This window comes from Camelus dromedarius, chromosome 16 (genome assembly GCF_036321535.1).
Source record: "Camelus dromedarius isolate mCamDro1 chromosome 16, mCamDro1.pat, whole genome shotgun sequence".
Lineage (NCBI taxonomy): Eukaryota > Metazoa > Chordata > Mammalia > Artiodactyla > Camelidae > Camelus > Camelus dromedarius.
The window spans coordinates 44,877,791-45,021,969 of record NC_087451.1 but is presented as its reverse complement, the minus strand read 5'-3'; the positions used below and the strand labels follow the sequence as shown (position 1 = coordinate 45,021,969).

Sequence of the window (144,179 nt, the reverse complement as noted above, 5' to 3'; positions counted from 1 at the left end):
GTTTAAAGATGGAAAAACTAAGGTGAGAGTGGAGAGGAGATGTGGATGGGCTAGAACCCAGGTCTCCTGTCTCTCCATCACCTTGCTTCTCTGATGCTGAGGCATAGAGGTGTGGCAGGAGGAACCTAGAGCCACTCAGTTAGCCTTGCCCCAGCTCCACTCAAGGCCCAGGCATTCAAGTTGCTTTCCAAACTGCTGACACTATCTGGGGGCGGGAAGAGCCTGCCTCACCTGTCATCTGATCCATTGCACAATTTAGCAAGCTGAGGCCTGAGATTCTTCCCACACCAGGCTCGGCTGTAGGAGGGAAAGGTCAAGAGGTAGAGAATAACGAAAAAGTCAGACACTCCCCCTACCTTTCCCTTGGACCCTCCTCCCCCTCCCTGCAGGGGATGGGGTGCATTGAAGGTAAGAGAGGCCTGAGGAGAGGGAACAGGAGTGGGAAAGCAAGCTTTCTGCAAAGGCGGAAGGGGACAGTGCCAGTCCCCACTCCTCTTTCCTAGGGGTCTTCTATTTTGCAGAGGGAATTTAGGGCCAAGGTAGAAAGGAAGAGGAAGAAGCTTCTAGTCTGGTCTTGCTTTCAGCAAGAATTTCTCTTTGAAACAGAGAAATGGGAGGAGGAGAGACAGAGAGCTGAGGTGGTTCCTGAGGCTGCCAGTGGAGACTAATGGAAGCCATGGAGACTGGACTTGGTACAAAGATGTTTGAGGCCCTGGTTTTGTCCCCTGACCTGTGAGGCAGCAAATAGAGAGGCCAGGCCTCTCCCAGCTCTGGCACTCATGCAGGTGGCCAATCTACAGCCCCACCTGAAACATAGCCACTATTTAGGAATTCCATCAAAGGCTTCTGAGCCATCCAATTAGAGGTTGGTTTTTCTTTTTCTTTTTAAAAATTATTTTAACTGTCATATAGGAGACCACATGACTATAAAACAAAGGGGAGCTCTTTTTTCATTTAACATTACAATATGCACAGCAAGTCCAGGCTAGATCTTACCATCTGAACACAGGTATTTAACCTTTTCAATGCTGTTTATGTTTACAATGCACAGAAATCCTGTGATTGAAGCCATGCCTTTCCATCACTAGAGAAGCCTTTGTAGCTGCCACAAACTTCAGCTCCCAAACTCAGTTATATAAGAAATAGAGTTTGAGTTTTTTTGGGGAGTCTCCCATTCCCATAGGTTATGTCCAGTTTGGGGTGGGCTTTGTTGGGGAGGGCATCAGGCCCTTGGGCATCGTTCCCCGCAGGTCACAGTGGCTCTGTTAGTTGATTGTTTCCATTCCAACCTGGTGACATGGGACTCTGTCCCTGGATGGAGTGAACAGCCGCGCCCTCCCTGAGGACCCAGTGCTCCTGCTTTCAGTCTCACAGCCCTTTCCGCTCTTTCCTTCTTTCCTTCCCCCAGCCTGGGGGGAAATACTGATGTACAATTTTTAAATATTTTAAACAGACTTAGAGTAATATATGGTTTTTTTTTTCCAAAAAAAGCACATTAAATATCAAGATCTAGTAATGGATCTAATAACTTCATACTTTTGAGGTAGCAATATATGTAAACAATACTTCAACATACTGCAACAATTATAATAGGATACGGAAATAACTGATTTCCACGCTAAAAAAGGCACAGGTACTGTTAATACTACAGCAACAGGCGTACACTCATAATTTCACAGCTTAGTGAAAAGAAAGATGAGATTTTTTTCCCCCATCCAAGTTCAAGAGCCCCAGGTCGTAAGAAACCCATCAGAAGAGATTCATCTCTTCTCAATCCCTATTTCTTCAGTAGAGGCCACAAGCCCTCCCTGAGACTAGCAGCACAAGATCTCTTTTCTGCTTGAATGAAGGGGGAGGGAGTACATACATAGGTTAATATCTCAGCAGAAATCTTCCATGTTACTTTCATCAGGGTGTATTTACTCCTAGCTTACACACAATCCTAACATGCCTGGTAGTCTCTTTCCTTAACTCACAGAAAAATAAGCACATTTGAAAAAGGGAAATGCAGCTGCTAAGATAACACATTTATAATGCACCAGATGACTGCTAACAGCCTGAAATGTAGGAAGTTTTTTGGTTTTGTTTTTTCGAATAAAGGAAGTTTTTTGTTTTTTGTTTTGTTTTTTTTAAAGGCAGGCAAGAATTCAAGAATCACAGATGACTGGAAAGATTTAGTTGGTGTAGGAGCAAATAATGATATGTATTTAGTTGGTGTAGGAGCAAATAATGATATGTATTTCCATTTCCCTGATTGCTTCTCTGAATTACAGTATCTAATATTCATCACTAAGACCCTGTAGTCTGAAAGAAAAGCTAAAGAATGTATACTTGTTCACCTATGCTTAGGAAAGAAGGGATGGATAAAATATATTTAGCATAATTTCCAAGCAAGATGGTTAAAATAAAGTTTTGATGCTTAAAGTGATTAATCTGCAGATTCTAGATAGTTGAGATTTTGAAATTAATATTGTATTCATGACCCTCTGCCTCCTTCATTCTGTGATTCTTCTTATAGGACACTTTTCAGCTTCCTACACTTCCCTGGAAGTAAGGAATGGTGGTAGGGATTACAGGACCACTGGACGGGAACCCAGCTTTGATATGTCACATTTATGTTATCATTTAATTACAAATATTTTCTCAATTTCCACTGGAAATTCTTGTTTGACCTATAGATTTTACAGAAATTTATCAAAAGTTTTCCAAGTATACAGAGATTTTCTAGTTAACCTCTCTGTTGTTCAGAGTATAATTCCACCTTGGTCAGTGAAAATATTCTATGATTTAAATGCTTCAAAATTCATTAAGACTCACAAATGTTGTCATTATACTCAATTTTGGTAAATGTTTCACCTGCCTAATATATGCTAATTTGTATTCTGCAATTGTTGAGTGCTCCATGTATGTTAAATAATCAAGTTTCTTAGTTGATTGTTGAAATCTTTTACACCTTTACTAATTTTTTTGTTTCTTGTTCTTTAGTTACTCAGAGAGGGGTATCAAGACCTATTATGAGTGTAGATTTGGCTATTTTCACTTTTAGTAGCATTAATTTTTGCCTATTCAATTTTGAGACTGTTATTAAGAGGACAGAAATTTAGAACTGTTACATTGTCCAGATAGTTGAATATTTTATTATTATGGAATGTCCTTATTTATTTCTAGTGAGGCGTTTTGCTTTAAAGTCTACTTTGTATGATGTTAAGATAGCTACACCAGGTTTTCTGTTGTTATTGTTAGCATTTGCATGGTATAGCCCTCTTCCTTTTTATTGAGAAATCAGTGCACCCTCACCAACACTTACTTTCTGTTGTTTTGAGAACTGATGCCTACCCCTATGACTAATCCAAAGCGAGCTCTTCAGTGATTATTCATTAGAAAAGTGGTTCTCCAAATGTATTGAATTAATGTAAGGTGTTAATAATAGAGGAAAGTAGGTGAGAGAGTGGTGGTATACGGAATTCTCTGTATCTTTGCCATTTTTCTGTAAATCTAAAACTATTCAAAGTTTTAAAAAAAAGTATTTTAAGGAACCTAATCTTTAAAAATAAATTGAAATTAAACTTATATGAAGAAAATGGTTCTCAAACTTTAGCAGGCATCAGAAGCCCCCAGAGGGCTTGTTTGAATATACCTGACTGGGCCCCACTCCTAGAATTATGATTCAGGAGGTCTGGGGTGGGGCCAGTGAACTTGCATTTCTAATCATCAGTGCTGAGACTGCTGATCTGAGGATCACACTTTGAGAACCACTGACATAAAGTTTAAACTATATGAGTTTTCCTGTTTTTCTCATAAACACAGACTCCCATTCAGCATGGCCCATCATTTCTTGGCTCATTCTGGCCATGACATCACCCAACATTACTTTCCAGGCAAGAAGAAGGAGATAACTCATGACCAACCCAGTCACTTAGCAGAACAATTAAACAGGGCCTGGAGAATCCTTTTTTATCTTTCTCCCCTTTTCTCAAACCTCTTTAAAGCTTTAGGCCATGGATCAAGTCACACTTATAATAATACACACACACACACAGTATGTATTTAAATGTATAAATTTCATTATAAAGAAAAAGGTGCTGATGGAGGAGAATTAGCAAAAGAAGAAAGAAGAAAATAAAATTACCCACAACATTCCCATCCAAAGACAACCCTTAATATTTTATTTTTGTACATTTACTCCTCGAATTTGATTTCAACTATATGTTTTGAGGTATTTCTCTTAAACATTATTGTAATCAAAAAGGACACTTATACCCTGCTTTTTCACTTAATGTTATATCATAAGCATTTTTATATTACTGTACAGTATTTGTGAACATTAAATGATTGCATAACACTGCAACTGTTCCCCCTTTATTGGATGCTCCAGGTTTTGCAACTTTTCACTATTATAAAAGGAGGCTCAAATTTCACAGTTGCATCTCCTCCAGTACAGAAAGATAGAACTTCCTTTATTTTCCTATAGTGAACTAAAATTTCTTTCTGAAGTCCCAGGTCTCAAAAACCATAATCAATAATCATCATCACTTCTAGGTAAATGGTCATAATCAGAATCTTTCTGCTCTTTCCAGCTCTTCACCTCTCTGTTGCTGAGGGAGTTACACAAATGTCACCAAGGAGTAAATGGAGAGGGGACAACCTCTTCTTGATCTTTATCTGCTTGGTCCCATGGTGGCCTCCTATTCTAGTACAACAGGTGCGCCATCCCTGTCTGGCTCATAGAGATGGGGCAGTTGTGGTGGTGCGTCCGTGGGAGTTGGGAAGGGTCCCCCCCTCTATGCTGACAATCTGCTGATGTGTAGCAACATCCTCATCTTTCCTTGTGGTCCCTCCTAACCAAGCCACGAGTCCCCCCACCACCTGCCCCACCAGGAATAAGTTGTAGAAGCTAAGAGAATCTGTTTCTGGTCTCAAGCCTAGACATGCAAAGCTGTCACTTCTACTCCATAGTGTCTGCACCATAATGGTGGGAGGTTTGCCTAGGGCTTGTCTGTCGCCAGCCTAGGCCTTGCCAGGGAATTAATAAAGGGGATTTATTGAACATCAGGTGGGGCTAGGGGCACAGTTCCTGCTGTTTTGTTACCTCTTCAAACTCTCCACCTGTCTTCCCTAATAAGGTCTTATTTTCTCTGGTGTGGAGGTGGGGACGGTTGTTTTTGGCTATAGTTTTGACACGTTTTGACATGTTTCTTCCTACGTCTTTCGGTCTTAACACTTGAATGTAAAAGCCAACATCTGTGTACTCTCTCTCTCTCGGTGACCTCAAGTCTCACAACCCAGAAGGTGGGCTGGTGGTCTTGGACTAAAAGGGATTTTGAGAAAGGGAAAGAACACACCAGGTATTATCTCAAATTATGAGCCTGCCTCATAAACAATGCTGCAAAAATACTTGGGCACATGTCAATGGTGACCTTTGACAGACAGGGTGGGTGGGGCAGACAACTGTGTAGGAGCCAAGGACTGACATCATGAAGGAAGGTGAGGGGAGGTTCTGGAGGCTGAGGGTAGAGAAAGTGGTATAAGTAGGTGGTCTACCCTTGGAACAGTAGTGGCACCATCCAAGGAACTGGGGAGTAATTGCCTGCCCCACCTCCCTCAGTGAGCAAAGATGGGGAGAAGGCCTTGACACACTGAAGGGTACTCTTTCCAATCCACAGGGACATTGATGATTGCTCAAAGCAACTGGCTTACTCAGACAGCCCCTGCTTCCCCTATCTGTTATTCATCTATCTATCCATCTATCTGTCTACATAAACCTTTTATGTGTATGTGATTTAGATATTTTCTTTAAACATTTCCCCAGAAGTGGAATTACTGGGTCAAAGGATAAAACTCACATAATTATAATGTTAAGAAATGTTCAGGGGAGAGGGTATAGCTCAATGGTAGAGCACATGCTTGGCATGTACAAGGTCCTAGGTTTAACCCCCAGTACCTCCATTATAAATAAATAAACAAATAAAAACTTAATTACCCCCCAACATTTTTTTGAACTTAATTAAAAAAGAATAAAAATGAGATGATACAGGAAAAAAAAAAAAGAAAAAAAAATGTTCAGAGATGGCTTCAGTACAAAAAGTGCCAAAGATGTTAACTAAAGGGTGCTCAAGCATCAGACACTGGTGGTAGGGAATGAAATGGTACAATCTCTCTGCAGGGAAATTTGTCAACATGTCAATATGTACAACACTTTGACCTAGCACCTCCACTTTCGGGAGTTTATCTGAAGGAAATAATTGGACAGATAGGCAAGGATGTATGTGCCAGGAGGTTCAAAGAAGCATGTGTATAGTTAAAAATAGACATGATTTAAATATCTAATGATAGAAGATGGTTAAATAAAAAATATTACATCTGTATGATCAAACATCGTGCAGTCATTAAAAATGATGACAGGAATCAGGACTGACTGAGAAGAGAAAATATTCATGATCTAGGGCTCAGGGTAAAAAGAAGATTAGAAAAAAAGCATATATAGTATTATTCCTTTTAAAAATTAGTGGGGAGGATATGTGGTAGAGCTCATGCTTAGGATGTACAAGGTCCTGGGTTCAATCCCTAGTACCTCCACTAAAAAAAAAAAAAAAGATAAAATAAAAATTATATTGTGTACATATGCATAAAATAAAAGACCAGAAGGAAACACACCAACATATAAATAGTGGTTATACTAGGCAGTGAGATTATGACTGCTTTCTCTTTTCTTAGTTATTCTTTTTCATATTTTTTACCTTAAATTACATTAGTTTTAAAATCAGAGGAAACAAGCACTGAAAGGTAGCATCTGTAATTAGGCTACTTGGAATGTTTTTTTAATACATGTTAATCTGTTATTCACATAAAGATCTACTTGCACTGGAAAAGACTTCTTGGACTTCATACTGCTTTTCACTTCCCTCAGCTCAAGCCCTTTTCTTCCTCTGAGGGTGACTCCAGAATTCCCCACCCTTGGTCCCCCTCCCTCATTGCCTCTGCCTCCTCCCACAAGCGCCTGTTCTATTCCCGCCAGGCTTCCTTACTCCACGTTCTTTGTGGAGTGGTCCTCGCCGCTGTGATACCTCACTGAAGTGGCTTAGCCTGGAAAATCTCCAACCAAGGACGGGTGCCCTTTACTGACCTTCACGGCAGCCAGACTTGGAGGTTACAAGTCCCCTGTAGTGTGGGGCCTCGCATGGACAAGGGTGCCAGCCAAAGTGGAACTTCTGGGGCACTTAATAGATGAACCAAAGTTCACTGCCAAGTAGGCACCAGGGCTGAGCCGTTAACGGGCCCTGATAAGCTCCTGGGAAAGTCTGGTCTTCAACCCTTGGACTCTAGCCGTGGGAGGACTCAGCAGAACCCGAGGCCCTGCTCACTTAGCTGGCTGCAGGCCTCAAATGTGCCAGCTCTGCCCTTAAGCCTGGGCATTGGTAGTGAGGCAGGGACAAATGGCAGGGAAGACTCCTGTGAATGCAGGAAACCATCAAAGCTCTCTCTCGGTGCAGCCCCTCCCCCCACCGAGGGCATTCACAGTCCCTTCTGACTTACTTCCCAGGGAGACATTAGGGCTGACACCTTCTTGGTGACTTTGAATGGTAGGCTTGTATAGGACCTCAGAGCTGGAAAAGCCTTTGGGCATCATCTGCTCCTAGTCTCTCCCTTTACTGCACAGAGAAGCCCAGAGACTCCCCCAATGATAGGCATTTTAAGATGCAGCAAGTAGCAAAGCCTGGGCGTCCTGACTCCTAACTTAGAGCTCTTGTTTCACATCATACTGTTTGTGTTCCTCATTAATGCGGTGTTTCTAAAGCGTACGGTCTTGTGCCTTGTGTCATTTTACCCTCAGTCAACACTGACTCAATATGTGACTGTAAACCATCAAAACTAGAAAATAAATGAATCCAACCAGTTCATTTTATAAATGAGAAACAGCAGCCCAGAGAGATTACCCAGGGCTCCTTGACTGAGCAGGTTTGGAGCCAGACCTCTGGTGTCATTCACAGCTATTTCCATATCGGACTGCCCAGGCTCTCAGCCAAGTAGGACTGGACAGCGTGGAAAGCAGGTTTGCGTCTCCAGGTACACACAGTCACCAGGGACTTCTTAAACAGATAACTCCTCTGCCTCTCTTTCCTCCTCATTTTAGTTTCCTGTCCTTGGGTTTAATTCCTGGAAGGATGAGTGACGCAGCTTCTATGGATGTTGGTCCTGAGGAATTCAGATCCCTACCTAGGAAGAAAGAAGTAAGAGAAAGTGAGAGGTAGAGCTAAAATAAGTGTGTGTGTGTGTGTGTGTGTGTGTGTGAGAGAGAGAGAGAGAGAGAGAGAGAGAGAGAGAGAGAGAGAGAGAGAGTGTATGTATGTGTTAGGGGCAGAGATTAAGCTGAGTCTGAAGGTGTTATAGGGACAACATTTTCCAAATATTATTGAGATTGTGATCTAATGCTTCATTTAATTAAAGGGCTGAATATTTGAAATCAGACTTGCCTTCTTCATACAGTTTGAAATTCTGAAAGATATCTGTGAATGATTTGCTCATCTTTATCACCCAGGCCAGACAATCGCCAAATTGTAGAGCAGAAAGTGACAATGAATCAGTATTCTGCCCCTAGCCTCTAGGCTGGTAAATGTCTCAACAGTCCAAGATAAATGGCTGTCCCTTCTCTTTCTGATATCTCTAGGGATATGATATCACCTCCCTCTACTTGTTCTCTGAGGAATTAAATGTGGAGCAAGAGCAGGAGATGGAGTATACTAGTTGCCCAGGGCTAGTACATGTACCTCCCTGGGACTGGGGTCTGCGGCCAGCCTCACCTAGCAACATGGATTGAAAGTGGGAGAGGTGGTTCTCTAAAGGAAAATCAGGGGACTATTATTGGAAGAGGACATGGACAGCAGGGAGGGCAAAAATGGCTCTGCCCATAACAGAGACAACAATGATTTCCTGCAGGTGACACACTAGAATCTGCTGGATATCACTGATGGACCCTCAGCATTTATGCCAGTGGTCCCTCCTGTGCTACAGAGGCTGGAAAGATAGAGCTACATTTCCCAGATGCCATGCAGCCTGGATTCTGGGTACACATAAGGTCTTGCCACTTAGATACATTTCTGTGAGATTTGAAAAGGGGAAGTGAGGTGGAGATCATGCCATATTCTTGTTGCTTTGGGCTGTTTGCTTCTGGCAAGCAAAGCCATGAAATGCCAATGTCCAGTCTTCAGGTTCAAGGCTGTTGAGAGGAAATCATGGAGGCAGCAATGGCAGGATTCCACATTCCAGTGTCCAGGTTAGAGTGGCAGCAGCAGCCTCATCGTCCCAGCTTACAGGGATCTGGACTGTAGATAGAGAAGTATGCTCTAGAACTCAATCTTCTTGAGGGTGACAGAGGGAATGGCTCCCCTTAAGCCTCCTCCTTCCACCCTTACAGGGATTTGGTTATCACTAATTTTTGTACTGAATCCATTCTGATTTTAAACACTGGAAGTGATTGTGCTGCCTCACACAATTCCTGACTGATACACCTGTGGCTTGAAGAAGCATCTGTATGGTTCGATTCTCATATGACCTCTCCCTTCCTTGAGAATCGCTGATGTAAAAGAATAATGAAATGGTTCATGATACACTGAGAAAGCAAGGGAAATGACAAAGTTGCCAACACTGTAGTCTGACTCTCTGCTCTTTCTCCTCAACGTGCTTGAGTCCATAGACTCAGATGTCTGCCTCAAGCACTGCCACTATTTCCAGCCTTTAAGAGTCATGCTTTCCTGATTATTCAAATAGAATAGCCTCTAGTCCACATCCTCTGGCTGCCCACCCTCAAAAAGTCTCCTAAGATTTTTCAAGGAGCTCATCATTCTCCTGCACACTTGCAAAATTCTCTGTCTTTTCTCTGTTTTTACTGCCATTTTGCTTCCTTGCTGGACCACCTCATCCCTTCATTTCACCAAAAATACTGCACCACTAACCTCAAACTCTGTGCAGCAGATTTTTGCTGAAGAAATGAGGCTCAGAATCACCACATTCTACAGTCTGGGCTACAGCTCCCAGTTGAATATTACAGATCAATGTCCCAAATAACCACTTGCATTCTCCCTCCTGAAGACATTTCTTGATGGCCATGTGTTGACCGCCTCGCCTGGGGCTGCCCACTAGCCTACACTGTGCCTTTGTGCGAGTTAAAGGAAGATGCCTGCTCTGAGTGGGGCTGATGCAAAACATACCCAGAAAGAACACATGGGCAACTGAAGATTTATGCTCCATCTTAACTGGGCAGCTGCTACTCCATTCTAGTTAATCGAAGCATTGCAAGAATTCAAGCCAGGGTTGCCAGGCCTTTAAACTTACTATATGTCAGGTACTTTCCTAAGCACTTTATAGGTATTAATTATTTGGTCTTTAAAACAACCTATTAGGTAGTTACTATCATTATCTCCACTTTACAGATGAGGAAACTGAGGCATAGAGATTAAGTTGTCCAAAGTCACATGGATGACAGGTGGCAGAGCAGGATCTGAACTCAGGCATGTGGCTCTAGAGAGTACCCTCTTAATCATCGGATTTTACTGCTATGAAATAAATTTAGCCCATGCATTGCAAATTTTTCTTAAAAATTTTTTGTAGCCATTTTATGGGACCTAATTAAACTTACAAGCTTCTGCACAGCAAAAGAAACCATTAGTAAAACAAAACGACAACCTACAGAAAGGGAGAAAATCTTTGCAAATGAAATTGACAAAGGCTTGATCTCCAGAATATATAAGCAGCTCATACGACTTAATAAGAAAAAAATAAACAACCCAATCTAAAAATGGGCAAAAGACCTAAACAAGCAATTCTCTGAGGAAGAAATACAAATGATCAATAGGCACATGAAAAAATGCTCAGTATCACTAATTATCAGAGAAATGCAAATCAAAACTACAATGAGGTATCACCTCACACCAGTCAGAATGGCCATCATTCAAAAGTCCACAAATGACAAATGCTGGAGTGGCTGCGGAGAAAAGGGAACCCTCCTACACTGCTGGTGGGAATGCAGTTTGGTGCAGCCACTGTGGAAAACAGTATGGAGATTCCTCAAAAGACTAGGAGTAGACTTACCATATGACCCAGGAATCCCACTCCTGGGCATATATCCAGAAGGAACTCTACTTCAAAATGATACTTGTACCCCAATGTTCATAGCAGCACTATTTACAATAGCCAAGACATGGAGACAGCCTAAATGTCCATCGACAGATGACTGGATAAAGAAGGTGTGGTATATTTATACAATGGAATACTACTCAGCCATAAAAACTGACAACATAATGCCATTTGCAGCAACATGGATGCTCCTGGAGAATGTCATTCTAAGGAAAGTAAGCCAGAAAGAGAAAGAAAAATACCATATGAGATCGCTCATATGCAGAATCCAAAAAAAAAAAAAAAAAAAAAGCAAACCAAAACCAAAACAAACAAAAAAACCCATAAATACAAAACAGAAATAGACTCATAGACATAGGATACATACTTGTGGTTGCCAGAGGGACGGAGGGTGGGAAGGGACTGGGATTTCAAAATGTAGAATAGATAAACAAGATTGTATTGTGTAGCACAGGAAAATATATACAGGATCTTGTGGTGACTCACAGTGAAAGAATGTGACAATGAATGTATGTATGATCATGTATAACTGAAAAATTGTGCTCTACACTGGAATCTGACACAACATTGTAAAATGACTATAACTCAATAAAAAAAGTTAAAAAAATTTTGTGGCCATTTTATTTATTTATATTTATATATATGTACTGTTCATTGTTTTTAAGAACAGTTTAGTGCTTTAGGTTTTTAAATTTACACAGTTATCAAAGGAATAAAGCCAACCACAAAATACAAATCAACAGAATGCAGTGATCCAATCATAAAGGACAGTCACGTTTACTTATACATAGTCAAGAAATCAATCATTTAAGCTATAAGTAATAAGTAGTTCATTTGTGTCCTTTCTTTTTAGATTCCACATATAAGTGATATTATGTGGCACTTTTCTTTCTTTTTCTGGCTTACTTCACTTAGAATGATGACATCCAGGTCCATCCATGTTGCTACAAATGGCATTATTTTCTTATTTTTTATGGCTGAGTAGTATTCCATTGTACATACATACCACATCTTTATCCAGTCATCTGTCGATGGCCACTTAGGTTGTTTCCATGTCTTGCCCATTGTAAATAGTGCTGCTATGAACATTGGGATGCATGTGTCTTTTTGAATTATATTTTTCTCCAGATATATGCCGAGGATTGGGATTACTGGATCAAATGGTATATCAATTTTTAGTTTTTTAAGGAACCTCCATACTGTCCTCCATAGTGGCTGCACCAATTTACATTTCCATCATTGCAAGTTTTGTATATTTGTTAGAGACCAGTGTAATCCAACAGAGTTTTCTGTGATGATGGAATATTCTATTCTGCACTGTCCAATATGGTAGCCACTAGCCACATGTGTCTGTTGAGTACTTGAAATGTGGTCGGTACAGCTGAGGAACTGAATTTCTAATTTTATTAAATTTAAATAGCCTCATGTGACAAGTGCTACTGTACTGGACAATATGGCTCTGAACCCTTTTTCTCTTTCAAGCTGTCAAAGTTTTTTCAATGCCTTTTTTTTTTAAATTTAATTTTTCAATGTCTTAATTGCTGCCACTTCCTCCTGGCAGAACACTTTATTGTTCTTTTGAAAAAAAAAAAAACCATGCTCTGTTGACACAGGGGACAGTGGCATTTTTGATATTCATAGATTTATGGGGTCTCACAAGGCATTTTCCTCTATGGAAAGATTGTCACTCCTGTAGGAACCATGCTACTCTCCCAGGGGTAGAAATGCAACAGTCGTGGGTTTTGTTTTCTATATAACATTTCCCCCTCTTTGATGTATATTGATAAATATAAAAAAGATTGGAAAGATATACACCAAAATGTTACTGGTTAATTTAGGTAGAAGAAGAATATTTTAACTTTGTTTTCCTTCTTGTGCCTTTCAAATTTTTCTACAATGAACAAGTAGGTCTTTTGAAGGCATTTAAAAATAGTTATAAAATAATTCTCTTTAGAATTCCCAGGAGGACAACAAAGGAATTCCCAGGAGGACAACAAAGGAAAGCCCCAGGAAGGGATTCTCGCAGAGGCCAGTCCAGGTGGGGGGAGGGGCTGCACGGGCTTGGGGGCGGAGAGGCACGGGGATTGGAATTTATAGTCATAATAATCAAGGCGAGAGGCATGGCTTTAACCAAAATTGGGTTAAAAGTCATTGAGAAGGGGGGTGGGTATAGCTCAGTGGTAGAGCAAATGCTTAGCATGCATGAGGTTGTGGGTTCTATCCCCAGTACCTCCATTAAAATAAACAACAACAAATAAATAAATAAATAAGTAAACCTAATTCCCCTGCCTCCAAAAGAAAAAAAATGGACATTGAGAAGGGTAAGGAAGAGGTAAAGTAAGTGTTAAATCCTCCAAGTCCACAATAGGAAGCCCAAGGGTAGTATCTACAAATGAAATTTCAAGAAACACCAATATAAGCTTGTTATTAGATATATAGGGTAGGAGGGGGAAAGAAACCACTAAAAATGAGTTAAAAGTGGTTGGCTCTAAGGAGCTAGACTTGGGGTGGGAGTGCAGGAGCAGAGACCTATGTTTTTCCTTGAGGCCTTTTTCTTCTATTTGACTTGTTTGCTCTGTCCTCATCTTATTTTATTGAAGATTTTAAAAAAGTAATGGAATTTTAAAACATTCCCTTCAATGATCAGAAAACAGGTGTGGCACTCCCTGGGCTTTCCCTCCTCCTGAGGATGTCAGCTGGATCCCTGCTTCCAGCTCTTATCCTGGCTGGACCACATTTTTCTTGGGCGTGGTGACCAGGATGGGATACCTCGCCCACATAAGCTAAATGACTAAGAGGGCGGGAAAGGACAGCCCCACACATCCCTGTGGCTCTGACAGCCTCATCTTCCTCGGGTAACCACATTGCAAAGGACTTTTCCACAAAAAATTGAATGGCTCATATAAAATAGGTAAACAACAAGTTTATACTGTATAGAACAGGGAACTATATTCAATATCTTGTAGTGACTTATAGTGAAAAATATGAAAATGAATATATGTATGTTCATGTATGACTGAAGCATTATGCTGTACGCCAAAAATTGACACAACATTGTTAACTGACTATACTTCAATAAATATATATACAAAAAATAAATAAATACAGAGATAAATGAGAAATTTAAAAAAAATTGAATGGCTGAGGCTGATGCAGAAGCAGAACAGTAAGGCCAGAGGATGGGAGAGCAGAGGAGGGAAAGAGCCCAGGGTGTGGTTCTGTTAATTGATTACTTTGACCTTGCACATCCCATGGGGACCCAGTGTTGTGGCAGCTGCTGCTGGAAATGTGAGAGCTTCAGGGACGGGAACAGTGTTTTCTCCGACTTTCTACTAAAGAACCAGGGACCAGGACAAATTCACAGCATCCACCCAGGCCCTTCTCCCCACCCAATCCCACTGGAGGCAGACAGGACCAAGTGCCTGGGCAAATCTCCTCTTCTTGCTTCTCCACTTTTTTGCATCTAGAAGCCCCAGCCCTGGAGTCCTAGTGGGAAACACTGGTGTGTGTGTGTGTGTGTGTGCGCATGCGTGCGTGTACGTGTGTTAAAATATAACATAAAGTTTACCATTTTAAGTGTGCAATTCAATGGGATTAAGTACATTCAGAGTGTTGTGCAACTCTCACCACCATCTATCTCCAGAACTACTTCATCCTCCCCAGTTAAAACTCTGCGCCCATTAAACACTAACTCCCATTCTCCCCTCACCCCCAGCCCCTGGTAACCACCATTCTACCTTCTGTCTCTGTGAATTTGACTACTCTAGGAATCTCGTGTATGTGGAATCAAATATTTATCTTTTTGTGACCTGCTTTTTTCACTTAGTGTGATGTCCTCAGTGTTAATCCATGTTATAGCCTATGTTAGAATTTCCTTTCTTTTAAGGCTGAATAATATTGTATTGAACATATATATCGAATTTAGTTTATCCATTCATCTGTCAACAGACCCTTGGATTGCTTCTACCTTTTTGGCCATTGTGAATAGTGCTGTTATGAACATGGGTGTACAAATATCTGTTTTAGTTCCACTTTTACTTCTTTTGAGTATATACCCAGAAGTGGAATTGCTGGGTCATATGATAATTATATGTTTAATTTTTTGAGTAATTGCCATATCACTTTCCATAGCAGGTTATCATTTTATGTTCTTACTAGCAATAACACAAGGGTCCTAATTTCTCCACACCCATCTAATGTGTTATTTCTGATTTTTTCTTTCCTTTCTCCCTTCCTTCCTTCCTTCCTTCTCCCTTCCTTCCTTCCTTTCTCTCTCTCCCTTCCTTCCTTCCTTTCTCTCTCTCCCTTTCTTTCTTTCTTTCTTTCTTTCTTTCTTTCTTTCTTTCTTTCTTTCTTTCTTTCTTTCTTTCTTTCTTTCTTTCTTTCCTTCTTTCCTTCTTTCCCTCTTTCTTTCCATCCTTCCTTCCTTCCTTCCCTCCTTCTTTCCTTTTTTTTTTTTTTTAACAAATAGCCATCCTAATGGGTGTGAACATTGATTTTCACCCCCTCTCCTCTCCTAGCCTTTCTCCACAAGGCAGTGGTTCAGTTATAGTGGAAGACTATGGATAGAATTAGGCTGAGCTAACTGGAGATGCCAAGGCTGCATTGGAGGATGCTGAGTTAGCCTGTGATTGGTGGGCAGGACTAGGGGAGATGGGATTTACCACCTTGCAGCCTAGTCCTGAAACAGACTTGAGGGATGGTTAATGGCACTGGAATCAGAGCCAGAGCCTGGTTCAAGGCCTAGCTCTGCTTCTTCCCAGCCATGTGACCTTGAGCAAAAATTAGCCTCTCTAAACCATAGCTTCCTTCTCTAAACAAATGGAATGACAGTGAAACCTCCCTTCTAGGGCATTTCTGAGGATTAGGTGACAATGGTCAGAACAGAATGGGTACTCAGTAAATGTTACCTATTTTTATTAACTCTTGCCAGGAAGTGTGACATGTAGCTTTGAGGCCCACCCAAATGTCAAGGCCCACCCAAAGGCCCTTGCTATGGTCTGCAGGCTTGGGTCCTCCTCAGATTCATTTGTTGAATCCTAACCTCCAGTGTGATGGTATTAGGAGGTGGAGCCTTTGGAAGGTGATTGAGTCATGTGGGTGGAGCCCTCATGAATAAGACTAGTGCCTTGATAAGAATAGACTCCAGACAGATACCTCACCCCTTCCACTGTGCGAGGTTAAAGTAAGAAGATGGCCATCTATGAACCAGGAAGCATGTTCTCACCAGACACTGGATCTGCTGTCGCCTTGAGCTTGGAGTTCCCAGCCTCCAGAACTCTGAGAAATAAAGTTCAGTTGTCTACAATACCAGTCGATGGTATTTTGTTTTAGCAGCCCAAGCTAAGACAGCCTTCTTTCCACATTTGGCCTACAAATATTTATGGAATGCCTACTGTGCACCAAGCACCATGCTAGGCACAGAGAGTACAGTGATAAACAAGAGCAGTCAAGGCCCAGCTGTCATGGAGTTTATAATCTAGTGAAAGAAAACAGCTTTAGTTAAATAATCACCTTATTTATACATAAATTTATTATAAATAAATAAGTGAATATATGGTTACAAAATAACATAAGTGCTATTGTGGCAGATTCTAGTGGTTCCTAAATGCTCATTCTCTCCTTCATCATTAGAAATATTCGTCCTCTATTTCCAAGTGGATATATAGTTACCTAGAATAAAGATTACATTTACCATTTTTGAAACTAGAGTTGGTCATGTGGCTAAATTCTGGCCAATAGGATGTAAGCATAAGTGGGATGTACAACTTCCAGGAAATGTCTTTAAAGGGAGAATTCTTGCCCTTTTCCTCTCATTCCTCTTTCCAGTTGAGGGAATGTGGACAAAATGGCTGGAGCTCCAGCTGCTAATTTGGACCATGAGGTAACCTCAGGAATGAAACCACATGTAGTGAAACAATAAGAAAGAAGAAGCCTGAGTCCCAGGCACCATGCAGCCCAGGACTTCTGTACACAAAAGCAAAATGAGCTTTGATTTTGTTTAAGCCACTGTTATGTGGAATTTTTCTGTGATTTGCAATTATAGCAGGAAGATATGTAGTTCTATAAGCATACAGAACATGGAATCAGACCCATACTGGGGGCCTTCTCTAAAGAAGAGATGCTTGGATTAAGTTAGCCAAGAATAGAATGGGATAGGAAAGGTGTTCAAGCAAAGGGAAAATCCTATGCAACAATCCTAAAGTGGAAAGGAATTTGGATGTTGAAAGTAAGAGAAGGAAGGTCAGGGTGGCTGGGACAGAAAAAGCAAGGAGGAAAGTGGCATAAGATGAGGTCAGAAAGATGATCACATGGAGCCTCATAAGCCTGTTAAGGCTTTTGGTCTTTATTCCAAGAGTAATAGGGAGCCATTGAAGGTGTTTCAGTGAGGAGTTACAGGATTAAATTTGCTCTCCCCATGGCTGGTAGTTCCATCCACCTGGAACAAATGTGCCATCCCCCAACCCCAGGATATCCTTGAAGCTGGGACCAAATATTGTTTACTTGTAGATAAGCTTAGTTTGTTTGTTTGTTTCACTATTTTATTGTTGTGGTAAAATACGTAATGTAAAATTTGCCATTTTAACCCTTTTGAAGTGTGCAATTCAGCAGCTTTAATTATATTCACAATGTTGTGCAACCCTTATCATTATATAATTCCAATTATTTGGGTGGATGAACTTTTGCGCTTACTAATCACTTAACAACTGTGTGTTGACTGAACTGCGTCACTGTGTGTAATTCCTAGAAAGTGGGCTGTAGGCTGTGAGGAGGAGTTGACCAAGCCTGAGACAGCTGCGGCCAGCCGGAGGAATGTCACACCCAGGCCAGCAGGTCCACCAATCTGTCGGCTGTCACCAGATAGGTCATCTGGTGTGTGCTTTGCTTAAGAGGAAAAATTTATCCCCTGAACTGGAACCAGGGTAGAGACCAGAGTTCATTAATGTTTGGTCTCTCCCAGGATCTTAGGAAAATATTCCGCCTTCGTTGACCTACCAGAGAATGCCAGAGATGCAGAGAACTAATTTTGTATGTGTTTATCAACCTAGGGCAACCAGTTCCCTCGATTTACACAGTCATGTGTCCAGGACATGGGAAGCCCCAGGATAGACAAGGGGCATCTGCCTGGAGAATTTTTTGACTTGATGGGAAATAATTTGCGTGCTTTTAAACAAATGCTCATGTATTAAGATAAAGTTTAAAGGTAAAACAGGAAGCTTTGAAGAAAAAGCAGGTAACGTCTCCCAGAAGAAGATGGGCAGTTCTCTTCCCAGAGAGACTGACCAGGCTCTGCACTAGGGACTCCAGGCATAGCTGAGAGCAGGGCTGGAGTGCTTTACTGAAAAGAGGAAGATAGAGTCGGGATCTGCATGCGCAACACTCAGCCTCTTTCCTTACTACTTCCCATCAACCCCCACTCTGGAAGCGGAAAGTTTCTCTCTTGAGAAATTGGCTACATGAAAGAAAAGTTCTACAGATACTGATATGTGTGGGTCATTCAACCAAATGGCTGGGTGCGTCACCCACCACAGTGAGGCTACCATGTGACAAGCCTTATGCTTACAGAGTTTCTGATGACCTTTTCTCTGCCTCACTCTTAGAAATAAATGGATAGATAAGGATCAGACATTTGATGGAGCTCAGGTGAAACAGAGACAACGCAGAGAAGATACTAAGAAAAAAAAAAAACCCCAAAACCCAACTCTGATTAATATTCCCAGAGTACTTGGAGAGGCATCACATTTATGAAATAAGAACAGGATGATTTTTTAAAAGAACATTTAGCAAATAAGAAGTATCCCTTTGAAATTAAAAATATGTAAACAAAAAGCAATGGAAGGTAAGGTTAAAGAAATCTCCTAAAATGGAAGGAAGGGGGAGGAGAGAGAGAAAAGATTGCTTATTTAGAGGGTCTAACAACTAAATAATAGGAGTTTCAGGAAATAAGAGAACAGAGGAAGATAATTGGGAGGAAAGCATTAAAGCACAAGATAATTTCCCAGAATTAAGGGATGAGTTTTCAAAGAGAAAGGACCCACCAGTTGCCCAGCGTGGTTATTAAGGAAAGACTTGCACCCAAGCCAATCTTTGTGACATTTCAGAACACTGGAGACAATGGAAATCTGAAGAGAAATAAAGCAGGTCACGCATAAAGAGCCAGGAATCAGAATAATGCTGGATTTATCACCATAAATATTGACAATTAGAAGGCAATGGAGAAGTGCCTTCAAAATTCTGAGGAAAAATTAATTTCCAACCTAAAAGTCTAGTCAAACCATAATTCAAATGTGAAGTGATAATAAATACATATTTTAACATGCGTAGTCTCCAAAAATGTTATGTCCCATGCATAGTAAATTTCCCCATAAGCTCCAGAAGGATGATCTCCACCACAATGAGGGTAACGCAGGTCCACGTAACAAGGAGCTCCAACATAAAGTAGGGATCAAGGATGGACATGCAAGGAAGTCTAGTTTTTCAGTGGAGCTTAGGAGTGACTAATCTATTTTGGAGCAGGAGGATGGAAAGCTTCCGAGGCAACATCCCCAAGGCAGCTGGGTCTGACTATGCTGAGAGCAGTTTTGGAAGTGATGCTGCAGACTTTGAGCATGTGATAGGTACAAAGAAAACCAACCAATGAACAAAAGCAAGGTCATTCTCAATGTCAGAGAAAACAGTTGTTGTTAAAGAAAGGACATATAAACGTGGCATACGACCACATGACTCAGCTGTGAACGATATTACAGGGTTAGAACAAGTTAAGCACTGAGTATCAATTTTTAAAAATTGTAATGAAACTATATTGGGAGGATGAGAAAGAATGTGTCTGTAGGTCTACATCTGCTGTAAAATAGAGCAAAATCCTCTTTCTATAGTGAGAAGTCAATGGATAATATCTAAAATAGGAACATTTAAAAATGATAGAGTAAGTGTCTTGTTTAGAGATGTGGGGAGAAATACCTGAAAGAAGAGCTAAGAGGTGGCTTCTGGGGAGTGGGGCTTGGGATCAGAGGATGGAGCAAGGGATTGCTGAACTTTATTATAAGACTTATAGTTCTATTTTATTTTTAAATTTATGCACGTATATTACTTTAAAAAGTCAATTCTCCCCAACATCTATCTATAAATTGAATGCAATTCCAGCCAAAATGTCATCAGGATTTTTTGAGAAATTGGACAAATTTATTCTTTTTAGAATAACTAAATTTATTTTGGAAACAGAGGAATAAGAGGGGATTAGCTACATCAGATTTTATACTAGAATTTAAAGCCATAGTCATAAAACCGGAATGGTGTTGCTGCAGGAATAGATACATAAACCAGAGGAACAGAACAGAGCTCAGAAATAGACCCATACATCTACGGGAACTTGATACAAGATGAAGATGACACCACAAGTCAATATGGAAAGGACAAATTATTCAATAGATGATGTCAGGGAACTTGTCTCACTATTTACAGAAAAAGTATGATCCTTATCACCTCCTATACACTAATCTGCACTCCAGGGGAATCAAATACTTCTATGTGAAAGATTAAAAGACTGCAGGAAAAAAGACAAGAAACGAACTAGAAAAATGGGCAAAGGCTGTCAATAGGTAATTCCCAGAACGGGAAATGCAAATGACTCACAAGGGGAAAAAAAGAGATGTTCAAGCTCACTGGTAATCAATGAAATACAAATTAAGGCAATGAGATACCATTTTATACCTATCAGAGGACAAAAATGAGAGTTAGAAAATAGCAAGTGATTATGAGAATCAGAGAAATGAAAATCCTTTGGTCGTTATGGGGGTGCAAACTGGTACAGATGTTCTAGAAAGAAATCTGGCATAAGTGGGGACATCGAGTATGCAAAGACTAAACAACTAGCAATCCTAACCTAGGGTAGGTACTCTAGAGAGTTTTCAGGTCCATAAGGAACCAGGTACAAGGATGTTCACTGCAGCTCTGTTGTGAAAATGTGGAGTTGGGAACATTCGTGGTATCCATCACTAGTGGAATATTTAGGAGCATCCTGTTTAATGCTCCTCAGCAGGTGGACCTCTGAGCTAGATGTACATGCAGCAGCATGTGTTGAGTACAGAAACAAAAGAAGCAGAAAAGGATCCTTAGACCAATACAATTATGTAAATTTAAGACACACGAACAGAGCACCATTTTTTACAAGCATATGTTACAAGAATACATACATATCCAAGGGCACATTTCAAACAGATAACAGTGGGTGTTTCTGCGGGAGGGGAAGGAGAATGTTTACCAAGGATAAGGGAGGAGTTAAAAATAAGCAAAGGTCCTTACACAGAAGTTCACACATGTTCACTCTGAACTGAGGAATCTAAGGAACTCAATAACTCATTAGACTGTTGCAAGGCATCCTCAGCCCCCAACGTTTCAGCAAAAATCTCAGTGGAAAGTCTTGGGGACTTTGCTACATAATTCTAAGTTTTTCTGGAGGAATAAATAATGAAGGACAGATAAGAAAACTTTGAAAACGAAGAGCATCTAGAGATGACTTGACCTACCAGATAACAGAATGTATAAATAATGCAGCAGTCACAAGAACAGTATGTTACTGGCAGAGGAATAGACAGAAGAATCAATAGAACAGAAAAGGAAGGGCAGAAATAGACTCAAAACAGCAAAAACTACTAGATGGTAAGAATAGTATTTCAGTCAGTGAGGGAAGTGCTCGACTTTATAATAAATGCTATTCAAAAATTGACTAATGATTTTTGGAGGAAGTGAGAAATACACACAGCAATAATTAAGACCTCTAAAAGTAAATAGACAGGGCTTGAATGCCAGTTTTGCCACAGATTACCTGTGTAATTGCAGGTAAGATACTTAACCTCCCTAAGCCTCATTTCTCCCATATTTAAAAATGAAGTAATAAAAGCAATTACTTCATATGATTATGAGGATTAAAAGGGATAATAGGTGTTAAAAAATAAAAACATGTGCCTATCACACAACACGTGGCTCATAAATGTTAGCTATTATTATTTCTACCCTACACCACATGCAAAGTAATGTACAAAATGAAACCATAAACATTCCATGAAGAAAACAAATGAATATTATTAAAATCTTGGGGAGCAGAAGGACTTTCTAAATATGACCCTAAGGGTGGAAAACATAAGGGAAAAGGTAACAGTTGTGACTACAAAAAGAAAGAAGCAACAAAAATTTCTTTATGCCAAATTCCCTCACAAAGTTAAAATACGACTGGGGCAAACTGGGGGAAATAGTTGCAATATATGTAATTAGACAAATGGTTAATAGTCTTACTAATCAACAAGGGAAGGATGGGAACAGCAATTTAAAAATACACTAAGAACATTAAAAATCAACAAGCAAAAAGAGATTGCAAATGCATAAATAGAAGGGAAAATGTTCAATCATCCTAATAAAAATGCAAATGAAAATGGAATCTGATTTTTCATATATCAAATTAACATGATAGATTTTCATGATAATACTCATTTTGACCAACCAGGAAATGTGAGGGACTGAGATTGGTCAAGGGATAGACACCTTATCTGAAAGGAGCCAATCCACCAATACGTCAGCTATTTGTGATTTACGTAGCTAAGATGGAAAAGATGAGCTTGACCTAACATAGTCCTCTCTCAGGAATTAACACAGAGGGAAGTTGTTCATCCAAGGTAGCCAATTGAATGGAAACGCCATGTAGAATCAAAGATGGAGCAGCATGTTTGCGGGCACGTGTGAGCCAGAGTCGGGAAGAAACAAGACCCAGAGGAAGACGGTTCCCAGGGAGCTATAAGAAGCCTGAGCGTATGCACCCATGGCAGCAGATAAACCATCACAGGGGGGTTGAGAGGGTCACTGGTCTCCAAATGACTGCCTCCTCCCCTTCCTGAGGCTCCTGGCTCATTTTTGCTTTTCTCCGATTTATTTTTACGTGAAACCTTCATTTACCTTGAGCTATTTCTTTTTCTTACCACCAAAAGAGCTCTGACTGGAACCCAGCACCGGCGAGACAGAGGAAAACAGTTGCTTTCATACACACAGAAGTCAATATCAGACGTCTTGAAAAGCAGATCCAGTAATTCCACATCTTGTTCTTGATCCTCAGGATAAAATTAGGGAACTGGATGGACCATAACACTTTCTTAAAAAATTAAGATATAATTGACATATAACACTGTGTAAGTTTAAGGTGTACGGCATATTGATTTCATGTTTATATTGCAATTCGATTGCCATTGTTAGCTAACACCTCTTTTGCATCACATAATTGTCATTTCTTCTAGTGGCGGGAACAATTAAGTTCTAGTCTCTTAGCAAGTTTAATGTTTATAGTACAGCTTTGTTGTCTATAATTCTCATATTGTGTATTAGATCACTAGGACTTATGTATCTACCTGATGTAAGTATGTACCTTTAAACAACATCTTTCCCGTTTCCCTACCTCCCAGCCTTTGGTAACTATCATTTCACTGTCTGTTTTTTCCAGTTTGTTGGAGTTTTTGTGTGTGTGTGTTTTTTAAGATTCCACATACAAGGGATATCATACAGTATTTGTCTTTCACTGTCTGATTTATCTCATTTAGCATAATGTCCTCAAGGTCCATCCATGTTTTGCAAATAGCAAGACTTCCTTTTTTCTCCTGGCTGCATATTATTTTGCTGTGTGTGTGCACCACATCTTCTTCATCCATTCATCTGCTGATGGACACCTAGTTTGTTTCCTTATCTTGGTTATTGTGAATAATGCTGCAGTAAACATGGGAGTGCAGATATCTCTTCAATAACTTCTTTTCATTTCCTTTGGATACATACCCAGAAATGGGACTGCTGGATCATATGGTAGTACTATTTTTAATTTTTTAAAACATCACACTTCATCAAGTGTTCACTATGTGTCCTAAATGCTTTGCTTATATCATTTTATCCTTGTAACAACCAGAGATTTAAAAATTCCTATGCTTATTTTTAAAAATTTATTCTTTTTTTGTTTCTGTTTTTGAGGGGGGTAGGTAATTAGGTTTGTTTGCTTGTTTGTTTGTTTAAATTGAAGTACTGAGGATTGAACCCAGGACCTCGTACATGTTAAGCACGCACTCTACCATTGAGCTACACCCTCCCCCACCTCATGCTTATTTTATAGATGAAGACATTGAGTCATTGAGAAGTATGGCAGAGTGCGTGTTGCTCCAACATCCCACTTGCAGTTGGGTGGGGCCAGATGTGCTGGCAGAATAAAGCCTATGCATAATTCTCCAGCTCTTCTCTTTCCCAGCATGGTGCCCAGAAGAGCAATGTCCAGATGGGGTGGTGGACAGGGTGGTGGAGCCAGCATCAGTCTTGTACTTTGAGTGTCTTTTGGAGCAGAGCCCCCCACTTCTTTCACCAACCCATACTGCATGTCAGATATTCACTGTAAATAAGCCATAAATCTTTGTTTGCTGTGCCACCAGGATTTCAGTGTTTGTTTTGTTGTTTGGTTTTAACTGCAGCACAACTTGGCCACTCTAACATATCCAAGAGGATCTGGGTAACTTAGCCAAGGGCACACAGCTAGTAAACAGCAGAGCCAGGATGCAAACCCAAGTCCGCTTGTGTTATTTTTTAAAACTCGTGGTAAAATACACATAACATAAAATTTACCATTTAAAGCATTTTGGGGGAGAAGTAATTATGTTCATTTGTTTATTATTGTTACTACTATTTTTTTCTTTATTTTATTTTACTTTGTAGCTTTATTTTTTAACACTTTTTATTGATTTATAATCATTTTACAATGTTGTGTCAAATTCCAGTGTAGAGCACAATTTTTCAGTTATACATGAACATATATATATATTCATTGTCACATTTTTTTCTGTGTGAGCTAACATAAGATCTTACGTATATTTCCCTGTGCTATACAGTATAATCTTGTTTATCTATTCTACAATTTTGAAATCCCGTCTATCCCTTCCCACCCTCTGCCCCCTTGGCAACCACAAGTTTGTATTCTATGTCTATGAGTCTGTTTTCGTTTTGTATTTATGCTTTGTTTGTTTTTTGGGGTTTTTTTGTTTTTTTTTTTAGATTCCACATATGAGCGATCTCATATGGTATTTTTCTTTCTCCTTCTGGCTTACTTCCCTTAGAATGACATTCTCCAGGAGCATCCATGTTGCTGCAAATGGCGTTATGTTGTTGGTTTTTATGGCTGAGTAGTATTCCATTGTATAAATATACCACACCTTCTTTATCTAGTCATCTGTCGATGGACATTTAGGCTGTCTCCATGTCTTGGCTATTGTAAATAGTGCTGCTATGAACATTGGGGTGCAGGTGTCTTCCTGAAGTACAGTTCCTTCTGGATATATGCCCAGGAGTGGGATTCCTGGGTCATATGGTAAGTCTACTCCTAGTCTTTTGAGGAATCTCCATACTGTTTTCCACAGTGGCTGCACCAAACTGCATTCCCACCAGCAGTGTAGGAGGGTACCCCTTTCTCCACAGCCTCTCCAGCGTTTGTCATTTGTGGACTTTTGAATGATGGCCATTCTGACTGGTGTGAGGTGATACCTCATTGTAGTTTTGATTTGCATTTCTCTGATAATTAGTGATATTGAGCATTTTTTCATGTGCCTATTGATCATTTGTATTTCTTCCTCAGAGAATTGCTTGTTTAGGTCTTTTGCCCATTTTTGGATTGGGTTGTTTATTTTTTTCTTATTAAGTCGTATGAGCTGCTTATATATTCTGGAGATCAAGCCTTTGTCAGTTTCATTTGCAAAGATTTTCTCCCATTCCATAGGTTGTCTTTTTGTTTTACTTATGGTTTCCTTTGCTGTGCAGAAGCTTGTAAGTTTCATTAGGTCCCATTTGTAATTATGGTCATTTATTTATTATTGCTATTATTATTTTTTAATGGAAGTACCAGGAATTAAACCTAGGACCTTGTGCATGCTAAGCACTGCACTCTACCACTGAGCTATACCGTCTCCCCTAAACCATTTTTAAGTACAATTTTAAGTGGCATTAAGTACATTCAGAGTATTGTGCAATCAACACGACTTTCCATATCCAGAACTTTTTCATTGCTCCAAGCAGAAATTCTGTACCCAGTAAATAATACCTCCTCATTCTTTTCTCCCTCATCTCCTAGAGATGACTCTTCTACTTCCTGTCTCTGTGTATTTGCCTGTATTATGTACTTCATGTAAGTGGAATTATACAACATTTGTTCTTGCATGTGTGGCTTACTTCACTTAGCATAATGTTTTCAAGGTTCATTCATGGTTGGAACATGGATCAGAATCTCATTCCTTTTTATGGTGAAATCAGATTCCATTGTTAGTATATACCACGTTTTGTTTATTTGTTCATCTCTTGATGAACATTTGGGTTGTTTCCACTTTTTGGCTATTGTGAATAATGCTGCTATGTCCATTTTAGTCCCTGTTTTCATTTCTTTTGGGTATATACTTAGGGGTGGAATTGCTGGCTCAAATACTAATTCTATGTTTAGCTTTTTGAGGCGCTGACAAACTTTTTTTTTTCTTAAGTCAGGTTTATTAAGGAATAATTTACATAACTCACTTTTTAGGTGTATAGTTCTATGAGATTTGTCCAACACATGCAGTCATGTAACTATCACCACAATCAAGATATAGAGTAGTTCCATCACCCCAAAAAGTCCCCTTGTGCTCCTTTGCAGTCCATCAAAACCCTTACCCCAGCCCCTGGCAACTGATGATCTGATTTCTGTCCCTATAGTTTTGACTTTTCCAGAACATCATACAAATGGAATCACTGGAGTCTGGCTTCTTTCTGTCAGCACAATTTATTCAGAATTCATCCATGTCAGCATGTCGGTAATTTGCTCCTTTTTATTGCTGAATAGTATACCATTGATTGGCTGTATCACATGTATTTATCCATCAGGCTGTACCACATGTATTTATCCAGCACCAGTTGATGGACATTTGGTTTGTTTTCAGTTTGGGCCCATTATGAATAATACTGCTATAGGCATTTGCATACAGGTCATTATGCAGACCTGTGCTTTTATTTCTCCGGGTAGATACCTAAGAGTGGGCTTTCTGAGTCATATGGTAACTGTATGTCTAACTACTTTAAATTGCTTATCTGTTTTCCAAAGAAGCTATACCATTTTTGCATTTCCACCAGCATGCAAGAGAGCTCAGGCTGTTCTGTATTCTCTATAACACGTGGTATTGTCAATTTGTTTATTTTTATTTTAGCTAGTTTAGTAAGTATGTGGTGTGGTATCTCATTATAGTTTTAATTTTCATATCTCTAATGGTTAATAACGTTGAACTTTTTTCCATATGCTACTTACCATCTTTTTCTTCTACCTGGTAAAGTGTTCAAATCTTTTGACCATTTTAAAATTGGGTTGAGGGGGAGGATACAGCTTAGGGGTAGAGTGCATGCCTGGCATGCATGAGGTCCTGGGTTCAATTCCCAGTAATTCCATTAAATAAATAAATAAATAAATAAATAAATAAATAAATAAATAAATAAATAAATAAATAAATAAATAAACCTGATTACCTACCCCCCTCCAAAAAAATAAATGAGTTGTTTTCATGTTACTGAGTGTGAGAGTTCTTTATATATCTTGGACACAATTTTTTTTGTTGTTGTGAAAATCTTTATTGTTTCCATTTGTTTCAAGGCTTGGGAGAGGGCTGTAGGGTGGTTAAAAAGCTGCCCAGCAGCTGCAGAGAGCGGTTTCAGGCAGAAGCCCTGACACTAGAGGGGCGCCTCAAAAGCTGCTAGGTTCCAGAGGCTCCTACTCTTGCTTCGGGTGAGCCTTTTGAAGAGATACTGGCCTGGCCCAGCCCATCCTGGGGACCAGCCAGCCTACAAAGGTTAGTCAGGTGGTTGCCCATCTTCTTGATGAGTTACATCTCCTTATCCAGGAAGTGGCTTTTCAGGAAGTCATAGAGGTAGGGGGGTCTATGAGGGTAGAGGCCAGGGCACACAGCTCCAAAGGGTCCTGGTTCAGGTTCTTCTCCAGGAGCGTAGTGGCTTCCGCAGCATCCTGGGTTTCAACCCACCTATCTGGAGACAGCTTATGCATGACCTGGAAGAGCGTAGCCACCACACTGGTTTGCATATTCAAATTTGCTCTGCACCCTGTGCTTCTCCTTGGCCAATTTATGAGGAAAGTCGCCCATGCCCTCCAGAGCCACACTGTCCCACAATGGACACAGAAGCCCAGAGAGAGATAGGTGTAGGAGACCCGCAGATGCATGGTGACCAGGTGGATGATGGAAGCCTCTACCTAGGTGGAATAATTCTGACTCAGAGCTCATGGTTGATTGGTAATAAAGGAGAAAAATGATGTTGACTGGTTCTGGAGGCCGAGGGTAGCAGAGTGGCTGGCTGCAACTGGAAAATAGGTTAAAGGGTGGTTAGAAGCTGGAGCAAGGGATGTCCCTGGGTCTGTTACTTCCAAACATTATTGAAGTAAGAGACATTTGTGGGACCACCTAGTGCACTGGCTGGGTACAAATCTTCTATCAGATGTTTTGCAAATATTTTCTTCCAGTCTGTCTTATCTTTTCATTTTCTTAATAGGGTCTTTTTAAAAGCAGAAGCTTTCATTTTAATGTCTTAATTTATCAATTTTTTTCTTTCATAGTTTATGCTTTTTGGGTTTTATCTATGAAATTTTTACCTAACTTTAACTCACAAATATTTTCTCTATTTTATTCAAGAAGTTTTATAGTTTTAGGTTTACATTTGGTTCTCTGGTACATTTCAAGTTCATTTTTGCACATGGTTCAAGGTTCTTTTTCTTTGCATATCGATATCCAATTTTTCCAGCACCATTTGTTGAAACCACCCTGTTCTCAACTTAACTTCTGTATTATATTGTATATAACAGCTATTGTCTCATTTACACCAATGTCTCATGAGGCTTGGGGTTATATGTGACACCATGGTACTGTTTTTTTTTATAGTTTACAAAGTGCTTTTGATTGCATAATCTCATTTGACCCACAATCAACCCTGTGATGTAGGAATAAAAATATTATTACTCCTGTTTTACTGATGAAGAGACCCAGAGAAGCTAAGCATTTGGCAAAGATGACAAAGCTTTCAGTGCTATTTTCAATACATTATTGACCTTCAGTAAACACTGAGCTGCCTTTTCCAAGATCCAAGTTATTCCCATAAATCTGCCCAGTACTCTCAGGAGCACTGCAAGCAAAAGTGAATATGCACTACTTAATTTTGAGCTTACTGGTCCTTGAAAACTGGAAAGACTAAGAGATTTGGTACAACTAGGACCCAAGAGGAGAGTCATTTGGATTACCCATGAGAAGTGGTCAGATGTCTCAACCCTAATGTGTGAGCTGGCCTTGGTCTTGCAAACTTCATTCTATAAAAACGTAATTAGCAATCTATTCTTTAGATTATTCCTGTTTCTATAAGGAAAAATAAATCTATTACCCAATAATCCTATATCAATACAATAAACTGAGTTGGTTTATATTTTTGTTCATTTCTTCAGCCTTCTGGCCACCTACCCTCTTTTCCCTAGGAAGCATATCCATATACCACATCATTGGAGTGGGCCCTTAGGAACCATTTTGCTATTACCTGACTCTATCTCCCTGGCCATGGCTGTTTGTACCAGAGGAGGACAAGCAACCCTTGTTGATGATTAGATTGTTTCTTTGGGGAATTTATGATTGGACTGGAGCAGATCATCAGTCTGCTGTTGGCTGGAATTTCAACATGTAAACTGGGAGCAACACAGCAGCCATATTCTGCATGTCAAGTGGATCAGAGGAGAAAGAAAAGGAGATATGCAGAGAGAAAAGGAATGAAGCAGGGAGGGAGAGATAGGGACTCAAGATTGCTTTACTGTTCTTGGTTTCACAGCCTTTCAGTGGCCTCACTGCCTATCTGTCCTTTGGTGCTGTGAAAGCACCTCTCTATCCCTTAAAAATTGCCCTTTTCCCCTTAAACTAGCTCATATGGGCTTCTGTGACTCACAACCAAGGAGTCCTAAAATGAATACAATAAAGGTAAACTGAGTTATCACAAGGTATAAAGACATGCCTTGAACTGTTTTATGGGAATTTTAAAAGAGAGCTGACTTTTGAGGCAATGGGTGCTAGAACCTGTAGACAAAAATTTTTCTCCTTTTATTCTTTATAAAATAAATCGCATGAAAAGGTTTGGCTGACTGAGTGAACATCAGCTTATACAATGGGAACAAGGAAGAGTATTACCCAGCTTAAACCATTGTTTGTTTCCAACTAGGAAGGAGCAGGGAGGAGGAGGGAGGAAAGAAACTGGGTAGAAAGGAAACCAATGGAGGAAGGAATGAAAAATCTGACACAGCATGATGCCCAGAAAATTTTTATACATTCACGTTTGGAAACACCTTCCCCTTTGGATGAAAAAAATACCGATGAACTGCCAAGTATTATTTCATAAATTACATATCCTCTGTGAAATTAGCCTTTTGACACATCTCCAGCCATTTCTCTGAAGCATCCCCTGTGAAATCCTGACATGCTTTACAAGCAGAATTCAATACTGAGGCTTCGTGTTCTCTTTGCCCAGAGTCTCATTTTCTTTGCCATGTTCCTGCTTTTACCATGAGCTGTGATGAACAGAATGAGTGATGCACAGAGAGGGGGTGGGACAATGGGGCTGATTCATGGTTTGGGAAAACAGGGAATCGTCACAGAGCAAACACTGGCCCTCCTTTTTGCTGGGGACATTGCAGTGTTTAGCTGAAAGCATCTTGTTTGGATTCTTCCAACCAGTGGATAAGCTTCTAAATGACAGGCGCAATGTGGGGTCCCCAGGGTCCCCAGGGGTGCTTTAAACAATCCCGAGATATGCTGGCAGAGCTTGTGCTCTTTGTAAACAAACAGAGAGAGGTTATTCAAACAGCTGTTAATTTCATTAAGAAGCCTCATTTTAAGGTCCCAGAACAGGCATTTCTTTTCATGTCAGGATTATCTGTGAGTTTTATATTTGCATCCACTCCTGGTAGCTTAGCTGGAATGTCAGGTGCTAAGCTTTCATTTGGATTGGTGTTTCGGCTTGGGCTTCAAAGGAATTTACCTTTAGAGCAGAGTAAATGTGAGCAAAATTAATTTGGTAGGTAATACAGAACTATATATATACACACATGTTTATTGGTATAATACTGTACATTTTGTTTTGTGATCTTTTTCATTAAGCACTAGGTATGAAGTACTTTCCTTCACAAATATCTGGCTCTCTAGTCTAAATTCTATTTAGTTAATTTTCTTGGTTTTTCCAGGTAAAGGTTCATCTAATCTGTAAATAATAACTTTGAGGGGTTTCTTTTACCAGATGGGCAAAGGGACAAGAATTATAATATATTATAATATTTCATTGTTGATGAGAATGTGGATAAATGGTTGTTTTCAAACCCTATGAGTGTAAGTTGATAAATATTCTGAAGGATAATTTGAGAATATCTGTGAAAGTTTTTAAATTGCATATCCTTCGACTTAGCAATTTCAATTCTGAAAGACTATCCTTCACAAATGAACAAAGACATATGCATAAAGGTATTCACTGAAGCATTTTTTAATAGCAAAAAATTTCACATCTTAAAATTCATCAGTAGGGTATGGTTAAGTAAATTGTACATTTATACTATGAAATACTGTGAAGCTGTCTCTCCAATAAGTGTGATGGGAAAATTAGAAAGCTACCTGTAAGAGAATGAAATTAGAACATTCTCTAACACCATATACAAAAATAAACTCAAAATGGATTAAAAACCTAAATGTAAGACCAGATACTCTCAAACTCCTAGAGAAAAACATAGGCAGACACCCTTTGACATAAATCACAGCAATATTTTTTTGGATCCATCTCCTACAATAATGGAAATAAAAGCAAAAATAAACAAATGGGACCTAATTAAACTTAAAAGCTTTCACACAGCAAAGGAAACCATAAACAAAATGAAAAGACAATCTACAGAAGGGGAGAAAATATTTGCAAACAATGAGACCGATGAGGGGTTAACTTCTCAAATATGGGGGGAAGGGTATAGCTCAGTGGTAAGCACATACCTATCATGCATGATGTCCTGGGTTCAATCCCCAGTACCTCCATCAAAGATAAATGAAAACCTAACTACTTCCCCACCAAAATTAAAAAAATATATATACAAACAGCTTATACAGCTTAATAACAACAACAACAAAAACCAGACAAACCAATCCAAAAATGGGCAAAGAACCTAAATAGACATTTCTCCAAAAAAGACATACAAGTGGCCAACAGGCCCATGAAAAGATGCTCAATATCACTACGGATTAGAGAAATGCAAATGAAAACTACAATGAGTTATCACCTCACACCAGTCAGAATGACCATCGTCAAAAATTCTACAAATAATAAATGCTGGGGAGGGTGTGGAAAAAAAGGAACCTTCCTACACTGTTGGTGGGGATGTAAATTGGTGCAGCCACTGTGGAAAACAGTATGAAGGTTCCCTAAAAAACTAACAATAGACTTACCATATGATCCAGCAACCCTACTCCTGGGCATGTATCCAAAGAAAATTCTATTTTGAAAAGATACATGCACCCAATGCTCATAGCAGCACTATTTACAACAGCCAAGACATGGAAGCAACCTAAATGTCCATTGACAGATGACTGGATAAAGAAGCTGTGATATGTATGAATAAACAATGGAATATTACTCAGCCATAAAAAAGAATGAAATAATATCATTTGCAGAAACAAGGATGGACCTAGAGATTATCATTCTAAGTGAAGTAAGTCAGAAAGAGAAAGACAAACACTATATGATAGCATTTATATGTGAAATCTAAAATATGACACAAGTGAATTTATTTACAAACCAGAAATAGATTCATAGACTTAGAAAACAAATTTATGGTTACCAAAGGGGGAAGTGGGGGGGGGAGATAAATAGGAGTTTGGGATTAACATATACACACTACTATATATAAAATAAATAAACAACAAGGACATACTGTATAGCACAGGGAACTATACTCAATATCTTGTAGTAACCTATGATGGAAAAGAATCTGAAAAAGAAGACATATATAGATATATAATATATAAAACAAAAAAAAAAGATTCTACTAAAAAAAAGTCACTTTACTATACACTTGAAATTAATACAACATTGCAAATAATTATACTTCAAAAAAAAAAAAATACTGTGAAGCCATTAAAGAGAAAAGGTAAATCTCTAGTACCAACCTGGAAATCAGTCCATGCTATTTTGTTAAGTTTAGAAACTATGTTGCAGTATAACACATTATGATCCCAATTTTATTTTTCAAAATCTGTGTGCCTCAGAAATATTCATATTTGGGGAAGGGTATAGCTCAAGTGGTAGAGTGCATGCTTAGCATACACAAGGTCCTGGGTTCAATCCCCAGTACCTCTTCTAAAATAAAAAAAAAAAACCTAATTACCTACCCCCACCAAAGATCAATCAATCAATTAAAATTTTTAAAAAAGAAATATTCATATTAAAGAGTCTGTTGAAGGTAATCACCTCTGAGTAATGGAATTGATAGAATAATGAGAAATGTTTACTTTTTATATTATGTGCTGTTTTAATATTTTAATGAATATTTCTTCTTCTAAAAAAGGGGAAAATTAATTTGTCTTCCTTTCCTAATTTTTATACATTGATTTTCTTATTGCATTAGCTTATAATTTTAAGAACAAGTGTAACTAAGAGTAGCAACAGATGACATCTTTGTCTCGTTCCTAAAATAATAATAATGTCTTTAATATTTTGCAATTAATATTGGCTGTTGGTTTCTGACATTCTTCATGATGGTAAGAAAGTACCCTGCTATTCTTCAGCTGGAGATTTTTATCAGGTAAGTTTTTTGAATTTTATTAAAGGCTGTTTTGTCATCCATTAGGACGATTATGTAGTTTTTCTCCTTAGTTTAATTAGTGTGATGAATTATATTAATACATTTTCAAATGTGGATTAATCCTAACATCCCTAGAATAAATTATTCTTGGTCAAAGTGTTACTTTTTTTAACGTACTTGCTAGATTCTATATGTTAATATCTTTTATTATGCTAAGAAACACATAACAAAATTTCCATCTTAATGGTTTTTAAGTACGTATTCAGAAGTGTTAAGTATATTCACATTGTTGTGAAACAGAACTCCAGAACTTTTCCATCTTGCAAAATTGAAACTCAGTATACTCTTTAAAGAACTATTCTCCTTCTCTCCTTCCCTCTAGTGCCTGGTAACCACCATGCTATTTGCTGTTTTTATGAATTTGACTACTTTGGATAGCTCGTATAAATGGAATCACACAGTATTTGTGTTCTTGTGGTTGGCTTATTTCACTTAGCACAATGTCCTCAAGGTTCATCCATGTTGTAGCATGTGACAGGATTTCTTTCCTTGTTTAAGCTTGAATAAATATACCATTGTATGTGTCTATCACTTTTCTTTAACTTTTTTTTTTTTTTTGCAGGGGGTAGGTAATTAGGTTTATTTATTTATTTATTTGGTTTTTCAATGAAAGTACTGGGGATTAAACCCAAGACCTCGTGCATGCTAAGCAGGTACTCTACCGCTTGAGCTATACCCTCCCCTCTAAATTAAAAAAAAAAAAATTCTTTTTTGCAGGGGGGACACATTTTCCTTTATTCATTCATTTGTCCATGGACATTTGGGTTGCTTCCATCTCTTGGCTATTGTAAATAGTCCTGCTATGAATATGAATATGCAAATATCTCTTTGAGATCCTGAATTCAATTCTTTTGGATACCCAGAAATAGGATTGCTGGATTATATGAAAGTTATAAGTTCTATTTTTAATTTTTTAGGAACCACTAAACTCTTTTCTATAGTGGTTGTACCATTTTACAATTCCACCAACAGAGCATAAAGGTTCCAGATTCCAGTTTCTCCACATTCTTGCCAAACTTATTATTTCCTTTTTTTAAATAGCAGCTATCCTAATAATATCTCATTGAGCTTTTCATTTGCATTTCTTTGATGATTAGTGATATTGTCTATCTTTTCATATGCTTCTTGGCCCTTTGCATATCATCTTTGAAGAAATGTCTGTGCAAGTCCTTTGTCCATTTTTAAATCAAATTATTTGATTTTGTGTTGTTGAATTATAGGAGTTCTTCATATATCTGGATATTAACCCCCTATCAAATATATGATTGGTAAATATTTTCTCCCATTTCAGAGGTTAATTTTTTATTATATATTTACTATTTTCTAACTGTATTTCTATGTGGTATTGGCCTGTTTGGGGTTTTTTTAATGCTATTTTTGACAAGCTTATTTACTACTGTGGTTATATTAACAACATTGATATCTTTCCTTACTCCCACTTGCAATTCTTTCAATTGCAAGTCAAATCCAAACTAATTTAAGAAAAAATGAGGGAAAGGAGAGGATTTAGTGGCTCATACTTCTAAATATTAAAAAGGGAAGAGGTGGAAGTGGTCTTAGGCATGACTGGATTCAGGGTGTAGAGCCCATCAGTTTCTTTCTTCTCTTCATTTCTTGTCTCTGCCATTTTTCCTATGTGAGGCTCATTTTATAATATTGGCATTTGTCTTGGACTGGAGCCACAGGCAGCTCTGGCCTCAATCAGTGTAGAGAGTGCAAGAATACATTCTCCTTGTAACAAAATTCAGATGACAAAGAAGTAATTGGAGGAGGGAAGATGTAGCTTAGTGGTAGAGTGTGTGCTTAGCTTGCACGAGGTCCTGGGTTCAATCCCTGGTAACTCCATTAAATAAATAAATAAATAAACTTAATTATCCCTCCAAAACAAACAAACCAAAGTATTTGGGATTTGCAGATACCAACTACTATATATACAATAGAAAAGCAACATGGTCCTACTGTATAGCACAGGGAACTATATTCAATAACTTGTAATGACCTATAATGAAAAAGAATGTGTAAATGTGTGTATAACTGAACCACCATGTTATACAGCAGAGACTAACACAACATTGTAAATCAACTATGATTCAATAACAAATGACTTGATCCACCAAAAAAAAAAAAAAAGATAATAGTATAAATCCCTTTTCCACTGCAGCTGAATTGCACAAATTCAGAGGGTGCCATTTCATGGCTGTGCAGTTTATGTGAAATACAGAAAAAAGTGTGTATTTGTATACCAAAGATCATCTTGGTTTTGCCTGCACAAATAGCCCTTGAATTTTACCATCCATATTAGATATAGTCTCTCTCTTGCGTTGTCAGCCAAAGAGTGGGCCCATCATGACCCCCAAGCAAGGCCAATCAAAATCTCTTTGCCTGTAATTTGAATATTGGTTTGGAAAATGAAAAAACCTATTGAAGTGTGTTCGTTCTAAGAGAAGTAACATAAGGAGCCTACCACTGGTTGCTTCTCAACAGCTCCCTAGGGCTGCACAATTTCTGTTCTTTCCGAGACCCGATTCTTCACATTTTCCTTAAGTCTCTGGGGAACCTCTAATTACTCAATAAATTCTTTCTGCTGTTGTATTCTTAAATTAGCCAATCAGTTTGTTGATTTATTGCCAGCAAAGAACCCTGACACACAAAAACCATATGTATATATACAATATATTTTTTGTTTTTGTTTTGCTGTAAATGGGATATTTTGTGTATTTTTCTGCAACTTGATTTTTTTCACTTAATTATATGTCTTAGAGATTGCTCCGTATCAATACTTCTATTGATCTACCTCATTCTTCTGAATCTCTTTCTGGTGTGTGTGTGTGTGTGTGTGTGTGTGTGTGTGTGTGTGTGTGTGTGTGTGTGTGTGTGTGTGTGTGTTTAAAAACTGGGATCGCTCTACACATATGGTTTGTTACCTGCTTTTTAAATTTGATAAACTAACTCATATGTCTATGCTCATATAGGGATATAATTTGAATTTTAATGGCTGACTATTATTTCATTGTCTGATATAAATTAATGTGTTTACCACTTCCTTAATGGTGCTATTTGAGTTGTTTATAATTCTTTTTTAAATGTAGGTAATGGGGATTGAAACCAGGACCTCCTGCATGCTAAGCACGTGCTCTATCACTGAGCTATACCGCCCCCTCCCGCAAAATTTTTTTGATATTACAAACAAATGTAACAATGATCATCTTTGTAGAGACACGTTAGTGCATTTGTCCCATTTTTTCATGAGCCTTCTGTTCATCTCCCCTGTCAGAATGCTCCCACTAACCTGTCTGCAATCTTAAAAGATGCATAGGTGTTTAAAACTAACCCAAATTTTACAAGAAAGTAGTTTGGAACAAAATTTTACATACTTTTAAATATATATGCATCAAGAGAGATTATAGGGAAAAGAATATTATTTTGTTTATCTAAGTACTATACACTGTAGTCCAAGAGGAAATAGAAAATTCTGGATATACAACCATAATCGACTTACCTTTAAAAAAGGATAGAGTTAGTGTACAAAATTTTTTTAATGAAGAAATGAATCTAGTGTGAATTCTGAATACTGTCAAAGATGCACAGTGAGATGATAGACATTTCCTCCTGTTGGTGTCATAAGGCGAAGGCGGTGTCAGTGTGTGCCTCCAAAACCCTATTTCAAACAGGGAAGTCTGTTTTTGTTTGGTCATATGCATACGGGCATTATGTATAATTTTTTTTTTTGGAAAAATAAACTTTGGAAAAAAGAAAAGTATAAAAACCATGATGTCTGGACATAATTTAGCATTAGTGTTTTTTTTCTGGACCATCATTTGGAGACCTGGAATTCATTCCTTCCTTTCCCTGCACAGTCAGTAGTGGAAGGAGGAACAGTAGAAATAGTAAGTGGGAGGGGGAAAGAGGGCGCTATTGAAGGGAGGTGGAAAAGTTCTCTTTGGAAGATGCAAGTTATTGGTTTATGGTCTTTTTTAAAATTGAAGTACAGTCAATTTACAATGTTGTGTGAGCTTCTGGTATAGAGCATAGTGATTCAGTTGTACTTATGCATATTCCTTTTCATATCCTTTTTCATTATGGGTTATTACAAGCAACTGAATATGGTTCCCTGTGCTATACTGTAGGACCTTGTTGTTTATCTATTTTATGTATAGTAGTTATGGTGTTTGGTCTTACACAAAGACAGTATACGCAGCCCCATAGCAAACAGGAAAGACTAGCTATCAAGATATTTAAAACTTTCTAGCCCAGATTATCTCTCCAGTCTTACATCCCATGTATTTCTCCCTTCTTCCCTCTCCAACATGTCACCTACCTCCCATCCCTCTCTCACATTCATGTACACTCCTTTTCAGCAACACCGGAACCACTTCTTGTTTCCAGAACTTGCCTTCCACATTTATAACTCCACATCTTTGCTTAAATCACTCTTTCTACTTGTGTTGCCTTTCCTCCAGACCTGTCCTGTCTAGTATGATAGCCACTAGCCATATGGGCTACTAGACCCTTGAAATGTGGCTAATGCAGATTGAGATACGCTATAAGTGTAACATACACACTGGACTCCAAAGAGTTCTAAGAAAAGACAAAAATTAATTTCACCTCTTTTTACTTTTTCTAATGTGACTACTACAAAATTAAAAAATACAGATCTGGATAAGGACATGTTACCTCAGCATTTGTGAATCCTAGTGTTTTAATCAGATTTATATCAACTTCAGCACATTTTATAGTTATCTTTATTATAATTCATGAATACATTAGAAACTGATATGGATCTCTTTAAGAAGACATCTAGGTTCTCATGGGCATTAGTTTTCCACTCACTGTTAGAAAATCCAGTTTACTTGAGAATGGTTAAAGAAAAAAAAGGCCAAATATCTTAGTATTATTATGACAAGTTTCCATGTCATAGGAAATCTGAAAGGGTCTCTGGGCCTCCCAGGTCAAGCAACTATACTTTCTTAACAGACCTGCCCACACTCAAGTGTCTTCTGGAATTCCTTATAAATTTCAGTGGGTACCTGGGCAACAGAATATTCTATTACTCTGCTGATTTTTAAGGTGCTGTTCCAGGGTTAAATATTGTGCCCAAACTTGACATTTCCTTTTTTTTTAATTGAAGTATAGTCAGTTACAATGTGTCAATTTGTGATATACAGCATAATGTCCCAGTCATGCATATATATACATGTATTTGTTTTCATATTTTTTTCTTTAAAGGTTATTACAAGATATTGAATATAGTTCCCTGTGCTATACAGAAGAAATTTGTTTTTTATCTATTTTTATATACAATGGTTAACATTTACAAATCTCAAACTCCCAAATTTATCCCTTCCCACCCACCTTCCCTTGGTAACATAAGATTGTTTACTGTGCCTGTGAGTCTGTTTCTGTTTTGTGGATGAATTCATTAGTGTCCTCTTTTTTTCTTTTCTTTTCTTTTAGGTTCCACATATGAGTGATAACATATGGTATTTTTCTTTCTCCTTCTGGCTTACTTCACTTAGAATGATGATTTCCAGGTCCATCCATGTTGCTGCAAATGGCACTATTTTATTCTCTTTTTGTGGCTGAGTAGTATTCCATTGAATAAATATACCACAGCTTCTTTATCCTGTCATCTGCCAATGGACATTAAGGTTGCTTCCATGCCTTGGCTATTGCATATAGTGCTGCTATGAAGGTTGGGGTCTGTGTATCTTTAAATTAGAGTTCCCTCTGTATATATGTCCAAGAGTGGGATTGCTGGATCGTATGGTAAGTCTATTTTTAGTTTTTTGAGGAATCTCCATACTGTTTTCCATAATGGCTGCACCAAACTACATTCCCACCAGCAGTGTAGGAGGATTCCCTTTTCTCACAGTCTCTCCAGCATTTATCGTTTGTGGACTTTTGAATGATAGCCATTCTGACTGGTGTGAGGTGATAGCTCACTGCAGTTTTGATTTACATTTCTCTGCTAATTAGCGATATTGAGCATCTTTTCATGTGCCTATTGGCCATTTGTATATCTTCATTGGAGAATAGCTTGTTTAGGGCTTCTGCTCATTTTTGGATTGGGCTGTTTGGTTTTTTGTTATTAAGTTGTAAAAGCTGTTTATATATTCTGGAAATTAAACCTTTGTCAGTTACATCATTTGCAAATATTTTCTCCCATTCTGTAGGTTGTTGTTTTGTTTTGCTTATGGTTTCCTTTGCTGTGCAAAAGCTTTTAAGTTTAGTTAGGTCCCATTTGTTAATTTTTGCTTATATTTCTATTGCCTGGATAGACTGTCCTAGGAGAACATTGCTAAGATTTATGTCAGAGAATCAAACTTAAAATTTTGAAACTGTCAAGGCTTATCTTTCAAAAATAGTGTAGTACTCACTTTACCAATTCTCTTTGCCAATTAAAAGACCCCAAAGCATTAAGTGTTAACTGCAAAGGAGTTAGGTGATGCTCCTCTTTGCTCCCCAAATCAAGTTATTTGGAATCCCAAGTGAATGCAAGTACCACAAACTTAAGGCAACAGTCCTTCCCGATAAAAGCAATGTCAGTATGTTTTTAAGGAAAATGTGTTCATCAGGACAAATTCTATTTAGTCAAATGAATTATATGATCAGTTCTCTATTTAGCAGAGTTAAACCACTTCCAATTTTTCTATTTTCATTTTTATTTTAATGAAATTATTTTCACTGGGAAGAAGTTACTTTCTTAATAATTTTACAAGTGAAATTTAACTTACTTATCAGGGTTTTTCTTTTAGTCTCCTTTTTATGTTTTCTATTACTGAGTATCCTTTTGTGGCCATAATTTTGACCACATGCAATTTTCCCAGGTCAGACTTTGCAGATGAAAATTTCATTGTGTTAGCCATTGCCACTTACAAACCATTTCTGCTAGTAACATTCATTTAATTGTATAAAAACCAATTGTTTATATTAATTTTTAAATTTATCCATAAGAAATCTGTCGGGAAATCTCAAGTAATTCAGAATAGTTCTATCATCCAAGGTTGCTTAACTGTATTGTTTGTCTAATTTCTCCATATCTTCTTATCACTCCATGGCTTTGGTGAGGCAAAAATCAAAGGGTAAGGTCAAAATATCCTAAGGAGTTACTATTATTCTTTTAGGTGTAATAATAGTATTGTGATTATGTTTTTAAAAAGAGGGTTTTTTTTTTCCTTTTAAAGATAAATACAAAACTATTAATGAGTGAAATGATATTATATTTAGAATGTGCTTCAAGGGGGAAATGAGAGTGTAAGTGAAACAAGACTAACCTTGAGTTTGTAATTGTCAAACCTGTTGATGGTTACATGAGAGTTCATTATATCGTTCTGTTTTTTGTATATATTTGAAATTTTACATATTCAAAAGGTAATATAATAGACCAGTTATCTTTTTAAAGTCCTTAAGATCAAAAGGCAGAGTCAAAATGTGCCCCTTTTTGGTCCTGTTCTTTATCTGCAGCTACTAAAGTAAACTCTAAACTCCCTATTATGGTCTCAAGGCCCTGCACTGATTCCTACCTGTCTCCCTGATCATCTCTCCTGCTACTTTCCTCTCTGGGCTATTCAGGGAATAAAATGTGAATGGTGTCCTTTGGCCCAGTGCAATTAAGAGGCCTCCTTCCTCATCATTTCACTTCATCTGCCTGGACCCTCTTTAATTACCTGGGACACAACAATAATTTCCCTGACGCAGGGCCTTTGTACTTGTTCCTTAATCTGGAATCCCCTGGCTATTCAAGTCTCAGCTTAAATATCACTCAATCCTCAGAAGTGTCTTCTTGGGGGGAGGGTATATCTCAGTGGTAGAGTGTATGCTTAGCATGCACGAGGTCCTGGGTTCAATCCCCAGTACCTCCATTAAAATAAATAAATAAATGAAATAAGAAAATTTGAAAATTATTTTAAAAAATGTCTTCTCTTAGCACCCTCACTTGTGTGGTTCTTCCAAATTTTCTCTGTCTCAGTCCTGTTTTTTGCCTTCATGGCTTTGTCCCTTTTTTTCTGTGTCTTCTACCAGAGTATAAACCCCATGAGCTCAGGGGTTCTGTTTGTTTTGTTCATTGTGTATACTCAGTGCCCAGCACAGGGTCAGGTACTTAGAAGGTACTCAAATAAATATTTGTTGAATGAATGAATAAAAATTCTAGCCATTTAAAAAAGTCTGCTTTAAATCACCTCCTTCATAAAGCCTTGAGTCCTCTAGGTGAGAATTAGTCTTTTACTCTACTAGGGGTACAAACAGGCATAAGGGGAAAGAAAGCTTGTTTTACTCTTTGTCTGGTCTACTGTGGTGACATCTAGAATGAATCTGATACATCCTTTTGTATTCTTTATGTTAGCACTTTACAAATTATTATATATATATATATATATATATATATATATATATATATATATATATAAGGTTTAAGGTTTCAGATTACAAAGTGCTGCTTCTAAATATTTCTCTTTTTATTGATTTGTTTTGGCTTTTTTTATTGAAGTATAGTTGATTTACTACGTTTCAGGTGTACAGCTAAATATTTCTTCTATATCCAGACTGAGAGTTTCACCTCTTTTAATAATCTTTAATCTGCTTCTATGGCCTCCCAGTGTTCATGACACATGAGCGTGTCATGATGCTGAGATGAAGAATGACTGGTTTAGTTGGATTTGCCCTCATTGACATGTCTATGCTGTGTGGAAATGAAGGTACACAAATTAAAGTAGCTAAAATCTCCTGGAGCGAGTCTCTTGCCAGTTGGGTCATGGTTTTCTTTCAAATGGGACATTGATACACATAACTTGTATGTCTGAGAGCTACCTCCTCACCATTTGCTAATTGCTTTCTATCAAGTCCGCACATATAACAGTGTATAAATGGGATAGTTTCATTCTCAAAATAATGGTTTAACATTTGTGCTTATTTGTAAACAGATTTTTGCTCTGGAGCTACTTACAGAAGACATTTTGTCCTCTCGCCAACAGCAGTATTTTTAGAGCATTTCTTCCAGTCAGTTTATTTGCAGTATTGTTTAAACTAACAGTAATTTCACTGCAACAACTGAAACAAATGTTTCCATTCGAAAATGTGGGCTGGAAAAAATAAAGATTTGCAATTCAAATGAACGGGGAAGACTGTTAGATTGTGGTAAGTAAAATGGATGTTTATGCTTAATTTTTTTCAAGAAACATCATCCAAAATATTCATTATTAAGTGTTTCCTGGATGGATATAGGAGGTTCTGTATAAGCCCTTATGAATTAAGATTGATAGCATAGATGTCCTGATTCTCCATTCTCAATAGACAAGTGTTTATTAAGATGGATCTATCATTTTAGCAACTGAAAAGAAAGTGTACAGAATCATAACACATCACTCCATACCAAGTTAAGCACATAGCACAATTTTATTTCTTTTCAGAAGAATTATAATCCAGGGAGAAAGTTTTTATGCATTCCTCCCAAGGGAGTCTATTGTTTTTTGAAATATTGCTAGAGAAATAAAACCTGATCTCAAGTTAATTCATAATTACATGCTACAGATTTGCTTTGTTTTGTTTGGGGGGAGGTAATCAAGTTTATTTATTTATTTTGAATGGAAGTACTGGAGATTGAACCCAGGACCTTGTGCATGCTAAGCATATACTCTACCACTGAGCTATAACCTCCCCATGACGTGCTACAGATTTTAAAGTATTCTGACTACCTGAGTCTGTGAGCTCAAGCCTAATGGGGGTTAGTGCTACCTATGTGTATTAAATCAGTGTATTTGTATTGTATTTGTATTAAATCAGTGTTTATCTATGTGATTCTGATTTCTGGGCAATTTTGTTCCCTTTTAGAATATTCATTTGAGGAATAAAGAACTGATTTACTCAGCTGATTAAATATTAATAGTGTGATATCAGGCAATAATAAATATTTTAAAAGGTAAAAATGAACCAAAGGTGAATTCTTCAACAAGGGGTGTTAATTCATTTCATGTTTATTGACTGTTACTGAACGTGGCACAGACCAAACCTCTGTGTCTCATCTTGTTGCCCTTATCCAGCCAGAGAATCCCAGAACTGTGAACCTGGCAGTCATTCCAGAGACCACTTGATTTTCTTCCCTACCTTCATGAAAGAGAGAACCCAAGCACTCCAGCTAATTAGCTTGTGTTTCTCTTGAACACCTCCAGGGATAGAGACTTCTAACCTTTCTTGATAGGTTACTTGTTTTGGTATCAAGCCACAGGAATAGTTATGTGAGTTACCTATGACTCCCATGTATCCAGTATATGGACTACTACGGCCATATATTGTGCACATGCAGCACTTCCTCTCTAACTCTCACAAAGGCGTTACAAGTCAGTTATTTATTAGCTCTATTTTACAGAGAAACTGAGGCCAGAGAGAGTAATTTAGCAAAGTCACACTCATAAGTGGCTGATCCAGGATTCACACTCAAGTTCTCTCTCATTAGCCCAGTTGCTTCTCAAAGGCATTATATGTATTTACCTACATAAAGGAAAGCAATAAAATCAATAAACACAAGACTAAACCTACGTTTCAGGGAAAGAATTCCCTTGGACAATACAAATTAATGATGAGATAATCACACGAGTTAACTCTTACTAAAAAATATTCCATATTGAATAATTCAGAACCTCAAACCTGGCCTCTTTTAAATCAAATGTCTCTGTGTGGAATACACTGACTACAAATCCCCAAGACTTGTCTGATGTATTTCAAGTCATAAATTAGCAAAGACAGACAGACAGACAGACAGACAGACAGACACACACACACACACACACACACACACACACACACCTTGTAGGGATAAAGTTCCAGGTCTTTCTTTGGGCATTAGTTTCAGAGTCGCAGATTGTGTGTGTGTGTGCGCGCGCGTTATGTGTGACTAAGGAATAGAATAGCTGAATCACACCTAAAAGCGAATCCTCCCAATTAAAAATCTATCATAAAAATGAAGACAATTAGGCATTCCATCAGCCTTTCAACCACACCAGCTATTCTCCCCAAGCCAACCCAACCCAACCAACTCCTCTCTCCTTCCCCCGACCCCCGGGAAATAAACTCGAAGGTTGGAAGTGGAAGAGGCGACAGCCTGGCCCAGAATCCATGGTGCCAGCTGGTCCCTGCTGTTGGTCGCGAGAAGCGGGGAGAGCGCCGTTTGGGGGCAAGAGCACGGCGGGGAGGTGAAGAGAGCCGGAGTTCTTGAGAGGCCAGAAAAGTCAGACGAGAGGCTAGGAAAAGGGAATGGGGAGCCTTTTCCCAGGTTACAGAGGCGTGCGGAGAGCGAGAAGCGCCTTGGGGCGCAAACTAGCCCGGCGACCCTTCGGTACCGCCAAACCGCACCAGCCGCACGCCCACTAAGCGGAAGGCACCACGGCTCAGGGCCCGGCCCAGGCTGGCGCATGCGCCGCAGTCCCTCCTCCGCTCCCGGCCCCCTCCCTTCCCTCTTCCCCGCGGGTCTGGGGCGGCGGCGGCGGCGGCGGCGCGGTGACGTCAGGGCGTTGGGGCAGCTCCTGTGACAGACGGAGCTGGAGCGGCGGGGCGGCGGCGGAGTCCGGCAGCCGAGATAGCGAGTGAGCGAGCGAACGAGCAGCGACCCCGGGGTCCAGGGAGCGAGAAAGAGAAGGAGGGGAGCGCTTGGGCGCGAGCGAGAGAAACCGCGAGCTCTGGGCTTGAGCTCGAGCCCCGGAACGGCTGAGGAGCCCGCCCGCTCCCCTCCCCTCCCCCTCCCCGGGACCGGGCCCAGCGCGCCATCCTCCCCCTCCCTCCTTCCCTCCCTCCCTCCTTCCTCCCTTCCCTCTCCCTCTCCCCCTCCCCCGCCGGTGGATGGGAGTGAAGGAAGGAAGAGGCCCTGCGGAGGCGGCGGTGCAGCGCTCCGGTAAGGCGGCGAGGGTCTGCGCCCTGTCCTCTGTCTTCTCCACCGCGCTCGGGCAGCTGCGGGCCGGGCCCGGCGGCCTGACGATGTGGCTGCGCCGGTCCCCTCCCTCCCATTCTCCCCTCCCCCTGCCGCCGCCTCCTCCTTCTTCTTCTCTCCTCGCTCTCAAAATGGCGGCCGCGACGGCCGTTGAGTGAGAGGCGCGAGAGGAGGGGGGACAGGCCGGGGAGGGCGCTGCCCTCGCTCCCCTCCTCCCCGGCCCGGGTTTGAGGGGTGCCAGGGCTGCCGCGACTCCACCCGCGGCCGTCCTCGGGAAGGGATCGCCCTCCTCCCTCGGTGACTAGGCAAGAAAAGTATTCTTCGGTAGGAAGGGCGTGGAGAGTAGGTCGCTGTCTGATCTTGGGGATAGGGTTCGGGCCTCCGCTCTCCGGCTGCGGAAGGCGAGCTTCGCAGTCCCCACCCCACCCGCGGTTGACGCTCAGGGACCGGGCTCAGCCTAGAGCCATCTCGGCACCCATAGGCCTTCAGGCTTTCCGTCCCCCACCTGTCCTTAGGATGGGGTTGACCTGAGAATGATGGCCCAACCCTTCCCTGGCTTCTCTTTGCGGTGGTCCAGCCTCTGCACCCACTAAGGAGGCGCGGCCCGAACCACCGAACCATCCGCAGCGCCCACCCACCAAATCAGGCAGGATTTTCTTTCTGCCACCGGCTCCTTAAACGGGAGTTGCCTTTTGACGTTGTAACACTGAGCTTCGAGGCCCTTAGCCTTTCTCCTTCATCTAATTTAATCTCCCCACTCATTTAGGAAACGCAGTGCTTTCCTTAACCTCCCAGGTGAGAAAATGTCTTTGAGGTGGTGGGCAAATTTTAACTCCACTTCTCTAAACAGAAGAGTGGAGAGGAGGAGAAGGTTTTTCAGTGTCTGAAATGAGAGAGCGAGGTGCCTTGGCTTTATTTGTTATCCTGCTTGTCTTCGGTGACTTAGCAAGAAACTCCTTGGGAGGAGGGCAGGAGATTTTCTTTGGGGGTTGGGGTTTGGATCCAATTTATATCAATCCTTGGTTAAGAGATTGTGCTTTGGAAGGGAAGAACCAGATTTGTGGTCTCCTTCTCAATGGGCGATGTCATGCCAAGGTCCCCTCCTCCCCCTTTGCTTAAGAAGCAACCGGGAGAGAATAAAGATATTAGTGTTATTCCGACCTCTCCTTTAACACACAGTCTTTGAAATTCATAACGTTTTAAAGGCTAAACAAAAAAACTGTGCCATTTTTGGTAATTCTGTTTTTGTTGAAAGGTGAGTTGTTTTGTGTGAATTCCATTTTGAGGCTAGGGCGGAGGAGACAGTGCTTGGGCCTTTCATACCAGAAATGTCATCCCTCCCCTTTTGCCAGGGTAGTATTTGCTTGAATTTTCTTTTTCCTTTTCTTTCTTTCTTTTTTATTTTTTTGGGGGTGGGGTGCAGCAGGGTTTGATTGCTGCAGGATCCAGTCATTTAATCAGGAAAATTTCCTGCTTTGGTATGTTGGTAGTGATACGATGTTGAATATATTAAAAGATTTCACTTAAAAAATTCTGATTTGGGTCTAAGGCATTAACTACCTTTTAATCTCTCATGGGTATCTTTCAGGACATAGTTTTGCAGAATAATTGGCAGTTGCAAATTGCAGTTTTTATTAAGGCAGAAGAGTAATCTGTATTTAGGGTGATTTATTCTTTCTTGTTCTCTTATAAATGATCATTGTTTGTATTGTTCACAAGGGGAGGATCTCCTAAAACAAATATGAAGTGTTATTTTTATAAATCAGAGAATGGAACCCAATTTTTCACAAAATATTTCTGTATATATTGATTTTGATGTAGCTAGCCTATTTCGGTGCCTCTTCTCCACCTCCGTTTTAAAAAATGGGCTAATATTTGTGGATGCTGTGAACAGCCATTGAGCCGAAGAGACTGGGTGGAGTAAGAGCAGAAGCTGTGAAATGCTAGATTGCCCTTTCACAGCGTTTTTCTCTTGCTTATGTTTTGTTAGGTTATTTGATGCTAATTGGTGCTACAACAAAGGCATTTCTCTGTAGTAAATCTTAAAACCTCGTGTTTTTAGTTTCCACCTTTTTTGCAAGGTGGGTATTGAAATGATTGGGATAAAAAGCAATGTCCCTGCCCTAAGCAGATACTTACTGTCATACACATCCTTCTTAATTTTTTTTTTAATCGTTTTAGTCAAGTAAGTATAAATTAATGAATGCCAGAAATATTTGGCAAGAAATAGTAGAAATATTGCAAAACTCTAATAAGGACATTACAGATGTTTTCTTTAACTTTAGTTTGCATTAGACAGTAAATATGTGATTTTTAAATAATGAACATCAAAGTGAGTAAGAAAGGATAAGATAATTTGTTAAATGCTTTTTATATAGACCTTTTCTCTTGTGTTGTCCCTTGAAAGAGACCTTTTAGTAGGATACTAATATAAGAGAGGGTATGTCACTCTTATGTCTTGTATCAGCATTCATGTGAATAGATGCCCTCAGAAAAACATCAGATTCATGTGGTAAATGATGAGTCTGATGACTTTTTGTCAATGTATGATATGTTTTTACATTTCTGTTATTTTTAATGTGATTAAAAAGTAGAATGGTTCATATGGTGAGGAATGAGGTTAGGAATGATAATCCACTGTGCTAGGTATCTGACATATCCCCATCCCTAGTATTTGTAGCTATAAAAGTACACTAAGAGCCATGATTTTTCCGTAGATTATTAGTTGATTAGGAGTTTAAAATAATTTGACTTAAGCTAAGAGAGCTTTTAGTTCCAAATGTGTATCTGTGTATGTGTCTGATACATATGGTGGAATCTTTTGCTTAATTTGGAGATCAATTTTTAAAATTCTTCATAATCATATATTTATGAAACTTCTAATGAGATTGGGATGGGATGTATTCACTTTTTAGTAGAATTACTTGGTATCTGTTTTTCCAGATGCAGTTACTCCAGTATGTAGAAGATTTAGAGATGTTTCTAGAAGGGAAAAATCAGTATCGTAATTTTTGGTTTTCCAGCTAGACCGTCCATGTTTCATTGTCTGTATTTTTTCAATGTAAATGTTTCTCTCTTATGCAATAAATAATGCTATGTATATGACTTTACCTTATGGCTCATATTTTCAGTGTCCAAGAAAAAAATAGGACCTTAACTTTTTGTTTACATGTGATTCATACTATTCACAATTTGTCGTCTTAATAGATAAGCCATAGAAACTATGGAAATTGTCAGCATTAGGATGGAGATATCTCAAAAAACAAACCCAAAGCAAAATCTTAGGGCAATCAAAGTGAATTTTCCAATTCTTCCCATTGAGTTTTAAAGCAGTGTGTCATTCACTCTTTTGCCAAAGGGACTTGAGGCTCAGTTGGTTTTAAACCATCCCTGCCATGTCTGCTGTGGTCCTTTTTTTTTTTTTTTTTACTTCCCTGTGAGTTTCTGTTGTGAAAATATTTAATTGTGACAGGTAATCTGTTTGCATACACTTTGGAAAGAGAGAAATTAAGTTTAAAGTGGGAATTTTTTGCCACTTTACAACTATTTTTTTTAACTTAGGTTGCTCTATTTAAAGTAAAACTAGTGGTATATGACTTCTGAAAAGATGAAGCAACCTTTTCTGCTGAAGATGCTTAACTGTAATGTGAACCCTAGTTGCTGAAGGCCAAATGCTTTGAGAAATCTGTATTTCATGAAGAAAGATGCTTAATAGTTAACTGCAGTGAAGGCTTTTTGAATTGTTTTAACTTTGTTGCTGGTTTGATATGACACTTTGGCTAGTCATTTAAGTGGAACCTTAGTTTTAACTTTTGCTGTGTGTATAATTTTTACTCTTGCCATAGCAGTTAAAAATTTTAATTGATATTTGTGAAATGCTTTATAGTCAGTCATTGGATCCAAGTATCATAAGGGCTTATTATTTTGATTTATTGTTTTTGCTTTAAAAGAAGGTGGCTTTTAGTTGAAACTTACCTAGTTAGGATTGATCTGTGATTTGTTAAGGATACTTCTGGAACAGTATCCTTTAAAGTTATTGTCATTTAACATCGTTGCAAACATTTCCCTAGAACTTTGTAAATATATTGAACGTGGCATTTCATTTATTCTGTCAGCTAAGAATGGCATTTTTACGGATATGAGAACTAAAATTCAGAAAATTTCTTTTCCTAAGGTCACAGGTTAGTAGCTAGAATGAGGTCAATATTGTAGTCACTGAACCATTTGGGTTATTTCCTTGCATGATCAAACAATCATTCCTTTCTCTTTTGACAAAATGGACTTTTCTTATGTTTGTTAATTTATTTTTGTAAAATGGTGAAAACTGGTGGCATTTTTTGCCTGCATCATTAAAATTGGCACTTATTAACATGATCTTGTATTGTTAACTATTTTACTTGTATAAGGCATTTGAGTAGGGACTCCCAGAAAATACCTAATACTGTTTTATAGTAGTATTAATAAGTAAATACTTGCTGCATGCATACGGGTAGTATTGATAATTAAATATTAGTAAATTAATATTAAATATTAAATTAATATTTCAATAAATACTTCTTGCATTTGATTGAATACAGGGTTATTTGAAAGGAAATGCTATCCTATAGTTCTTTGTAATGGCTAACTTCCAGTGATCTCTTGGGAATTAAGGTGAAGGAGGGAAAAGTGTTCACACTTCCTTTACAGAGATTTTATGTTGTCGCAGGCACAGGGTCATACTTCTGACATAGTTGTACCAGGACTACAAAACTCTCACCTGTAAGAAGTGAATTAACCTGACTGGACAAATTACATTTGCATTTTGTAATTATCTGCTCTTTGCATTTTGATTATCTGCTCCTTGAGCTCTTATGTGTTGACAAGAATCATTGACAGCTGAGGCTGTTAAGAAATTTTCTAATGAAAAAAAATATGAAAACAAACATGTATGTATATGTAAGACTGAAACCTTATGCTGTACACCAGAAATTGACACATTGTAAACTATTTCAATTAAAAAATTTACAAGTAAATTTAAGAAAGGAACTTTTTGAGAGACTATCTTTTGATAACTGAAATTAAGAATCTGGGAAATTAAGGATTTTAATTTTTGAAAGCTTACATTATTAAAATTTTGCATGTTGATTAATCCACATTTAACCTATGGCAAAGATGAAAGGATATGTTCTTTGATAATTGCCTTTTATATGCATAAGGCATATATTTTGTCTATTTTTCCCTTCCATATTTCTTTATTTTATCAAAAATATTCTGACTGCAAAAGAAGGGAAAGTAAAGAGTCATTTGTATTGATTATTTGGTTTTTTCGTTAACTTAATTTTTACCCCTATTATCTTTATTGAAATATAACTGGCATATAACATTGTATTAGTTTTAAGTGTACAACATAATGATTTGATATATGTATGTATTGCAAAATGATTACCACAATAAGTTTAGTTAACAATCATCACCACTCTTAGGTACAATTGTCAAACTTTTAAGGTCTCTTCCTTAGCAGATTTCAGGTATTACAATACAGTATTGCTAACTATAGTCACTTTGCTGTACATTACAGCCACAAGACTTATTTATCTTGTAACTGGAAGTTTGTACCTTTGACCATGTTCGCTCATATCCCCATCCTCCCACCTCTACTCCCACTCCCTACTTCTGGCAACTGCCAATCTGTTCTCTGTATCTATGAGTTGAGTTGTTTTTTTTTTTGTTTATATTCCACATGTAAGTTTGAGATCAAACAGTATTTGTCTCTCTATCTGACTATTTCACTTAGCAGAATGCCCTCAGTGTCCATTTGTGTTGTCATAAATGGCAATATTTCATTCTTTTTTATAGCTAAATAGTATTTCATTATAATATATATAGCACATCTTCTTTATCAGTTCATTTATCAATGGACTTAGGTGGTTTCCAGGTTCTTAGCTGTTATAAGTAATGCTGTAGTGAACATGGAGATTCAGATGTCTTTTCAAGTTAGTATTTTCATTTCCTTTAGATATATACCCAGAAGTGGAGTTGCTGAATCATTTGGTGGTTCTATTTTTAATTTTGGGGGGAACCTCCATATTGTTTTCCAAAATCACTGCATTCTGATCAGTGCACAGGGGTTCATTTTCTCCACGTACTTGCCAACACTTGTTTTTTCTCGTCATTTTGATAATAGCTGTCTTAACAGGTATGAGGTCATTGTGGTTTTGATTCACATTTCCCTGATGATTAAGGATGTTAAGCACCTTTTCCTGTATCTTTTGGGTGTTTGTATGTCTTCTTCCCTGTTATCTTTTTTTTTTTCTAATGGTGTTTCTATTTCATTTTTTTTATTAGGGTAACTTACATTTTAAGGGTAGGAGAAAGCTATACATTTAGCATTATCAGAGAAAATTAATGAAGCTGTTGGCTAAAACCATACATGAATATTTTAGATTCTAATCCTGACTCCACAATTTATCAGTTATGAGCCTTGAGCAGTAGCCTCAGTTTCCTTATTTATAAATGGATGATGTTGAAAGTGCTTAACTGATAGGGTGGTTGCTCTTACTGAATGATACAAGGCCTGTAGATCCTTCGTAGATGTTTTTTATTGTTAGAGACTTTTTTAAGGAAGAGAATTAACATACAGTTTAATCATTATAAATAAGCAGTCATTAATATGTTAATATAGTTCTCAGAGTTTTAAGTATATTTCTTAAGAATTAGTACTGGGGATTCTTTCCCATTTGATATCTATTATGTGTATCTGAAACCAGTGATGGCTTCAATGTCTCTTAGTAGGCAAGAAGTGCTATATAAATCAATGCCAAATGGAAAAATTCAGTTTTTTAATATAAAATTATGTTGCTAATAAATATTTAAACTGTGAAGTACATTTATGTCTTTATTTTAACAAACAAAAATTTTGTTTGTAATTTTAAATATTAATTTAAATCCACATTTTTCCCATTTTTCTTTTTAAATAAACTTTATTTTGGAAAAATTTTGGATTTGTAGACAAGTTGTAAAGATACTGCAGAGAGTTCTTGTATATATCCTGCACCCAATTTTCCCTATTGTTACCATCTTACATTTCTGTGGTACATTTGTCTATCTTGGTATTTACTATTAGCTAAACTCCAGGCTTTATTTGGATTTCACTGGGTTTTCTATTCCATTCCATTTCCTCTTTCTGTTCCAGATTTAAGCCAGGGTACCACATTGCGTTTGGTTTTCATGTCTCCTCAGTCTCCTTGGTGTGTGACAGTTTCTCAGTCTTTCCTTGTTTTTTCATGATCTTGACAATCTTTGAGTAGCCCAAAGTCAGGTATCCTGTAAAATGTCCCCCAAACTGGTTTTTAATTTTTTTCCATAATTAGATGATTTATGGGTTTTGGGGGCAAAAATTACCACAGAGGTGAAGTGCACTTCTCATCACATCATGTCAGAGGCTTCATGATTCCTACAAAACATCAATGGTCATGCTAACTTTCATCACTTGGTTAATGTAGTGTTTGCCAATTTTCTTGGAAAATTATTATACTTCCTTTCTCTTACTTTTATCCTTTGGAAGTGAGTCAAGTTCCACGTCCTGGAGGAGGGGATGTGGTCTGTTTACATATGTTATTTGGAATTCTTTTGTAAGGCAGATTTGCCTCCTCTCCTCCACTTATTAAAACAAATTTACATCTTTATTTTAACTATCAGGAAAATTTTGTTTAGAATTTTTAATATTATTATTTAAATAACCCCCAATTTCCCTCATTAAAAAGAATAAAATATTTAAACAATAGTTTGGAGAATAAAGATCACAGAAACTCTTTGAAGAAGCTACATTTGAGTGAATTATATATTCCTCTAGAAATTACTCTGAGAATAAAATTCAGTGTTGGAATTTAGAGAAGAGGTGTGCATTTTGGGGCTCCTTTAGTGAGAGACTGCTGTTATCTGAGAAGCAAAGCAAATAGAGTATCTTATTCATTGGTTCTATGCTAGTATTTGAATCCTTGTTCTTTTTCCTCAAAAAAATTTTAAGTCCTGCAGCAGGAAACAAAATATTTTTGAGTGATTGGACTCTTATTTTAAAACCAAAACTGGTGGATCTATGTCCTGAAAGATACTTATTTTACATTAAGGAGAATTTATAATTTAAGATCAAGATAATTCTTGAGAATTGCATTTATTACAGTTCTTGCAGTTTTATATCTTGCCTTTCTGTTGTATCACTTGTACAGAGAATCTTGTAGGGCTTCTGCTTTTAAAAAAATTATTCAACAATATTACATATTTTTGTTTCTCTTCAAAATTTTCACTAATTTTTCTGTCCAGCAAACATTTATTTAGATATATTGCATTCCAAGCATTGGGGATACAAGCATGATTGTCAGCCCTTGCCCTCAAAGATCTTAAAATTTATAAACATATTTAACATTGCAAAGGTAGTGCAATAATCAAAATATGTACTTGGTGAGATGAGGGCCCAAAGTTTTCAGGGAGGTCTTCACAAAGATGTTAAACATTTTTGAAGAAATCTTATTACTTTGGGGAATAGTTTGTACCAAAATCTCATAAGTACACCTTGGTTGGTGAGGAAGTTCCATGTAGTTTAGTATGGCTGGAGTGATAGGTGAGTATAGAGTGAGTACATTGTCATGATCTGGCCTGTAAAGCAGGGTTGCACATGGGCCATCTTCATCAGATGTAGATTTTTACCTGTTAAAAATACAAATTTCCAGGCTCTATCTTATAGACTTATGCAATAAAAATTCCCTGGTTGGGGGGCACCTGGGATAGCTGCATTATCAATAAGCTCCCTAGATGATTGTTTTTGAGAACTACTGTTTTTGCCCTTGAGGTGCCAGAGGATGATTTTAAGTTATGATAAGTGACATCACTAGATTTCTTTTTTAAAAAGGCAGCTGTCAGCATTGTGGAAGATGTAGTTGTGGAGTGGGTGAAAGGAGATAGCCCTGTGGAAACTATTTAAGTGGCAATGCAGGTTGAAAGAATGGATTTGAGAGAGACTGAATATGTATAATTGATAACCAGTTTGATACAGGAAGTGAGAGAAATGAGGAAAGTGAGGAATTGAGGTATTTTTTGTTTTAGTTTGGGCTGTTGAGCAAAGTGTAAATGAACACTGCTAAAACACTTAAAGCAATGACTAGCATATAGTAAGTGCTAGTTAAATATTTGTTAAATAAAAAATAGGGAACCAGTGAAGGGTTATTTTTAAGTAAAGAAGGGATTGGGTTAGATTATATTTTAAATAGATGATTCTGGGGCTGAGTAGAAGATAGGTATTACTAGGCCAAGACTATATTTACGAGGACATTTTGAAATTAGTCCAGGTGAGAGATGATGGTGTGAACTGTGTTATTAGTGGTAAGGGTAGACAGAGAATTGAGGCAGTAAACTTGGCAGATCCACGTAATTGATTGCATATAGAAGAAAGAAGAGTCAGGGTTGACTCCCACATAAGATATTCTTGCTGGGGAGTAGGTATAGTGCATGCTTAGCTTGCACGAGGTCCTGGGTTCAGTCCCCACTACATCCATTAAAACAAACAAAAAGATGTTATTTCTAACATTTTTAAAGCAATATCCTTTTTTTAAAAATTGAAATATAGTCAGTTACAATGTGTCAGTTTCTGGTGTACAGCACAATACTTCAGTCATATAGGAACATGTATTCTTTTTCACCATAAGTTACTGTAAGATACTGAATAAAGTTCCCTGTGTTATACAATATAAACTTGTTGTTTATCTATTATATATATATATTAGTTAGTTTCTACAAATCTTGAACTCCATTTTATTCCTTCCCACCCTCTCCCCTCCAACCATAAGTTTGTTTTATCTGTGAGTCTGTTTCTGTTTTGTAAATAAGTTCATTTGTCTTTTTTTTTTTTTTTAGATTCCACATATGAGTGATATCATATGGTATTTTTCTATCTCTTTCTGGCTTACTTCATTCAGAATGATGATCTCTAGGTATATCTATGTTCCTGCAAATAGCACTGTTACTCTTTTTTATGACTGAGTAGTATTCCATTGAATAAATATACCACAGCTTCTTTATCTAGTCATTTGTCAATGGACATTTAGGTGGCTTCCATGTCTTGGCTATTGTAAATAGTGCTGCTATGAACATTGGGGCGCATGTATCTTTTCAAATTAGAGTTCCTCCGGATATATGCCCAGGAGTAGGATTGCTGGATCATATGATAAGTCTATTTTTAGTTTTTTGAGGAATCTCCATACTGTTTTCCATAATGGCTGCACCACACTACATTCCCACCAGCAGTGTAGGAGGATTCCCTTTTCTCCACAGTTACTCCAGCATTTATCATTTGTGGACTTTTGAATGATGGCCATTCTGACTGGTGTGAGGTAATAGCTCATTGTAGTTTTGATTTGCATTCCTCTGATAACTAGCATTATTGAACATTTTTTCATGTGCCTGTTGGCCATTTGTACATCTTCATTGGAGAATTGCTTGTTTAAGTCGTATGCCCATTTTTGGATTGGGCTGGGGTTTTTTTGTTATTAAGTTGTATGAGCTGTTTACATATTCTGGAAATTAAACCTTTGTCAGTCTCACCATTTGCGAATATTTTCTCCCATTCCATAGGTTGTCATTTTGTTTTACTTATGGTTTCCTTTGCTTTGCAGAAGCTTGTAAGTTTAATCAGGTCCCATTTGTTAATTTTTGCTTTTATTTCTATTGCCTGGATAGACTGCCCTAGGAGAACATTGCTAAGATTTATGTCAGAGAATGTTTTGCCTATGTTTTCTCCTAGGTGGTTTATAGTGTCTTGTCTTATATTTAAATGTTTAAGCCACTTTAAGTTTATTTTTGTGTATGGTATTAGAACCTGTGTATGGTTCTAACTTCTTTGATTTACATGCTGCTGTCCAGTTTTCCTGATACCACTTGCTGAAAGGACTGTCTTTTCTCCATTGTATATTCTTGCCTCCTTTGTCAAAGTTTAATTGACCGTAGGTCTGTGGGTTTATTTCTGGGCTTTCTATTCTGTTCCATTGATCGATGTATCTGTTTTTATGCCAATACCACACTGTTTGATTACTGTAGCGCTAATGCAATATCCTTTTAAAGTACTTTGGATCTTAGCTGTCCTCTATGCTAGTGATATTTGAGGCTTTGGAGGTATATTATATTACTTCCATAAAAAATGAGAACTAATGGCCTGAGATAGTTTTTAATTTCTCTAAATATGTAGGCTTATATATTTTTCTTAGTAGGTGGAGAGAAATTTCTCTCTAAACATAATACACTATTGTGTGGAAAACTCATTTAGCCCAAGTCCAAAGAGCTAGAAAGCTTAAATAATGATTTTATTATGTTGTTTTTATGTTATATCTTTATGTTAAGGCTTGAGATTTTATGTATATATATTTCCCTATTTCTAGATTAGTCAAATTTTAAGAATATTTTTTCTCCCATTCAGTGTTATTAAAGGGTGAGGGGAAACTTGCTTGAAATTAGAAGTTTCTTTAATTTGAATTTCCTCTAGATTCGTAATGAAATAATTAAATGGGTAGAAAATTCAGTGTCTTTGTAGTATTTTAAGTCTGGATCCTGGGGGGGAGGGTATAGCTCAAGTGGTAGAGTGCATGCTTAGCATTCATGAGGTCCTGGGTTCAATCCCCAGTACCTCCTCTAAAAATGAATAAATAAGCAAACTTGATTTCCACCCCCCCCAAAAAAAATCTGGATCTTGGATTGTGTGGTGTACATTGTGTATGATATCCGTCACTTAGGCTGTTCCAGGGCTCATTAAATCTCCCCTCTAAAGACAGCTGAGAAAGATGATACTTAAAGTAAATATTGAATGAATAATTGGAGTGGACATGGGGGAAGGTCATTTTAGGTATAGAGAACAGCACCATACACAGGTACAAAAGCATGAAAAACTTATGTGTATGCTGGAAAGTAGTTTGGCAGAGGTGATTGTAGGGCACATGTGAATATGAGACTGGAAAAATATGTATGAGCCAGATTGTTAGAATTTATAAATTCTGTGTAGTTTGCAGGCAATTTGGATGACACAATTTCAAGCAAAAGTGAGCATTATGATCAGATGTATAAGTAGGTTGTTCATGTAGGTGTCAGTGAGGAATATGGATTGGAGTTGGAAGGTCACTTAGGCTTTTTTAGGAAAGAATTAGTGCTTGAAATAAGATAGTGACAAGAAAAGTTGCTGACTGGAGAAAGCTTTAGGAGGTAGAATTGTGAATGAGTAGTGTGTGATGGGCAGAGGGAAGTATCAGAAGACATCTCAGATTTGTGGAATTGAGAAACTGGGTGTCATTAGCCATTTGTAGTAGAGTAAGAGGAGGAATTATGTGGGATATTACATAGAGCAGCCAGATTAATTTTCCTGAACCACAGTTCTCAAGTCACTTTCTTGCCAAAAACCCAGTGCCGGCTTTTTACTGTATTTATTCAGCCTGGTATATGAAAATGCAAAGGGCACATTGCTAGAAACATGGTATTTAATAGATGTTAGTTTAATCCTAAATTGGCACACAAGGACTTTTCTTTTGTGTCCTGGCTCACCTTTTTATCCTTTTTCTTATTGCCTGCCATGTATCTGGTGATTCAGCCTTATGAAGATACTTTCTTCCTTATGGTGTTTTCACTCTTTACCACTCCCTCCCTTCTCTTTTCCTCTGTGTACCCTCTGACCTATATATATCCTTCAAATCTATATACCAGGTTTTCCATTTCTGGCAACCTTCCATAATTTTTTTCACGTAAAAGAAATTTTCTTTTTCTCTGAGTTCATAATCTTAAAGTATCTAATACTTTTTTTTCTTGTTATAGCTTATGTAAAATTTTCTGATGTATCAAATGAGTTAATGCATTTAAGGAACCTAGAACAGTACCTTGCACTTAGTAAGTATTCAGTAAATGTTGGTTGTTACTATGGTGATGATTAAGATGAGTTGATGTAATGGTATTAGGGCAATCTCCCTTTACTTTCTGCTTTTTTGTGATGGTAAAACCAATTTGTTCTCTGTCCTTGGACACCAGGAAGACAGTACCTCTTTTACGTTGCTAATGTACGTATAAGTGCAAAAGGTACTGTGCCATATGATCATCTTCAAAGTGAAATTATTTTCTTTGTACATCTTCACTATTTTAGAACTCTATTGAGGGAAATAAAATGGTAGACAAGCCCTTGACACTCACTGATTATCTCATTAAGTTTCACACAGTTGTTTGAGGAAGTGATAGAATTAGCTCCATTTATACATGGGCAAATAGGCTTAGGTAGTTTGAAAATTTGCCCAAGGTCACTTTGTAAGTGGCCCAGTTGATATTTGAATCTCCACTATTTGACCCCAAAATTCTATGCAGTAGGACCTTAAAAGTGTAGAATTTATTCCTTCTGTCCCTTCATATCATATTCAACTTGCTGTCAGAAGGCCTGTCATGGGACCTATACTCAGAAAAGTGCTTTTTGTTTTTTCTTCTTTTAAATTTTATTTTACATATTTACAGTTAATTTTTAATTTTTATTATGGAATATGTCAAACATGCAGGAAAAGTATCTGCAGTAATACAAGAACATATCCACCTAACTGCTGTCTTAACTGACAGACTTTAACTTTTGTCATACTTGCTTTGGAGGTTGGGTTTGGTTTTATTTGTTTTTTGTTTTTTGTTTTTTGTTTTTAAGAAATCAGGTGTTATTGGAGATACAGTTGATATCCTCTTTTCAGTCCTATTTCCTCTCCCTCCCTCCTCTTAGTGGTAAAGTTCCTCCTCAAGTTTGTATATATTCTTTTGTTCTGTTTTTGTACTTTTAGTATACATATATGTATCCATAAACAATGTATATCAATGCTTAGAATTTACATGAATGTTACACTGTATATTATTCTACAACTTGTTTTTTACCTAATAAAATGTTTTCTAGATGTATTGATATAGGTCTCATTTATTGTGTTATGTAATTTCTTAGATATGATTTACTGTAGTTTCTTTATATCTGCACTACAGAAATAGATCTTTAGATTGTTTCCAAATTTTTACTATTAGAGACAATGCTGCAGTTACATGAGGAAATTGTCTGCAGATAAGATGATAAAATTTGATTTTTGTTACTGCATTGCAGAATTTATCTTAAGGTTAATTAAATACTTGTTCTTTAGTAATTTTATGCTTTGAATTGAATAAACAGAATGACTAATACTGTGACATTGATTTTAGACCATAAATTCCTAAATTTTGTTCCATTTGCTTCAGTCTCTTCAACTGTTCCAAAAATCTGTGTTTAATTCAGCATTGAGCCAGGAGTTAGTTTACACACTGGTGGCCTGTCGGCCGAACTAAGTGCAATGTGTTTCTCCAGGCTTTGTATAGTTAAATTCTTTTTTTGAGTCAATATTTTAGAATTAGGTATTTTGCATAAAGTCTTTATTTTTGGATTATCCTGAAAAATTAGAAACTCTGACAACAATGGGGCCCACCTTTCCCATGACAATCGCTGGCCTAAGTCACAGCTGCACTCCTTTAGATGGGCATAAGCTCTCCAGTGAAACAAGTTCCTACCACTTCCTTACTGTTTATTATTGCCCTTGCTTTGTTGGGTTTTTTTGTTTTTGTTTTTGTTGTGTGGTGGGAGGTAATTAGGTTTATTTATTATTGTTATTTATTTAATGGAGGTACTGAGGATCGAACCCATGACCTCATGCATGCTAATCATGCACTCTGCTACTGAGCTGGACCCTCCTCCTGCCCTTGCACTGTTGTTGATAGTGAAGAAATACTTGCCTATTGATGTTTCTATAAAAAATGGAGGAAAAGTATAGCTAGACAACTGCAATATTCAAAAAAAAGTAGAACAGCATATTTCTCTGGAAGTGAAGAATTTTGTACTGTGATCAGTATGTGAACAAAATGAGTCTTGAATGGAAAGATCACAACCTTACCTGCTTCACTCATTTATGTTAACTGCATTGTTCTCTGTAGACATGAGGTGATCTCAGAATTTTGTGCAGGTAGCTGTGAAGGCTGCCACACAGTGCAGTTGAAGATCAAAAAGATATGAAGATGGTTTATAAATCATGAACTTCTATGGGAATGCCGGATATTTACCTGTTCTTTTAGCTGTTCTGGAACAGTTTTAAGCAGAGGGTTTGAAACTGGCTTAATCTTCTCAACCATTATATCTTTCAACACTGTATTTATTAAGTACCTTATTCAGGGGCTACAAATGGATGGTCCAGAATTCAGATCGAAAATGTGTTTTGTCTACTCAGTGTTTTTATTTTTATTTATTTATTTATTTTTATTTTTTGGTGGGGAGAGGAAATTAGGTTTACTTATTATTTATACATTCTTAGATGAAGTACTGGTGGTTGAACCCAGGACCTCGTGCATTCTAAGCATGTGCTCTACCACTTGAGCTATATCCCCCCTCCCCCGAATGTTTTTTGTTTTTAATTGGACTTACTTTAAAACCCCATTCTACCACTGTTGTCTTATTTCTAACTGATTCTCACTTTTATGTTCCTAGTTGGTCTCTATGTTTGATTTATAACCTATTTAAGGCAATTTATAAAGATACATAAACTACAAAATACCGCAAATTGAACGTGAAAAAGAAGAAACAAAAACAAAGGGTAAGGATAAAATGGAATCAGAATCTAGGCCAAAAAGGTCTATCAAAATGGTCTTGCTATAGAGTCAGATTTGACTGCACTGTCTATGAGGTGGCAAGAGGAAAAAACCTGTTAGGTTATTTTTCACAATGTCCTTAAGATAAAAATAAACCAGTTAAGTCAGAAAGATAACTAACACTTAGCACTATCAGAATGTAATTTCTCATAGGGGTCCTCATAAAGAGGATTATGTGTTGTTACCATTTCTCTCATCAACATCTACGATAGGTGGATGTCTAGTATTTAACACTCAACATGGGAAGACCAGCCACGTCACTTGAGAGTCAGCCTGAATGAGTGGGTAGATTGTCCTTTGGTGTCTGACCAGTGGACATAGTTTCCCTCAATCCAGTTTTTTAAAAAGTTTTTTTTTTTTATTCTTGTTGGGGGTGGTAATTAGGTTTATTTATTTATTTATTTTTTAATGCAGGTACTGAGCATTGAACCCAGGACCTTGTGCATGCTAAGCACACACTCTACCACTGAGCTATACCCTCCCTGCCAGTTTTTGATATGTATTGAGATCAAGCTCCTTGGCAAGTACCTGAAGTGTGGGTGTTCCTTACATCAAATACAGACTACAATCAAGTATGATGGATTTAAATATTTTTGTGAAAACCTAGTTTTACCCAAATAAAATTTGTAAGAGTACTTGTAGGTTAAGTTTCTTCTTAGAAAATAATTTTGGATCTGCTGCATCCCTGTCTTCTTGTTTGAAGGTAGACAGAGCAGTATTTTTTCAGAGTATTCAGAACTGGTAAAGTCATTAAGAAACAGTTTTAAAGAAAAAGGGGGCCAGTATACAATCCTGTTTTTATGTTGCTGGAAATTGCTTCATCAGACCATTCCCATGAAAATGGACTCCCAGCAGTGTTCAGCATAGATTAAATGTAAGGAGGTGTTGTTTTTATTTATGTCTGTAATAGATACGGTCTCTCCCCTCAAGAAACATACTAATACTTGACTGTGCCCCTTCTTTCTTCACATGTGCTAGACTCCTCAAGTAAGATTTTTTCTTCTTCAGCCCTACTGGAACTACAGTTCAGTATCTTACCTTCATTGCTGAATCTCTTGAATTTAGAGTTGAAATTACTGTTTTCTTACTGTTGACTACCTTTTGTTTTTCCCAGTTTGCCATATTTAGCCTCAGTTTTTTAGCAGTTTCCAACTATTTCCAGCTGCTTAAAATAATTTTGCATTTGGTTATTTTGTTTCATGTTATATTCAACATACTATTTTTCCTTCTTCTAAAACCTGCCTCAAAACACTGCCAATCATTTCTATCTTTAGTCTTTCAGTTTATAAAGGTGACTCAGTTAGTCCTTTGCTCATGTTATGTGCTTTATTACCTCCTTTTCTGTCTCCACCCTCCCACCTTACTCTAGCTATGATTGTACATCCTCTTAGGGGTGGATTACATTTTATTCACCTTTATTGTAAAACCTCATATCACAGAGCCTAGCAGAATAGTCAATGAAGAGGAAATAGATATGTATATTTAGCTCACATCTTTATGTTGTAAGTTTCTTTGGGGCAGTGCAGGGACTATCTCTTAGCATTGCTTTTAAGTCACATATAGTATTCCCATAGATGAGGCACATAAGTTACGTGGGACACAGATAAGTGTTCGGTTTGAATGCTAAGTACCTGGTAGATCCTCAGTAAATAAGTTGAATAACTGACACAATATAGTTATTTCTCAGTTATTTGTTTTAGTGGAGGCAAACATTGGTGTGGATAATAGTAAACTAGAAATCACTTCGGTTGAGAGACAAAAAATGCAAGTTTTCTGAGTTGACTTGTCACAGTATCTGGGCAAATTGTCCTTGGTTGTAAACAGGGGATCCACCTTTAGAACCAAGATCATATGCTTGAGAAGGTCATCTTTAAGACCAGGAGCAAGTAGTAGACTGGGTCAAAAAAAAAAAATTACACTTTTGCATAATTGCTGTTTGACCATAAAGCTCTTTTTTTTCCAAATTATTCTCACGCCTTCCATCCTATTCCAGGCCTCTGTTATCTTCTACTTCTAGCCTTCTCTTGCTCTAGTATCTCCTATACATTATCTCCAAAACAATCACCATGAAACACTAATTTTAGAACATTACTCTCTTGCTTAAAAATGCAGTGATTTCTGCATCGTCATATCTTAGGGCTGTCTGCATTAGCATTCACCATACCTTGTACTTAAAAAAAAAAATCACACATAACAATACGTCTTCTATTGTTTATATGCTTAGAAGTGTTAGTAAGCTTTTTTCTTCTGGTTTTTATAGCAGTGGATTTTTGTGTATATGTGACTTAGTTTTGACTTTCTGTTGTAATTTTGTCTAATTGTCACTTGAAAATGTAGCATTTGTAAGCAGAAATCAGAAGAGTAATACACATGTTTGAAGGTTAAAAGGTCTTTAACTTTTAAAGTTTTTGTATAAAGTTAAGATAGCCAGTTGATTTTCTTTAGGATTTTTTAATTGTTATACTTTTTCTGATATATATTAATTAGTGTTAAATCTTTAAAAAGGGGGAAAAATACATCAAATCCAGCTCCAAGCAGCTGGACTTTGAATATATCTTATTGCTCATATTTCAGAATTTGATTTTTTGGAATTTTAGAAAAGAAAGATGAGAATAAAGTGATGCAGTGCATCTTTAGTTCTGAGAACATGGTAAACTTTTATCTCAATTTTACTATGATTCCTGTAGTAGTTATTTAGAAACACTTACTAGTTACCTACTGTGTTAATTCCATGGTATTTGGTAGAGATGTAATGAAGAATATGTCAAAGTTGCAGCTTTAGAGGAGTGTAGTTGAGGAGTCAACATCAAGGCAGATAATTATGGTGGAGTGTGAGAAGTGTTAAATATGTGTATGTGCAACGGACTATGAAATCACAGAGAGAAGGCAGTTACTCTGCTTATTTATTATTTACTGTTTGGTCAAAACTATGTAAATAAATCCCTCAGGTTCTGCTATTTATACTAGCTGCTGAGAGCTTTGCTAATAGTGTTTAAATACCATTGATAAGCATTAAGTTGAACCTGTGTAATTGCCATTATTGGCAATTTTTAAATAGTTTCACCCTAATAGTATTTCAGTATGTCAGTTAAGACAGAGTAAAACATGGTGAATATCTTTTGCTAATACTGTTTTGACAGTTGTTAGATAATTGATATTTTATTAAAATAAAGCTTTAAATATTGAATAAATTTGCTATCTTTGGAAAACATTTTTAAAAGCTCACTTGGTTTCTCTTAAGATAATATATGAAAGAATTTTATTAAATATGAATTACTGTGCAGTTTATAAGTTATTTTAATTGCTTGCAACCATGGAAATATAGTTGATTTGGAAAGATACGCTTTTCAAAGCTTCATTGCATACAAATGTTTGTTAGTTGCCAGATACTGTGCCTGGCCCTAGAGAGGCAAAGAAATCAGTTCAGCGTTTGTTCCTAAGGAGGTCAGTCTGGTGCTAGAGATAGCATGTATATAGTTACAAAGAATGTGGGAGGCAGCACAAGGTAGAATCAATGATTTTTCAAATTTATTTAACAGTGGAAAACTTCTCCAAAAAACTTTTATGCAGAAACCCAATTATATAAACAGATTAAAAAAAAACAGAATCCTGCCTACTTGGCCTCCATCTGTCCTCATTCCTGCTATTTGAAGCTATTGGTATGGAAGTCAAAAACAAACCTGGTTTGAATCCTGGCCCTGCCACTGTCTAGTTGTGTTTAACCTTGAATACAGGCTCTAACCTTAGTGAACTTGTTTCTGCATCTGCTAAATAAGTACATTGGGGGTTTTGTTTTGTTTTGTTGTTGGCTTTGTTTTGTTTTGCTGGGTGTTGTAAGAATTAAACATTGCAGGAAAAGAGCCTAGCATATAAAGTCATTCAGTAAATGGTAGCTATTAGGATTTATATGTACATGACACTTCAGGCTAAAGAAAAGGGTGCCTACCGCTGCTAAGGGAGAGTATGCTGGCCAAGGAGGGCTTCACAGAGGTGGGGATTGGCTGCCTTCAGGCTGAATCGTGAAGGGGAATGGAAAATTGCAAGACACATGGGTGAGGAGCATGTACCCAAAATAAAACATTTCAATAATGAAGACTTGAGCATATGGAATGCTGCCTCATTATACCTTTCTGGAGATAAATGGCCTCACCTGAGTTCTACATAGTTTTTCCTTACATTCTTTAACTCACACTTTAGTGTTCGGCTGGGCTAAACCAAGGGTGAGAGTCACTGACTTTCCTTGGCTAATTAAATTGACTACTTAACTAAAGGAAAAAGTACTCTAAACCTGAACTTGTAAGCCATGCCTGGTTATAATGTGATAGGTGCATTTTATAGACAAGTCCTTCCTGACTGCAATTGCAGTAGTGTATCGAAAATTAGGATCCCATGTCCTCCTCTGAGATCTTAGTAGATCTTTGTAAATATTTACCTTAGTAGGTAGGTAAGGTATTTTTGGCCTGAGATTCAGGTTAATGAGACTACTGCTGTAGATAAATTGCAGGTGGATATATTTACTTTGGATTTTTGAGAAACAGAACTAGGAAATTAGTTTCTAGGAGAAGCTGATGAAACATAATTGGATACTTTTTCTACCACAACAGTGATTGCTTTTTCCTTTTTATAACAATCAGATTTTAGGCAAAACAGTTCAGTGTGATAGGCGAACAAATGAAAAAGGTATTAAGCAAAATAGAGGAAATATTTCAGAAATATCTTAGTTTCTATATCTCCTCTTATGAGTGTGGGTAAAGTCATATAGCACTTAACTATGTGCCAGGCTCTGTTGTAAGCCCTTTACATGTATCAACTCATTTAATCTGCCTGACAACCCTATGAAGGAGATACTATTATTAAAAGTAGCCCATATCAGATAACTTCATTTGTCTAGATAAGGGGGTTTGCAGACTATGGCTGGCAAGCTAAATCCTGCCTCTACTTATTTTTATATAGCCTTCGAGCTAAGAATGATTTTTATGGTTTTTAGTGGTTGGAAATATTTTTGTTAAAATTTTTATACAATTTATTTTGTAAAATTTAAATTTAATTTTATAAATTAATAATAATTTGGTTAAAAATTATATGAAATTCAAATTTCAGTGTCCATAACATTTTATTGGAATAGAGACACACCTGTTCATTGTTTCTTTCTTGCTACAGAAACCACAAAGTCTGCAAAATTTAAAATATTTATTACTGGTCCATTATAGAAAGTTTGCAGACCCTTGGTCTACCAAGGGGAGAAGATACAATCAAGATAAAAAGCAACAGAGTAATATAGTAACAAAGGAATGTGTCTTTATTAGAACATACCAGGAAGAGGAGGACTAGAGAGAGTTGTATAATGAACAAGCCAGCAGTATTTTCTTCTTGAAGGTTTTTTTTTTTAAGTCTTTAGTAATAGCTTAACTATAATGAAGGATGCTTAGTTATTTCAGAATGTTGGGTTGACCTCTTTCTCCTGTTAATATAAAATATCTCTTAAAGATATATTTGAAGGACTTTGTAAATATTTCTTCCAATTTGGGTGACAGTTTTGCAGTTACCATTGAAACCTGAGTACTTTGGCCTCCCAATTTGATTTTTTGCCCTTGGAATCCAGATGGTATTTTCTGACACTGATGATTTCTCTATTTCCTCTTCTTCATAATTTTGCTTTTGGCCCTTTAAGACTAGATACAGTTTGTAATGTTGAGTGTGTAGTTCTTTACAGAAGATGTACATGAAAATTATCTGGAGAAATTTTAAAATTTAGATGCCTCCTCAGAATCTCTGAGGATAAAGCCAGCTGTAATTAGCTTCAGGAAATTACTCAGGTGGTTCTAATGCACACTCCTAGTTAAAATCCATAGTTAATTCCTTGAACTATTTTAGTAAATCCAATTTGAAAAAAATACATATGTGGCATTTACTGTTTGTAAAAACACACCCAGAAGTGTTTTTCAACCTAAAGAATTATTGCCTAAATTTATGTAAACTCACAGAGGTCATCAGCATCCGTTTGATTAATTTATTTTCTCTTTTGATGTCACTCAATAGAACAGTAGAACCCAAGTAGGAATTTACATTACAGAGCAAGTAGTATAATTTAGTGTTCATTTTTATGAGATATTTATTTGGCATCATTGAATTCCAGTGAATCTGGAAATAATGGATTTAATAAGGTAGAACATAATTCATAGGAAACTCGATATTTTCTGGAGGGATGGTTTACATTCTAGAACCATTTTGTCAATGTTTCTATCAGGCTGTATGTCTATCAAACAACCATGTAAATAGTAGATCTTTTCCTCTTGTTTTCATTTAAGTGTATATTGATGCCAGAGTGAATTTAAAAGGAAAAAGTGACCCACACTCTCTGAAATCATATTAAAACAACAAATGTTTGTCTTTTTCACATTCTGTTTCCCTGTTTATAGGCATACACACTTGTATCACACAGAAAACTGATTTGAGATAAAAACCACTAGAAAGAATTCAGTTCCTTTGGAACTATCAGATTTTCAAAGTGGCTTCATGCCTTAAATCAAAGAAGAGAGGGATTTTAATCAACAAAGAAGCAGTCTCTGAGCACCCATCAATAGGTGAACACTTCTGGGACAGAGATTATATCTAGCATGTATTTGATGGGCGTGCCATGAGAACAAAGAGGCACCCTAATTAATGTCAATAAAAAGAAAGCTAAGAAGTATGAGGTAGACAGGCCAAGGAAAAAGAAACAAGGAGAGAAAAGAGAAGAGTGGGAAGATCAGTAGTAATGAGATGGTGCTTCTAAATTGCAATGGCAGTGAATACCATAAACTCTTAGTGAAGAGAGTGATGAAGAAACAGGATAGGAGTGTTCTTAGTTATCTGTTTTGCACCTCAGTAGCCCTTTGTTCAGGACATTTCTTATAACTCGTTTCTTACATTTGATAATCCTTGATGGCATTGATTTGCCTGGAGAGTATCCAGGGAGTAGAGTTTATGCAGTATGAGGGGTGAAGAGTATTCATTCCAGTATAGTTTAGTGACAGACTAAAGCTGTAATAATAGAGACTGCTTATAGCACTGTTTACAGTAGCAAAGACATGGGAGCAACCTAAATGTTCATTGGCAGATGAATGGTTAAAGAAGATGGTGTGTGTGTGTGTGTGTAAAGTAGAATATATAATAGAATATTACTCAACAGTAAAAAAGAATGAAACAGTGCCATTTGCAGCAACATAGATGGACCTGGAGGTTGTCATTCTAAGTAAGTCAGAGAAAGACAAACATCATGCGATATCTCTTATGTGTGGAATCTAAAAAAATACAAATTTTATTTATAAACCAGAAATAGATTAATGGACATAGAAAACAAACTATGGGTTACTAAAAGAGAAGAGGGGAGATACATTAGGAGTTTGGGATTAACAGATACACATTATTGTATATCAAATACATAAACAACAAGTACCTACTGTATAGCATGGGGAGGTATATTCAATTTCTTGTAATAAACTGTATTAGAAAAGAATTTGAAAATATGTATATATAGGCAAATGTATAACTGAATTGCTTTGTGGTACACCAGCAACTAACATTGTAAATCAAATACACTTCAATAAAAAATAAAATTTTAAATAAAGTAAAATAAATGTCTACAACAACTCACAGCCTTTAAAGGAAAACAGTATAATCCAGCCTCCCTAAAAGGTATCACCCACAATATCCAGCATACAATAAAACATTACTAGGCAAGCAAAGCAGGAAAATATGACTGCTAATCAAGAAAATAGTAGTCAAATAATACTGTATTGTATATTTGAAAGTTGGCAAGAGAGTAGATCTCAAAAGTTCTCATCACAAGGAAAAAAAAATGTTAACTATGAGAGGTGTGATGGATGTTAACTAAACTTATTGGGGTGATCATTTTATAATGTATACGTATATCAAATCATTATATTGTACGCTTTAAACTTACACAATGTAATATATAAATTATATTAATAAACCTGGGGAAAAGAAATTGGTAATCAATAGAAACAGACTTAAATTTAAATGGCAGAGGTATTGAAATTAACAAAAGGACTCTAACCCATTTATTATAAATATTTTCAAACACTCAAAAGAACCAATGGATATAATGAGCAAAGAAATGGAGAATTTCAGCATAGAAATAATAACTATTTCAAATCAAATAGAAATTATAAAACTGAAAATTACAGTATTTGTCATGAAAAATTCCCTAGATGGAATTAACAGCAGATTGGCAGCTACAGAATAAAGGGTCATGGAAGATGAGGCTAGATCAATAGAAATTATTCAGTGTGAAGAACAGAGAGTAAAAGGAGTGTTTTAAAAGTGAACAGCCACCACTTATACAGTCAGTTCCCTTGAGAGAAATGTGTCAAGATATGCAGTGGGGAAAGAAAATCTTGTCAGCAAACGGTATTGAAATAACTGAATAGCAGTATGGCGGGAAAAGAACCCTGCACCATATACAAAAATCAACTTGAGATGAACGATATTTAAACATAAAATCTAGCACCGGAAAGAAAACATAAAACATTCTGGGAAGCTAAGATTTCTCAAGTGATATACAAACAGCAAACAACAATAATTTTAAAAGGAAAATGATAAATTCTGTGTCATCCATATTAAAACCTTTTGTTCCTCAAAAGACACCATTAAATAAATAAATAGCAAGACACAGATTTGGAAAAAAATATTCTCAGAACATTGATTTCACAAAAGACTGGTATCTAAAATAGAAAAAAAAACCATACAACTTAATTATTTTTTAAAAAACAGAAAATTTTAAAAGTAAGCAAAGTATTTGAACAGCCATTTCATGAAAGGAGACACATAACTGGCTAATCAGCACATAAAAATTGTTCGTTATCAGGGAAATGAAAATTAAAACCAGAATGTGTAAAAAAAAAAAACATACAATAAGGTGGCTAAAATTTAAGAGTGACAACCACTCAGTGTTGGAAAACATTGCACAATCAGGACTCTCATACACTTGATAGGAATATAGAATAGCACAATCACTTTGAAAAACGTTCTGGCAGTTTCTTAGAAAATTAAACAAACAGTATGAACAAATAATTCTATTCCTGGTTATTTACCCAAGAGAAAGAAAAATATTTGTTCACACATACACATACACAAAGACTTGTATAAGAAAGTTCATAGCAGCCTTATTCATAATACCTAAAAACTGGAAAACAGTCCAGGTGTCTGTTAATAGTAGAATGGCTAAAAATACTGTGGTATTTTCAACAATGAAATAAAAAAAAATAAAGGCTGCTGTATTATTATAACAGAACTGGGGGCTTGGGGTCACATTAGGGTTCTACAGCAACCACAGAACCAAAAAGATGTATGTATATATTTAAAAGAAAAAAGTGGCCCACAATCAGTCAACCTCCCTCACCTCCCTCTCTGGGAGAGGGAGAGGAAGGTGAGGGAGAGACTTTAAGGGATTGGCTCATATTATTGTGAAGGTTGGGAAGTCCAAAATTCGCAGGTTAGGCTCACTGTCTGGTGACCCTGGGAAGAGTTAATGTTGCAGCTCCAAGTCCAAAGGTAGTCTGCTGGCCTTGCACGTCTCAGGGGGATGTGTAAATCTTTTCTCTTGAGACCTTCAACAGATTGGATGAGGCCCACCCACAATATGGAGGGTCATCTGCTTTACTAGAAGTCTGCTGATTTAAGTGTTAATCTCATCTTTAAAAATACTATTTCTTTAGATTCGTAATCTAAAGCTATGGAGCATCTATTTGCAGCACTTGGCCTTTAATATTAAGAGTTACTAGACTTGAGATTAATTCTCAATGAAAAAGGTGGTATCTTAATCATTGGTCCAAGGCTAATTGAAAATGCAAAATATTTTGAATGTAAATTTTGGATGAGTGATTTAAATTTTGTAAAATTAAATATTGTGGTTAGCTGTAACTAATAGGAAAGTGAGGAAATTGTGCGGCTCTTGGAAGAATTTTACTTTTTCAGAAAGTGAACTGTGTCTGAGCTTAGTCCAACATTCAGTGATGAACCAGCTTGGCCTTTTTTTGCTTTTGTTTTTGCTATTGCCTACCAACACCAAATCTTTTTTTATTTTTTGCCAACACCAAGTCTTATGGATCGTGGGCCTCTAAACTGAAGCAGAGTTAGAACAAATAGACACTAAAGCTTTAGTATTTAATTAAAAACTTTCAATGATCTAACATTTTCAAATTGTGAGGATGGGGAAAATTAACTTTTTCTTATTAATTATTTACACAGAACACAAGATACTGCAAGAACAATTAATGTTTTACTTCTGCCATTTTATTTTTATTAAAAAACAACTTCAGAACTTGAAGCTTGTCTCTAGGTGGGAGAGTGAGGAGATCACAAAGATTGATTTAAGGAAATAAAAGTTAATCTGGGGTGGCGGGTGTTGTCCTATGTAATCTTAGAGAATTCAGCTGTAAATTTAAAATTTAAAATTTGAGTTGGGTATTTTTCAGAATATGCAGTGTATTGACCTCATAGGTCAGTATACCTTTTTTCCCCCCATTATTTGACTGCATTGCACTATAACACTAATGATGCAGTTTTAAACATTGTTTTATTGAGAACTTAGAGAAAACTGTAACGTCATATCTGATGCCATGATAAGGAATGTCCTCTGAAGAAGTGATGAAGAATTTGCAGGCACACCCAAAATACCCACCACTGTTTAAATGGATGAAAGATGGTCCTCCTTTTTACTTCTTTAGTGAGGACTGTGCAAATCAAACACATATGTATACGTTCTGTTGGGTTGGTTATTCAGAAATCAGAATGATTTGGATGGTGCAAACAATTTGGGGTTGGTGAAGGGAAGAGAAGACAGCACAAGTGAAAAAACATTTCTTATCCAGGGGGCAGGACCTTGTTTTGGGAGATGATTGCTTTAGTTTTCATTTCTCATGAAGCACATAGTTCATCAGGAAACAACAGATTTTATTCTTCAACTCTTGAAAACTAGTCTGAAAAGTTACTTAATAATTCTTGGTTGACAGTAGCTTCTGCCTTGCTTCATTGCTGTATCTGAAAAATATTTGGATTAAGGATGTGCTATTCAAGGAATGTAGATTAGATAATCTGCTGATCTTCTTTAAATAAAGCATTGTTGAATGACAATTTCATGAGAGCAGGTTTTGATAATCAATTGCTGTAAAAGTCTTAAGTGGCTCTCTTAAACTCTTCTAAATCTAATAATAAGTAATTCTGATGATTTCCATTTTTTTATCAGTACTCCTCTACTATTACCATATAATTGTTTTTTTATTTTTCCTCTCACATACATCCTTTATTTTTTGTGCTGTTTCCCCCTATTTCATAAACTCCTCGGTAACAAGGAACAGTGTACAAAGAATACATTATTAATGAAATGATATTTTATAAAGATTGTTTTCATAAGTGTGAAACCTGTGTTAACACATTGAAACTTAAAATGAGAGGAACTTAATTCAGTCACCATCCTGATTTATAGTCACCACCCAATTTATAGGATTGTTTTATTAATGCTCTCCTATTTCTTTTCTATTTTCTTTTTTACTTTTCCCCTTTCTCTTTCTGTGGCAAGGTACTTAACCAAGTCGTAAACATTGTTGTCTAGGAGAGCTGCATTGGTGTAGTAGATAAGTGGATATAACATTAGCGTATAGAGAATCCTGCATTCGAAAAAGCATATTGAAGAGCCTCTGTTTCTAGTGCTTAGGCAACACACATCTGACCTCAGAATGTCTAGACATTGACATGCAAATGAATATACCAAACTCTTCTTTGAAATATGTATACAAGTAGCTTAGACTATTGAAATACTGCCAAAATACATTTCAAAAATGATAAGTCGTTTTATTCATGATGTTGACTTTGGAAGGATTTGTGAACCACCTTAAAATATATGTATGTAATTTTGTTTATCTTCATATGTGCTTTTTTGAAGGAAGAGATCTTGGCTTTCATCATGTTCTCAAAGGAATCCAGTGACCCTCAAAGATTTAGAACTTCTCCACTAGGTGGTATGAAAATACTGCCTGGTTTATTTGTACTGTTGGTTAAATATAGATTGTTCAATGTAAAATACTTTAAACTCTCGCCTTTGCTCCATTTGAGAACCATTTATTTTTGTTATGGGATATTTTGCAATTACATGTTAAAATATTAAGCTAGAAGGTAACTGGAAGGTAAATCTGAGAAATACTATACATTGCCTGTATTATATTGTTAAGTATGATACCTGTGCTTTCTGATAGCCAAAATTTATATACTGAAGATAGGAAAGTTTAAAGGTTAAGAAGTTAATAGAAAATGAAATAATCTGAGTTAAAAGGAACCTTAGATACTATCTCTTTTCCAGAAAAGTTAGATGAATTACTCAGGGTTATAGAATTGATGACAGTCTTGAACCCACATCTTCTTTCTTAATTTGCATCTAGGGCTCATCATACCTATTGTCTCTGTCTACCATATGTCATCAATATGTAGCTGGTTGTAATAAAAACAATATTAACCTTTAGTGGTAATTAATAACATAATTAATAATAGCCAACAAGTTGATAGGTCTTAATTATCTCACTCTCTGACTTCAGCCTTTCAACTGTACATATACACTTGGTGTAAAGACACATAAGTCTTTAACATATTCTTCTGCCCTCTAATTTCTTGCAAATTGATAGTTAGAACCAGAGACTTGAACAGATTCAGATTTGATTTTGTGGCAAGAATGCTTTCTAAGTGATGTGTTACTCTATCAAGGGATACTTCATTTCTGGCTGTTTCTTTGTTTTCCTTTGGTTAATTAGGGGGTAAAAATGGTGATACTAAAATTCTTCATTTTTCATTTCTCCTATGTCTTTTCCTCCACCATTAGCACTTAAGCATCTCACTTGGTTGAGAAAGACAACCCAGAAAAACTGCTTTCCAACATTTCCGTTTATTTCTAAGATATTTATTTATGCTATCATTTTTACTTCGTCATCCTGCACTCATCAGCCTATTTAAATATGATTTTTGCAATGTGAAACCATGTCCTTACCATTCTACTGAAACCATTGTCATCATGTTTATACATGAGCTCTGTACTGAATGAACCAGACCCATTTTAGACCTTACTTTTGCTTTATAGCTGAGTGACTTCGGGCATTGTTGGTTGCGTCTCCTTGAAATACTCCCTTGGCTTGCGACATACTCTCTTTTGTTTTTACTTTTACCCTTTTAAATGCTTCCTCTCAGCCTCAGTTGTAGACACTTCTTAGGTGTTGATGTTGCTCTGCATGACTCTAGCCTAGGCCTTCTGCTCATCTTACTCTACACATTCTCCCTGGTCATCTCATCCTTTGTCATGGCTTCAGTTACACCATCTCTAAGCTGATAAGTACCAAACTTTTGTTTGTTTGTTTGGTAGATTGGTTCTTTTCAGAGCTGACTTGTTTGTACAGCTTCCTACTGGAAATCTCTTAGTCACCTTGGAATCAGCATATCTAAAAATGGAATGAATTATGATTACTTCTTCACCCCCTCACACATAGTTCTGCTTAGTTCAGTTTAGTTCTAATTCAGAAATCTAGAAGTTTTGACTTGACTCCTTGACTGACCTTTCTCTATCATCTTTCTAATTCTATTCATTTACTCCTGCTATTCTAGTGTAGATTCCCCATTTCCTTTACTCAGACCTTCTACCAGGTTTCTTTCTTTCCCATCTTTCTGGTCCATTCTTCACTATAAAAGTGAGAGTGATTTTTCTAAAAATTAAACTTGTCTAATGGCTCCCCATTGTCCCTGGGGTAAATTGTAAACAGCAGAGCTTGTTTTGTGACCTAGCCCATGCTTACCTCTTCAGCTTCATCTTGAACCATCTCTGCCTCTGTGGTAATACTTGTTGCATTTTCCACACTGTTTCTTGGCTGACTCTTCCAGTAGACTGTAACTTCTTCAATGTAAAGACCAAAACTTTTCTTTTCCCTCATTAAACCTGGTGCCTGGCTCATAGTGTTTTCTGTGTGTTTGTTGAATGAGTTAATTTGTACAGCCTGGTATATTATATATTCAGTGATTTGTTTATGTCTTGGTTTTATCATTATCATGCTAGTATTCGAGTACTATTGTAATTCTTATACATTAATTTGCTTTTTTGTCTAGAGGCAGTCTCTCCATAATTAAATTGCACCCTATAATGTATATAATATAGTGGAATTTTTTTTCTGATTAAAACAGGGGTTTTTACTGTCATTTTTTTCCACTCTGATTTATATGACTAATCCTCTGATTTCCATTGTCCTAGGTAATAGAAATCTATAGACAGTTCAGATAGTGACCAACATCAGATAATCCCTACCCTACTGTAATCTTTGTCAGAGTATGTAAATTCATAGATAGTTTGGCTTGGTATAACAATTAAGACTTAGAAAAGTGAGGCTTAAATAATTAGGAGATGTTAAATACCAAAGATGGTTGGTTTTCTGGTTGTCCATTGTGCTTGGTTCTCAGGCTACTATTGCTGACATTAGTCATATTTCTTTGGATTTAGACATAGTGGTAGTGACGACTTTCAGCTTTTATTTGGGGGTAGCTGGATTCCACGTCGGAGGAATCATTAGAGATTATAAAATAAATCCCTGATTATATTTACTCAATAGAGAAGGATCTCTTTTGAAATCACCATCTGCCATTGGGAACATATGAGCACTTACTTTTTGACTCAGGGCTCATATTGAAAACCAGAGTTTCCTCTCTAATTTTTCCTCCTTGACTGGCTTATTCACCACTGTATCCCTAGTGCCTGGCATAGCATGAAAAGGATACTCAAGAAATGGTCTTTGATAGAGGTAGTGGTTCTGGAGGGGAAGGGGTGGGAGGGCAGAATGAGTAGAGGATCAACTGTATGGTGACGGATTGAACCTAAACTTTTGCTGATGAGAATGTAGAGTATGTAGAAGTAGAAATACAGTGGTGTACACATGAAACTAAAATAATGTTATAAACCAGTGTTACCTCAGTAAAAAATAAAGCTAAAATTTGAAAAAAGGTACAAACTTGCAATGACTAGTAAAGAAGTCTTAGAAATCTAAGGCACAGTACAGTGACTATAGACAGTAGTATTGTATTATAATCATCAAACTTGCTAAACAAACGACTAGAACTTAATTATTCAAACCACTTCTTTAAAAAATTATGTAACATAATAGAGGTACTAATTATCACTATAAGGTAATCAAAATATGTAAAATATCAAATTAACATTGTATATCTTAAATTTACACAGTGTTATCTGTCAGATATATTTCAACTTTAAAATGTGATATATTTAAAACAAAAGGAAATAGTCTTTGTTTCCTGTGTCATTGATGTGTCTCTTGATAGGTGGTCCTATGAGCCCTTCATTAAAAGTTAATTTCACTTGAGAGGTGATTTCCTGTTTCTTTGAAGTGTCCCATCCAATTGAATTTTGTAGGTACCAGTCTGCATTTTAAGTAAGACGTATCTCAGATGTATAATTGACCTTTGAACAGAGCAAGGCTTAGGGACATCAAACCTCCACACAGGTGAAAGCCTGAGTATAATTTTACAGTTAGCTGACTCTTTGGATCATGTAGTCCGTACGTATCTATTGAAAAAAATCTGTGTTTAAGTGGATGCGTGCAATTCAAACCCATGGTGTTCAAGGGTCAATTGAATTTCCTAGTTACTATGGAAATTCTATTTTTATGCAATGTGATAAAGACAAACTGTACTTAAACTTTTGTAAAATAGGAGATTTGAAGAATAATTCTTTAAGAAACAACTTGATTGTTCTTACTTTTATCTACATTTACTCTCATTGAGCTGATCACAGTACCTTTTAGATATTGTATAGAAATTGATTTTATAGTGTTGCAAGTATAAAGAAAAGACTGAAACATTAAGTAGTAATCAGAAACTAGGTTAGAGAATTAGATTACTATGTAAGCCAAAGAAGTTTGTACTCCATTCAGTTTTTAATTTTTTTTAACACATATATCTTAAGGACAAAATTAATTGAAACTCAATACTGAATTATTTCCTTTAAAAAATTTTTTTGTTATTTTTTAATGAAATTACTGGGGATCGAACCCAGGACCTTGTGCATGCTAAGCATGTACTCTACCACTGAGCTGTTTCCCTCCCCCCCCCCGATTATTTCTTGATTCATAAATGCATTGGTTAAGAGGCATGAGATTGCTAAATAGTTTACTTACATTATAAATAATATCAGCTATTCTAAGATTACTGGTGACTAATACTCAGTCTTGACCATTACTTTAGTTATAGTTGGAATCTTTGGCTTGTGGACAGCTTGTGAAATACTTAATCTTTCTTTTTTCAGATTATACCCCTTTTTGTAAATTAGAAAAAGATTTCTTTAGCCATTAAGGGGCAGTTATCATCTCTGAAGTTATGTTAATGTTTGGGATTTATTAAAATTGATATTTAGCAGGTGACATGATTGTTAGTGGGTAAAAATAGTGCTGTTTGGCTCAGTAAACTGTTAATTTAAAAATACATTAAATGACTATATTTTGGCATTGATTTAGTAGGTTAAAAACATCATCTGATATACATATTAGCATCAAAGTAAGCTTCATCTTTGGAAGTATATACTACAGATAATAATTTAGAAATAATTTAAATTCTAAGTGAAAGGAATAATCTTTCTCTCTTTCTCCTTAGGTGGAATGAACCTTCCTTGTTGAATATCTCCTGGTTACCGGTTGGATTCACTCGTGAAAGAATTATTTTCCTTTGTGTGGAAGCCACTTAGTGGCATATTTAATTATAAGTCCAGGGATTGCAAAGCTTTTTGATTTCCCAAAGGAGGAACATACCACTATATCAAATAAGCCTGACATTACAGCCAAAATGGTGCTGTCCCAGAGACAACGAGATGAACTGTAAGTTTCTCTGTTCTGTTTTTTGTTTTTAATCTTCTCATAAAGGGCAAAGTAGTAAATTAAAATACAGCTTTGGGAGATGTATTCTAAACTAAAACTATTGTTATGATATTGGCTTGAGCTGTTTGGTCTGATTTTAAAACTAGGTATTATTTTGACAAAGTGTTATTTACCCTTGAGACTTTACTATGTGTACATTTAGAGCAGAACAAACAAGTTGGAATGAGTTAAGCTTGTCTTAAATATCTTACGTTCACTAGGAAGGTAGGACTTCAGAGCTCTTCTAAATTTTTTGTCTGGAATCCATGTACTAGCAAAATGAAAGCTTTTATGTTGCTATAGTTAATGCCTTTACTTTTTGTCTTACTGTGTTTTTTACCTTTTATCATCCAATGGCTGTTGTAGGATTTGAACTTTGAGTTGACTGACATAATTAATGCAAGTACATTAATGAAAGAAGCATGAAATGATTTGACCACTGCTATTTTATAGTATCTTACAGCATCCCATATTTATAGCATTCTATTTTCATAGGTGAAGATTATGAACATTTAATTTAACTTCATGTTCTAGGTATTTTTAAAATTTCCAAAAAGCTTTGTTTATTTGGAAATAATTTCAAATTTATGGAAAAGTTGTAAGATTAGTACGGAGAATTCTTACTGTACATTTTATCAAAATTTGCTTATTGTTATTTTTTACATTTGCTCTATCATTTGCACTCTGTAGCCCAGGGTGAGGGTACATACCATATTTTTTTTTTTAAACTATTTGAGAGTAAGTTGCATGCCTGAAGGACTCCCCCCATCATATACTTCACTGTGTGGTTTCTGAGAATAACTATTCTTCTATAAAACCAAAGTACAGTTAGCAGTTTCAGTAAAATTTAACATTGTCACAATACTTCTATTTAATCTACTTCAGTTTTGTTAATCAACCCACTAATGTCCTTTATAGCATTTTTTTCCCCCCTCTCTGGTACACTACCAAAACCAGTCCAGGATTAGGTTTTATATTTAGTTGTCATGCCTCTTTAGTCTCATTTAATCTGGAACATTTCCTCAACTTTTCTTTGTCTTTTATGACACTGATGTTTTTGAAATAGTCTTTTTCTTAAATTTTTTAATTGAACGATTCTTTAAATTCTGTAGTGCTTTACAATTTTCTGAAGTTTCACATGCATGATTTCATATGTAATACCATAATTACTCCTTTTTTCCCCCACCCCTGTATTGCCCATCTCCTCACTGGTAACCAACCACTGATTTATTCTCTTTATCTATGAGTCTGCTTCTTTTTTGTTTTATTCACTAGTTTGTTGTATTTTTCAGATTCCACACATAATTGATATCATACAGTGTTTGACTTTCTCTGTCTGACTTATTTCACTTAGCATAATGCCCTCCAAGTCCATCCATGTTGCTGCAGATGGCAAAATTTCATCCTCTTTTATGGCTGAGTAATATTCCATAGCATATATATACACACCACATCTTCTGTATCCATTCGTCTCTTGATTGACACTTAGATTGCTTCCATACCTTGGCAGTTGTAAATAATACTGCTGTGAACATTGGGGTACATGTATCTTTTCAAATCAGTGTTTTTGTTTCTTTCAAATATGTAACCAGGAGTGGAATTGCTGGATCATATGGTAGCTCTGTTTTTAGTGTTTGGAGAAACCTCCGTAGTGTTTTCTACAGTGACTGCACCAATTTACATTCCCACCAAGAGTGTAGGAGGATTCCCTTTTCTCTACATCCTCACCAACATTTGTTATTTGTGAGTCTTTTTTTTTTGGTCTTAATAGAGTGTTCCTCATTTTCCATTAGGCTGTCTGTTTCCTCATGATTAGATCCAGGTTATTCATTCTTGGCCAGGATATTATATCTAAAGATACATAATGTCCATCTGCCCCTCGATGATGTTAATTTTGATCCTTCAGTCTAAATGCCTGATATCTCTGCTATATGGTTATTGTTACTTTCTTTGCAACAAATAAGTGGGAAGACACTTTAAGATCGTGCAGACATTCTTCCTTCTCATTGATACTTATCCCCTAGATTTAACACTGGAGATTCTTACTGAATGATTCTTTACTGCAATGGTTGCAAAATGATTTTCTGGCACCACTACTCATTCTTTATTTATTAGTCAGCACTCAGCATTTTACTGTAATCAGTGGATCTTCTTTTTCTCCTTTTTATATACTTGTTTTTTGATTTTTGGTATGAACTCATGGATTCTTACATTTTCAATTGTTTATCATTCATTACTATTCTTTCTTGTTTTAGTGCTTGAATTGTCCCAGATTTTCCCATAGGACCCTTTCCGGTTGGCTCTTTTGTTTGCCCCTGTCATTTTTGTGAGCACTTCCTTATTTTCTAGGATAACGAGATGTTCCAAGCTTATTGTTTACCATCCTGCCTTAACCCTAGAATCAGCCATTGCTCCAAAAAGTTCTGGTTTCTCTTAGTCAGGAGTGGTATTAGAGATCAGTATATGGTCAGTAAGTGTGCACATTGCTGCTAGGATGTCTTTGCTTCTGGGCCCTTTAAGCAGACAGAACTAGGAAATACATGTATGTATAAACACATACAGACACCCTGCCTCACGTATGTACTAAGGTTTCTTGGTCTTGGCACAATTGGCATTTTGGGCTGAGTAATTATTGGCTGTGGGGGCTGTCCTGTACACACTTGGTGGTTTAGCAGCATCCCTAGCCTCTACCCACCAGATGCCATAACCAAAAATGTCTCCAGATACTGCCAGTCTCCTCTGGGGGGCTATAATACTTCTAAAATAGTTTCAGAATTGTTAATGCTCATACCATTATGAAAAACAAATCTCCTAGAAAGGGTTCAGAATTTGTATGCAATTCTCCCCACATCCATCCTGCCAGAGACTGAGAGTACATAATCAAATACTGTGTAAGTTATGTGGATTAGTTTTTTTTTTTTCTCCCTCTCCCTCTTCATGTAGTTATTATTCATTTGAAATACTGTTGGGTTCATCTATTTCTAGTTTTTCAGTTTTCTGTTTTTGCATTCCACCCCCTTCCCATTTTTGTTAATTTTATTTAATATTTTAGATATGTAGAACACCATCTATACAAAAATGTATACTCAGAAGTGTTACTGTCTTCTGAATCCTTTGCACTAAGTTACCCCTCCTTACTCTTTAGAAGAACCAACATCATTGTTTTGTAAAGATAGGCAAGAGATATATGTTTTCTTGTTTCTCCCTTCTTTCTTAGATAAAAGGTGGCATGCTATGTGTTCTCTTTTGCACTTAGCTTTTTTTCTCTTAACAGTATCTCCTAGAACTCACTACATGTCAGTTCATAGAAATTCTCTTCTTTTTAACAGCTGAATACTACCCCACTATGTATACACCATGGATTGTTCAACCATTCTCCCAAATTTGAACATCTAAGTAGTTTCCTCTGTTTTGTAATTACAAATAATATTGTAATGAATAACTCTGCATATGTGCATGTATATTATTAAGGCACATCTGGTTTTTAATCATTCTTGTTTCTAAATCACTTCAGAATTCTTTTCTTCTAGATGCCTTGTGTGAGCTGACTGCAAGTCATGCTTATAACCCTCATAATCAGGATGAATATTTAAACATTAAGGCCAAATATAGAGCTTTTAATTTGAATAAAAATCAGTTGAGAAGGGGAGAACCTAATTTCATGTGGCTAGGTTTTATAGAGTTTGAGATAAGAATTGACTTAACTGTGCTCATCAAGCAAAGAAAATTTGTTTTACAGATATAAATTAAATTTGGGAAATAGATTTAGTGTCTTACAGGTTTTAGTAAGGAAATAAAATGAAGTTCTTTGATCTAACAGTTTTCTTTATAAAGAGCTTAATTTTCTTTTTAACACATGTGCAAATATTTCTGTAGGGATAGCTGTGTAAAATTATGGATGTTTATTGCATTTTTTTTAGTGATAAGAAACTAGTAACAACCTAGAATGGTCCATTATTAGGGGAATGTTAAATATGGTACATCCATTCTATGGGATACTGAATAGCAGTTTAAAAAGTGGTTTATTTATGTATATCTACACGGAAAGAGCCCTAAGAGCTATTGTTAATCAGATAATCAGGTTGCTAAATAAGATGGTATGATACATTCATGTTAAACACCCACACACACAGCTATGCATTTCTTTTGTGCCTGTATCTGTGTCTGTGCACACATAGAGCCCTGAAAGGATATATACTAAACTGAAATTGGATAAAAGTGGAAGAAAGAAGATCTGTGACAGTACTGTTTCAGTATTTTATAAGGCAAATATATTTATTTTTTGTGTAAATAAGAGTAAAATCTTAATAGATTTTCTTTTAAACAAAGAAACTAGAGCTAATTTTCTCTGGCATTATAGGTTGCAGTGGAGAAGTTTAGGTCAGCCTGTTTCTCCTGCTCTTCTGCCTAGGTATCCATACTGTTTGTTCACTTATCTTCATGTTCACCAAGCTAGATTTTGGATAGTTCTATATTTTAAGGATATTTTCTTATTATAGTTGGTTACATTGTATCATGTCTTTTTGGATTCTTTTTATTTTGATCTGTTTTTAGTTTTAAGTTACTTCAGATTTTTTGGGAAGTATAGTGTGTTCATCTGTCATTTTCTGCTGCTTTTGGGGGTAGTTCTTCTTCTCTAAAGCATACTTTCCTCTCTGTTTTGCTTGCTGTGCTACTTTTCCTTTTCTCCTCTTAAAAAAAATTGCGTGGGTCCTATGTGACATTTTTCCTTCTTATTAACCATCTTTGAGGATAGTTCTGGTTGTGGGAAACAGTGACTGAGCTGGACATAGCTTGTAATTAAGTGTGCTGTCTTAGAACACCTTTCTGCCATATTAGTACAGTCCTCTGCCCTGGGGCATTTTACCTCTTAGCTTCCCAGGTCCTCCTCAAGTAAGCTAACGTTCCTCAAGTGATCTGAAGCCTTTTTTGGGGGGTAATTTATTGTTTGTCTGTTAGCTCATTCTGGCTGGCACATGTAAAGCTAATTCTCTTTACCCTTCTCTTAAATCCTTCTTTACCTGTATACAGCTTCACTACCCTAAAAATCCCCTGTTTGCCTATTTGTCCATCCCTTTCTCTCACCAAACCCCTGGCAATCACTGATCTTTTTACTCTCTCTATAGTTTTGCCGTATCCAGAAAGTTGAACTCACACAGTATGTAGCCTTTTCGGAATGACTTCTTTCACTTAGCAATATGCAGTTAAGGTTCCTCTATATCTTTTCATTACTATAATGTATTTGTAAGCTGTGTTTTGCTTTACAAAATTTAACATCTTCAGTTGAGGTGTTCAAGATTCTCCTGTGCTTATGTTTGAACATTGTATATGTTTAGTATCTATTAGAAAGTGATTCTGTCCTGATCTTTTAAAAAAGTAAAAATCTGCACTTCTCTACACACTTAAAATTGCACATGAGAATACACTACAGCTATAGCATCTCATGTTCATGTTCATGGAGTTAGATGCCAGGCTCTGGCATATATGTTACCATGTGGTGAATACTTGAAAAGACAGGTATGGGCATAACACCTTGCATTATGGCAGTATCCTGTTAAAAATAGTTCTAGGGCTTAAAGTTTTGGACAATTATTGTCTGGCTTTAGAATCTATAATAAGGAATGGGAACAGTGTTTAGATTTTGATGGTGATTCAGCTTTCAGACGGGTATTTCTCCTTGTAAGCCTTCTGGCTCAGTTTAATTGAAGAATATTGTGAGACTATAAATTGAACTGTAGAAGTGCAGTTACTTTTACTTACCTGTTACTTACCTGTGTGAATTAGTTTTCGTAATACTGGACAACAAAAGCAAAATACATGAACTGGATGCTGGAACTGAAATGAGACTGTAATTGTAATTCATATCGTCTCAGTTTCAAATTTTTATTTTAAAAAACTATGTATTTTCATTGACTGTAACAGTAAGTATGTATTAAAACACAGACTTAATATATTGCTTTTATCTAGCTTATGTTTTGAGGTTCTGCTGCTTTTTAAAGTTTAAAAGTTGATAATTGTGGAACCTATAACTATATTGTCTTGGGGTAAAAAATTTTAAAAGGCCTGAGTCTTCAGAGGAAGATTAAAGTATTCTCAGTTTATGTTATGGTTAATCTTCTTATTCTTTGAAAGTTTTTTAATTGAAGTACTTCATTCACTGGAATGCATCGTATTCTGATCATTCCAGATAACAAATAATGACTTCCTGTACTGTAGGAGTACTGATATTTTCTTCTGTTGTTGATATTAGACTTGTCAAAACAATAAACAGGTAAACAAAACCCCATACTTCATTCGTGAAATTGAACCAAAATTATAAAATTGCTGAATGTTCAAAAAACTACATTCAACATTTGTTGACAAGGGTGAAAATATAGGCATCTCTAAAGATAATCAAGATGTGGACATCAGTATCAAATTTGCTGATTTTCTGTAGAATTCATACAAAGCTTTGTGTGTGTGTGTCATACAAAACTTTTATTGTGTCATATGACATTTCATTTCACTGAAATATTTGATTTTATTCTAGAGGATTGTATTAGAAGAAAAGTCATACTGTAGAAGAGAGAGGAAGGCAGTGCCACAAATACCATTAAGGAAGTTGAGAAGGTTATATACTGAGCAGCTCCTATTTTCTGTGTGAGGTTGAAGGTCAGCTGAAGGCTGGGATGCAATTAGGTATTTGAGAATGAAAAAGGGGACCAGGGACAAGTGAATGATTCATTAGGCAGTACTGGAATGACAACCATATATCATGCATGACTTGATCCATACCAATTCTAAAAATATAAGTCCATTATTAGCAGTATTGTAGATTATTGGCTATCCTGCTGTTCAATGCAGGATTAGAACTTTGTTCCATCAACAAATGGAACTTATATTTAGCCAGGTAATTCTGGGGATGGTTATTGTGAATATGACCTGATTTTAAGGGATTTTCACTGTTACTCTTTAGAGTTTGGCTTACTGTATGATACTCTTATTTTATTTAATTGCTATTCCATTTAATCTGTCTGTATGCTTCTAAGAAGTAAGTCTTAAAAATACCATTTACATTAAACCTTTTCTTGTCTTGCATGTCCTTCATAATCTGTTTCTGTCCTGTCTTTCAGCCATTTCTCTCATATCTTAATCTCGCTTTTAATATTTATTTTGATTATTTAGATTGACCACTTTTAGAGTAACTTTAATTTTTAATTTTATTATTACTTTTTTAATTTTTATTTATTTTGGAAAGTTGGTTTTTTTGTGGGGTTTTTTTTTTTTTTGGTCTTGTTTTTTGTTGTTGTTGTTATATTAATCGTGGTAATGGGGAATTGAATCCAGGGCCTCATTCATGCTAAGCATGTGCTCTACCACTGAACTATTACCCCCCCACCTGCCCCCTCACCCTTTTTAAAGTTTAATGGAGGTACTGGGGATTGAACCCAGGACCTGGTGCATGCTAGGCACACTCTACTACTGAGCTGTTACCCACACCCTCTGGAGCAACTTTAAATAATAATGGTTATAAATAACAGTGATTATCCTTGTTTTGTTCTTGACTTTAATGCAGCTGTTTCTAGTGTTGTACCATTAGTTGTAATATTTATTGGTTGAAGGTTTGAGGGGTTTCTTTTTAAAATATTAATGACGAGGTCTCTTTTTTAATGTTTAATGGCCTTTCCATTGTTAAGGATTTTTGGGGGGGGTGGTAATTAGGTTTATATATTTATTTTTAGAGGAGGTACTAGTGATTGAACCCAGGACCCCATGCATGCTAAGCATGCGCTCTACCACTTGAGCTATACCCGCCCCGCCCCCCCCCCCCCCCCCAGTTAAGGAATGTTTTAAAATCAAGAATGTTGGAGAATTTGATCAGATATAAATTGAGATCTTCATCGTGTACCATTCTTGTTCCCTTTCTCCTGCTCAGTCCCCTGCCTATAATGCTTAACTGTTTCTTTTTCATTTAAGGCCCAATTCACATCTTGCCTTTATAAAAAGATTCTTGCATTCAATCTCATTTCTTTTTTGAATTGTTTTCATACCCTTCGGTACCTTTGGTTTTCCTCCTTGAATAGATTTACAAGCTCTTGGAAAGCAAGGTACAATAATCTAATCCTTTTTTATAGTCCCTAGTATGAAGTTGGGAATATAACAGACACTTATCCCTTCCAGCATCACCTTTTTTCTTTCCTTCCTTGTTTTATAGTGAAAATTTGCTTTACATTTAAAGATTGTTAATGTTTCAAACTTTTAAACGCATGCGAGTTACATTGGCTATTCTTACGGTACAACCTGACTTTTCTGAATAAGTTTCTTAAGTATGCAGAATTATTTTTTAAAGGAATATATTCTAAGTGGATCTCAGAGTTAAATAAATAACTATCTGCAATTACTATAGACATATTAAAGTTAGAAGAAAAAGGAGAAAATGTTTTTAAAGTTGCAAGTTGTACTGAGGAACCAAGATGAAATGTCCCCTGCTCTGGAGACATTGCTGACCTCTGACTTACACTAGGCCATGCAGCTTATATGTCAGTCATTAATACACTATGTATTACTAACTTGAAACAACATAACTAGAAGTCTAACCCTTCTGGTGTGAAGTGATATCATGATCATACCTTCATTTACTTTTTGTAAAGTTATTTTTCTTAACAGATTAAAAGGGTAAAGAAAACATAAGAAGGGGGAGAATCAGAACTGAACTGTTCAGTGGTGCCTTCTGTTTTGTGGTTCCATTACTCAAAAAATTTCATCTAAATATGAGAATGAACAACGATAATGTATATTTTTGAGTTCTTTTTTTTTGGGGGGTTTTGCCTTTTTAAAAGTCCGACGTGATGCACTTATTTTGGTATACAGTGTTATTGCTGCTGTGGTATGGGGAGTGAGGGCTGGATGACCTCAGACCCAGATCTCTTCTGCCGAGAAATGATAACTAACAGGCACACGTTCTTTGGCTTAATGAAGAAGATCCACTCACCCTGGCTCACCCCAGTTTTATTTTCTTTACTTCATCACTGCCCACATAAGGTCTCATTGTTACTCTTGCTGTGTTTGTACTTGTCCCAAGACTAGTAGTAGTTGAATCCTGGATTACGAAGTAGGTATCTTCAAGTGTGATGATGAAGGATGATCATTGTAACCCTCTGTCAAGGCACATGATGTTGGAGAGGTATAAGACCTATGAGACCTATGGCCAAGAACTCATCATTTCAGTGCTGCACTTTCCCCAAAGACTCAGTGGGTAGTTTAGCATATTTAAGAAGTCATGTTACCTACCTGTCTGAGACTTGGTTAATGTCCTGTGGCAGCAGCTTATGGAATAACCCTCAGTAGTGTCTCTGCACTTGAAACTGAACTTTAGTCACATCTTCCCCAGGACAGTTCATCTTGGTGTTTGTCTAAGGGGTGTTGTGAGGGTTGTCTTCTGGAGCATGGCACTAAAGATGACGATGTGGTCCCAGTGATGTGAACTTGCATACTTGATCCTGCTGGGTCTTCTCATTATCTTAATGGTGTGCCCTCCTATCTCTGCAGATATCCCAGATTCATTGGGCCGCTGCAGCCTTTTAGAACAATGCATATTAACTCCATTGCTTTCCTAATTCCTGAGTATGTGAGATTGGTGCATCCTTTTTAATGGGCCTCATAAGAAAACATCTCTTTGTCAGCATTTGACTTAACCTTGTTTTTCCTCATATAAACAATAAAATTTAAAATTTTATAAAATTCTTAGAACATTTTTATTCAGCTTTAGAGTGCTACAGTATACAGTTTGAAGAAATACTGTTATCACATTGGTTTCAGAAGACCCAGATTTTGATTTTCTGCTTCACCATTTATCAGCCAAAGAAGTCAGTTAAGCTTTGTGAGCCTCAGTTTCTTTACTTGTGAAAAACAGCTTCACTTCATTCTCCTCTAGATGCATGCTCTGTAACTCCCTCTGTTTCAGTTAACATTTGTAAGAGTTGATGGGGACCCTGAAGTATTCTGTTTTTATTGTTAGTGCTATCCAATCTTTTTAGAGTTGTTACTGTGTAACGTTCGTGACACTTAGAGTAACTTTTACAAATCTTACCTCTCTTTATAAGAGTGTAAAGGTGTATATGGTTTGGTAATGGTGTTATGACTGGTATTACAGCTACAAAAATTATCCTGGGGGATATGAGAACAACTAAGAGAATAGGAAGTCAGCTAAAATGCTTAAAATCTAATCTGGCATTTTATTTATTTATTTTTATTATTTTTTTTAATATGTATTTATTTTGTTTTGGGGGGAGGTAATTAGGTTTGTTTGTTTGTTTGTTTTTAGAGGAGGTACTGGGGATTGAACCCAGGACCTCATGCATGCTAAGCATGCACTCTACCACTTGAGCTATACCCTCCCCGCTGGCATTTTAATAACTTGGGAATAGGTTAGAAAAACAGCTTCATTTGTTGTAATGGTTTCAAAGGACAGCAGTAGAATAATTTCATTGTGCTACTATTCCATGTGTAAGCCTAAACTCTGTCTAACCAATTATTTGTTCATAGGTAGAATTCCTTCAGGTTGTTCTTTTGATTTTAATCATTTTCTCTGATTCTACATGGGGTTTCTGGTTTTGGTCTACTCAGAATGACCTGTTACACTTTTGCATGAAGTTTTCCTTGATTATTCTAGTGATTGGTTATTTTTCTTCATCTTCTGAGACTTAATAGATTTATTTAATTAATGTGTATGAAGTTTCTTTGAGAGATTATTATAAACTTGTGCTTTGATGTCCACTTATTTCCAAAGGGATAAGTCTTCCATCCCTAATAAAACTGATGTAAATCAACTCTAGGTCAACAGCTGAAATTAGTAGCAAACTCTAGAAGCACCCTTTAGGCTGTTAGAACCAAGAGATTCTTCAGTTTTATTTATTCTTACTTTGACAGTGGTACACCTTGGCTGAGTTAGAGGATCCACATTCACTGGATCAGATAGATATTGAGTGGTAAGGTAACAGGGGCAGTGGTGCCAAAGTTATCTGGCCATGGGAACCTAGTTATGCTTCTTGACTCTTGTCAACACCACTCACCTGACATTGTGGTTAGAAGTATGACTAAGAAATCTGACTAAATTGTATTTGATGTGGAAATAGAATTGACTAGACTCCTCTGGGACTGGATTGTAGATTTTGTACATTATCAGTATGTTGTATAATTCCTAATGGTATCAGACTCATTTAAACTTGAGTTTTATTTGCTGTGTTTTTGTATATCTCTCTTGCTCTTTGGTAGTTCAGTATTATATTTTAATGCCATGTAATATCACTTTCTTTTACTAAACTCTTGCATGTAATACTTGTATTAACTAAACATTCACCCTTCATTAGATGGAGAATGCATCCCTGGTAGTCTCAAAACTCACGCTCTTCCCCAACTCCAGTATTTTACAGTGCTCATTTGAAGACTTACTGTGGAGTAGAAGACTGAGGCTGCTTTAAGTTGTGCAACTACACTTGCTCAAGTCAGCGGGACCTCTTATTAGCCAGATTGCTTGGGCACTTTTTAGACTTACTTTATTTGACCCCTCTCAGAACTTTGTTGCCATTAGTCATTTTCATTTTATTGAAAATCCCTTTTCCATTGGCTTACCGACATCTTTCTTAATTCTCTTAGTAGGCTCCTTCACTCCCTAATGGCTTCTTAAATATTGGTATCTGTCAAGGTTCCATTATTTACATTCTAGTCTCCTTTTTTCTTCCAATTATATACCTTCTTCCAAAGTGTCTTTCACCACTTAAGTGGTGTTAATTTTCCCAAATCCTTTCCTTACATCAGACCTATTTCTTAAGCTTCTGACCTTTATATTCAGTTACCTCCTGTATTCTTTACTTAAATATCTTATAGCTACTTCCAGTCAAAAGGTTTAAAACTAAACTAATTATATTCCTACCTCTTTTCCTGTGTTTCCTGTCCAAGTAAATGTTACTACCATCTACCAGAAGCTTGTGAAACTGTTTTCACCCATCACGCACATCTAATCAGTTATCAAAACAAAAGCACTAGTGGTTGAAAGTGTGAGTCATTCTTGGTTTCAAGAATCTGTGTGTAGGACTTTTTAAAGAGCAGTATAAATCCTACTTTTAAAATATTTATGAGGAAATACAGTATATGGAAATATATAACAATGGAACAACTAGAGGGGGAGGGTATAACTCAGTGGTAGAGCTAGTGCTTAGCATGCACAAGGTCCTGGGTTCAATCCCCAGTAACTCCATTAAAATAAGTAAATAAAAGCCTAATTACCTCTCACTCGCCCCCCAAATAAACAAAAAGATGGAACTAGTTAAAGGAGGGAGGTGTAGCATTCCATCTGCTTAGCCAGTTTCTTCCCCACCTACTCAATAAATGTTGATTGGAATTATTATCCTAAATTATTTCACTGCTTGTTAGTTTTGTGACCTTAGATGAGTCAGGCTACCAATATATAATATAGAGGTAATATACTTTTCTACCTAATTTACAGAATGGTTTTAGAATCAAAAGAGAACAGTGTTTTTTTTTTAAGTTGGATTTAACATTTTATTAAAAATGTAAATGTGACATACAGCTATTTTGAGGTGCTGTTTAATGCATATTTGGAATTACCTATGTCTTTCTAATTAATTGCATTTGCCGCATAGCATCTTTTTAAAATATAGATGGTGGGTTAAGCCACAAAGTATTTGGAAATCTTGCAGAAGTTTTCAAAGTTTGATATCTAGTACACTTTCATAAAAGCTATATATGCAGAATCAAAGGGTGTCAACTTTGTTTTAAGTCAGTAAATGCTAATCCAATTGTTTAAAAAGTAAAGGTGTTAAAGGGATGACATTCATAACGACTGGTAGGAATATAAATTAGTTACAGCTCTGGGGAGCAGTTTGGCAGTAGCTTTCAAAATGTCCTAAAAACATATATTTTTTTTTGTCTTAGTCTATTCTAAGACTGCAGTAACAAAATATAAGCTGGGTGGCTTATAAACAACAGATTTATTTCCTACTGTTGCAGAGGCTAGGAAGTTCAAGGTCAAGGTACTGGCAGATTTGTGTCTGGTGAGGGCTCATTTCCCAGTTCATAGTCTCTTTATAAGGGCATTAACCCTGTTCATGACTTCCTCCTATAATCCCCCACTTCCAGATGCCATCATTTTGGGGATTAGGTTTCAATATAAGAATTTTGGGGGGATACAGACATTCAATTATAGCATCTTTTGACTTAAAGTGAAGATGTTTGAAAAGCTTTGAGTGTACAAATACTTACTTGCGACATTATTTTTAGTGGTAAAAAATTAGAAACAACCTGAAAGTCTAGCAATCGATGATTGCTTAAATAAAATTTGGTACATCTATATAGTGGAATATTGTTTGAATATTAATAACTGATGTCATAAATGAATATATACTGACAAGGAAGGATCTTCACAGTGTGTTGAATGAAATTAGCAGATTAAGTTGATTAAAAGCATACATAGTGATGTGAATGTATGGGCAAAAGCACATGGTATGAGTGGGCTATTCTGCAAGGTTAGTGGTAATCTCAAAATACTGGAATTTTTTTTTAAATAAGGAGAAAGATATAATCATTTTGCATTTTTCTTTTAATATTCTTACCTGGAAAAATATCACCACATATCTATCTGTCTTTTCCTTTACCAAAATTAGTCCATTTAAGATCATAATAGTTATAATTTGTACATATGTTATATATACATATTTGTTTATGAACTTCAGAGTTATAAGCTGTGTGTGTAGTGTGTTCAGTCGAAGTTTAGGCATTAGGACTTGACCCTGAGGTAGGAGTGGAGCTAGGTAGGAACATTAAATATTTACAAATACAAATACTACATACGATTTTATTATTACTTTTTTAAGTATAGCACTTTTATTTCAACCCTTGACATTTCCCCCTTTATTTGCTTGAAGAAGGAAATAAAGTTAAGAAATAGATGTCTTTTAGCTTCTTTGTTTCCCTTAACTATTTGGGAACTTTCTTTCTTCCTTTCTTTTCCTTTTTTTAATGGAAGTACTGGGGATTGAACCCAGGACCAGGTACATGCTAATCATGTGCTCTGCCACTGAGCTGTACCCACCCCCCTATTTGGAATAGTCTAACCAAAGGGTAATTTATTTTTGTTGAACATTTGTAATACAGGCTTTGACAACACAGTATTTGATGGAATATTTTGAGAGAGCTGTTGCTTTCCTAGTCTGTATTGTTTCGGAAGGCCCAAGTAGAACTACTTGGAAATTAAAAGTAGATAATTATCTTCGTGTAAAGAATATACTTTGTAATGAATCGAGTTACCCATTAGTGGAGCAGGCCAGAAGTACAGGCTATGATATGAGCAACACGCAGACACAGACTTACAGTAAGACTAAGAATTTACCTTCCCTCAATCCCCATATCCACAAATATGGTGTGCTGACCTTGTCTTCCACTAGTTGTTATACTTTAATCTTTGTACTACTACTACTTTTTACTACTTTATAGTAGTAAAAGCATGTCTCTAATGGAGTACAGTATTTTTTAAAAAGAGGCAGATTTATATCTAATAAAGAATGATTGCTAAGATTAAGTGAGTTTATATGACATTGTATGTAAGACATCTGTAGTATACTGCAGTTTGTTTTAAAAACAAGTATTGATTATGTCTAGACTATGTAGGGGTAGACAGGGAGACCATCTCTGAAAGAATACACAAAACCCTGGTAAAGTGGTTGCCTCTGGGGTGGAATATTAAGGGTTAGTGGTGGAAAGGACACTTTATTGTGTCCTTATATATTTAAAGTTTGTTTAACCTTGTGTATATATTAACTTTTAAAATTTTTAAATTAATTTAAAATGTTAAAGGCAATACCAAGCACACAACTATTTCTATCACAGTGGTACCTAACGCTCAAAAGAATTGAGAGACATTGGAACAGATTGCCTTAGGAGACAGGTAGCTTGTTTTCCTCTTTCAAAGAATATAAGGAAAGCATGAAATTCAGCTTCTCTAACCTTAGAGTTCTTTCGAATTCTAAATTAAGCCTCAATTTATGATAGTACCCTAAGTTTATAGCATGTGCCTTTTTTCCCCTACCTACTCTCATGTTTAAGTTGTCTCTAATATTAAAGTACTTATTAAAATTTTATCAGAATAATTCTCCCTGCAATACTAAGTTTCATTTGCTAGTCCTTGAGTGTCTATTAGAATAACAAGGCAAGGCTGAATGTAAACTGTAAACATGAACAGAAATGATCATTACTGTCACAAAGTGATATCTAATTGTATAAGCAAGCCATATCTTGATCTATAGAGTACCCACAGCTTGTAAGGTAAACAACACATTAGAAACATAACTAAAAGCTCAGGAATAATGTTATAATCTTATGGATGTACTATGACAGGGCTAAATGTTTTAGGCTTTTTTGGGGGGGGAGTAGTTCCTTTTTTTGTGAAATACTTGTATGATTTGAAAGATAATACTCTTAAAAGAGTATCTTAAGGGGAGAGGGTATAGATCAATGGCAGAGTGTATGCCTAGCATGCACAAGGTGCTGGGTTCAATCTCCAGTACCTCCATTAAAGATAAAAGAATAAACAAGCCTAATTAGCTCTCCCCACCCCCCAAAAAAAGAGTATTTTAAGATTTATGAGATTTGAAGTAAAATATTATTTCTTGAAAATAGAAACGAGAATTTGCTAGGAGTCACTTGAATTTGTTTCCTTTCAGAAATCGAGCTATAGCAGATTATCTTCGTTCAAATGGCTATGAAGAGGCATACTCAGTTTTTAAAAAGGAAGCTGAATTAGATATGGTATGTTTGACTTTTTACAGTTATTTACAGTATAATTAATGAATGGATTTTACTCAAGTACCAGTAGTTAACAGTCACATTAGTTACTCACAAGTCTTACCACTTGTTATTGTGGTTTACTTGGCACTAAACTTGGTATTCACCAGAGCCTTCCAGATTTTTTTTTAAAGTTCTAACCATTTTTTTTTTCTCTAGAATGAAGAATTAGATAAGAAATATGCTGGTCTTTTGGAAAAAAAATGGACATCTGTTATTAGATTACAAAAGAAGGTAACTAAGTCTTTTAAGTTAGTTGTATTCAGAGTATTATACAAACTTTGAAAGTGTCAACATAATTATTCTGCACTAATATAGTAAAGGAAAGGCAAATAAAAATATATTTCTGTGCATTAAAAAAAAAAAAGCTTTTGACCTGTATTAGGTCATTGCTGATACATGCTGACTTATGCAACCCAGGGTACTGGCTGGATTGAATCCACACAGCCCTGACTTCAAGGAATTGATACTGAAGAACTCATTTATGCATTTAGTTGGGAAGAACACATGGAGCCAATGTGATACTGGGAAAAGAGCACTAAAGTGTGCTCTTAAACAAACCATTTTCATCTCTGAGCTTTTATTTTTATCTGTAAGAAGGCAATAAATAATATTCTGGTCCTAAATTTATACTTTCAGTAGGCAAAGTTAGAACAAATAATACTGTTATAACATGAGTTAATTCATAATATGCCCTTAGAAAACTGTCTAGCACACAGATGCTCCATAATGTTAGCTTTCATTATGTATGTTATGATTGACATGTATAATGTAAACTGGTTTGGAAAGGATTTACTAAGAGTGACCGACTTAGAAGGGATCAACATAGATGCCCCACTCTTCCTCTATTTACTGGCACCTTCCGAAATTTTCTTTGAGTTAAATAGTTACAGCACAATGGTACTGAATTTTTCTCAGTTTTCAGTTTTGTCATACCACTAAAATTTTGGTGATACATAATATAGATCATTTTCAATTAAATCTAACATGCTTTGTAAATTACTGAAATTTTATTCTTCATCTGCATGTATGGATGCAAATTAAAGGCAGTTTTTTAAAATATGAAATATACTCTTTTTATCAGAACCTATCTGTACATAACTATGTGTTCCTTCTCAAGGTTATGGAATTAGAATCAAAACTAAATGAAGCAAAAGAAGAATTTACGTCGGGTGGACCTCTTGGTCAGAAACGAGACCCAAAGGAATGGATTCCCCGCCCACCAGAAAAATATGCATTGAGTGGTCATAGGAGTCCAGTCACACGAGTCATTTTCCATCCTGTGTTCAGTGTTATGGTCTCTGCTTCAGAAGATGCTACAATTAAGGTAGTTTTTTCAAAATTGGAAGCTGTGCAATAGGATAATTGTTAGAAGCAGATTTAATGTTAACTGAGTGCAAGAAATCAAAAGATCCTGAACTGAGGATGACCTAAGCAGAGGGACAGGAGAAACTTTTTTCACTCTGAAAACTGTGTGATTGGTTTTAAACCTTAAAAGACAGAAGTAGAAAAAAATTTAATTTTATTTTCTGAGAGACAAGCTGCCAAATAACTTCACTGATGAATTTGAGATAATTGGGTGTCACTAATTAAGCATTGGACAATAGGTCACCTAGTGCTTGAATGACTTTTATTCTTGGAGAATAAAAATATAAGTATGTACCGTACTTATAGCAGAGGTGATAGTTGAAAATACAGGATTATGAAACTATAATTCAGGGATGAATATATTCTGCAGAAAATTTCAGTAGAGGATTTGTTTAAATTGCATTCTCCATGATGTATTTAATATTTGTTTTGATTCCAAACTAAACAGTAGTTCTCTCCAGGGGTGTGGGGATATAGGAGCTTTTCACTTTGTAAGTTATGTATTTCTGTCATTTTTGTATTTTTCACAATAAGCATTTACATTTTAATATTTTATCTTTTAATCAGAAAAAAGTTTTTGTAATTCCCTTTGATCGAGACACAATACAGTGACAGTTGTATAAACCATCTACAGGAAGATAAGTAATATATAGTTCTAAAAATTTATGTATGTGTCTCTGTTCCAAAGCTTATTTCAAATTAAGTTCTAGATTTTATGTTTGATTTATAGAGGTATAACTAAGAAAATGTGAGTAGGTTGCCAAGATTGTGTTTATCACATAGTAGCAGTCAGCATAAAATGCAGGCATTACTTAACCTGTTCTTCAAATTAAACATGGTTTTATGCTTTCCTTTTGTGGTTTCTTTACTTTCTAAATCAGTGACTTCCTTTAATCCTGTGGGCTGGTGATCCAAGGGGTGGGCTGCAAAGTAATTGGAAGAGAGTCTTAAATTCATATGTGCTTCACATATTTCTATAGGCTGAGATGATTACATACCAGATACAGTAATATATTAGTATTTTTCAAATTACATAGACATGTCATTAATTTTTTTGATTTCATGATAGTCTTGTCTACTAAAAACTGCACGCACTGCTATCATGAAGCATAGGGATAAAGGCAGACATTATTTAATAGATGGAAAACCCCAGTCTTAACTGTTGATTTTGCAGCAGTGGTATAAAAGCATAAACAAAACTGCTAATGTGCCATCTTAATGTGTACTCTATTGAGTCAACTTTAAAATACTACAAATGGAAGTTTTACAAATTTTATCTATAATCATATCACGTATCTCAACAACTACTAAAAGTTCTTCCTTCTATTTAGTCTTTATAGTGTGCACAACTGGTAGTTGCATTGATGAACAGCATTTAGGGGTTTGCATTTCATTGTTGTTGTTTTCTACCTTTTAAAAAACTTTATTATATATTTCAGGGAGGTAATTAGATTTATTTATTTAATTTTTAATAGAGGGACTGGAAATTGAACCCAGAACCTCATGCATGCTAGGCATGCATTCTACCACTGGGCTATCCCCTCCCCCTTTGTTTCCTTTTTTGATTAAACTTACTTTAGAAATAACTTTCTTTTTTCTAATGAAATCACTTTTAATGATTTTTAAACTGGTCTTTTTACTTATATTTGGAGATTTTATTGGGTAGTTAATGGTCAGGAGCACAGGCTCTGGATTCAAGTTCTGACCACGCCAGTTTAATAATTTATGTGTTATGAGCAATTAACTCTTTGTGCTTCTCTTTTCTCATCTGTAAAATGAGGATAATTAATACCTGTGTCACAGGGCTTTGGGAAGGATTAAATGAGTTAATACATGGAAACTGCTTTAAAAAGTGCTAGCCAGAATACTAAAGGAGTACTCAGTGTCAACAGTTTCTCAGCATCGTTAAGAAGTCTTCCTTTGAATTTTTATTTCCAGCCATCTACTATCATAAGTAATATTGTTCTATTCATTTTTATACATAAATCTTTCTTTCTCAAATTATTTCCTTGGATATTTTGTGGAATGGAAAAAAAAACTTGTTTCTACTCTAGCAATTTTCTTTCTTCAATTCTGGTAAAGCTAAGTGATTTCTAAATGATGATTGTGATAGAACTACTTTTGAAAAAACTCCAAGAAGCGCACAGAGAATTTTTTGTAATTTTGTGACTATCTTGGTCAAAGTGCTTAAAGCCTTAAAGCGTTTAAGGCTTAAATTTCTCATTTGTTGGAAGGAGGATTAAAAATATCTGTATCATAAGAGTCTTTGGCTTAAAATGAAGTAATATATACATAATGCATATTGCATATGTACAGTGTCTGGTGGATAGATGGTAAGATCTCAATAAACTGTAGCTAATGTTACAGTTATTGATAAAAAATTAAAATTTTATTATATTAAGTAATGTCTTACGCATCTGGTAAATAGGACAGGTTCCTTTTAGAGCCATTTATTTACATCATCAATATTTGAACTAATGATTTAAGAAAAGTGGTAGAGGATGGATATTTGATATAGTTTGTGACAGTATTTTTAATTGTGTTAAATTTTGAAACATCATTTCTGGTTGTCATTTAGAACTAATTCTTAAATATTAAGAAAAATGAATAGCAGACAACTGAAAAGTACATTAAGCTAATAAAGCAGATGAATGATTGCCAACTTGAATATTTAGAGTTGAAACAAGTGTGGAAAACAGTAACATCTCAATAGAAAATAGACTGTAGGACATGAACAGACAATTTATAGAAGAAAAAATGGCTAACCAACAGCAACAGAACTTTGGCCTTACTACTGATAGTAGAAGAAATGAAAATTAAAATGACAGTAGATATCAAATCTGCCAAGATATCTTAGTTTTTAAATGAGAATTCCCGATGGTGATAAGAATTTGATGAAGCAGGCATTCTCATTACATTTGATACAATCTTATGGGAGAACAATTTAGCAGAATATATGAAAGACTAAAAAGCTTATACTTCTTGACTCACAGTTCTTTTTCTCCATCACTGTCTGACCTAAGTATTGCAAAATGAGGACAGATATTTTTCAATAGTCAAAGATTTCACTATAATGTTTTCTATAATAATGAAAAAGTGTTCCTGTTGTTTAGAAAACAATAGGAATTCTTTTTGAATAATGTTTGCTAATAAGTTTTTAATGGCATGGAAAAATCCTTATGATAAGTTAAAGGGAAAATGGGATGATGAAATATATACAGTCACTATTACGAAAAAGAGCATAGAAAAATGGAAAAACCATGCCATTAGTAGGATAATGGATATTTTTATTGCCTTTATATTAGTACATTATAGATTTTTTTATCGTGAACATTTATTATTTTTATAATCATACAAAAGGTAAATATCAAGTAAAGGAAAAATAAAATCAATTCTCATTAATTCTTGACATTTATAAACTAGGGCCAAAATACCCTGTTTGCTTACCGTTTATGAAAAGACCCAGTTCATATTCTGGGTATATTTATTTTAGAGAAAATGCTTTAGTGTTCTTTAATGAATACATATAACGTTATCTGAAATGGAAGTGAATTTCAAGATCACACCTTATTTATTTTCAGTATGTAGAATATTCATCTCAACTCTTGGTGTCAAAATTAAACAGATATCAAAATGAGTAAAGATATTACACACAAAAAAAGAAAACTATAGACCAGTATAATACCATTCATGAACATATGCAAAGTCCTTAATACATTATAGGTAAATTGAATCCAGCCATTCACAAAAAGAATAATTAATATGTCGTAACTGAGGAGGGTTTATCCCAGAATGCAAGATTGGTTCCACATGTGAAAATCAACCAATGTAGTATACCATATCGACAAAAAAAAATAATAGGCTCAGGAAAAGCATTTGACAGAATTGCAACATCCATTCATAATAAAAACTCCCAACAAGCTAGGACAGAGCTTCCTGAACTTGGTAAAAGTCATGGAAAACCTGCAGTGGTTGTAACGGAAGAAAACAATGCTTTTCCCCTGAGATCAGGAACCAGGGCCAGGATGACCAGTCTCAACCACTTACATTCATCTTTGTACTGTAGTGTCTAGCCAGTGCAGTAAAGAAGAAATAAAAGGCGTAAGATTGGGAAGGAAGAAATAGAACCGTCTGTTTACAGACAGCATGATCCTCTATGTAGAAAATCCCAAACAATCTACTAAAAAGCTGCTAGAACTATGAACTGAATAAAATCACAGGGTACAAGGTCAATATATAAAAAATAGGGGGAGGGTATAGCTCAGGCTGGTAGAGCGCATGCTTAGCATACACGAGGTCCTGGGTTCAATCCCTAACACCTCCTCTAAAAATAAATATATAAGTAAACCTAATTACCCCCTCTCCAAAATAAATAATAAATAAATATATAGTAATTGACTTCTACAAACTAGTAATGAATAATTGAAAATTGAAATTAAAAAATGCCACTCACAGTAGCATCAAAAAACTCCAAAATACTTAAGGATGAATCTAGCAAAATATGAACAAAATTAAACTTAACAGTAATCACTTCCATGTAGAAGTACCTGAACATTTAAATGGTAAAATTTTTACTTGTTTATATTAGGAAGGGTACTTAAGTTTTCTGTAAAAGAAATCTTTTGATAGCTTATTTTTCTTAATGTGTTTTTTATATAGTTGTAATCACGTGTAATTTTGTGTTTTTACATAATATTATTGTATCGATGCTTACAAATTCCTTACTGTTGCAAATTTTATGTCTATGTCACTATTTCCCTGATGTTGGATATTTAGATTGTTTTCAAGTTTATAAAATGCATTTTGTGAGTTTCTCTAAATTGGTTGACGTATACCCTACCACAGATACATTTGAACTTATAGGAAGATAAGTTGATTTTAGAGCAGTCATTTGATTTTAGAGCATGTAATTAGTGTTGGTTAAAGGCTGAACTTCAGACTGGCATTTGGCCCCTGAAGTAGAAGTTAGTATGTCCTTGAGATCTGTTTGTAATAATATTTATTCTTGATAACTCATTATTTTTATTTTTTTAGAAAAATTATCTTTAAAAATGTGACTGGCTTGGTGTTTTTACATCAAAACGACATATGCTTTTGTTAATCTGCTATTTATGGACAGTTACAGCTTATGAAGTCTTTCCTTGGCCTCTTAGATGTCTGATCTCTGCTTGTCTAGTAGAATTGAGTACTCCTTTATCATTCTCCTAATATAATTACCTATAAAGGCCCCTGAAACTTTTTTTTTTTTTTTTTTTTTGGTACTTACATTTATTTTTTAACATGTCTGTTGGCTATCAGACTGGGATGGGACTCTGTGTTATGGCATTATATACCTAATCAGTAATATGGTTTGGTATATGGTAGATGTTTAATGAATGTGGTACTAGAGGTCTATTTTAATAGTTGCAACATTGATTATCTCTACAGAGAAAAAAAAACCAATTTATACTTAGTATGCTATTTCTAAGACAGTTACCCTTTGTCACTTGCTCAGTTAATTAGTCAATAAAGTGCAGACTGGCCTTATTACTTTAAATAAGAAAGGAGTGATGGATTGATGTTAACCAATTTTCTATTCACTTGACAGGTGTGGGATTATGAGACTGGAGATTTTGAACGAACTCTTAAGGGGCATACAGACTCTGTACAGGATATTTCATTTGACCACAGTGGCAAGCTTCTGGCTTCCTGTTCTGCAGATATGACCATTAAACTTTGGGATTTTCAAGGCTTTGAATGCATCAGAACCATGCATGGTAAGGGGTGGAGGATAGCATTTTGATACTGGTCTCCGACATAGCATTCCATAGAAAAGGATATTGTTTTCTAACGGTGTATAAGCTCCCTGCATTCAGTTCTTAATTGTCTATATTGGTGGAGGAGCATATGATATAGATGGTCCAAGGATAAGTCATGGTAATTAAGAGATTTTAAGTATCTCTTAATGGTTATAAAAGATTTCATTTTCATGAATATTTTTGGGTAAGAAAAACTGCTAGGGCATTTATCTGTCCTTGAGAAAAAGAAAATGAAGTTACTGGGGCTTTGGGAGGGTCTTTGTTTTTGTTTATTTTGTTTTTTTCGTTTTTCTCAGTTGGGAAACTGAAGTCAGAGAGAGGAGATACAGTAAAAACTGGAACCCAGATTCACTTTGCTCACTTTAAAATGTACCGCATAGGGGAAGGGTCTAGCTCAATGATAAAGTGTGTGCTTAGTGTGCATGAGGTCCTGGGTTCAATCCCCAGTACCTCCATTAAAAATAAACAACAATCCAACCTAATCCCCCCCCCCCCCCCAAAGAAACCAAAAAGCAAACAATGTTCCATATATACTACAGTCTCATTAAGTTGTTTTCCCAGGCCTTGTCATGGAGACTATTTTCTGAAGGAGTTTGGCTTTGTAGAAAGAGCTTGGGCTTTTGAATCAGATATCTGGGTTCAGATTCTATTTGTTTACTTACGGCATTAGGAAATTTTAATCTGTTTAATCTGTAAGATGAATAATACTTAAGTATTGAATAATACGTAAGTAATAGGATTAATGTGAGGATAAAATAAGATCGTATACTCAGATCATCTGGTTTAGTACCTAGTACAGAGGAGGTGCTCACTAAGTAAGGATTTTTGTTGTTTCTTTAAACATGATTAAATATGAATGTTTGAATTTTATATATGGAACACATGCTATGCAACTTAAAAAAAATTTAATAGATTATCCAGTGATATTAGCACATGAGCTATGTGATTACATAGAGAGTATAATTTGAAGGATATGATCTCCTCCTCCCCCAAATTAAATGCATTAGAGAAACTTAACAATTAAAGGAATTTTACTGAATTCCTTTGTAAAATCTGTGTTTCTTTAAGTAGCCTGTATCTTATTGCAAAAGATAAAAAGAGTTCTTTCCAGCTATTGTATATTCCTTAAAATAATATGACATTTATGAGGATTCTCTGGGGTTTCTTTTACAAAGGATACCTAATTAATTAGCATTGTGAATAATACACATCTTTACCCCATGAACATCAACCAAAAAGAAAAAGATAATTTTCAGTCAGTATTTTAAATATAGAACCAAATGTCCATTTTTCTTATCCATTCTATTTTATCTTTGTAAATCTTATTTCTGTCTTATATCAGACTAGCAACCATGGAAAATTTTGTGTTTTTCTAGTGTTCATAAACATTCAGCATATTAATATATTCAAATGCTGATTGATGATACCAGTCCCTTGTGATTTTAAAACAATTGTACGGGTTGACATTTAATTGTAAATTGATCTGGCTACTTACTTCATTGTAGATTATTTTATTAAGTTGCTAATTCCTTAACTTTTTTGTGTAAATCTAACTTTCTTACCAAATTTACATAAAGTTTATAGTATTTGAAGTTGCTGTGATATTTGAAATCCCATAGTGAAACCTCATGGTAAACTGAGGTTTAATTGCCCTAAGTGATATATCGCTTAATGCATTGCTGTTTTTATTTTAGGCCATGACCACAATGTTTCTTCAGTAGCCATCATGCCCAATGGAGATCATATAGTGTCTGCCTCAAGGGATAAAACTATAAAAATGTGGGAAGTGCAAACTGGGTAAGTGGATTTACTTGAAGAGGCTTCAGCTCAAAGAGATAATATTAAACAAACAAACTAAAAAAAAATTGTGTTCTGAATGTTCTAGTGATTTTGACTGTAACCCAGAATGATTACCATGACAATTATATAATACACTTTAAAACTAAGTTTTGATTTCTAAATGTTTACCCTGAAGAAACAAGAGATATTATGAAAGAGACTCTATGTCCTTGAGAGCCATTTTCTATGTAATGGCTTATTTTCTCTGTGGTCTTTTAGGTGATCTGTGTATTGAATTAAAATGTAAATAACATTTGTGCAGGTATGTCCCTATTAGGCTTAATTTGGTTGTGCTTAGAAATACATGATTATTATAATAAAACCTTAACCTACTGGTTTTACCCAGATTAGTAAGAGCATGCCTTTTCCCCAACATGGCTAGAAATATTTTTGTTAGGTTTATTGTGTGTGCTTAGTTAAAAGGTTTTATTTCTGTTTTTTCTTTCTAGATTTTGTTGATTTGGTTAGCTCCGTAATGATGCTTCCATCAGCTTATTTTAACTGATGTTTGACTTTCCAGCCTGTTCTCATCTTGTATTAACTAGGAATGTACCTGTATTCTGTTGACTTGCACATGATGCCATTCTCTTCATTGCAGTGCATAGCTAGTTTTGTATCGCTTCTGAGAAGTGTCCCAGCCATTGCTGTTTACGGTGCAAATTATTACTTATTTTGACAGCTACTGTGTGAAGACATTCACAGGACACAGAGAATGGGTACGTATGGTGCGGCCAAATCAGGACGGCACTCTGATAGCCAGCTGTTCCAATGACCAGACTGTGCGCGTATGGGTCGTAGCAACAAAGGAATGCAAGGCTGAGCTTCGAGAACATGAGCATGTGGTAGAATGCATTTCCTGGGCCCCAGAAAGCTCATATTCTTCCATCTCTGAAGCAACAGGATCTGAGGTACTGATGATTTATGTGTTATTTCCTGATTTTGTTGCTGTTTTCCCAGAACCTTAAATAACCTTCCTGATTCTCAATTTCAGAGTCATTAATGCATTTAAAAATCTGCACCCCAGATTCTGATCTTGAAACTCTTTACTCTTTCCAACTTGCAAGTGTGTTTATATTTTTTAACCAGTGATTGTCGCTGTCAGCTGAGCCTTGACGTGGGCTGGGATGGGGCTTTTCTTGAGAAGTAAAAGTGGTCATTTAAAGTTATCAGAAATGTCATTGTTGTAAAAGTATACCAATGCAAAATAAAACTTATGGAGAGGTTAATGTCATATTTTAGAAGAATAGACTTCATTAATGAACATAATTATTTTATTTATAAATTTACGGTGAAATGCAGTTCACTAAATGTTTGTTTTTAAATGGATATTTCATATGAAAGCCTCTGATATTCTTAATCATTAGAAACACTAGTTGAGTCTGTTTTACTTTTTTTTATGATTCTTAAATTATGCTCTTCATGATTCTATTCTTTATGATTAATACCTTAAAATCATAGAATTATTTCTGTGAATAAGTCATATGAGCAATAATTGACCATATTTCTTTATTATAGAGACATTTATATCATGGATTTTTTAAAATTACATTTTAATAGATGAAGGAGAATCTCCCACCCTCCCCAGTTTCTAAATGAAGCTTCTATTGTAATCTCTCTAATTTGGCTGGCTCCTTGCAGTTCAGATTCTTTTTACTGCCACCTGGTGGTGATTACTTACCATATATCATAAATTTCATTCTGGCTGAACTTTATAATGAAGGCTGGATTAAGTAGTTTTAAAATTCTTGATTATGTAAGTCTTGAGCAGTAAATTTATCATCCATTGATTGGTATTATACAAACTGGATCTTAATTTAAGTGGTTATTTTCTATTTTTATATTATCTGGGTCTTTCCTGTGTAGCCTAGGTATGTCAAAAGACTTCTGTATTTCAAAAGAGAAAACCATGATAAAGTCATGGATTTGTAATGTACAGAATGGTGACTAGAGTTAACAATACTATATTGTTTACTTGAAATTTGCTAAGAGGATAGACTTTTAGTGTTCTTATCACCCCCCCAAAAAAGTAGTTATGGTTGTTAATTAGCTTGACTGTAGAAATCATTTTACAATACATACGAATCTCAAAACATCAAGTTGTATACCTTAAATATACACAATTTTTACTTGTCAAAAAATACATTTTTATAATGTGAGAAACGGAACATTTCTAGGTAGATATCATTTAAAGTATGCTTAGCTAAATTCTTGCCTGGGAAACTTACTTTCATGTTTTCTATAGACTAAAAAAAGTGGCAAGCCTGGGCCATTCTTACTGTCTGGATCCAGAGACAAGACTATTAAGATGTGGGACGTCAGTACTGGCATGTGCCTTATGACCCTTGTAAGTTTGCATAACCTCACTGCTGCTTTTGCATTTTTACTATGTTTGTATCTTTTTAGGTTAGGTGCCCTGTGATATCTTATTAAATAATCTGAATTATTTCAGGTTTTAAAATAACTTCTTATAAAAATATTTTTCTTATTAATTATTGTTACAGTGATATGGAAGTTAATAGTATGTTATACAAAGATCTGCAAAGCCAGTCAATGCTGGGAGGGGGATCCTAGCCACTGTATCTCTAAAAGTTATATAACATCTCCTGTGGAGAGGAAACAGTATTATTATAGACTCATTCATTTTTGAAGCTCTTTGCTTCTTGATTTTATTATATTTAATTTTAATGTGAATTATTTTAACTGTTACGTATTTGTTCACATGTTCCAGTTTATTTGACTTATTTTACCATTCTGAAATTAATGGTATTAGCTTTATGACTTGAAAAGGCTTATGAGGATACATAAACAATAGTATGGGATTGTGGACGTTCTTGTTTGCCTTCAGGAGTTCTAAAGGGATCTGTTGACATTAATCCAGTAGCAGTTTTTATAATTTGGTATCGATGTTGGTTTTAGAAATTCTTTAGGTGCTAACCATACCTTGCTCTCTGTAGGATGTGGTAGACACATGAAATTAAACTCTCCTCTTACTAGTATTCTGAGCTGAGTTCAGATGTACTATTATTGCTGTGAGGAAATTTTAAAATTGGAAAGCATGTGCTCTCTTCTGTAACAACACAGGTCACCATTAATTTCCCTGGAGATTTCTGGCTCCTATTTTTCAACTAAAGGAAGGTTCTTTTTTCCTCCTTTATTTTGGTGTGGCCACCACAAATGTGATTTGACTTTTATTGAGACTTCTACAGCTATAGTGATTGGTAACTTTTATAGGTCATTATAATATAACACAGTATTTAAAATAAGGTCAAAGGCAAAAAAGTAAACCCAGGCAAAAGATATGTCATCTTGGTTGTCTGTCTTTTTTTTTTTTTTAATTCAAAGAAAAAAGCTCTTTTGGGGGCTTCTTTTACAAAGGCAACATAGTTATTTACATTGTAGAAAATTTGAGAAATATACAGAAAAACTAAAAGAAAATAAAAATTACTTTCACATCACTCCACCATACCTGGTAGTACCTACCAAGTGTGTTTTTCTAGACTAGAGCTATCCAGTAGAACTTTCTGTGATGATGCTCTGTGTCTGCACTGGCTGGTAACGGTAGCCCCCTAGCCACAAGCAGCTATTGAGCTCTCAAAATGTGGCTGGTGAGACTGAAGAACTGAATTGTTGGTTGTATTTAATTTTATTTAGTTTATATTTAAATAGCCACATGTGACTAATGCCTATTCTATTTGTGTATTTCTAAACCTTTTTCTTAAATTACTATGTAGATGAATATGGTGGATTGTTTTGTTTTTTAATTATACATGCTACTTTGCAGCAGACTTAATTTAGAAGATTTGTGACAGTTATGTCGTTAGATACACTGCTAATGTACAGTGCTTTGATGTACATCTTTGTTAACTAAGTCACCTACCTGAATACATTCTTAATTATTTCTTAGGGTACATTGCAAGAAATAGAGCTGCTGGACAGGGGATATAGATGGATTGATGAATAAAGATATGCAGTAAATACTTGTGTATCTGTCACCTAGAGTCACCAGTTGTTAATGTTTTATGTGTGTGTGTACATTTTATTGAACAATTTGAAAGTTACTTATAGACATCATGACACTTGACCCCAGATATTTTAACGTGTATGTCCTAAAAACAAGGGTATTCTACATAACCATAATAAAATTAATCACATTAAAGAAAGTTAACATTAATACATACTCAAATTTTCTCCAAGTATCCCAGTAGTGTCCTTTATCATTTTACTTTAGCCTGTATCCAGGAGCCAGTCTAGTTTGACATATTGCATTTATTGGTCATATCTTGTTGGTTTCTAGTTTACTTTAATCTGGAAGAATTCCCTAAACTTTTTTTCTTTTTTGACATTGACATTTTTGGTGCATGTAATTTCAGTGCACTTTGAGTAATGACTTAACTGTTTTCATAGATGCTATTTAAACTATTTATCCCTTTATTAATTCAAATACCCTTTTGAATTATAGGTAGGTCATGATAACTGGGTACGTGGAGTTCTGTTCCATTCTGGGGGGAAGTTTATTTTGAGTTGTGCTGATGACAAGACTCTGCGTGTGTGGGATTACAAGAACAAGCGATGCATGAAGACCCTCAATGCGCATGAACACTTTGTTACCTCCTTGGGTATGTACAAGTTACGAGGTTTCTGAGCAGTTACGTTTTGGAGTGCCAGACCTAACAGTTTTATGTAACCATGTGGACCTTTCCAGGTAAGAAATGACCATGTGCTTTCAGAGCAGAATAGAAAAAAACAAGTTTAAAACTTTATGGATTCCTATGATTTGTTTTAAATTCTCCTTTCCTTAACTCTCCATCATCAGCCTTGTAATTAAAAAATTACTTTCTCTATTGCACAACATTGGTTTTGGAAACTAGAATTATGAAGAGGATGCTTATTGACCACTGTGATAGGTAATTTTTCTCCCCTACTAGTTTGTAAGTTTCTCAAAGGAAATTTCATTCAACTTCTTTCCTCTGGCAGGTATATACTATCATGTGTTGGAATAATACTTACATTTAAACTTCCTTACTGTCATCTGGACCTGAATCTAGAATTTAAGATAGATGAGGGAGGGTATAGTTCAGTGGTAGAGTGCATGCTTCTTAGCAGGCATGAGGTCCTGGGTTCAATCCCTAGTATCTCCATTAAAAAAAGAATTGAAGATAGTGAATATAGTAAAATACAATACACTGTGGTATGATGGATCTAATGATGACAATAAAGCCTCATCAAAAAGAACTGGGCTAATGCTTAACCTTACAGGATCATTAGAAGGATGAATCGTGAATATGGAGCATCAGCACTAAGTCTGAAACGTAGTAAGTGTGCAGTAAGTGGACACACGGAGGCTATCCTTATTGTTAGAGTGTTCGGGATGGAGATAGTGGAGGTGGTATTTTTGTAGGGTATTAAAGGATCTAATCATTAAGTCTCAGCTTCCCTAACCTAGTTGGTAAGCTTGATATACCTTCTAGGTAGGTGTGAGGGTGTATAGAGAGAAAAATGAGTATTTCTGGCACTTGGACGTGCTTATTTTGTGGCTTGTTACAAATTGCATCTGGCTCAGTCAGATTTTAAAATCAGCCTTTCCCTTTTTCTTTCAGATTTCCATAAGACGGCACCATATGTGGTTACTGGCAGTGTAGATCAAACAGTAAAGGTGTGGGAGTGCCGTTGATTGAGTCTCACTTGGCCCCTCCTCCCTTTTTTCCTCTGGATGCACTCTGATGATACCATGGTTACCCCATCGAGCTCTGTTTAAATAAATATTGTCCTTTCATGTAAATTATTCTGGATGTAGATTGAGCTTATTAAATGTTACACACAAAGTATTCATGCATGGTGAATCCAAATTGTATACTGTAAATTTACATACGTTGTCTAGAAGTACTATAGGGTTTAAAAACCTGGGCTGGCATTGGTCACACCAGGCCTAAGAAGGCAGAAGTTGAATAAATTGAACTAGGGCACTAAACTGAATAGTTGACAGTGTCATTTTATGTTGGATTATTAATTCTTGTTTTTCTTTCTGCTATCTGTTGGTGCCTGACTTGATGGCCTCATTTGGGGGAAAGTGGTGGTTATTAGGGCTTTTTCTGAAATGTGTATCTATGTAACATCACTTAAGTGTGCTTAATAAATCTTCTTTAAGGATGTTAGATAATAAGGCTACAATTCAAAATCTTCTGAACCATCTATGTAATTAAATGGGGATTACACATTGGAATTTTTGTCATGACACATTTGCCAAATCAATAGGATGCATTTGTTTGGCAGCCGATCAAGCAAAGGCTAGTGGTATATTTGTGTAAGAAAATGACTGTAAATCTGAAATAAGAAAAATCTCAGCAGCTAATAATAGCAAGTCATTTATTTCATTTGGGTCTTAATACTTTGTAAACAGGTTAAAGAAACACTGTAATACTCTTAAGCTTCTGTTTTCCACACTAGACACACTTCTAGTTGTATCCGCCATACTGTTAGACTGTATAGTGATGTGACTTCCAAGTAGAATTTAATCTTCCCATTGAGTGTGTCATGGTACAAATCACTATTTGTTTTTGATGTTCTTTAGGGATGTGCAATGTGCATTACATGATGACAAAGAAATACTGAAAAGGTTATGTTTGCCCATTTTAAGGGAGTGGGAGAAATATAGCAGTTTTTCAACATGAATCCGATATCGATTTGAACTGTGTTTAACTTAACCAGTTTATAAAAAGACAGGGTTTAATGGAGCGTGCATAAAAATGTACTGTTTTCACCTTCTGTTTATATATAAATGTTTGAGTATATGGGCCTATCTATAAGTGGATAAGTCTGTATATGTGTATCACACACGTACAACCTCCATGTCCTTGGGTCCTGAGTTTTTGAAGAAGTGCTAAAACATATAAATAGAATAAATCTTGCTGTGGAATACCATGCTTTAGAACAAATCCTTTTCCTAACGCTTCTGAAAACTAGGTCTGACTCTGTGGCAATTTTTCCTGGCTAAGGGAAAATCACTTCCATTATCCCCACCCCCAAATTGGCTGTTGAGCATTTTACACATCCTGATATTGTATGTTGTGATCCAAAGTTACTACAACTAAATTGAAGAGAATTTTTATTTATGACTTTGAAAACAATATTCCATTGCAGATTATTAATAAATAATTCCATTGCTTAGCTAACCAACTTTTTTTTATTTTGAGGTCATTTGAAAAGTTAACAGAACAATGAAATAACAGATAGTTTAACGAGGAAATTTATTCTGGGTTGCATTTATTCATTTGTGTAATGTGATTTTTTTTTAATGGCCCTTTTAGTATTAAGTGGCAGTTTGGTTCCTGAAAAAGACAAAGGGTTAGTGTTAACGTCCTGTAGATACACAGAGAGAGAATAGGCCATATATTTACTAGAAGCAGCTTTATGTCTAGCTTGTGTCTTTTTGTTTGCTTGTTTGTTTTTAATAATTCCTGAGAGATATCTCTGGAAGGCAAAGTGTTTTGAAAACTAATGGCTATTTTTGAGGACAAGAATTACAACTTAAGCTAATTTCTTAAATACATTAGAGTAACTTTCAGGACAATATTGCCTCACAACCCTGCTCTCATTGAGAAGTCTTTTTATTTCCCTTTAGCTGTTCTGACTGGATTTTTCTACAAAAGCTATGGAAGATATCTTTGTTCTCATTTGCTGCTATTTCCTGTCCTATTTTAAGAAATATAAATACATAGAAATGGTGCATCTTAACATTTGTACATGTATAAATGTCTTGTATTTTAATTCATTTTAGCATGTAGCAACACGAATTGTTTAAGGGTAAGCCACAACATCTAGAAATCACTCCTAGATACGAACAATAAAGGAAAAAATGGTACCGATTTACGAGGAAACAAAGCCGCCGTCCGCTGGGTTTTCCCTGCAGCCTGCAGTGACTTTTCACTGACAAACGAGGAGAAACTATCACTCCGTAAACAAAGTCATCCTCATTGGGAGATTGCCACGGCTTGCTGCTTAGTTGAGTTACCAGACATCCTCCATTTGCGAAGCAGCGAACATTGAATCTCAGGGATGGTCCTCAACTGGATCCAAGTGTAACGAGCCCCGTTTGAATAACGAAGGGGGTGGGGAGGGTGGTCCATCCACAATCCGGAATCAGATGTGCAGAGGTTTCCCGCGCTGTTGTTTGACACTGCCCTGTTGATGCCCTTTCTTCCTGTTTCCTCCGTTTTCTCTGTCTGCTGTCTAACCCTGTGCCTTGCCTGGGATAAGTACAATGAGGTTACTGGTTTGGATTGTAAGTAGAGGAATTTATTAATTGGTTTAGAGGTTCACTGCTGCTTTGTCACTTTCTCAATCAAATTGGCCACTTATTTAAGAAATAAAAAGCTGGTAGAACTGCATCCTCAGCTGATTATTGACCTTTTGTGTGTGTGAAAACAGACATTCCAGTGCTCTTGAGAGTGCGAGCCACGGAAACTGGTTTAGACACAGCTTGGAGAATAGTTGCTTTTTGACATGGCATCTTGCACTTTAGGAGACTGAGACCGTCCAGTTTTGTCCGTGTGTGTGGTGTGACCAATGGTGTGCCCAGAGCACTGCTCTAAAACTCACTAGTGTTAGCACGTCGTCCGGCGGTGGGCGCTCGCTGTAGCCTTGGAAGCTTTGGCTCTAGATCACCAAGCCCAGTCTCCTTACTGTCAGTGCCCTGCTCTCCTGTCTGCCTCTTTCCGTTTCTATGTGAACTTCCAGATAATATCACTCATTAAATAGTTTTTTTTTAATTCATTTAAAGAAAAACTATTTAGAGGTAAAGGATATTTTGTTTTGTTGACAGTGGTGGCTTGATAATCCTTAAGCAACTGAAGTTAAAATTGTTAAATTGAAGGAAAAGGCACTTAAAATGGTTACTCTTACTGTCCAGCTGTATATAAGTCCAATGTGTTAACTAACCTAGATGATGCAAAGAAGAATCTCCTGGTAGAGAAGTGACATGTACAAAAAAGGTTTCGGTTTTTTCAGTGGTGGGGTGGGGGGAGGGCAAGCTGGATTTGCAAGTCACGACTGGACTGAACTGGCCTTTTTATCTTTCCACTATATCATGTAAGTAGCTGCTTTCTTGTCCTGCCGATCCTTCAGGCAATCCCCAAAGCTCACTCTGAAGATGGTAGAAACAAAATCTTCCGAGTTAGAAGTTGATCCTGACACTGACATGAAGGCGAGCATTGATTTCATACGAAGTTGCAGAGGTGGTGATTGGAGAAAACAGTTCCCGAGATTGTAAGAGTTAACTGAAGATATTGACACAATTAAAAAAAAATCAGTAAAGGAATGTATATAATATTGCTCTTGTGTTTTACAGTAAGATTTGTTGCTCTCAGACTGTGTAAAACAAAATTTATTCATGTTTTCTGCATATTAAAAAATCTTATTGTACCAATTGGTAAACTATTAAATGCCTATAAAACTAGATGTGGGCTTTTTTTTTTTTTTTTTTTTTTTGGTCTTTCTATGCACAGATTTAAAGCCTTTTAAATTGTATCCTAATAGAAGGTGGGGTTGTTATCAGCACCAGTCATAGGAAGACTAAGATGCAGATTGGTGGCAAGGAAGCAGGGCTTGGGTGGAAGGCCTTTCTTAGGGGCAGTGCCAGCACTGCCTTTGCTGTCTGCTTCACCCTTGTTGCTGGGAGCGCAGCTGCAAGGGCTCCTGCTGTGGTGGTCTCCCACAGACCACTGGGTCTAGCTGCTCCAGGCTGTTCTCTGAGGCCCCGCCCTCCCCTCCAGCAGCGCTTTCTGGTAGTGACTAGAGCTGAGGCCGGTAATGACCTGTTAAAAGATTTGGCCCTCCGTGGTGGTCAGGGAGTAGGGGGACCCTACCTGCTTTGTTCTATTAATGAATGAGCCTCTTTATTCCACCCAGTGGCCTTGGGTTCTTGAAAATTCTTGATACTGTTTTAAATTTTGGTTGAAATGTACAGCCTTCTGCCTTGCCCCAGAAGCCCCATAGCTTTCTATGTGCTTTCCACACATTGGCAAGGTCCTGCCTCTCATTTGCTGGCTGCTGCTCAGCTAGCATCCGCGATGTCTAGGGCACCCATGAAGTTGCCGGCCTTTTTCATGTATAAAAGGCGAATTGAATGATGTAATGGCTCTTTTCTTACATCCAGTTGTCTTCCTGCCTCTTACTCAGAGTAGCTTCTCTCTGCCCCCACCATCCCACACCTGCAAATGGAAAGCTGGTCCGAAGCACCAAAGTAATCTGCTTGAAGTTAGTTTCCTCCATTTGCAGCTTTTTCAGTTCTGTTTAGGGTTCCTCTTTTCCCCTAGGCTGAAATCCAGGTGATGAGCCTGACCACCTTCCCTAGAGGTGGGCTTCTAGGCTTAGCGTCACTGTCTTGAAGTGCGGTTGTTCACATGCCCGATGCGCAGTGAGGCCGAACAAACCGAAAGAGTTCAGAACAGAGGAAGGTTTATTGCTGGGCCAATAAATGGGTGGCTCCATGCCTTAAAAGAAAAAGAAGCTCCCCAGAGGGTTTCAGCTGAGCATTTTTAAAAGGCCAGCTGAGGGAGGGGCATCCCTGGGTATGTGATAGCCATGCACAATTCTGATTGGCTAATGGTGATCAATCCTTCTGAGCCAGAAGGTCTGGGGGCTATGGGCTCAAGATCATCAAGTTAATTTCTAACATTGGTGGTGGTTTTTCACATGTGAAAAACCTAGGAAATCTGCAGGAAGTACTATGATCTGGGTACTTCAGAGAGGAGCTACAGCAGAGGACAGGGGGGAAGGCTGCATAGGGTACTGCTCAGTGACAACTCTTTTCTTTGATTCTCCTGAATCTAGAGAACAGGTGTTGGACAAGAAGGGGAATCATATTTTGGATAGAGGGGTTAATTAAACTCAACAGGAACTCGGTTTCCATCTCCAATCCTGTTCCATCCTTCCTCAGATCTTTCAGGGAATGAGGCAACAACCTGAAACTTGGTGAAACGGGGTGTATTCCTACCTCGATTTGGGAAATGGACACCCAGTTGGAAATATTCCCGAGTTCCAAGTCCTGGATCTGACTCTTGTGTGATTAAGATCTCATTCCCTGAGGAATTCAGGAGAATAAGCCTGAAAACCAGTTTGGCACCCTGGGGGTGACTCATAGGCAGGTAGCCAGTTGTCTTTTGTATGAGGAGGTTTTTGTGTGTGTGTGTGTTTTTAATCTGAGTAGGTTTTAACTTATTACCATATATATAACAACAGCTATTGGCCACTACATATGTCTCTTACTAAACATCTGATCTAAAGCAATTTTATTGTCTAAAAATTTGTTACAAGAGGAAACCTTGAGATCATAAGGTTGCAGCTGCCATCTGCCAGCAGACACTGCTTTGAGAATGGCTGGTGGCATCCCAAGTATGACAGCTCAGAAAATTCAAGTTCTCAACAACACAGGAACGTGTCTGAAATCATGCCCACGATGGCCACCAGTTTTACCTTAGATTCCTGAACCACAGCTACCCCGTTTTGACTTTCAAATATGTTCCCCTCAAAGCCAAAGCAGAGGTATAACACATGCCCAAAAGGCCTTAAAAGAGGCCACCTTGGTTAGTAAAGAATCCTGACTGATAACATTATATCAGGACGTATCTAAATTTTAGAAAATGTATGTAATTACCTATATTAATAACATCCATACCATAATCTCAAGAGGCTTATCACATTTGATAATGTTTCCTGTGTAATTTAATATACCAACCAATCCTAATTAGTTTAATATTTTTCTCTGAGGTGTCTCAGGAGCCCTCTGAAGCATCCCAAAGTTAGCTGAAGTCAAAAGAACTTTAATTAGAATTGGTAGGAATTTTGTCAAAAATATCGAAAAGTTTCACACAATCGTATCAGAAACATTCTAAATAAAATTGTTCGCTTAACAGAGGAATCAAATCTAGTCCTGCACCTAGCCTACTTCTAATAAATCCATTTACCTAATTAAGTTTAATCTCATCACACCATGCACAAAACTCCTCTTTATAGGGCTCCCTTGCTGCAAACTTTCCACAACCTTGTGTATCCACTGGCCCATCATGTACCCCAACACATTAGTTTGTTCCTTATTTTTTTCCGTATTTAGAAATGACCTGCTCTAGGGCCAAAACACTTTCTTTTTCCTTTAATAACATGCAATTCCATTCCTCATACCTTCTTTTCCCCACTCAAAACATATCCTACTTTCCTACTGGATACTGAAATGTTTCCTTTATTATTTTTAGAAGCCTTAATTATGTATTTAAATAAGAATCCTCAACTCTTAAAAAAGTCAATTTCTAGTGAATGTTTCAGTATCTTGTTTTGTTTGGGAATGACCTGGCTATCCAACTATTCAGTAAGTTTCCATCATTTAACTTAGTTTTCTACAGCTGTAAAATTTCAAGTTACCAAGTATCTGGAGGGATCGTTTTAAAGTAGACATTCCTAAAACATAATTATTTGTAAAGAGTACACCAAAAAGCTCTTATTTTATTTGCATATAATTCACTGATAAGAATTTCATCATAATGAATTAACTTTTTTCTTTCTCCTAACAACTCTGCAGCAGAAACAAACTTACTGACCTTCCGTAAACCTAGGTATGATGAAAGTTATGTCTGTACTGGTTATACTAACAAACTTGAGCTAGCTTTAATGTATCAATTTAATATTGAATATTTCCCAGATCACATGAACCTGAAATTTGTTCTATCTAGCTGGTTATACTCAAATATTTAATCTGTAAGCACTTACTTTTAATTAAGTAGAACTCCTTTACCAGTTAGTTTTTTTTATATAAAGACGGAACCAGAGATTCCTATTACATACCTATATTGTCAGTTTTCCCACCTGCGTTTAAAAAAAGACAAAACCTTTAGAGCTGAGCTAGATCATCTACATCTCAAAGGCACAGAAAGAGAAATGCAAATTCCTTCTCTAACTACTTTTACAAAACCCTACCATCTTGGCTATTTTCAGAGATTTTTTTTTTTTTCCAGTCTCCAAATATCCACTAGACAATAATGTATACCATTTGCTCACATTCACATGCCTGCCTTTCAGCAAAACCACGAAAAGAACAGGATTTGGACTCAGGTACAGAGACACACACAGCCACCCACCCAAGATAAAAGCTGAAGCTATTGCAAAAGGCCCACTTTGATATAACAGAGACGTTAGGCGCCATTTTTCTTCAGGTCTCTGGTGTACTGAGCTCACACGGTGCTACAATAAAAACAATTTTCTTAATTTATGGGAGCATAGCTGAAGATCTCCCAGTTTTGCAAAATACACTCTAGGAGGACTGTAAGATGTTAACAGAGCTCTGATCATCCTTACTTAAATATTCATGGCCGATGTCATCAAACATCAAGCAAATGACAATTCAAAATGGTCTCTCAGGGTCACAATTCCCTAGTCCCAAAAGGGGAGAACCCCAACCAATGTCCCATTCAGAAATGAAGCTGAATGAATGACCAAAGGCAGTCCTAAAAGAGAAAATTCAACCAAAGCTCCACCTCAGGCGTAGCCAATGCAGTAGGGAAGGACACCCAGTCAATGCAAGTACTGATACACACATGCACATGGGCCCACGAACAAAAGATCAGATGAATTATAGCCCAAAATTCTACTCCCACCCCGAGACGGAGGCTTCCAGAGTGGCCTGGCTCCTGAACGATGAGGTACCCAGAGTGGCTCCCAAGGAGCCCAGAATGGCTCACTTCCCAGAAGGGAATGAGCCCAGGTGGAGCAGATAGAATTTTCCCACCCTTCACAAGTCGTAGTTGGTCACTCTAAAACGATACACACAAAAACACAAAGCTGTGGTTGCACAATCAGAGGAGGTGTAGTCTAAAAATTCCACTTTCACTCTCAGACAGAGGCATCCAAAGAGATTGGCCCAGCTCTCAAAAGAGTGGTTTGCAATGAGCCCAGATGGAGTGGAGAGAATTCCCAGCCTGAGAAAGCTAAAGCAACTCACCCCAAGCAACATCAAATGTGGATGTTGCTCTGGACATTTCTCGGCTCCAGTCTCGTGCTGTCAGGCGGACGCACCTGTCAGGGAGAGTCCTTGCCAAGTTCCCCGGAGCAAAGTGAGCCCCAGCAGTTGCTGGGGATCCAGGGAAGGGCTGCCCCTGGCTGGGTTCAACCTGCCACAGGTACAGACTCCTGGGCTGGAGTCACAAAAGTTTCTACCGAATGCAAGTTTGGGTGCCTGATGCACAGTGAGGCCAAACAGAAATGTTGGGGTTTGGAGCAGAGGAAAGTTTACTGCTGGGCTGAGCAAGGAGACCGCGTGACTCACACCCAGAAAACCCCAAACTCCGGGAAGGGTTTCCGCTGAGCATTTCTAAAGGCCGCTGAGGGAGGGGCGTCCCAGCCAGCGTATGTGAGCAGCTGTGCACAATTCTCTGACTGGTTGATGGTGATCAATCCATGAGCTACGTGCTCATGATCATCAAATAGTTAATTTCTTCCATTTGGTGGTGGTTTTTCGCATCTGAAAAACAACTCAGGAAATCTGCAGGAGATACTATGATCTGGTTACTTTAGAGAGGCGCTACAGCAGAGGATATGGGGAGGGGTCTGTCCCTGGAAGGTCCCACAGGTCCTGCTGTTCAAAACGTATTGAGGGGCAAGGGTATAGCTCAGTGGTAGACTGTGTGCTTAGCATCTGCAAGGTTTTGGGTTCAATCCCCAGTACCTCCATTAAACATAAACAAACAAACCTAATTACCTTCTCCTCCCAAAATTGATTAAAATAATAATTTAAAGAAAAAAACGTATTGAATAATTCACTGGTATGTCACACACCTCAGGCTTCCTTCCAAGACTCATGGTTGTGTCTGTCCCTGGTGTAGGATGCGGGATAGGAATGTGAAAGACTTGGTGGCGAAAGGTTGCTGCATTCTGGGTGTGGCCGCTCTGTCCCTGTTAGTCTTTGGTGAGACTTGTCTTCAGTGTAGACTAACAGTTCTCAACTGCTGACATAGTGGACCTGGATAGGAAAGTGATTCTCCACGTGTCCCCATGCCAACAGCAGCAGCAGCTCTTGGGAACTCATTAGAAATGCAAGTTCTTGGGCCCCAGCTCAGGCCTATTGTATCCAAAACAGGGGTTGGGGGGACCCAGCAAATCTATTTTAATAAACCATCAATCAGGGGATGGTATAGCTCAACTGGTCCTGGGCTCAATCCCCAGTACCTCCATTAAGTAAATAAATAAACCTAATTACCTATCTCCCTCAAAAGATTAAAAAAAAAACAAAAACCCAGACGATTCTGATTGCAGGCTCAAGTTTAAGAACCACTGATCTAAATGACTGAACTAATTTTTCACTAAAGAAAAAATGTAGACAAATGTCACTGGTCCCTGTGTACCACAGCTGGGGTTTGAACTCCAGATCCCTTTCCTCTTTTTCACTGTCATGCTGACACATGGAGTTTTGCTCCTTTGTGAATATTGTGCAGGGTTGTCATTCCCACTTAGTCATGAGGGCTCCGAACAAGAGTGGCAGTAGAGGGACTAAGGGAAGGGGAATACCTGCCGTCTGAATGCCTGTCCGGTGCCAACACTTACCCTGATTCTCAGCACACCCTCAGCCTCACATATATCCCCTGCTCATGGATACTAGCACATTTTTATGGAGTGATTATTTTAATCAGCGGATTTGTTTAATGGGGGTATTTCAGTTTCCATTTGAGGAGGGCCACCTGTCCTCCGTAGGTCCTGACCATGGCGCCCTGTCTGACTGGTACTGTAGACTCTGGAAGTCGGGGTGAAGAAATCCTCGGGCCACATCCGGATACCTTATTCTCAGCCTCAGGATATACAGGAATTCCTCAACAAGGTCTAACAGTTCTCTCAATGTTCATCCTTAACAATGGAAGTTTTGGGGACAGGAGCGAGAGGAGATGACACAACTTAAGTTTAATTTGGTCCTAACACTTCTTGTTAAAATATTTGTTAAGTTGTAAAAGAAATATGCACGTTAGAAGAAATGCAAACACGGAAGAAAAATAGTTAGGGCGGAGGGTGAAAGCCCAGGGTAGGGTGACAGGGACAGAGGTGGGTGTGGCACACATGACTTAGCGAGACTTGATTTCTGGCTGAAACAAGCTGCCCATCCACACGGACCTAACACGTGCCAGCTCTCACACTAACCCTTCCTGGACACCACTGCTCACCCTTGTTAAAATACTGGAATCTGTCAACTAAGGGAAGAGGAGAAAGGGTGGATTTCACACCTCTGTGCCCTTTATAAAACAACAGCCCCCCTGTCATTTGGGTTCTCAAAAGACATCTGACCGCACTAATACGCTTAAAGGATTGACCATGAAAAACAGGCCCCTTGGGTGACTAGTAGGTACAATGGTAATTAGACTTCATCCCTTCGAAGCTTTACAAGATAGATGGTGCCATTTCTAGAAGGGCTGTGAAACACGATAGGATATAGGCTATAGGAAGGCACGCACCTATAGAACACAACCAGGGGGAAAAAAGCAGGGGGAGGTAATAGCTCAGTGGTAGAGTGCATATCTAGCATGCATGAGGTCCTGGGTTCAATCCCCAGTACCTCCATCAAAAATAAGTAAATCTAATTACTAATCTAATTATTCCTGCCCCCCCCACCAAAAAACTATAGAACACAACCGGGAGACTGTACAGAGGTGGGGATGGGAAACAAGCATTAAGGCACCCATGGTGATCCTTAGGCATCACTTAAAAACTCAAGGGGGAAGCCATAGCTTAGCGGTAGAGGGCCTGCTTAGCAGGCACCAGGTCCTGGGATGAGGTCCTGGGTTCAACCCCCAGCACCTCCACTGAAAAAGAAAAACTAGAGGTCAGGGTGTCTGGGGAACCGCCTCTGCCTATCCCCAGCACAGCCGGGCCAGGCCCAATTTTCCAATTGACTCAGGAAAACTCAGACATTAGGGTTGGAATTTTGTTTTCTTTTCATAATGTTAGACACAAAGAACTCCCCAAGTATTCAAAAAGGCATTATTGAAATATGCATGAGGTTGAGGGCCCGCCTGCTCAGAAGGATGGCTGAGAGCAGCCCCAGCTGTAGACGCTTGCTTCTCCTAAGACAGGCCTTCGGGGGTGGAGGTCGGGGGAGGAGGGATAAACTGGGATTTGCAGATACTAACTATATAAAATAAACAAGGTCCTACTGTAGAGCAGAGGGAACTATATTCAATACCTCATAATGACCTACAATGAAATGAAAGCTGTACACTGGAAATTAACACAACACTGTAAATTGACTATACATTAATTAAAAAAAAATTTAAAGAGGCCTTCTCCTCACAACCCTCCCATTGCACAGGTCCTGCCCCTCAAGGCCACCTAGGTGGGCTCCCCTCCCCTCAGCTCTTTAGAGCTCCATGAAGCAGAAAGACCCACGCTAGGATGGCAAGCTGGAGACCCCTCCTGACCCCACCCCCATTCTAGCTCTCCCAATCCTCCTGACAAGCAAATCCAGCCACATCACACAAGCTCTACAGAGGAGCAACTCTCAGCCTTTGCTTCTCCAGTGACCGACAGGTGACTTGCATCTGTGAGCCACTCCCAGGGGCCTAGTGACTGTGAAACCCTAGCTGGGTGCCTGTGACTCCACCCCCTTTCCTCCCACTTAAATGACAGTATAAGGATAACCTTGAATTTGGCCTAATTTTACACATTCATGTGCTTTAAACATTTTTTTTTTTCACTAGCACTGTATCTGGCAAAAGACCTCACAATCGAATGAGTCTGGTACAGAACACACAGGAGAGGCTGGGGCAGCAGGTTTCAAAAACTCACTTTATTCCAATGTGAAATGAAGACGTGATGGTTTAAAAACAAGAAAAAAGTTCTTGATCAGCTGTGGGGATGCTTCGCTTGCTAGCTCACACCCACTCCCTTTGAAACAAGGTGTCTGGACAGACCATACCCATAAGCAGCTCCCCGCAAAGCCACCAGGCAGAGGCCCTAGGCCGGGGAGAGATTCCTCCGGCTCAGGAGGGTGGCATTTTCCCCCAACCCATCAGGGCTCCCACAGACAGTAGGCACCCAGCAGGGGGACAGGCAGGTGGGGGAGGAGGAGCCAGGGCCACCACCTTCCACAGCCCCCTCCCTGTCACCCCCAGAGCTCCTCTCTGGAGGTGCTCGGGTAGCCAAGAACCAGGTAGGGAGCTGGGCTCCACAAACAAGTGACAATCACTCCTGTATCTGTAACTTCTCCCCTAGGATCCATGATTCAGTTCCCCAAGCCCTCCCACCCACCCCCACTGTGCGTTAGGCAGCTGAGGTTCAAGGGGAGAAGGATACATTCAGACTAGACCCCCAAAGTCATCCCCAGATGGGGTGCGGGAAGTGGGGAGGCAGCACCTCCTGCTGGGCCCAGGGGAGCCAGGGCTGGGGCTGGGCACAGGGGTGTCTGGGGAACCACCTCTGCCCATCCCCAGCACAGCCGGGCCAGGCCCAAGCATGGGAGCAGAGCCGCTGCGGCTCTCAGCCCGCCATGAAGCTAAAGTGCACCCCAACCCTCCAGCCCTGCACAGAGCTCTGGCTCCCCATCCCAGAACACAGGAAAGCTCCCCCTGTTGGCTTCAAATCTGGACTTTCAGCCAGGTGGGGCCCGGGGGGTAGTGGCAGCAGAAGCAGCAGCCATAACGTCAAACATACAAATGACCTGAGAAATCTCATCTGCACGTCACCCGCTCAGAACCGGCTCGGGGCTATGTACACGTCCGGACGGACGGGGCAGGGCGCGTGGACACACTCGCATACACTTGCTGGAGAATGGGGGCCGAGGGGGCACCTCCCCCACCACGTCCCGCTGGGAATGGACGCCCGCACACTCCATCCATGTCTCCGGTGAGGCCTCTGCATCGTATATTCACTGAACTGGTGCAAGAACATCTTTCAGGGGGGCAGGCAGGCCAGGGTCCCAGGAGGATGCAGGGGGTGGGGGGTGGGGTTGGAAACGTGGAAGAAAAGGGACTTGCTTCCTTTCTCCACGTGCAGGGCACGCCCCCTTCTCCTGGAGTCTGGAGCACTGGGTAACGGGGCAGCTGACTGTCCGTCTGTCTCTCCCTTTCTACCCCTGCAAGCTCGGGGAAGAAGGGTCCCTGGCAGCCGGGGGCTGGGAGGCTGCGTCCTCTGGGACCCCCGGTGGCTCCGGCTCAGTGGCCATGGGCTCCTCGGCCTTATCCCCGTTCTTGTTGGCCTCCTGGAGCTGGTGCCGCCGCGCCACCTCAGCTTTCAGATTCTCCAAGTCTTTTTGGCTGAGTAGAAGGACGAGGGTGAGAATGGGTGTTAAGAGTGGGCCTGGGCCCTCTGTCACCTTACTGGCTTTGCTTAAACGTGGGACAAGATCAGGCTCTGTGCTTTGTGCAGCGAGAGACATGTGTGGAACAAGTCCTTCCCTCCTCAAAGCTGAAGGGGCCACGAATGCAGGGAAAGCAAGAAGTCCAGGCTCCCAACAGCCTCCAGGTAAGGCCTGGCTCCCACTCCGCCTTCACACCCCATTCAAACCCGCAGCACTCTGGCCGCTCCTGCAGCTGGTTATACCCAGAAAACGGGCATGGATGCAACGCACAGCAGGTAGGCTGTGAATCAAACATTGAGCTGACCAAGCCCGAGCCCCACACGGCGGGGAGGGACCCAGGACGAGGGCTCACGAAGGTAGCACTGTTTTTGTCAGAGTCACACGGGGACCCTCAGGGCCCGCCCAAAGGCATGTCCCTGCACTGGAAAGAATGAAGCCACACTTTCTGTTGACGTGGACTGATGACCAAGATAGATTAAACACAGGAAAAAATGTCTATGTGCATGGTTTGCTACAATTTTGTGCCAACCTCCCCCCAGATTACCCAGGGGAACATTATAGATCCATATCTACCCAATTATGCAGAGTATTTCTCAAAGGATTCACAAGGAACTTCTCATCACTGACTATACTTCAGTTTTTTGGGGTTTTTTTGGGGGGGGATAATTTGGCTATATTTTTTATTGTTTTTGAGGGGGAGGTAATTCGGTGGCTGTACTTTTTAATTTCGAGCTGTGTCAATATATTATATATTTAAAAAAAACACTAAAGGCCGACTTCCAAACTGCAGCGGGGCGCGGCTCACCTGAGAGGAATGAAGAGGATGCCGTTGATGACGTTGAGCTGCTCCAGGACGCTGGCCATGCTGGGGGCTGTGAACTGAGGGTGCCGGGAAGGTGAGCCCCCGTGGGCACAGAGAGGCAGGGGCCCCACCCAGCCCCGCCCGGGGACCTACCTTGAGGGGCGGGATGTTGGCGCTGGAGCCATTGCGGTAGATTTCATTCATGGTGCGCTGCAGGGCCACGGCCTGCTGGGTCAGGCACTTGAGGTACTCGGAGCTCTCCTTGGTCTTCTCGTGGTCCTCGCCCAGCTGCCGGGGCGGGAGGGGTCAGCACCGCCCATGGACCCTGCCCTGCCCACGGGCCCCACCCCGCCCCCCACAGCCGCCCACCTGAGTCTTATAGATGGTGTAGCCTTCCTTCTCGTGCTGCAGGGCTGACCGGAACTCGGCTTTGCTCTCATAGACCCGAGCGACGAGATGGTGGCTGCGGGGAGGGGGTGCGGGAGCAAGGGAGGGGCATGAGTGGGCCAGCGGGGCCTGATGGGGGTGTGCAGGCCACCCTAGGTCCCGCTCTGGAGTCTATCCTAGGGGAAGGTGCAAGCCCAGGGCTCAAAGAAGAGATGGAAGTTGAGAGAAATCTCCTCAGGAGTCAGATGGAAGTCAGAGTGCTGGATCCCAGGCCCGCCCGGCCCCTAACCCAGCACAGCCTCACCTGAGGGCCACCTTGAGGGACTTGGGCCCGTGGTACTTGGTGCTGACGGCCAGCGCATTCTCCAGGAAGCGCAGCGATAGGTCATACTCCATCACTCCGTGCAGCACCAGCCCGATGTTGTTCTGGGGGCAGTCGGGAGGGCCCTGGTCAGCTCCCACTCCCCTGGAACGGAGGCTAGTCCCGCTGCCCCTCCCCAGGACTCACATCCAGCAGTGCCATCTCAGGGTGGTCCTCCCCGAACACAAGCAGCATGAGGTAGCGGGCACGGTACAGCAGGCTCAGGGCCGTGGACAGCTGGCTGCTGGCAAAGCAGTACAGGGCCAGGTGCATCTGCGGGGGCAGCGGGGTCAGGCCAGGGCAGCTACGGCCCCACGCCCCTGTGCAGGCCCCGCCCCTGGCAGCCACTCACATATTCCTGGATGGTGTTGGGGTGCTCGATGCCCATCACTCGCTCACTCATCAGTACAGCCTTCTGTTGGTTACTGAGGGCCTGGGAGAGGTGGGGGGCTGTCATCCCTGGTAGCACCATCCCACACCCAGTCTGCCCATGGCCCATGAGCCTCCACAGCAGCTCAGCCTGTGGCTGCAATTTCTACTTTTACTTTGCACAAAGGCAGTGGAAAAGTGGTCAAAATTCAACTGTTGTGACCGTGGAAGTCTATGCCCCACTCTGAGACTGCTTCATTTTTTAAAACACTCATCTTAAGCCCTTTACCCTCTACCAAAACCTATGCAAATATATACATACACATCTAATAAAACTGTGCAACAAAAGAAGTATGCGTCATAAGAAAAGGCACACACAGACGAAAGGAAACAAGAGTCTGTGGCTGGAAGGAGAGTGGGGAGTGGGGCACCAACAGCACGCCTGGCACAAGACACAGCCTCTTGAAGCCCCAGGATGGTTACAGGCAACAGCAGAAGCTTCCAGCAGCTTCATGTGGTGCTTACGAGTGCTCCGTGCTAGAATCAGAATTTATCCTTCCCTCCTCCCTGTGAAGGGAGGTCCTGGCATCACCCCGATGCTGTCCATGGGCTCTGTAGCTCTTCCTAGGAAACAGCCCTCAGGTGGGGGCTGAGGGAAGTCACACAAGCAGGACAAGCTCTTCCTTGTCTCCACATTCCTCTGAGGGCCCCAAGATAAGCAGCACCCCAGGCCCTAGACAGGGGCCGGCCTGGACTCCCACTTCCCACTACCCTAGGGGGTGAGAACACAGCCCCAGTTCCCTCGCTCGCCTCCCTCAATGCCAGGCCAGGCCCTGAGGGTATGCGAGGCCCACCTCTGCGTAGTCGCCCATGATGTAGTGGAGGCGGGCGAGGAGGCGCAGGCAGGCGCAGATCTCCACGTGCATGGCGCCGTACACGTTGTTAAAGAGGTTCAGGGCCTCGCTGATGAGCTCGCAGCCCTCCTTCAGGAAGCCTGCAGGCACCCCGAGGGTGAAGGTCAGGGCCAGCCCGGGGGTCCCTCTCTCCCCTGGCCACACTTAGCACGCACCCTGCTGTACTTTGGCCTGCCCGCTCTGGAAGAAGTGGAAGGCGTCCGAGGCCTTGGGGTTGACGTGCTTGACCACGGGGAAGATGTTGAGCACGTCCTCCTCCGTGAACGCGGGTTTGTGGCGGCTGTCGAAGCTGTACTCCTTCAGCAGGATCTGGGGGCGCAGCCCAACACCACAGGCAGCCTCAGCCCTGGCTCCAGTGGCCGTCACAGCCCCACCCACCTCCCCCAGGGGCTCTGAGACCCTGTGGGACCCTGTGAACCCACCTGGATGCCGGTTTTTAGGGAGATCTCCCGCAGCAGCGTGATCTTCTGCAGGCCGTACGTCTCCACAGCCTGGTCCACCGTCTCACTGGGAAGGCGTGGTGGGTGGGTCAGGGCAGCCCAGCACCCATCTACCCCTTTTCCACAGCTGCCTTTCCACCCGAGCACCCCCTCCCAACTCTGCTCCCCACTTCTCCAAACAAATGGTCCCCCAAGGCTGCCCTCTTTTTCCTCCCCTGTTCACCACTGGAGACCACAGAGGACCTGGACACTGTCCAGGAGCCCAGCGCCCCTATGCCCACCCCAGCCGCACACGCACCATTCAAGGCTGAAGTCAAAGTAGTTCTTGGCCTCCTGGCAGATGTTCTTCCAAAGCTCCTGGGGGGTCATGACAGCCCAGGCTGTGTTATCTGCTGCCCCTGGGGGCCGGTTTCTCCTCCTCCTGTTTCTCTTCTTGGAAACCAGCTCATCAGCGGGCAGGTGAGCCACAGGGTTGGGGTAGGAGCTCAGGAAGCAGTTCAGGAAGTGGCTGATGGCAGCCGAGAGCCCCGAGAGCTCGACCCCCTGCGAGGGAGGTTGGACTAAGGTCACCACCCAGGCTACCCCAAAACCCCTACAACCCGGATTGGGGAGAGGGTGGCAGTACCTGTAAGTATGTCTTAAAGATGTGCTTGGCAGACCGGGTGATGAGCTCTCCAATGCCGATTTTCTATAAGATTTCAGAGAGGGGAGTCCTGGTCAGGCCCCAGACCTCCATCCTGGCCCCCCATCTCACAGCTGCCCTGGGCACCACTCACGTAGATGTGGTCCAGCTGGTCACGGGCCGGGCTCCGCAGCACCAGGTCCAGCACCTTGCCCAGGTAGCGCATGTTGATGCCTCGCTGGCGCATCACCTCAGCCAGAGTGGCCCCGTCCATGGGCAGCACCGCGTGGTCGGCACAGTCTTTCACCTGCGGGCTGCAGCACGTCAGGCCCCCCCAGCCAGCCCAGGCCCTCTTCCTCCTGCTACCCTGGGTTTTTCTGGGGAGCCCACACCATCATGGGGCCCTGAAGGAAGGAGGGGACTAAGACCCCAACTCCCAGTTGGGAAGAGGGAAGGACATGAAGCAGCCACAAGACGTGAGACCTTGTTCCCCAGTCTTCTGCATAGGCCACCATCACCCCTGTGACTGTTGGGCCCACCCTTCAGGGAGGCAGGGATGAGGGAGCCCCACAGGTGACAAGCCCCGTGGAGCAGCACTGGCTTCCCTCTGATAGCAGGGGTCTGGAGCAGCTGGCACAGCAGACTCGGCTCAGAGACTGGGGGACAAGCACGGCTCCTGAGCTCAGGGCTGCTTTAGCAGGAAGCAGCTCCCGTCGTCCACAGGGCCTATGTACAAAGCTTGTGAGGGCGAACAGGACAGCGCTCCCACCCTCTGCAACCACCAGTCACAAGGGGACTCGGAGGACCAGACCGCTAGCTGCCAGCCCACAAGGGTGGGCGTGCAGAGCATCGCCCTTGGCTCTGTGCCTGCCATCTCCCTTGGCTCCTCTGGGTCGGCAGCTGCATCTGGGCAGTGGGAACAAGGACTTCACCCTGCCTGTCTCACTAGTCACTCCTGTGAAGGGCCCACCAGCTTCCAGAGCAGAGATGGATGAGGCCCCAAGGTCTGTAACAGCACCCTCTGCGCAGCTCCTTGCCCTGCCCCTGCCCTCACCAAGCCGGGGATCTGGCAGGAGAGCAGGAAGGCAGCGGCATCTTTCAGCAGCTGCTTCTGGTCCCGGACCTCTTCCTGGCAGGACTCAGGGAAGCGAACCCCTGCAGGAGGGAGAGCAGAGGCTTGAGCTGGGCGGAAGGGAGGCAGGGGCCGGACAGATGGCAGCATTGGAGTGCGAGCAGGCCCACCAGCACTGGGAGCCGAGAGGACCACTCGCCTGGTGAGAAGATGTCAGGATTGAAGCGGACGTCGAAGGCTGTGCTGCTGATGGAGCCCACCGCCTTGCACGCATTGCGGATCACCTCCCGGCTCCGAGGGTCTGCTGTGGAGACATGGCCCGCTTGGTGGCAGCCCCCTCCCTCCACCACTGGGGTGGTGGCCCGAGCCTCCCCTGGCCTGGGGCTCCCCCGGCAGCCACAGCGCCCGACCTGTCCCATCGTCTGAGGCGATGGTCTCCGCCAGCTCCTTCACCTTGGCCAGGCCGCTAGCACTGCTGCCCTCCTCCTCGCCTCCCACCTCAGGTGCCGGGGGGTCTTCAGGCTTGGACATCGAGTCCGGAGGGCTGCCATTTTCCAGTGACGTGGGGTTCTCCATCTTACTAGCTTTCTGCTGCATCAGCTGCAGTGCCGCAAGCTTCATAAAGAGTAGGTACCTAGAGCACAGCGGATGGGGCAGAGCAGGGGATGGGAAAGGGGTATCTAGAAGTTTCACTGGCCCGGCAGCTTCCTGCTCGCTGTGGGCACCAGAGCCGGTCCCCAGCTCCCGCACTGTGGGGGTTAAGTAACGTTGGGGCTGGACACCCTGCCGGCCCGGGGACACATCCTGCCCAGTGTGTGACTGCCCACAGATACATGCACGTGACACCCAGTGACTCTACCAGGAGGCGGCAGGTCACAGCAAAAACGGGGATCTTCCCAGACAGGAAGAGGACAGCTGGGAGTGGCCTAACAAGCAGGCCAGGGCTCTTGAGAATGACAGGAACCCCAATGGCACTTAGAGGGTGAGAATTACTCGGAACCCCGGACTTCTGACGGGCTGACTCCTAAGCACTAAGTACCAGCGGTAGGGACGCCCCCTGCCCTTCCTCCAGGCCCCTTGCACTGGGAGGTTCAAAAACACCATGTACTCCTTAAGGGAATGGCACTGCTTCCACTGAAAACCACTTGTCTAGACACATGCTAGTTTTTAATCCCACAAAGCTCCTAGATGCCTGTGCTGGGGAGCCTGATGCCAGTGGGTGGGGCTGGGGCTGGGAGGACCGAGGCCAGAGCTCCTCTTCACTTTCTAAAGCCTCTCCCATTGAGGATCAGGCCCAGGACCACACCCCAGCAGGTGCAGCCGGCCACGCTCGCTCCCCACCTGTGCTCCACGAAGGCGTCCACCAGCTCCTGGCGCAGGCAGCAGAGCTTGTGGCGGTGGGCACGGGGGAAGCCGGCGCGGGTGCACTCCTCGGGCAGCACCTCCCCGGGCACGGGCAGGAAGTTGAGGTCGGGGGGGAAGGTGCGCAGCAGGTCGAGGATGTAGTGGCGCCCGTCATTGCCAATGATGCCCTTGCACTCCACGGAGGAGCAAAGCTCCACCTCCTCGTCCCGGTCGTTGAGCACCCGGTGCCTCAGGATCTTGAGGGGACGGCTGGTGCGTTCCAGAAGCTCCAGGTACCGTGGGTGCGACACCACCGTCTTGCCAAAGTCAATGGAGCCGTAGATGACGCTCTGCTCCTGGTCCCGCTCCAGGATGCCGGGGATGATGGATTGGGCCGTGACACGGTAGCCGCGGTAATCCACCACCACCGTGCCCAGCGTGTACAGCCCCTCCACATCCACCGCGTTGTACGTGCGCACGCCATTCAGGTCATTGGTGGGCGCCACATAGGCCGCCACGTCCCCACCAAAGTCCTTGTAGTGGTCACGGACATCAAAGCCTAGGCTGAAGAAGATGTTGTTCCAGATGAACATCTGCATCTTGGTCTCCTCACTGGGGTTGATGGCCATCACGTTGCCATCAATGACCGCCATGGCGCCCCGGGTGGCTGCCGCCGTGAAGTCGCTGTGCACCTAGGGGGACCGAGGCCAGAGGGTGAGAGAGCCGCCTGGTCAAGCTCACCCAGAGCTGGCAGAGGTAAGCAGGACAAAGTTCCCTTGCCTTAGGAAAAGGCCAAGAAATCCACATTTTGAAGAAACACTTAACTGCGAGACAACAAAGCTTAGTGATTAACAGGGAGTGTGAGGACTGGGGCGGGTCTGGGATCCACCAATTATGTGCCAGGTACACTTGGCCAGGTCACCTCCCAGACCTGTTTTCTGTCTATAACACAACAGTGATAAAAGTATCAACCTTTCTGAGGTGTCCGAAAGACTCGAGGAGGTAAATATGCAGCACCCAGCACAGCACCCAGCAAAGTCTGTACCCAGAACATTTGAATCTTATTTTTACCATTATCATCTCTAGGCAGTAAGATTATAGAAGATTTTTAACCTTTTTTGAAAGCACTATTTTTTCATCTCTCTGTTACAGCAGAAGTGCTAATGACATCAAATTAGGGCATGTGTGCCCAGGTGAGGGTCCCACTGAGGGTGTTTTGGGAGGAAAGCTGGAATGGACCTTGTCACCCAGCCCACCCTGCAGGCAAGACTCTAAATCTCAGAGAGGCCTGAAAAAGGAGTTGGGGGTGCTGGCTGGGAGGCACGAGGCTGGCAGAATGCCCTGCAGGGCTTCCTCCTGTCCACAGGAAACCAGCAGACTGGAGGCTGGCGGGCACCTTGAATATCGCTCTTTCTCGCAGGAGCCGCTCAGGCAGGTTCTTCCGGGGCAGCTCTCGTGTAGTCTGCAGCTCCTCGTTCCAGTCTCGGGTCTGCAGAGGGACCAGGAAGGGAGATGCCCAGTCAGCCTGAGCCCCACGCTCTGCTCAGGGTAGTCCCTTCTCCTACCTCCCCGTAGACAGCCCCACAGGTGCCCAGAGCCGGCCTGGCCCCGCCCCTACCAGGGGAATGGAGGGGGTTGCCTAGGGTGGGCGGCTGTCGCAGGCACCTGTCCGGGAATGTGCTCCTCGTAGCCTAGCCGGGAGGTGTAGGCGTCTTCCGCACGCACACAGTCCATGGCATGCTCCGCCTGGGGCGCCGTCCAGCTGTACACCTGGAATGGGGTGGCGATCCTCTCGAATGGATGGCGCTGTACCCTGTGACAAGAGGAGGGGAAATGGGGCAGCCTGCTGAGCCTAGAGCCCTGCCCTGGGCCCCTTCTCCTCCAAGACCCCACTGGCTCCAGCATCTCCCCACTGAGGCCCCACCCTAGAGAGTCCGGCACCTGTCGGAGGTCTGCTGTCTCCCACTAACTAACCACTGTCTGGAAGGCAGCTCCGGGTGCTGGGGCACAGCTCTGGACTGGCCAGTTCACCCACCCTCCGTGGGATGTGAGATGAGGGATGGACAGGTGAAGCACTACCTTTTCTTCTGCAGTGCAGCAAAGTTTTTTTTGAAGGTCGGGCTGATCTGGTTGAGCAGCTCCACTAGGGAATGGCTGAGGAAGCGGGGGCTGGCAGGCTTGGGGTTGAAGTGGTACGCTGTGGATCTGCAGGGAGAGGGTGACCACTGCACAGGGTGGCCCGAGAGGCTGCCCACCGCCCCAGAGCGGGCCCACACAGATACTCACTGGTTCAGGTAAAAGCCCCGAGTGGATGCCGTGATGCTGACTTGCCGGTCCTCGGCCGTGATCACAAACAGGTACATGAGGTCTCCGTGCATCTTGCGGTTCCCAGGGGGTGGGTTCCAGCCGCTCATGGTGAGCACTTTCAGGCACTGCAGGGGCTACAGGAATGGCCAAGTATGAGTGGGCCAGGCCTCCTGGTGTGGCAATCCCCTGCCCCACCAGAGATCTGCTCCAGGAGTCCCACCTTCCAATCACGGTTCTGGGGCTGCAGGGGACACAACGGCCGCTCCCGGCTCCCTGGAACAATGTACTCGGGTGGTGTGCAGTCAATGGGGTCCATCTCCAAGCCCTTCTTCCGCTTCCCGCTGTCTGAGGGACCAGAGGCTGGTGGTCAGCACAGGATCAACCACCTCCCTGCCTAAAGTGGCCCCAGGCTGGGTGCCTCCAACCCCGCTTCCCCCCACGTGGTAAGGCTCAGCCCTCAGTCCCTTTGCTAGTCCCTGGCCAACTTGCTCCCGGCCCCTCTGCCCAACCACCAGCCCCAGTGCCTCCTGCACCTCCCAGGTCGCCATCAGTAAAGACGCTCAGGAAGGACAGGGAGTTGCAGTCAACCCCATTGAAGGCATCAGACGGGTCCAGGCTCTTGAGCAGGTCTCGAACGTGGCGCACATGGATGCGGGCCTCTCTTACCGTGTATGGCTCTGTTGGAGAGGCAGAAGCAGGGCGTTAGGGCCTTGTTCCTTGCAATGACCTGCCCAGCAGATAGAAGTCCGCCATGGCGCCACCACAGGTGGCCTTGATTTTCAATTTTAGGCTTTCACAAAGAATTTCCACTATGAACACATAAGCTGAAATTCTGCTTTCAGTACACACACCTGCCTGCTGGTGGGCAGGGATCCTTGTTTGTAAAGAACTTTCTGTCAAAAGGCATAAGAAATGCCTCTGGGAGTGCACACAGGCCTTGAGGAGCTCGCAGAGCCCCCTGCTCTCTGGCCATGAATGTCACGAGTGGGCAGGCCAGCAGGATGGCTGGCCCCCTCGGCCTCAGTCCCACTCTTCCAGGGCAGCCCTCACCTGGGCAGCCTGAAGACTTATAGGACCCCAAACTACAACACTGCCCGCCAACATGCATTTTGAGAAATTTTAATAAGGGCTCTTTGGGGGAAGGAGGGAGGTTCCGTGATCAGATAAGTCTGAGCACAGTCGGGCTACATCTTCCCCACATTTGCTCTTTAGCTGACAGGCCTGGAAACTCTGAGCCTGGTCTCCTAGGAGACCCAAGTTCATGGGATCTTTTATTTTGCAAACAAACCAGCCTCCCATGCCAGCTGACTAGGCCTGACTTCCCTAGTCCTGAGGTGTGAAACTTTAGTTTCCTTAAGAGATTGAACTTTTATCTCCATAGAATTTGACAGGGCTGATTTCAAGCCCTTGCTTGGTACTATTCGTGTGTGTGTGTGTGTGTGTGTGTGAGTGTTTTTAAGTCACGACTCTGATATTTAACCCATGAAGTTGAAGGGTGCGCTTGAGAGAGCCTAAGAAGCAGAACTGTGCTCCAATCCTGCCTATACAAGTTCAATGCTGCCCTGAGCCTCCACGTGCTCATCTGTGACACAGATACCAAGATACCAGCAGGAGGCGTGGGGTGGGTGCGGAGGAGCATGGGGGTGGGTGCTGCCTGGAAACTTCCGGACAAACCTTCAACCACACGTAGCACTGAGCCCTCCTGCAGCCCCTCCACGCTGCGCAGCTCTGAGAAGTGGTCCAGCATGTTGCCATCCAGGTGCAGCGAGAAGCAGGTGCGGTGACACGTGTCTTCACGGTCCATGAGCACTTGGTGGATCTCCTGTACCATCTCCTGTGGGGACACCTGCCAGGGAGAAGGCCCCACCCACGCAAGTGAAAACACTGCCTTCCCCAGTCCAAAGGACCTATGTCCCTAAAATCAATGTCCCAAATACTATTTCCCCTTTTTTGGCTTTTATTTTAAATTCTAGGCCCTGCCCACACATCTCATGCCCACCTGCACCTTCGTGTGTGCCGTGCAGGGAATACACATGTGTGCAGGACAGCCTGGGCCTGTTACCCGCAGGCCTAAACCATTCCTGCAGACCAAAAGCAAGCCCTGAGCTGAGCAGCAGGAAGTGTAAGGACAAGGAAAAGAAAATAGCAATCTTGCCTCCTCCCTGGTCTAATGCCAAAGTTCCCAAGGCAAAGGGCTTCCCTCTTCCAGAAGGTGTACTCTGGGGCTCAAGTCTGTGGGTCCAGATGACTTAAGAAGACCTGGCTTGGTTCCCCAGTGAGTAACCAGTTGGCAAGACCTGTAAGTTAGCTCTGTCCTTGGAGACCACCCAATACCACTCTCCTCTCAGGAAAATGGTAAAACCACAGCCAGGAAGATTACTTACCTGAGGGCACAGAGCAGAAGGCTGGGGAGCCCTGGGACCCTAACAGTACCCAGCCACTACCATGTGGCTCCCCATACAGGGCTAGCAGCCCCAGCTGGGACCTGTCCCCTAGTAATGGGGCAATGGCAGAGCCTGGACTCCCATGTCCAACATGCTGAGTGACCTTGGGCAAGGCACAGGACCTCAGTTTCCTGCTTGTAACATGGGGCCAGGATGAACAAGGGCAAAGCTGGGCTTTCCAGCCTCGTCCTCCCTGACAGGCTTGGGCTCTGGTCCCTGGCACCACCATCTCACCTGGAGGGAAAAGGGCTCAATCCCAGGAGCCAGGATCTTCACAGAAAAGCCCGTGTCCTGAATGACAATGACTTCCTGTCCAGTGGTCTCCTCTCCCGGCTCAGCCTCATCCAGCCCATTTTCCCGGGGGGGTTCGGCAGCCCCCTCTTCCTTCTTCAGGCTCTCGGGGCAGTCTCCATTTAATAGCATGACTGATGGCAGCTCTGAGGGAGACAAGGAGCTGAATCAGATAGGCCTCGTTGGTGAGGTGGGGCCGTCTGCCTCACCTACCAGATGGGCACAAGCCCTAACAGAATGGCATCTGCGTGTCCTCCTGAGACTCAGCCCTACCCCAGACTCCAGTCCCACAGTACCCGGGCACACAACTTCCCTCAGTCCTGGCCACTCCCTGTGCCCCTCCACACCGCAGGCCCTCCCAGCCCATCTGCTCCTAAGCCCACCAGTCTGGCATCTGAGCAGGCCACCCAGACCACTCTCCCCAGAGTCACCAACACCACCCTGAGGACCAAACCCAAGGGTCTGCTCTGGCCTTATGCACCTGGCTTCTCTGCAGCACCGCCACCACTGCTCACTTCCTCCTCCTCCCTGACGGACGCTGACATTCGTGGTCCTCCCCTCCAGCTCCCCCTTCTCCCAGCAGCCCAAGCTGTGGGTGTCCCTGGGCCCAGCCTCTCCTGTTCCCGTCTCACCCTCACCCATGACTTCAAACGCCCTCCTGCCTCACAGCTCACATGACCAATCCAGGCCTCGCTCCAGCTTTTCAACGTTTGCCATTGCTTAGGCCTCACCAAAGACTCATCTTGTCAGCATGGAATTTATCTTCCTCCACAAACTAGCCCCTGCTATGTGAACACCCTCCCTCCATCTAGTCACCCAATCTAATCTCCAAACTGGTCGCAGGACCCAGACTCTGCAGCCACGGCCCTGCTGCAGGCCACTTTCCCTACTTCTAAGCACCGCTTAGAACCTTCTAATACTCTCCACTGCTCACCAGATCCAAGCATCTTAGGCCAATACTCTCAGGCACCAGCCGAAAGCCATCTCAGCTCCTGCTAGTTCTGGTCAAGGTGCAGCTACACCAAAATGACTCAGAAGCCTGAGAACAGGCCACTCACATTCCCTCCTGCCTGTGCTTTTGTTTACGCTGGCCCCCACTTACCATTCCACCAAACTCCTTCTCATCCATCAAGACCTAGGTGAAATAAACCACCCTGAGTTCTGACTAAAGTTCTGCTGACCCCAGACAGCTGAAGGACCACGTCCCCACTGTACCCAGAGCATGTGTCCTGCTGCACTTGGGGGGGGGGGCTGTTCACACCAGCAGCTCTATTTTCTTCCTTCTGTCTTAGCAGCACTCAATAGAAAGGCACTGAATTAATGAGTTAATTACTGTAAATGTGTCATTAAGCCTAACATTTGTGAACTGCAACCAATTCACATGCTGTGGGGGACAGAGAAGCAGCAGCTTCCCTTTGTCCCCAGGCACTTAGGGGAAGAGAGAAGCGCCTCCCCCAACCCAGGGGAACAGAGAATGTTCTCACATTAAACCCTCCAGCAAAACAGGCCTTCCTGGTGCTCACCTGGCCCACAGGGCCTTCCCACCCAGGGTCAACCTGGCAGCCAAACTGGCCCCTTGCTTTTCTGGGAGGTCCAGACAGGTCAGCTCCCCTAGATCTGCTCCAGACCCCAGCCCATCCCCTCCAGCCTTACCTCCTCTTCCCAACCCAGCTGTGAGGAGTGGGGATGAGGTACGTTTCTCCAGACCTGTGTGGGCTCTACTCAGACCCACCAGAAACATGGAGCAGGGGCCTCAGGAAAGGGGAGAAGCCCAGATAAGCACTGCACGAAGGGCACAGGGGGAGCCATGCCCTCTTCCCGCATCCCCTCAACTTAGTGATAAACAGAACCACCAGGAGCTCAGATAGTCTCCTCCTTCCCCCAAATGAGGATGTCTGAGGCCCAAGAGTTCAGAGCCTTTGTCCAAGGGTGACAGCCAAGAGCAGACCCCAGATTCCCATCAAAAGCCCCACCACCACCACGTGGCTGCACTGTCCTCAGTCTCGGCCACTGTGGACCTGCAATGACTGTAGTTACCCCCGCCCCACACCCCTCTTCCCCAGCACACTTCTCCAAACCTGAGGTTAATCTCCCAAGAACCACAAGGACCTCTCCTTCCAGTGAGCCCAGAGCCCCAGGCAGGGTGACCTGAAGCCCCTGAAAAGTGAGCCCCAAAGGGAGAACTTGGCCGACTCCATGACATAGTGGACAGGGACAGAAGGGTGGGAGAAGAGCGGTGGGTGGTCAGCTTTCAAAATGCAGCAAAAGAAATGAGTCCTTGAGAAAGGCTTTGCTGGCTGGCAAGCCCTCAGGATGAGGGGAGACACAGTAAGGGGCCTCCACCCAATATGGAAAAGCAGCTTTGAGGTCTGAGACCCCAGAAGTGGGAGGTCAGAGACCTGGACTCAGACAGGTGGCCTGCACTCCCTGAGTCTGGGTCAGGGGGATGGAGAGGAGGGCAAGGGTGGCCACAGCTCCTGCTCCCTCCCCCGCCCAGGGAGCCTGTCCAGAAGGCACCTCAGCAACAGGTTCCCACCCCAGGGGGTACCCAATCCCCGATCAGATTTCAAAGGAATATGGCTGGTTCCTAGGAGCCCCCAGTCCTCCAGGACAGCCCGCCTTGCCCCTCCTCTTTCCTCCAGAGGACCCTGAAGGTCTCCCTACTGCTGGAGCAAGGCCAAGTGATCTCCCCACAAGTGGCCAGCCACCTGGCTCACTGCTCCCACAGCCCACCTGATGTGGTCGGTGGCCGCCCTCTCCTGGGTTCTGGAGTCATAGGACTTCCATGGCAGCGAGACAGCCTGCTCTCCGGCTCAGGCCCGGCACTGCCTGTGTCCCTCGTTCTGGCCTCTGCCTCCACCCTTACCCCCATGCAGCTGGTCGGCCCAGGGCTGGAGATCCGGCTGGCTTCGGGTTTCAGTGGGGCCAGGCCTGCCGGGGTGGCCCTGGGAAGGGCACACTCCCCCTGCCTTGCATCCTGCTCAAGGTCGGCCAGAAGGACGGCTGTGGGCCAGGAGGCCCCGGTGGCTCCAGAATCCCAGGTGGAGCTGCCACCAGTGCTCAGGCCCACCTCCCTGTATCCCCCCAAAAGGGGGTCACTGCTGGTGAAGCCGTTAGGGGAGCAGAATCCAGCATTTGGTGTACCTGGGCCCCTCAGGATTGAGGGCCCCAGGGACTGGCTGGCAGGGGCGGAGTCCAGCAAGGGGGTCCTCTCCTCAGCCCCGACCCCAGTATGGGTGGGCAGGACAGCTTCAGCCAGTTGCCGGCAACAGCTGGCGCAGACCCGGGCCCAGGCCATGAGGTGACCGCCCCCTGTCCATCCGCTGCACTGAGCACCCTGCCGGCCTCCTGGGTCAAGTGGCTGGCTGGGGCCTCTGGCACGTGCTGCCCCCTGCAGGTGACCTGGCAGCTCTCCCCTTCATGAGAGTCACTAGTTCTGGTGGGAAGGGGGATGGGGCCCCAGACTAGCAGAGGACAACTGCACCCGTGCCCCAGGCCTCCAGTGCCATCAAGAAGCTGGCAGGCTCGTCTTCCCTTCCCAGCAGCCCCTGCGCTGCAAGGAGAAAACCAAGTCTCTCCCCTGGGAAAACAGAGCTGGCAGCAGGAGGCCAAAGGCCGCGCGGTGGTGGAGAAGAACATGCCCAGCCTCGCCAGGGCGCCTTCCCAGGGCCTCTGACTTGTTGCCAGGGCCCAGTCAGGGCTGTTTTGGCGTCCATACTAACCAGGGTGGGGGCAGGGAGCCAGGCTCCCTCCAGGCCCCCTCCTATCCCAGGCAGCCCTGAAAGGCTGGGACCCAGCCGGCCCTCAGCACCTCCACAGCCCCCACCAAGGGTTCCGGCCAGCACACAGTGAACAGACAGAACAAGGCCCAGGCCCAGGCAGAGCCCCTCTCCTCCCACCTCCCTCCCCAAACACACCCTAACCCTCTGGAGAAGGGAGTGGGGCAGGGCAGCCTGGCAAAGACCACTTCCATTCTGGTTATCACAAATCCTATGCTGCTCTAGGCCCAGCCCATAGTAGGTCCCTCCATCAGCTCCACCAGCCCATCTCACTTTAGGAAACTGAGGCTCCAGGAGGCTTGTAAGCAAGCTTCCCAAGGTTGCAGGAGCAACAGGCAGCCAAGCCAGGTCAAAGAAAAACCAGATTCATAGGATGCTCAGGCCTCTTGAGTGCCGCTCCCCAGACTGCAGCACCCACTGGGTCAACAGTACCCCCTTCCTCTACATCCCCTGAGCCTCCACACCCCTGGGCTGGTACCTGTCTCTTATCCTAGGTGGCACCCTGAGGATCTGGGCTTTAGGGGAGGAGAAAGGCAAGCCTCTCAGAATGGGAAAGGGTCACCCAAACAGCACGGCATACACACCCCTAGTCTTCACTGGCCAGACCAGAATGAAGAGGTAAAGCATAGCCCGGCCCTGGCAGGGAGCACAGGGACCCCAGGAACAGCAGAAAAAAAGGAGTTAGAAAAGAAACGGAGGCCATCCCAGGTGGCCCCTGTGTGCATTCCTCAGCCTGGCATGGCCTCACTCAGCAGACTGTGCCAGGGCCAGGCCCCGCCCCAGCCAAAATCTCAGCAGGTGAGGCTCCAGCAGGAAGTAAGGCCCCAGAAGACATATCACCCCAGCCCAGGAGCCCAGGGCTTCAAGAGAAAGGAGTAGGGGCAGGCAGCCTAAGGAAGACTCCAAGGAGGTGGGCATCTCTTGTTTGTCTCCTTCCTGTCCCTACCTAGGCCAGAAGCAGGTCTACAGGGTCTGGGGAGAGTCCAGTGTTCCCTGAGCTGCTCTGCTCAGACCTACCCAAAAGAAGAGCTTTGGGGTCCTGTCCAGGGGCTCCCTTAAACCCCCAAGCTACTCTCCAGCCTGTCAACCCCATTCCCCTCTGCTCTGGACTTCAACTCCAAGAAGCACTCCCCTAGGCAGAAGGAACTTGACACACCACCGTGAACTTGAAAAACCTGACCTTTCTCTTAACTCTTAAAAGCAGCTTTATTCCCAAGGTAATTGACCCTTGGTCTCCCCACAAAAGGCCTTGATCACCTCCTCAAGAAGACTGGAGAGCATTCTAGAGTTGGGTTCTGAGGTCAGAAGTCTGGTGAGAGCCTGCTGGGGGTCTCCATCAAGGCCCCCTCCTTCTTTGGCTAGATTCAGGCCGGCTGTGATTCAAATCCGAGCTCTATGCTAGTTTCCCAGAGACTTAAGGAGCCAACGTTCCACCTGCTAGCATGCTTCCAGTTTCCCCTAAAAGAACGGCTATGCCCTCCCCTGACCCAGGCTGCCCCAGACAGAGCACCTCAGCACAGAGGCCCTCAGAGAAATCCTCCAACAGACTCTCCCCTTACCTCAGCCTCTTAACGTTCATCAGCATATGATCCCAGCCAATGTGCCTCCCCCAGTTTCCTCTGGGACAAGCTGGGGCAGCCTTGGCAGTCTGGCCAAGAGCTGGAAATCCAAATGCTTCCCTCAACAGCTAAATCGCTGTGTGACCTTGGGCAAGTCGCTTCATCTCCAGGTCTCTTTGATAGAGGGGAAATCAGCCAGCCCCGACCTCTACTTATCTAGCTTGCTCCACTGATTCAGAGCCTCATCAGGGTGAAGCTTGGTAAGCTGGAGTCGTCAGCATTTGTCATTCTGCCCAAACCTTGGCCTTCTCCAGGCAATCAGCAAAGCTGCTACAGTTCCTATCCTCCCACCAGCTAACTCTGCTGTGATCAGTTACAGGGTCAGAGAGCCCACCTAACACTGTTCGCATCCTGCCTCACCCAAGCTGGGAAGGGAGATGAAGATGAGAAGTCCCTTTTGTGGAAAGTTGTGTGGAGTGAGGGGCAGGGGTAGGTCTGCACTCCTACTGCCACCCAGGGCCTAGAGGGACACAGCCCAGCCCTGGGGCTCTGAGGAAGGGACTTCCAGACTCAAGGCTGAAGTCAAAGATGTGACAGAAGGAAAAGAGAAAACAGAGAAGGCCCAGGAGAAATGGAGGCAGGCTCCACCCAGGAAAAGCTGCAGCCACTCCCAAAGGCAATGCCACACAGTCCCAAGGGGGGAGAGCTGGGAGCTTGACTCTACACTCATGACCTTTGCCTTAAAAACAGCAATTCTGGGCTGACCCACTTTTCGCAATAAGGCGGGTTAATGATCAAGTTCTGGCACAAACACCACCTCCTGCCAAGGAGTTTGGCTTTGTCCCCGTACACGGGCAGACCCCTAGGTCTGCGGATCAGGCCCACACCTAACAGGACGGCGATCAGAACCTGCAAACTTGGAGTTAAAGCCTTGCTTCTAGGAATCAACCACAGAAGCCCCCTCGGGATGCACATACACCAACTCGCACTCTTCCCACAGACCAAGCCTTAGAAGTCGCAAGCTGAGCTTAATTCGCAGGGCTGCAGCCTTGTGCACAGGGAATGCTTGGGATCCTGACGCGAAGGGGGTGCCTGAGCAAGTGTCAAGTGACCCCAGCGGGGAGAGTTCCCCATGCCCGGGCACGGAGGGGGGGGGCCGTGGAGTCCGTCCGTCTGCGGCGCACCCCGAAACCGCGTGTGCGCGCACGTGTCCCCGCGATCCGGCGCGCGTGTGCCCGTCGCCACTGCCCTCCCCGGGACCCCACGTGCGAAGCCCGGGCCGTAGCCGGGGGCGACAGTGAAGGTGACCTTCAGAGCAGGGGCGTCTGGTGGAGGGCCCGGCGAGATGTAACCCGCCGGGCGCGGAGGGAAGGCGGCGGTCCCCACGCAACCCCGAACCCACCCGCCCGTTTGGCCTGGTCCAGCCTCCCGCCGGGCTGCCCACTAGTCCCGGCCCCGCTCACCGGCCGCGCCTGGCCGCCCCTTTCCACCGGCCTGAGAGCTAGGCTCCCGGGCGCTGTCGGCCGGGGCGGCCGCCGGCAACTCGTCCGTCTTGATGACCATGGCGGCGGGAGCGGGCGTCCAGCTCGGCTGTCTGCGCCGCCCGCCGCGCCACTAACCCAGGTGCCCTGCGCGCCGCTGCCGCTGCGGGAAGGACGGAGTCACCAGCCCACGTGGTGCGCGCTGTGGCCTTTGACCCCCACCGCCGCTCCCTTGCCCCGCCCTCGCACCCGGCCCTGCCCACAGGGGCCCGCGAGGGACAAAATGAGCTGCGCCTCTTTCGCCGTCTACAAACGCGGTAACTTTCCCGAACGCCTTAAAGGGAACGTACCCTGGCTCCGGCGAGAGCGTGGCTTCGGGCTCCCTCGAGGGGCGGAGCTACGGAGAAACGCTCTTGCTATTCGCCGCCCGTCGGGCGGGCGCCTTGACCTTGGGTGGAGACTCGTCTAGGACTCCTATTGCTTACCGTCCCTTCCCCCATTGGCTTCTATTGCAAATCTGCCAAATTACCACGCGGTCTCCAATCCGTTGCCTTGACCCCCAGTGCCCTCCTAACCTAGCTTGCGGTTTCCCTACGAATGGCTGGGGCTGGGGTGCGTCTGGCTCTTGAGGAGGTGGTGGAGAGTAGCCTGGGTCATGGTCAAGGTGGGGAAGTGGTGGGGGGAGGGGCGGTGGTGGCGGGTGGCTAATAGGGATGAAGTGTCAGAGGTGGACCCACCAAACTTTGTCCTGAGCCAAAACGGGCACCTCTCTGCCAGCAGCCTCGACACCTCCCACCAAATGAGTCCTCACGTCCGGGCTGATACATTATCCCCATTTTAGAAAGGAGGAAGCTAAGACCAAGGTCATACAGAGAGCAAGAATTTAGTGGGCCAGGCTGAATCCACAGCCTTAACAGTTTACCATAGTTCCTGTTTTCAGATGTTTGGGGCCTAGTGGGGACTGAGAAGTGAAGTCAGAGAATGCTGCCCAGGTGACATTTTACTAGGTCTTGCCAGTGAGCTGAAGTTCTCCAAGCGAAGAGAATGGGAGGTTCTTCTGTGCATAGGCCCAGGAAGCCATTGGGAAGCACTTAAGGACTATTCCAGAAACTAATGGAAATTGGGAAGCTGAAGCTGCAGAGGTGGGCTGGGGCGAGCCTAGGACCTCATAAAAATTGCAAAGGAAAGTGGACTTTGTCCTGGAGTACAGGTAATGAGAAGGGAAACCAGTGAATGGCTTTAATTAAGCATTAAGGCAGGAGGAAGGGAGGTGAAAAATGCTCTGTCTACTGTGTGGGGAATAAGAAGGACTGAGTTAGACTAGGGGGAGCTAAGTATGGACTATTGCACAAGAAGGCTGGAAATAAAAGTGAGACCTGACTACAGCCCACCACAGGGAAGATGGATAGTCGGGTGTTACATGAACCTAAAGTGAATTGGATTAGAAATCTGCATCCTACAACCTTTACCTTGTCCCTTTGTAACCTTGAGCAATTCACTTGACTTTCACTCCACTGAAATAAAAACACCTGTCTAGCCTGTCACCTACCTGTTGGGAGGAGATAGTGGAACACTCACTCAGTGATTCACACAGGCTTTAAGTGAAGTTTTCAAGAGCTCAGTGCAGCAGGAAGATCAGAGATGAACCAGACCCAGTCCCCACCAGGAGGTTTCAATCTGGTAGATGAAGAAAGATGCACAGAACAATCTCATGTCTAAGGCTGCAGAATAAAAGCCTTAAAGAAGGCTGTTCTGAGTCTACCAAGAAGGCAGTCAGGGAGGGCTTCTGGGAATAGGCTACTCTGAAGCTCTGAAGGATAAGGATTTTAATAAGCGAGTCAGAGGAATCATATGGGAAGACACAGGAGGGACTCTGGGAGTTTATTCACTCATTTATTTAACTTTTTAAACTTTTTAATTTTATTTAGAGTTTTGAATATAATCACATCGTTCAAATTTCAAAAAGCATAAAAGGGTGTACAATGAATCTCTCACCTGCCCCCAGCCACCTAGTTTCCCTTCCCAGGGAGTTTCTCTTCCCACCAAGATTACCAGTACTTTTATATTCTTCTAGAGATAGCCTTTGCATATAAGACAGTGTGTATATATTTATATTTTTTTTTCCTTTAGTTACAAAATAGTAACACACTGTACCTGCTATTTTTTACCCTGATTTTTTTTACTTACCAATATATTCTGGAGATTGTTCCATGTCGGTACACAAACAGCTTTCTCATTCCATTTTATGGCTGGATATATTCCATCGTGTTGTTGTGCCATAATGCTTTTAACCAGTCTCTCAAACTGATGGGTACTTAGTATGTATCCATGAAAATCAAGGAATTTGGAGAATTGCACCCAGTCCAGTGTAGCTGAAGTTGGAAGCCCCCTCCATGTTGGTACCACTGTTCAAAACCAGACGCATAGCTCAGTTTTAACACTGTGAACAGCAAGCTGGGGGATGGGGAAATAGATACACACAAAAAGCATCCTCCTTTGACCACTTTCTCTATAGTCTGGTGGTCCAATCACATATTAAACAGACTATTTCTTACTTTTAAGCTGCCTCCACCAATGTCTTTTCACCATAGTCTTAACAGCAACTACTTCCACCACTTTCCCCAACTGTTTTCACCATTACCTCTATGTTGTGCTGTGGTTAAGGTGACCGTATGATTTATCATGCAAATCAGGACACTTTTGAGAGTGAAAGTTGGCCCTATTTATAATGACATTGGGACAATAGGCATAAACCGAGACTGTCTGGGCCAAATGGGGATGTCTGGTTCTCAGGTGAGGAGTATAGCAGCTAGACTGGGGGACTTCCTGAAGGCGAGGACCATACCTTATTTATCTGGACATCCCCAGCATCTCCCCAGAGCCTGATGCATCGCAGGTGCTTAATGCTCATCAGTTGGTTGAATGGATGACCCAAGTGTAGGCAGAGCCAAGCTGTCCTTTTGAGGCTTCCACAGGGTTTCACCTTCGACCTCCATTGTTATATACAATACCTGGTCTTTCCTTGCAGATACTCCTTTTGTGTACTGTATGCTTTGACCTTTGTATCCAGAGCTTCAGATCATTTCCATGATGCCTGGCTGAGACCCACCAGATTGAGCCCTGGAGAGGTACCAGCCTGTACCATGCCCTACCTTCCTCCTATATCCTCCTCATGGTCAGGGTCTGTGAGTGCCTACTGATCATTCAGGGTGCAGGTGACCAGTCTGT

General features: G+C 40.1%; 2 protein-coding genes across 6 annotated transcripts; one reads left to right on the top strand and one right to left on the bottom strand.

The window, feature by feature from the left end:
- The first annotated feature begins 45,577 nt into the window (after positions 1–45,577).
- PAFAH1B1 (platelet activating factor acetylhydrolase 1b regulatory subunit 1) lies at positions 45,578–112,912 on the top strand. Of its 2 annotated transcripts, XM_031468552.2 has the most exons (12): positions 45,578–45,956; positions 62,088–62,245; positions 78,360–78,580; positions 94,336–94,420; positions 94,616–94,690; positions 95,577–95,783; positions 101,412–101,580; positions 103,317–103,419; positions 104,141–104,369; positions 105,704–105,805; positions 107,921–108,077; positions 109,059–112,912. In XM_031468552.2, exons 3-12 carry the CDS (start codon positions 78,549–78,551, stop codon positions 109,130–109,132), a joined length of 1,233 nt encoding a protein of 410 aa, XP_031324412.1. In that variant the 5' UTR covers positions 45,578–45,956; positions 62,088–62,245; positions 78,360–78,548; the 3' UTR covers positions 109,133–112,912. The 2 variants fall into 2 exon arrangements, with proteins under 2 accessions (XP_031324412.1, XP_031324411.1); XM_031468551.2 differs by lacking the exon at positions 62,088–62,245.
- Positions 112,913–121,250: 8,338 nt separating this feature from the next.
- CLUH (clustered mitochondria homolog) lies at positions 121,251–141,140 on the bottom strand. 4 transcript variants are annotated; one of them, XM_031468553.2, is made up of 26 exons: positions 140,934–141,140; positions 134,076–134,278; positions 133,072–133,243; positions 131,931–132,074; positions 131,618–131,742; positions 131,377–131,531; positions 131,170–131,295; positions 130,756–130,903; positions 130,487–130,579; positions 129,088–129,782; positions 128,157–128,380; positions 127,946–128,050; positions 127,729–127,829; positions 126,829–126,981; positions 126,678–126,740; positions 126,351–126,595; positions 126,035–126,119; positions 125,768–125,921; positions 125,553–125,692; positions 124,682–124,762; positions 124,477–124,602; positions 124,273–124,394; positions 123,951–124,044; positions 123,735–123,869; positions 123,585–123,658; positions 121,251–122,735 (listed from the first exon to the last, which is right to left on the bottom strand). In XM_031468553.2, exons 1-26 carry the CDS (start codon positions 141,031–141,033, stop codon positions 122,549–122,551), a joined length of 4,050 nt encoding a protein of 1,349 aa, XP_031324413.1. In that variant the 5' UTR covers positions 141,034–141,140; the 3' UTR covers positions 121,251–122,548. The 4 variants fall into 4 exon arrangements, with proteins under 4 accessions (XP_031324413.1, XP_031324414.1, XP_064351886.1 ...); XM_031468554.2 differs by having other exon boundaries at positions 127,946–128,047; XM_064495816.1 differs by lacking the exon at positions 140,934–141,140 and adding an exon at positions 136,866–137,021.
- Positions 141,141–144,179: the final 3,039 nt, after the last annotated feature.

Bases quoted from the DNA above. Each gene is read 5' to 3' on its own strand.
- PAFAH1B1 (XM_031468551.2), top strand. From the start codon at position 78,549: ATGGTGCTGTCCCAGAGACAACGAGATGAACT. The intron at 101,581-103,316 runs GTAAGGGGTGGA...TTTTTATTTTAG, and splicing joins ATGCATCAGAACCATGCATG to GCCATGACCACAATGTTTCT. The intron at 103,420-104,140 runs GTAAGTGGATTT...TTATTTTGACAG, and splicing joins ATGTGGGAAGTGCAAACTGG to CTACTGTGTGAAGACATTCA.
- CLUH (XM_064495816.1), bottom strand. From the start codon at position 137,004: ATGGGGGTAAGGGTGGAGGCAGAGGCCAGAACGAGGGACACAGGCAGT. The intron at 128,051-128,156 runs GTCGGGCGCTGT...ATGTCTCCACAG, and splicing joins CGCCTCAGACGATGGGACAG to CAGACCCTCGGAGCCGGGAG. The intron at 126,120-126,350 runs GTGCGTGTGCGG...ACGCCTTCCCAG, and splicing joins TTTGACTTCAGCCTTGAATG to TGAGACGGTGGACCAGGCTG.